The sequence below is a fragment of the Oryzias latipes genome, chromosome 19, assembly GCF_053564925.1.
Source record: "Oryzias latipes strain Hd-rR chromosome 19, Olatipes_Hd-rR_3.1".
NCBI lineage: Eukaryota > Metazoa > Chordata > Actinopteri > Beloniformes > Adrianichthyidae > Oryzias > Oryzias latipes.
Genome location: NC_136255.1, coordinates 3,880,542 through 3,995,496, shown reverse-complemented (window position 1 = coordinate 3,995,496; position 114,955 = coordinate 3,880,542). Strand labels below are relative to the sequence as shown.

Genomic DNA, 114,955 nt, shown 5'->3' with positions numbered 1-114,955 from the left:
GATTTTATATCAATACCAGCTAACATTTCATTAGCGTCATTAACTGATCATTGGGCTGAATCATTAACAACAAAACTCAGCCTCCAAACACTCAAACGAAGGATGGAACCTCAACTTCAGTCCTAATCTCAAGTATGATAGGAATCCAAAAGATGTCTAGTAAAAAATGGGATATATTTTGTGAATTATTTGCAATCTGGTTATTTGTTTTCTTTGCAGATGCAGCCCAGAGGTCACACATTGATACAGCAGATGCAACAGTGGGGGTCTGGCATTATTATGTGGAGCCCCAACCGCTCCATCCGCCTAAATACTGTGCAACACAGGTTTACCCAAAAGTTTACCATCTGGGAAAATGGTTTCTGAATGTGGCAGCCACAGTCTCCTGTGAGCTGGAGGGGTCGTGTATCACAGGAGGAGCAAACTTAAGCCCAAAATGATAGAAAACCTTTTTTGTCAATGAAATCTATAAATTAACTTTCCAAACGAGCACATTTGTATCATTCATAATGATAAAAAGCAGAGAAAACAGAATACCGTCACTGCTGCACAGCATTCTTCTCCTTTGCTCCTGTGTTTTACTCCTGTTGCTTTCAGTTGAGGTTTCATTATTACTATGATCTCTTCCATAAAAGCTAAAAAAATCAACAATACCAGCAGTGCGTTTTTTTTAGAAGTTTTAAAACAAGTACTTTATTTAAAATATCACACTGATCTGTATTACTGGCCTTTGCATCACAAAATCTTTTTTTTTATATATTTATTGAAAACATACAGAATCATAATACAAAAATGAGCCAACTTTAAAATACACCCACAGAAAAATGAGTAACAAAATGTGCATACAGCAGAAACAGCAGTGCATGTTGGAGGCTGGTGTCCGCGTGACGTGACGTCATCCTGAGAAGCAGATGGCGCCGTCTGACAGTCATGACTCAGCGCTTCTTCGGTTTAACATCTCTACACTCTACACGGTTTGATGGCCAATTAAACTCAGACCCCTCTGTTCTTGCTAAATTTGTTAGTTCTTTCTACAGTAAACTTTATGCTGTTAAGGATCCCACTGAAAATCCCCAACAATTTTTAGATAGCATGAACTCACATTCTATTAATCCTTCTGAACGGGAAATTTGTGACTCCTGTCACTTTTAACGAAATACTCCCTTCTATAAACAAACTGAAAATAACAAATCCCCTGGACCAGATGGATTTACTGGGGAATTTGACAAACAATTTAGTATTTCAATGGCTGCATTTTTTTTTTACTTGTTCTGTCCAACAGCTGAGCAAACAGATTAGAGCTGATGGCCTTTTGTGTTGAACAGGTTTTACTAGCTGGAAAGACAAACATTACATCAAATGTAAAAATCTGACACGAAGATGAGCGGAAGACATCTGTCCATCAATACACTGTGGGTTAGGAGGAGGGATAAAGCAGACAGGGAGCAGTGTGCACGTGCACGTGGGGGTGGAGATGCAGGGAAAATAAGTATTGAACACGTCAACATTTCTCTCAAAAAACACATTTCTAATCGAGCTATTGACATGAAATTTTCACCAGATGTCGGCATCAACCCAAGTAATGCACACATAGAAAGAAATCCAAACATTTATGTCCATAAATAAAGTTATGTGTAATAAAGTGAAATGGCACAGGGAATAAGTATTGAAGTAAGAAAAGGAGGGGTAAAAAGGTCTGGCAAGCCAAGAAAGCAGCTGGAGTTTGTCAGTATTCAGAAGTTTAACCTGCCCCCTATTAGTGCAAAGTAATATCAGCTGGTATAGTCCTGATTGATGCCTTTTAAAAAGGTTTCTCACCAGCAAGGTGTTAGACAAGAAGCATTGCATGATGGGTAAAAGCAAAGAGCTGTCCAAAGACCTACGCAACCTTATTGTTGCAAAACACACTGAAGGCATTGGTTACAGGCGCATTTAAAAACTTCTGAAAGTTCCGGTGAGGACCTTTGGGGCCATCATCCGGAAGTGGAAAGAACACGGCATTACCATAAACCTGCCACGGCCAGGTGTTCCTCACAAGATTTCAGACAGAGGAGTCAGAACAATCATCAGAAGGGTTCTCCAACAGCCCAGGACCACTCGTGGAGAGCTTCAGAAAGACCTGGAATCAGCAGGTACCGTTGTTTCAAAGAAAACAATAAGTAATGCACTCAACCGCCATGGCCTCCATGCACGCACACCACGCAAGACTCCATTTTTGAAGAAGAAGCATGTTGAAGCTCGTTTGGAGTTTGCGACACATTTGGATAAACCCATGACATGCTGGGAGAAGATACTCTGGTCAGATGAGACCAAAATTGAACTTTTCGGGTGTCATAAGACACAACATGTTTGGAGGAAAAATGGCAGCGCACATCACCCCCAAAACACCATACCAACAGTCAAGTTTGGAGGTGGGAGCATCATGGCGTGGGGCTGTTTTTCAGCATGTGGTACTGGTAGACTTCATATCATTGAAGGAATAATGACTGGAGAAAAGTATCCAGACATTCTTGATCAGAATCTGCTGTCATCTGCCAGGCTGCTGAAGATGAAAAGAGGGTGGATCTTTCAGCAAGACTACCATCCCAAGCACACAGCCAAAGTAACACTCAACTGGTTGAAGAAAAAGAAAATAAAGCTGCTAGAATGGCCTAGTCAATCACCAGACTTGAATCCAATTGAAAATCTTTGGAAAGAACTGAAGATCCGGGTTCACAGGAGAGACCCCCGGAACCTTGAAGATTTGAAGGCAGTTTGTGTGGATGAATGGGCCAAAATCACATCTGAGCAATGTATTCCACTGGTTTCTCCATACAGGAGGCGTCTTGAGGCTGTAATCACCAACAAAGGTTTTTGCACTAAGTATTAAATAAATTTCAGTAAGCGTGTTCAATACTTATTCCCTGTGCCATGTCACTTTATTACACATAACTTCATTTATGGACATAAATGTTTGGATGTCTTTCTATGTGTGCATTACTTGGGTTGATGCCGACATCTGGTGAAAATTTCGTGTCAATAGCTCGATTAGAAATGTTTTTTGTGAGAAATGTATTTTCCCCGCCTTACATGCACACTGCCGAAGTGAACCGTGTGTTCATGAGGGGAACCAGATCCTCCTCAGCCCGACCAGCCAGACCAGGAGAGGGGAGAAGAGATCCCCCCCCCCCCCAGGCCAGGAGCGCCCCTGGCGACGGGACCCAAGCAGCCCGGGATGGGGGTGGGTGGGTGGGAGGAGGGGACCGCCCACCCACCCACCCACCCAGAATAGAGGCATAGGCGAACCCGGCGTCAGGGCCCCCAGGCCACAGGACAGGAGCGCTTAGCCGTACCAGGTGGCAGCCATCGGGGCAACCGGACACCGAGACACGGGCCAAGGACAAGGCCAGGGCCCCCAGAACCCATGAGCTGCCCACCCCCCTAGCGCCGCACGCCGAACCACCACCGCTAACATGCAGTGTGTGTGTGTCTAAAGTGGAAGTTAAAATTGGGGGGGGACCAGTGAGAGATGAGCACGGATGTTTCACCGTGCCCCCCTCCATCAGACCATCCCCACAAGGCCCTAGATCATGAATCAGGGTGTCTAATATGCAAGTAAAAGTGGGAGGAGGGCGGGAGCCGGCGCGACCCCAGATAGACACCCCCAGTGAGCCCCCCCAGCATAACCCACCCATCCAGTTCCTGGAGCCCTATGTGCCTGTGTGCAACATTTATTTGGGTGGGAGCGGGGAGGAACAGGCGGATGGGCACAACCGGGGGAAGAAGGCCCCCCCAGGCGACCGGCCCCCCAGCCGGCCGCGGTAGGCGCCCCCCCCTCCCAGGGCGGCCAGGCAGCCAGGAGGCGGCAAGCCAGCCGCAGATAGAGGCCAGAGCTGTGCCAGCGCCGATAGACAGTCAGCAAGTAAGGGGCCCGGTGCCACCCCCGAGGGGCAGGAGGTCCAGCCCCACCATTCATGCCCTGACTTCCCTAAGGGACTAGCACACCGCCCCCCCCAGCCCCCCCCCAAATAAATAGAGAACCCCAAAAATATAAAAATAAAATAATAATAGTAATAAATAATAATAATAAATAATACTACTAATATTAATAATAATAAAAGAAATAAATGGAATAAAGAAACAAATTCAAAGAAAATGATAATAAAAATAATAATTGGGGGGGGGGACACCCAGCCCCACCAATGGCTGCTTTTTTATTGCAGGTTTTCTTAGAAAGCCTTAGCCAAGGCACTCTTCCTTCAACACTGAATCAAGGAGTGATCACTCTTCTCCCAAAACCCAAAAAAGACACTCTCAACATCTAAAGTTGGTGCCCGATCAGTTTATTGAATAATGATTATAAAATGATTGCCTTTGTATTTGCTCACAGACTTAAATCAGTCTTGCCCTCTGTAATTGGAGAAACACAATCAGGATTTATGCACAAAAGACATATTTCTAATAACATCCGGCTTGCGCTAGATATGTTAGATTACTCACATTTACTAACGGACAAAAGTTACATTCTTTTTCTGGACTTCAATAAAGCTTTTGATTCAATTAATCACACGTTTATTTTTAGCTGCCTTCACAAATTCGGTTTCGGCTCTTATTTTTACGATGCAATAAAACTATTATACAGTAATGCTAACTGCTCAGTAAAACTAAAATATGGTACTTCTCCCCGTTTTAACATTAAAAGAGGAATACGACAGGGTTGCCCCATCTCGCCGTATCTATTTTTATCAGCCACTCAAACTCTGGCAGATTACATAACGATAAATAATTTGAAAGGCATCTCTGTCTTTGGCAGAGACATTCTTATTAGCCAACTAGCTGATGATACGACCCTTTTTTTGAAAGACAGCAGCCAAATTCCTCGAGCCCTAAATCTTATAAAAGCTCTTTTTTTTTTCCTTTCTTTTTTTAACTTCTGTCCAACAGCTGAGCAAACAGATTAGAGCTGAAACCTTTTTGTGTTGGACAGGTTTTACAAACCTTACAACCTTACAAAAGGAGGTTATATAGCTTCGAGAAACTAGAGTAGATTTGTATAAACACCTTTTTGTCGTATTATTTTTTATTTATTTGTTACATTTAGTGTGTGTGGGGAGGGAGAGGGGAAGAATGTGAGGGGGGGGTGGAAGAGAGTAAAAGGAAAAAAGGTGAAAAGGTGGGGGATACAAGCACTGATTTGACTAAGTTATTAATTTAAGCTGTAACAATTATACCAGATCTGCTGGAAAGACAAATATTACATCAAAGGGGAAAATCTGACACTAAGATGGGCGAAAAATATCTGTCCCTCAATACACTGTAGGTAAGGAGGAGGGATGAAGCAGACAGGGAACAGTGTGGTAGTGTGCACACTGCCGACGTGAACCGTGTGTTCATAAGGGGAACCAGGTCCTGCCCAGCCAGACCAGCCAGACCAGGAGAGGGGAGGAGAGATCCCCCAGGCCAGGAGCCCCCCCAGCATCCGGACCCAGGCAGCCCGGGAGGGGGGGAGGAGGGGACCGCCCACCCCACCGGCCAGGCACAGAGAGGGCCCCCCTACAGGGGCCCCCCCAATGCCCAGAGGCACAAGCGAACCCAGTGTCCGGCCCCCAGGCCACAGGACAGGAGCGCTTAGCCGTACCCGTAAAAGCTCTTTCTAATGTCTCAGGACTTCATCTTAACATTTAAAAATGTGAATTACTATCTATCAAAACTGATCAAACAGGATCCATATGTGAAATTCCCACCAAAGAAAGGGTAACATACCCAGGGATTCCATAGCCAAAAACGAACTGGAGACAAGTTCTTTAAATTTCAGTCCTGTAAAAGAGAAACTAGAAAACGTTTTAACTTATGGCTTCAAAGAGACCCGAGCCTAAAAGGCAGAGTCTTGCTGTCAAAAGCAGAGGGAATCTCTCGACTCACTTACTCTGCATTATCTCTCTACGTGGACAATCAAACACTAAAATCTGTTGACCAAATTTTAATTAGCTTTATCTGGGCAAACCGTATACATTATGTTAAAAAAATTGTTTTAATGAATTCGTACCAGAATGGTGGACTAAACTTTCTTGATTTTACAACCCTAAATAACACATTTAAAATAAACTGGATCAAAGCCCTACTTCAATTTAGAATATATTTCCACATTTTATATTTTCAAATTTAGGGAACCTTAATTTTCTTCTCCTATGTCATTACAATGTTCAGCAAATACCAGCTAAACTATCGGCATTCCACAAACAAGCTCTTCTTGCATGGGCACTTCTATACAAACACAATTTCCCTCCATAACTTCTTTATTCGGAACAACAAAAATATATTATGCAAGAACAAATCTTTGCTTTTTCCACATTGGTTTGAGAAAAAAATCCTACTGGTGGGTCAACTTTTTGACACGAATGGGCATTTATTAAGGTATGCTGAATTCAATTCTAAATGCAATCTGGTTGTGACTCCTAAAGAATATGCCAATGGGTTTGATGCTGTTTCCAACGAAATATGTCAAATGTTTAAAACAACTGTTAAGAATGAACAAATGCCCTCTATGGATGCAACTGACACCACCACAGGAAAAATCTGTTTTACTCCTACCCACAAGAACAACAATAAAAAAAATATGTGTGTTGTTTCAATGTCATTTCTGTACCCTGTACTAAAAACTACTGGGGACGTTTTGTTCTAGACAGTTGTTGTTTCCCTTTCGGCTTTTCCCATCAGGGGTCGCCACAGCGAACAAGTCGCATGGAAAACTTGGCACTGTTTTACGCCGGATGCCCTTCCTGACGCAACCTTCTCAAAGCAACCGGGCTTGGGACCGGCACAGAGGTAGAGAAGGGAACAGGTAGCAGCCTGGATTCGAACCTGGGTTTCACGGATGGAAGGCGCCGCAAACCAGCACGAGCTAAACCGGCTCGTTTTGTTCTAGACAGTATTTGGAGAAAAGGCTGGAGTGTAACCGAAAAATTTACGATGAGTAATAAAATGAAAGAAGTTTCTTTTAAAATAATTCACAAAATTTACCCCACCAATAAAGTCATGCTAAGATACATCAAAACAGTTGACCCTTACTGTACTTTTTGCAAAACACAACCAGAAACAATTAACCATCTTTTTTGGAATTTTACTGAAATTACATTTTGTTTTTGAAAAAGTGTTTACAATTTATCAAAAAACATATCCACCCCAACTTCTCTCTGAAATTTGAATGCATAATTTTTTGACTTTCATAATAAAAACTTGGACTGAAATAAAAAAAAACTCATTATTAATCTAATTATTATATTTGGCAAATGTTTTATAAATGCAACTTTTCTTCATCTTCTATTTTTCCCCCCAAACAAATTGAAATGTATCTCAGTAGCATCTCTAAAACCCTTGATCAGAAAGCTATATGTTTGTATGAAAGTTGTAGAAACTTGAATGATTTTATGTAAAATGCATGTAATATGTATGCTCCTCTGGCATATTTGAAGTTTATTTTGTAAAATTTTGTTTTGTATTGGACTTCCGTTTTGTACAATAAAGTTTTTAAAAAAACTCACAAAGAAAAAAACTTTACACGGTCAATAATTGTTGCTCGGTTTTTAAAAGGTGATTGACAACTTTAGCATATTTTTCAGTGACTTGTCAAGATTTCTTTTTAATCATCGGAGGCGGAAGTCGATAAACGTGCACGCGACACCGCCGTGAACCGGAAGTAAACACGTTGGGCTGACCGGCATACACACGTGTTCAGGTATTCTTGTAGGAACAGAAGGTAAGGTTTGAGATCTTTTGAAAAACCCAAAACTGTCATCTTCATCTTTAGCTGCAGTTAGTTTAACAGCGTTTGTGTTCGGGGGTCCGTAGACCCAACACGCGCGTGCTCTGGCGGGAACGTGGTGGTGATGCCCCGAATAGGGTTGGAAAAGAACTCTTCGTGTAGTCTCAGTAGAAAGTCAACTTGATTTTTCACCATTCTTGCATTCATTAAACTACAATAAGCATCACTTAGTCCAGAGGCGGACGAACGCTTGACTCCCGGGCCACAAGGGTCTAAAACGTGACCGAAGGCCAAATCCTCCATGATACCGAAATCCTGCTAAAATTCTAGGAAATCAACTTGTTGTTTTTAATGTTTTTATTTCAAAACTGTATTTTTTTTCCATTTAGTGCCAATTGCACCAATGCTTCAGGAAAAACGCAAATTAGAGAAATGCTGCGTTCAGGTGGTGTTGGTAAAATGACTCTCAGACTCTGAAAAGACATGAACATAAAAAACTCCAAATCTTCCAACACCACATGAATGCAGAAGAGCTGTCTGCACCTAAACCAAGGTCAGTGTATGTGTAGTGCACCATCTATGGCAGGGGTCGGGAACCTAAGGCTCGCGAGCCATATATGGCTCTTTTGATGGTCACATGTGGCTCGCAGACAAATCTTTAATTCAAATTTTTTTTCTTCATTAGACCAGTCCTTCTCGTGCGCGATGCGATGGCAGAGGCGCGCAGTAGTAGCGGTGCTTAGAGAGAGAAATCTGCGCCAGCATTAGTATAAGTTTAAAATTGTCTATTAATTCACAGAGTTTGTACCAGCCGGAAACCTGTGAATTGCCGTGCCTAAAACTGCGCGCTCCCGTCTCTGAGAAAGAGCGCGCAGTTGCGGGGACGGGATGTGTGAGGGAGAAAGCAGAGGGTGGGGCTGAGGTGTTGTGGGGACAGGCAGCAGGTGAATCGCGCAGGGATTGTAAATAGGTAAAACCCACTGCCTGTCACTCACTGCAGCGTGTGAGTGTGTGTTTGTCTCCCCGTCTGCATGTGATCAGTCTTTCTCACATCTACAAAACATTCATACCAACCTAAGATCACGTTTAAAGTCTCAACGCCTGAACGAAGCAGAAACTCACCACGTAAACCAGACTAGACCATCAGCAAAACTACCACGAGAAATACTCATCATTTATTAGAAACAGCATAACAATGTTATTAAAAAGAATCCACAGACTTATTGTACTTTAAAAAGGTTGAAATTACATCAAATGCACACATTCACTTGTATTTTAGTTTTAAACATATTGTCGCGGACTGAGTTGGGTGGCTGTTGGGCCGCGTTAAAAGTTCTGGAGTTCATTGACCGCATCAAGCAGAGATCTGATTGGCTCTCAGTTCTGTCGCTCAGCCTGTTGTTAGGTAGTTTGGACCAATGGGGTTCAGCTATGGGCCGAATAAGGGAAATGGGAGGGGCTGCAGCGGGAGCAGGGGAATATAAAGTTGGGAGACGCGCTCTCGTCTCGGCGGGAGAGATTCAGGAGTTGCTGAATTAATTGTTCGGCGTTTGTCGCGGTCTGCAGTAACCCGAATAAAGAACCTTAAAAGAGGTTAAGTCTCCGTGCCTCAGTGTGGGAAAGGGACACTACATTATTGTATGGCTCTTTCGAAATTACATTTCAAAATATGTGGCGTTTATGGCTCTCTTGGCCAAAAAGGTTCCCGACCCCTGATCTATGGGGTCACAGTCACACCAAACAACAAAACATCAATTATCAATGTTATTTATACCAATTAGGCGGGCCAGATTGAATAGTTTGACGGGCGTACGCCCTGGCTGTAGTTTCCCCACCGCTTAATCTGTCGATCCGTCAGGGGAACCAGTGGAGTAAAATCATCTGCCTCGTCATGTTTAGGTTCTTTTTTTCTTTATTGCTTTTTTTTTTTAAGCGCAGAGTAATCTTTTGACAAGAACCAGACTGTCATTGTCCCCTGTGTGTGTGGTGTTTGGGTCCCCTTCAGATAATCAGAGATCATGACATCGCTGGCCCACCAGTTGAAGAGGCTCGCTCTGCCGCAGAGCGACCTAAACTTGCTCACTCACAGGGAGGTTGCATCGCTGCTGTTCGACCCCAAAGATGCCGCCGCCATGGACAGGAGCACCTTCTTTGCCCTGGGTGAGTGACAGCTGAGTCACTCTGTTGCTGAGACATGTGAGCGGTTCATGGACTTACTGGCGTGTTTTCCTGCTGTAGGTTGCACAGGGCTGGAGGAATTGTTGGGATTTGAACCTGCCTTCCTGGAGTTTCAGGACACTCTGTTCAGCCCCTCCTCTGTAACTTTGGAGCGCAGCGTCCAGTCCAGGGAGGTCAACAATAAGCTGGACTCTGGAATCTCACTCTTCCTCGCCCGCCTCTGCCCATATTTCCTCCTCAAACCAGCTCACAAGTGCATAGAGTGGCTGGTTCACCGGTACGCCGCCTCAAACGCACCACGACCTTTAATAGAGTACATCCTATCCTCAGAAGATTTAGTAAAAATACAACAGCCACACATGCAGTCAGGAGCTGCTCCACACGGCTAAGATGTCTAAAAGCAATGAGCTAACATCCCCTGAAGAGCAGAAGAATGTTTCTCATATTCAGAACCACATCAGCCTGAGGTCCTGCTCCAGCATGAGTCCGTGCCTAATGTGCTCGTTTGACATGTTGTACATTCACCACATGTTACCACATTAACCATGCAAACCTGAGCATGGATCTTGTAGTCCTCGATCCAGCAGGTGGCAGCATTCCCTCCTCAAATTACTTTACCAGCCACCATTAATTGAGAGGGTGTGTAGAAACAATCATGTGTTTTCTAGCGATCACAAGAGTCTTTTATCAACCACATTCCTACAACAAACTGGCTTTGGAAAAGTTTTACACTGAGTTTAAGTTTATTTAGGGGAAAACTGCTTTGTTTCTTATACAATAGCAACATTACCATATCAAGTTAGGTTTAGTAACTTATCTAAAAAGTTACAGTGGGGCAAAAAAAAAAAGTATTCAGTTAGCCACCAGTTGTGCACGTTCTCCCACTTAAAAAGAAGAGAGAGGCCTGTAGTTTTCATCATAGGTAAAAACCTCAACAATGAGAGACAAATGAGGAAAATATCCAGAACATCACATTGTCTGATTTTTAAAGAATTAATCTATATAAAGACACCTGTCAACAACCTCAAACAGTCACACTCCAAACTCCACTATGGCCAAAGATCTGTCTAAGGACACCAGAAACCACATTGTTGACCTGCTCCAGGCTGGAAGACTGAATCTGGAACAGTTAAGCAGCTCGGTGTGAAGAAATCACCAGTGGGAGCAATTATTAGGAAATGGAAGACATACAAGACCACTGATGATCTCCCTCCATCTGGAACTCCCTGCAATATCTCACCCCGTGGGGTCAGAATGATCACAAGAACGGTGAGCAGAAATCCCAGAACCCCACGGGGGACGTAGTGAACGACCTGCAGAGAGCTGGGACCAAAGGAACAAAGGCTACCATCAGTAGAAACACATTTTCTACTGATAGTAGAAATTTTTCTCATTTTGTCTCTCATAGTTGGGGTTTATCTAAAATTACAGGCCTCTCATCTTTTTAAGTGGGAGAACTTTCTCTGTTGGTGGCTGACTGGATACTTTTTTTGGCCCTCTGTTCATACACACCAGGCGTGTGACGCGTGTTCAAGAATGGGCTAAATGTGGGTTGTTGACTGCGCGTTAGGGAGGTGCTTCTCTGTTTTTCTGCTGTTTACCGGCGCCCCTTTATAAAGGACGCCAACCATTCTACCAAACCTGAGTCCCTGATTGGTCAAAGTTTGACTTAGTTTAACTTTCAACACGCGTTCAATGTCTGTGGGTTTCAGAGCAAAAGGCGAGCTGCAGAGGACGGCGTGAACGCAGCGTCACCGTTACTTTGTCTTATAATCGTACCTGAATACTTTCTGCTGTTCCTGAACTTAGCTTTAGTCCTAAATACAGATTTAAATACGATGCAGATTTCTGCTGTAGGTGTTCTAGACTTGTAATGTCAGTAATGACCATGATCTGCAGCTTCCACATCCAGCTGTATAACGCGGACAGCTTGCTGGCCTGCGCTCTTCCGTACCACGACACCAACATCTTCGTCAGAGTCCTGCAGCTCCTGAACATCAGGGAACCCACCAACCGCTGGAACTGGCTCCACTGTCTGCAGGTCCGGTTCTGGTTCTGGTTCTGACCCAATGTTTGTCATGGCTGAGGTCTCTCTTGGATCTGCAACTTTCCCATTTTTGTGGTTTTGTCTGCTTCAGAAACCAGGCGTACCCCTCTCCAGGGGGTCTCTGATCATGCACATCTGCACTGACCTGAGCTTCATGGACTTCATCTGCTCCATGGTGACTCGGTCCATCCAGGTAGCTAACACAGGAAGATCTTTGAGAGTGGGAGTCCGTCTGTGTTCTTTCTCATCCTTTTGTGTTTTTTGCGCAGGCCTTTTCGGGACACTCGGAGAGTTTCTCTCAGCTGCGAGTGATCTTCTCTTTCTATGCCTCCACCATCGTCTCCGCCCTGGCTGCCACGGACAGAGTGTCTGAGCACCTCATGGCCAAGCTGCTGCCCTACATCCAAACGGTAATGAACCCAATCAGGGCAGCTCCAAACCTGTTTACTCAGCGCTCCATCCATATCTGCACGAAACATTTCATCACAGAGCGGGACCAGTCTGCTCCCACATGAACCTACAGGGGTGAGGCTGATAAAAAGCCCAGAACTCACCAGAGGGCTGAAATATTTCAACAAAAAACAATATTGCCGGGCTGGCACAGTTAGCGCTCGTGCCTCACAGCCAGAAGGCCCGGTTCAAGTCCCCACTGGGGAACCAGAACCAGAACACCAATGGGGGACCAGAACCAGAATTTCCTTTCTGTGTGGAGTTTGCATGTTCTCCCCGTGCATGCGCGGGTTTTCTTCGGCTTCCACCCACCGTCCAGAAACATGCTTCATAGGTTCATTGGTTACTCTAAATTAGAACTGCACAATATGCCGCAACTTTATCGTTATCGCGACATTAACAGTGCAATATGCATACCGCAAAAGATGGCAAAAATTGCAATAAATGGTTACCTTAAATGTGCTAAAACAAACTCATGGCAGCTTGAAATATTGAACAAATGAAATAAATCCCTTCATGCATTTAACCAATCAGAAGGACCCGTTTACGTTGTTGATCAATCAGATGAGCCCTTTTATGTTTGATGTTTGCCTCCTACGTCGACGAGGGTCATTTGGAGTATAATTTTTAAACTGTTGCAGTAAATTGGAAATGATGTTTTTGTTTTTTTTGCTATTTGTTTATATACCGCAATTTATATCGTTATCGCAATTTTAATTACCAATATCGCATATCGCGAGTTTTCCTCATATCGTGCAGCCCTAAATTGTCCGTGAGTGTGTATGTGTGTGTTATTGACAGACTGGTGACCTGTCCAGGGTTTCCCTGCCTTCACCCAGGAGCAGCTGGGATAGGCTCCAGCAGCCCGTGACCCAAAAAAGGAAAAAAACGGGTTTAGACAATGAATGCACATTATTGCCACTATGAAGGTCTCCTTAAGCCTATATCATGGTGTAAACAATCAGACAATGTGCCCAATTCTGATTGGCTGGTAGATGTTGCTGTGTTTTGTTTGTGGGCTCCATAAAGAGGTGCTGTGGTCAAGAGGAGTTGAGTAGCGATCCATGTCTGATAAACAGAGTGGGTGGAGCCTCAGATTATTACAGGATATTTTTAAAAAGACGGACAACTGTTTTGTTCAGAACCTGAAGGTCCGGTCCTGCGAGAGTTTTCAAGTCTTGGTCCAGTAAAACACTTTCTGTGGCGCTTTAATTAGAAAGAAATCAAATCAGTCAGTCCAGGTCCCCTGAATGCCTTTGGGGCTGTCCAGAGAGAGCCGGCTGCAGTGCGGCACAAGCGATCTGTTGTTGCTCGATATTTTCAACACGTCATTTGTTGTAGGACGCAGATCGTCCTGCAAAACCACTGGTTATTGCAGGATCCCAAACGTTAGCCAAACAGTGCTGAGCACCCACCCAAAAAGGCTCCACTTCACACCAGAGACAGTAATGTGAGGATGAAATGAGCGCTTTCATTATCTCCATGTTGATATTTTGAGTAAACAGTGTTTCAAAGAAGTTGTAAAGCAACTCAATATTTGGAGCCAAGAAGTCTTCAAAGCTGGACAATGCTAAATGCATGCATGAGTTATGCTCTAGCTCTCCAAGCATACGGCCCACCCTGTAACTTTATCAGATAATTGTATATTATTGTTATTACTGGCCTGGCGACGCCTGACGCTGATGTTGTATCAACTACAGATCCCATGATGCAGAGCTTCAGCCGACCTCAGCTAGCCCTCACGATTCAGAAAAGGTTGATTCCGAAACCCTATTGGTGCATACATGTCGATGGTTTCCCTGGCTAGGATACCTGCAGTGGCTGTCAATAGTCCTTGTTCTTCTCATTTTAAGTTGAAACTCTGAAAAAGCACAATGTGCCTTAAAATGTGTTTCATCCTGAGATAAATCCACTGTTCCAGTGCAAAAGGTCCAGAGCTAGTCCAGATTGAGTCTCAGAGTCAAAGCAGTTTAGTGCTATGGCTGACACGTTCACATCTGGGACTACAATGTTCCATTTTGAACGGAGAAAGCTTTTTCTTTTACTTTATAAAGTCTGAAATTCTCAAAGAAAAGATCTGGCATTTAAAGCAGGAGACGGCCGGCCTCACTGCCGTATCTACTGCTAATTACCTGGATCAGGTGTGTTTAGCCAATAAAGAGCTTCAATGGCTGGATGGTTGGAAAACATGCTAGACACCCCCCCAAGGCCTGGATTCTGACACCCCTGGCTTAAAGCCTTCAAACCATGCTTTTTTCTTCTGAAGGACAGGACATCTACAGACAAAGTTCCAGCAGATGCAGGTTTCTGTCATGGGGGGTTGGATAGTTTGTGCCCCCTTCATGTTGGATCCATTGCGTCTCTTTAGGGTCTCAAGTCCACCCTGACGGATTACAAAGCGGCCACCTACATGGTCGTGTGCCAGCTGGCGGTGAAGGTGGTCATGGAGAGGGGAGTGGTCAACAGCCTCGCCGTCCACATTAGCAAGTCGCTGCTGAAAGAGCCCGCCCTCGCCAAAGAAGGGCTGGGCTGCCTGATTGTGCTGCTGCAGAGTCAGAAGGATGGCGCTGTTGGTCCCAGGTGGGTAAAGGCGTATTCTCAGTCTTCGTTGGTGGTGAAGGAGGCGTGGCATCATCTCACCTGTGTCCGTCCTCAGAGCCGTGGACCACCTCTGCTCCGTGCCGTCGTTGGCCTCCACGCTGCAGGTCATGGCGACGACTCACGATGTCAGTCCTCTGCTGCGGTACCTGCTGCCTCAGCTGATCAGCAGTGCGTTCAGCGCAGGTAAGACATAGAGGTTTGAATCCAGCGTCACACGTTTGAGCGCGGCTCCACCGCAGGCAGACGTGCCCATAGAGCCAAGGGGGCCTTGAGCATCTGCCCTTTTTGCCTCCTATTCAAATCTTTAATAATTATTTTGGTTTTTATTCTCTAGCATTAATAAATTCCTGTTAAAGAAGCATAAAAAAGCCACAGTATTCTATCGTTCCTATTTTCTTGTGATCGGGCGGCTCCACTCGGTCACGCAGCCGACAGAGAGAGAGAGGGAGCGAGCGAGCGACAGCAGGAGACATGGCAGTGCAGCAACTTGATCCTGCGAGTTCTGGTCGAACTGGTCGCCGTCCACGGGTTCAACGAGCTCAAAAATGGATCATTGTTCAGAAAAACGCTTTGTTGGTCAAAGTGTTGGACGTCGGAGCAGATCGTGTTGTGTAGAAAATACAAACTGAAAGAGCAGGTTCATTTCATAACAAGCTGGACCGCGTTTAAGGCCAGTTTAGAGTCTCCTCACTGAAGTTATTTATAGTCTATGGTCGGAAGTGAGCTACAGGTCAGACTCCAGGTTAAGACACAACGTTTGTTGTGAATTTGCTAGTAAGTAAGTAAATCTTTATTTATATAGCACTTTTCACAGACTCACAAATTGCTTCACAATGTTAAAACAATATAAAATCAGTAGCGATACCCAATAAAACACACACAGGCATAGAAGTAAGCAAACAAACAGGCAGAAGTGAACACAAGTAAAAGTCAGCTAAAAGCTCTCCTAAATAAAAACGTCTTAACTTGAGCTTTAAAACACTCGACTGAGTCAATCTGGCGCAGAGACGAGGAGGGGGGTCGTTCCAGAGTCGGGGAGCGACTGCCTGAAAGGCGACGTCTCCCCTAGTTTTAAAACGAGTCTTTGGAACACATAACAGATTTTTATCAGTGGACCTCAAAGAACGTGCAGGAGTGTAGGGAGTTCAAAGGTCAGAAATATAGATTAGGGTTTGTCCGTCTAAAAACTAAAAAAAAAAAATCTTAAAATCTATTCTAAATGTAACAGGAAGCCAATGTAGAGATAAAAGCAGAGGGGGGGCATGAGTGCGCTGATTGGTTCCAGTTGCAGCAGAGTTCTGGACCAGTTGGAGACGTTTGAGAGACTTTTTGTTAAAAGCATAGATGATCAGCTCAAGGTCAGATCTGGTTGACATTGGCTAGCATTGTTGCTACCATGTGGGCTAACTAGATTATAATGATGGGAGAAACTTTTGGTGATTTCAGGCCTCTGTAGACCATTGTTACCCAACGGCTGCTAAATGATTCTTCAAATGGGACAATGGGACATACATGATAAGACTCTGTTGGAGAGAGAAGTTTTCCAGTTTCCATCAAATCTAGTGGCTTTAGTAGCAATAAGAGTAAGAGACAACAAAAGACCGAGACAGAGGTCTACCTAGCAGTGGAGGACAGGATGAAAAGAGGCCCCAGGACTCCAGTGCAACAGTGGAGGTCTTTCTCTGAGCTAAATATGGAGACATTTCACTTAAAGACCCTAAAAGTCCGTGGTGTCTCTCTGACCCATTCTCCTCTCACCTGAAATGGACATAGATCACAATGATGAGCCATGTGACTAATATCTACAGGATCATGGCCCCCACAAGGATACTGCTCTAGGCTTCTTTTGAGGACGGACCGATTTCCATATTTATTTCCTTCAAATGTTTTGTTTTTGCACTTTTTTTTTTCTATTTCTTGTTTGTGACTTGAATGAGCAGTAACGTTTTTATTAACATTCTGTGTAAAGGACCAAATGTGGACCATAAATGTGAGCATGCTGCCATTTTCTGACTTTGAGCCCCCGCCACTTGCGTGCAGGTGAGGTGGAGGCTGGCCGGCTGCGTGTGCTGGAGTCTGTCCTGAAATCTGTCCCACTGAACAAAGACCTGGACCGGACTTTGGCTCGGTGAGACCTTCTGCATGACTGACCTCTGCTCTGTCTGCCAGTAGACACACGTGGCCTTTGAAGGCTTTAGCCCAGTCTAATGTTGAAGAGGTCCGTGTTATGAAGAGGCACCCATTACAGAGATGTACACATTACATGTATTTACATGCTACCAAGGCTTAAGTGTGACCAAGGCTTACATGTTACTAAGGCTTACATGTGACTAACGGTTTTCCATGACCTTTGGCCTTTTTGAATTGAACATAACTGTGATCCGGGCTAGGATTTCTGGGAAACTTGCAGACACATTGGCCGTTCTGATGTGTAATTGCCCAGAAACATTCAGGCAGCTGCCGTCTCGCCTGAATGTTTCTGCGGCAGATTCTGACTCTGTTCTGAAACGCCCGTCCTCCGTTCCTCCCCTGCAGGCTGTTGATAGACCAGTATCTGAGTCAGAGCCATGGCTGTGTTGACATGTCTGTCCTGGACCAGCTGCTGCTGCCTCTCATCAGGCTGTTTGAGAACAGGTACATGTACAGTTCCTTAACATGCCTTGATGATGCACACGTGTTGTTGAAAAGCTAGACTTGTGGGGGTCCTTTTTGTTACTGTAGGTACTCTGAGGCCCTGGACGCCGTCCTGGCTGCTCGCGTGTGCACTGTCAGCGATCCGGCTCAGAAGCAGCAGTTCAATCGACTGCTGTCTCTGTCCAGGAGCAGTGGGAAACACCAGGTAAGCTGCTCGTCACACGGGCTGAAGTCTGAGCTGAGGAGACAACAACAGCCTGTGTTTCTGTTGACAGATTCTGGGCGACTCGGACGTGTCACTGTTCCTCAGCCTGAGACACCCGGAACCCGTGGTCCGAAGGTCGGCGCTGGAACGTCTAAAGGACTTGGTGGCTACAGAACAGGTCAGCAGGAATGTCGCGGTTGTGTTTGCCTCGGACCTGAACTGTAGGGGGCTCATGAACAGGCGTGTCCTGTCAGCAGATGAGTCTAGATGAAGCCTTTCTGAAAGAGGCAGTCCTGGAGCGCCTGAAGGATGAGGCCGTGGAGGTGGTGGCTGCTGCCCTTACAGCGCTGCAGGTCAGGGGGCGGGGTTTGTGGCTCACATTCCTGATGAGCGGTGTGGTCATGAGTGTGCTGCTCTGTAGATGCTCTTGGCCAAGTTGGAGCCTGAGGACTGTGTATCATGTCTGCTGTCTCTGGTGCACAGAGCCGATGTGTCCGGGGATGAGAGCTGGTCAGTGAAGCTCACACCACGATGCTTTCAAAGACCTACAGTGTCTGCAGTGACGTTGTTCTGCCCCCTTCAGGCTGCCGGTGCTGACAGCTGCAGTACGGTTACTGTCTGACCCGCAGCTCCTGCAGAAAGACGATGGGCTTCCGGAGAGAATAGTTTGGGGGCTGCTGCCCTTCCTGGTCATCGTCTCGCCTCAGCTCGACCTCCCGAACGCCATTGCTCACTCCGATGTCCTCGCTCAGCACCCCCTCACGCACAACTGGGGTCAAGGTAACGGCTTTGAGTAGCTAGGATGTCCCCAACATTTGAAAACTGCTGCGTGTATTTCTTAATTCCACGTGTGTGGTAATCAAGGGACATTTTAGGCCAGAGGTGCATGGAGATGTGTGACGTGACGTGTTATTGTCTCCTCAGAACTTCACAAAATGGCAAAGAGGAGCCATGACCCCAACTTTGTGGGTGTGGCTAACGAGCGCCTTGCCTCTACACTGGCCAAAAACCTGACCGACATGGAGCTCTTTTCTAAACGAGATGCTGTGAGTTCTTGGGAGGGTGGGGTCATGAAAATCTGCAGACAGAATGAGGTTAAGGAAGTTAAAAGTTCAGCTGAGATCTGACCAAGCTGTAAAATAATCTACTGTGTCAGGTGTGTGCGCGTGTCTGTGTGTGGAAGCATGTGGTTTATTAAAAAACAGCCTCAGACGGACGTTGACAGCAGCCCCTCCCCACAGGATGTCCCTGTTCTTCCAAACAGTTCTGCTGATGTCAGTGTGTTTCTTTCAGCTTGACAAACTAGTCCTGGTTGTGGAGCAGCAGTTGGGCTCCAGCCTTAGGGCCAGGGCCTCCTTTGTGGTTCTGACTCGGACTCTGCTGCTCAGCCTGGACGGCCTGAGTGAGACCCAGCACCTTTTCACTGCCCAGAGAGTATACACGCTCCTGGAGGCCCCCCTGCTGGAAGTGACCAGAAGCGGTAACAACCCTGTGAGTCTGAGGCCTCAGCAGCTGTCCTGTGTGGTCTGGAGATGGTAACACCAGACTGGCTCTCATTCCCGTTCTATCACAGGAAGTGGAGCGTCCCGCTTCTGTCCCGCTGTCCTTCTCTGAAGCTGTGACTCTGTGCCTGAGTGGGTGTGGCCAGCAGGAGAAGGGGGCGGTTCTGGTGGCTCTACTGCGTGACTTCATCTGCTCTTTGAAACGTCTGGATGTTTCCCTCAGCGGTAACGGCCGTTGCATTTCCCCCGTTTGAACAGGTTCTGTACTTAGCTGCTCACAGACAGCTGTTCTTTAGATGAGCAGCACTTATGGACCGGTGTGAAGCCCTTTGTTCACTGGGAGAGCTTTAGTACTCAGGGCAGACTGGCAATTTTTAAACGCACCTTCGAGGACACCCATAGACCCTGAAGGATAAGACACATTGCTATCAAATACATAAGGGATAATTCCCAACAGGGTGTTCATTATCAGAAATGATCCAACAACGTGGAAGCTTGAACTGTCTGAAGGCTGATTCTGTGAATCCGTTGGTTTCTGATAATGAACACCTTGAAGGGCATTATCCTGCTTATACCATGGTCACCAACGAAAGAAATATGTATTTGATCAATTTTAATACTTAAATCTTTGTTTTTTTAGATTTAAATCACTTTTTCACAGAAGGCGGAACATTTGACACCTGGTACAGCATGTTGTCATGGTAACAGCTACGGAGTCTGAGCCGAACTCGACTGCAGCGGCAAAGGAAAGCTATAAAAATGCTGATGTCATGCTAGGTTAAATAATTTAATAATTAAATAATTTCAACTGGTGTCACTAGTGTGCCGTGGGAAATTACCAATTTTCACTGATCTAGAAACATTTCCCATCTCCAGAATTTCAGCTCTGTGTTCATCCAAACAGGTCCTGATAAAACACTGAGTAGTTAGGAATATAAAAGATTATAAAATCCTTTTTTGTCTGTGTTTATTTGATTCTATTAAAGACATTTTGATAAGAATGACGGTACCGCGATTTACCTGCAGCTTTAGCTCTGTTTTCTGAAAAGTCCCGCCCCTTTAACTGTCTCCACCAATCATTCTTGGAGGCTTAATCACATGTCATCAGTCTGACCAATCAGAAGTGGCTAAAGTCTTCACTTCCTTGTTCTGATTCTGCTCATGAAGTCTCTCAGTTCCAACAAAAATACCAGCTAAAGCTCGTCTTTAGCGGTGTAGCTTTCCACAGAATCCGGTGTCAGACCGTGGAACAAGTGAACAAAACAAAGAAGCTCAGACAAACGAGTCTGTCTCCCATGATGCATTGTGTTAAAGTGACAGCATCTCAGCGCTACAGTGAGTCTTCCCTGTTAAACGAATTGAAACCTCAACAAATACACATCAAACAGTTTTTAAATCTTCTAACTTAACTTTTATTACATCTTTTAGAAAAAACAGCTGCAGTTTCCAGCTTTTTCTGCCACAATTATCACAAAAATGCATGTGAGATTGAGGAGGGAATGTAGATCAATACAGACTATGAGTTTCTCCTTTTTTAATTTTTGGATGCTGGTTTACTGCGGGATTTTTGTCAAGGAGAAAGTGTGCCTGGAAGCACTGAGGCGCACTGTAACAAGAGCTGTCACCTGTCTGCAGGTGAAGGCTGGTGGAATCCGGAAAAGCTAGATGCAAACACCTGCTGCTACTTGGGTCTGATATGCCGCCTCTTCAGCATCATCATCAGTGGGGCTGCTGAGGGGCAAAGAGCCGACTCCTTCAGAGAGCTGATGAAGCTGCTCATCCAGGTGAGTCCCAACAGCACCTGGTTTACCGCTAACTGACCGTGTGTACATGCACACGTGGACAAAACTGTTGGTACCCCTCGGTAAATGAAAGACTAAAGAATAACTCAAATCTGATTAATAATAACAATTTGATCAAATTGAACCAATGAAAGTCAGAGATTGCTTTTCCACCATGCTTCAACAGAATTCTTTACAAAAACAAAATCAGGAAACCAGTCTGGACAAAAATGATGGTACCCCTAGAAGAGACGTGTCTTTTCTAATCCAAGATGTGTCCACTAAGAATCATATGTGTCTACGATCTTGTAACCAGTCCGGGCGCCTATATAAAGGGCTACAAAGGGGGCGGGGAGAACAGGAAGCTGGTCTCTGACGTTACCCAGTGGTGCGAGAAGAAGCGGCTGATGATCAGATCAAGAAAACTAAAGAACTGCTTTTGGACTTTAGCCTCCATGTTCCCAACCTGCTCAGTCTGTTTCGAGGTGGGGGGGTTGCTGGAGCTTACCTTCAGGCTCCAGCCTGGAGCTGCCATTGGTCAAAGTCAGCGGTGCGTCGCAGGGCATTCCTGTAGGTCCTAAAGAGATGGTGTTTGTGTCTGACAGCTACTCTGTTAGCTGCTGGGTTTTCTCAGAGGACTTGCATCTCAGGCTGCAGGCTGTTTTTTTTCCCGCTAAGCAACTACTCCTCCACGAAGAGCCAGCGTTCAGCAGAGCTTTTCCTGCATCCTTCAGGTCCACCTTGGAGAACCGGACATTCTCTTCAGGTTCCTGTCCATGCTGTGGGGGTACGATAGGAACCATGGAGACCAGCTGGATGTGAAGGTGGGGTCAGTCCTGCAGATCCAGGCTCTCTACATGGGTGGAGTTCTGCTCAGCACACAACCACCAGCAGTGCTGGAGGAGTTAACGAATGCAGACTCTCCTGGTGAGGAAGACGTCAGACGTTTGAGGTTTACGTCTGTTGGAAGCCCTCAGTCCATCCTCATCACCTTCTCTTTGTGTGTTTGGGGGCAGTGGTTCCCTCGTTGTTGTGTTGTCTCACCTCTCCTGTCCGTGAAGTCCGGAGGTCAGCCCTTGGCGCTCTACAGAGCCTATCAGAAGCCAACAACTCTCCATTCCAGCCAATCACAGCGAGGCTCCTGAAGACCTCGGAAGAGATCCTGGCCGATGCCTCCTACCTAAGCACGGTGAGCCCTCCTCATGTCAGACCAGGTCTGGACTAGTGTGAAGTGTTTTTGAGCAGCAGTATGAAGCTGGACTAGACTGTTGTGTCCTCCTGTTGACCTGCAGGCTCTTGGCGTTCTCCACAAAGAGTGTTTGTCTGGCAGAGCTGAGCTGCAAGGGTTGGAGTCATCCCTGCAGCATCTCCTGCGGAGCATCCAGACACCCGGCTGTCCGTCGTACACCGCCTCTGCACTCCTGCGAGCGCTGAGCCTCACCAATGGACAGGTGACATGGGACGTGGTTGGGGCATTCTGAAGCTCTGGTGGACAGATGGTGGTCAGTTGGAAGAAGCCAGTTCTACCTGACCTCCCTCTGTTTGACTTATTCCTCTCCCAGTCCATCCTGTCCGGCCTGCTTCCCGTTCTGGACCGGCTCCTGCTGCAGACCGAACAGGACAGCTCCTACCTACTGCAGGCGGAGACCCAGCTGCTGCAGCTGATCCTGAGGAAGTACAACCCGGAGTCTGCACCACTGTTGGCTCGCGATCCGAAAAGCCTGGACTTGTTTACCAAAGCTCTGAGGCTCCCTAGCTGCCAGATCCCGGCTCTGGAGCAGGTGGGATGAGTGAAGGTTTGGGTCTGCTCTCTGTTTCTTGTTCCCCTGTTTTCATTCCGTCTGTCTGCAGATCAGCAAGCACTTCTTCTCGGCACTGGCAGACGAGGGGGTGCAGCAGAAGCTGCTGTCCGAGATGTTCAACCTGCTTCTGGAGAGCTGCAGTCCAGCGGTGATGAGCAGCATCAGCGGCGCCTTCAAAGCGGTGAGGACACACCTGGCCCCACCCCCCAGACGTCAAACCAAGCAGTTCCCTCAGTTTGTCGCAGTAGTCAGTGATGTTTGTAACCTCCCATTAGATTCAAAATGTACCACGTGAGGTCAAAAGTCTGCTGTTGTTCACCTTTCATGCGTGTCCCTTCCGGGGTCGCCGCAGCCAATCAGCTTTCACTGATTCAGGTGGTCTGGCAGAGATGCCCTTCCAGACAACCCCGAGTTTATCCGGGCTGGGGACCGGCACAGGGGGACCACGACTAAGGCCCCCTCATGACTGCATAGTCTCGCCCAAGGACCCACAGTCGATGAAGCTGGCAAATTGGGGGCCTTGTGCTTAACCAACGTTTTGTTAAATGTTTTTGGACATTTCAGTTATGAAACCTTTATCTTTCTTGCAGATTTCCGTAGATGCTCAGCTCTTGGCCAATGAGCTTGCTCCCCCAGAGAAGCCCAGAGTGGGCGTCACAGTCCAGCAAACCCGACGAACCAAAACCTCCCAAAGGTACTGACACTTCTCTTCCATTCATCACATGTGACCAGAGTCACAGCACCACAGATCCTTTTTTTTCCAATGCCATTTTTTACCCACAAGGCTCCAGTCATCACCCTTTTTACGGCTTAGGATGTCACACTTCAAGTACCGTATTTTCAAGAACACTGGGTTATAGGGCGCACTGGGTTATAGGGCGCACTGGGTTATAGGGCGGGGTCTCAGTTACGGGTGATTTTTCTGTATTTGACACATACAAGTGAGGTACCGGATTTTGGGGCGCAGGCACGTTAACATATACCAGTAAAACATGCATGCTAGTGTGTTTTAAAAAAGGCAAAACTGAGTTGGTAGTGATTTATCATTTATTTTTTCAGTCATCAATCAGCCTCCAAAAATCTATTTAAGTCCTCATCTTCTGTATCTGAAATGAACAGCTGGGCTACATTTCTATCAAACCTGCCAGCTTCCCCTTCGTCAGAGTTCGTCTGGTTGGCGTGCGGCTCCTCATGAATGACGCCGGCTTTTGTGAAAGCTCCAAGAACAGTAGAAGCAGACACGTTAGCCCAAGCATCTACAATTCACCCCCTCCCAGTCTTAATAAAAGTGTGTTCGGCATCCGTCATCCATCGCTCCCACGCCGTTCGCACCCTTACTTTGAACGGCCTGTTCACAATCTTTTCACTGCAGTAGGAGCGGAAGACGGGCAGCTTCCGCTGGAAGTTGCTGCGCCACCGTATTCGTCGCCCGGGTTAGGGTTAGAAAAAAAAGATGGTTTCATAAAAGGAAAGCATGACGGATGTTTATGAAAATGTTCCTTTTCATTTCCTCTGCAAGCGTTCCTGCCTTCAGTGGAACGGTGGCTGTAGAGACGCTTCTCCCAGCTGTTCTCTGATCATCCATCGCTCCAGTCCGTCTTCCAACTCGGGCCACTACGCCTCGTTTCCACGGAAACTCTGCTGCGTCTTCTTGACTTGTCGCAGTTCGTTTTCCAGCTTCCTCCACTTGTGAACCATGGATTCATTAATCTTGAATTCTCTGCAGCTGCTCCCATGTTCCTCAGTGTAGCTGATAGCATGAACGTGTCTCTTTGCATTTTTAGGGTTTCCAAAAATGATGTTGTGCATTATGCCTGCACTTTAGTACTATTGGGGGGGGGGGGGTCTTCTTTCACTTCCTCACTTCCCTCCTTACCTTCTTCATGCTGTCCTCTCCTACGTCCTCTTTACCAAAGTCACGCAACAACACATCAGGCGCACAATATTTACGACTTTTAAGTGCGCCTTATGGTCGTGAAAACACGGTACGTGTCTGCATAGGCACAGACTCTGTGCTCCTGTGTGCCTGAAGGCTTAAAGTGTGTTTTTGTGGTCAGAAAAGCCCAGGACAACACTTCTGAGGGGCATGAAGAGGGCACTGTGTCGTGGCAAAAGGTGACCCTCATCCTGGAGCTGCTGCAACATAAGAAGAAGCTGAAGAGAGCCCAGATGTTGGTGCCGGTTCTGTTCTCTCTGCTGTCCAGGTATCTTCACAGCAGTTCACCGTCTCCGCCTGTTTGGCAGAAACTGACCTAAGTTTTCTTTTTCTCTCAGGAGTTTGGAGCCCCAAGCAGGTAACCACGGCAACATGGAGTATACCAAGCAGCTGCTCCTCAGTTGCCTGCTTAACATCTGCCTAAAGATGGTGCCGCAGTCCGCAGGTGAGTCCCCTGGTGAGTCTGCAGGTGAGTCGGTGAACGAGGCACCGCAGTGACACGGTCCACTTCTCTGCACAGTCACGCTGGATGAAGAGAAGTTCAGCGTGGAACTGGTGGTCCAGTGCATCCGGGCGTCAGAGATGCCCCAGACTCACCATCAGGCCCTGCTGCTGCTCGGCGCCATCGCCCCCATCTTCCCTGTGAGGCTCCTCCGCTTTGATCTGCAAATGGCTGGAAGGTGTGGGGAGACTGACAGCCTTCCTCCTTTGTCTGCCCCCCCCCCAGGAGAAGGTCCTGCACAACATCATGCCGATCTTCACCTTCATGGGGGCCAGTGTGATGCGCCTGGACGACGCCTACAGCTTCTGCGTCATCGACAAAACGGTGCAGATGGTGATTCCAGCGCTCATCCAGGTGAGGCCTGCAGAGAGACGGTCCCTGCCTCTACCAGAACCGCCTCATTCATGTCTTTGTGTCTGTACTTCAGGCGTACAGGCTTCCTGATGGCTCCTCCTCCTCCCACGTGGTCGGCGTGGTGACAAAGGTCATGCACGTGTTTGTGGACGCCTTGCCTCATGTTCCTGAGCACCGGCGGCTGCCAATTCTCACCCAGCTGGTGACCACGCTGGGCCCCACCCACTTCTTGTGGGTGCTGCTGCTTCTGCTGTTGAAGCTGCACGCCACACAAAGTGCGGCCATGCAGGCCACGCCCACCGCCAGTGAGAGAGTGAGTGTAAAGCACGGGCCTCGCAGTGTCTGGGTTAGGGTTACCGACACGCTTTCCTTCCAGGATGCGGCCCTGGAGCGAGATGTGGACTTCTGGATTTCGATGTGCTGTCAGTTTAAAGTTGGCGACCAGCTGACCTCACTCATCCACACCCTGAAGTTCCTGCTGCAGCTGCCCGACGACAAGAACGACGGTGAGACTTGACCGTTTTGATAGAAAGAGCAGCGTCTCGGACCGGCCATCTTCATCTGGGCTGTTTCTCGAATACAGCGGCGCCGAAGAGAGCAGCTGTTCATAGAGGAGCCAAAAAGGAGGCAGAAAAGGAGGAGAAGGTGGAGGAGCTGATCTTCAACGTGGAGGCTCACAGCAGCAAGGAGCTCCGTCACTTCAAGTTCCTGTCGGTCTCCTTCATGGCTCAGCTGCTCGGCTCCAGCAGCTTCATTCAGAAGGTCGGAGAGGAAAATGTCAGCAGGTGTGGAGGTGTTTGAGACTTTGTTCTGGAAGATGCTGCTGTGTGTGTCCAGGTGGCCGAGCACACAGATGAAGGGGAAGACGACAGCCAGCCACCTCTGCAGCAGCTGCAGCAGCAGTGAGTCCTGAGGGCGGGGCAGCGGAACCGCGAGTGTGACCCAAACGTTCTGACCCTCCATGTGTCTGTGTCTGTGTGTGTTTGTGTGTGCGTAGGCTCCTGGAGCAGAACTTGTGTTACATCCACAGTGTGGCTCGTTGTGTTGAGGACAACGCTGATAAACACACTGCCAAATTCTGGAGAGTTCTTCTGAACAAAGCATACGAGGTTCTGGATAAGGTACGTTCCAGAACATAATCATGGCTGCTGCTGCTGACAGACACACAGAAACGTCAGACGATGAAGGGCAGGCAGAAAACTGCGGGACGTTTTTTTCCCACCAAGCTTTGTTTTGCATTCTGTCCAGGTGAATGCGCTGCTGCCCACAGACACCTTCATCACAGTGATGCGGGGGCTGATGGGTAATCAGCTGGCGTCTGTGAGGAGGAAGGCCATGGAGCTGCTGAACAACAAGCTGCAGACGCAGACGCAGTGGGACGAGACGCAGGTGAGCAGGTTATGTGATCTTCTGTTGGAGTTCGTTTAGTGGGAAAGCTTTTACTTTCTGAGGTTGATGAAGGTGATCAGCTTTAGTTTGAAGCTTTTGAGCGGCTAAGAAATATGAAAATGAGATAATAACAAGGGTTCTCTTCACCAAAACCTTTGATTAAGAATACACCTACTGAATGTAAAAACGCCTGATTGACTTAAACCTTCTAGCATTTTCAGAAGTTGTAGGCGGCTGTGTTCAGCAGGCCTCTCCGTGGCGCCATTGTGTCAATCATTTTCCGGACTCAGCCTCATGCCACGACTTCCCCAGGTGACCGTTCTGCTGGAGCTGATCAGTGACCTGTTGAGCGTTGTGGGTAAAGGTCAAGGGTCGAAGGACGAGCAGGCGGAGCAGACCATTAACCGGCAGACTGCGCTCTACAGCCTGAAGCTGCTCTGCCACCGCATCGGCCCCCACCACCAGGAGGCTTTCGTGCCCGTCCTGCTGCGTGCGCTGGAGGTCACCTCAGCGGCCCACGAGGAGAAGAACGTGACCGCCAGCGCTCTCCTTTGCATCGCGGAGGTGGTCAGCGTTCTGAAGGCTCTCGCCATTCCACAGCTGCCCAGGTTCGTGTCTGCCAGGTGTCTGTTGTGGCCCCGCCCACCTGCAGGTCAGCACCAACCCCTTGTGTGTGCTGCAGGCTGATGCCCGCCGTGCTGCAGGTGCTCGCTGACAGGAAAGAGCTCCTGACCAATGAGACGTACCTGCTGAGCGGTGTCGCTGCTCTTCAGCGCGTTATTGACACTCTGCCACACTTCATCAGCCCCTATCTGCAAGACTCCACCTCACAGGTAACTCACCTGAACCCCGGCAGTGCGGGTTACCTGTCCTCAGCCAGATGAGCTGGTCTTTCTTTCCTGCAGGTGTGTCGACTCACGCGCATGGTGGAGACCTCCCCTTCCTCCTCATCCTCCTCCTCCAATCAGCTCCGCATTCGACTGGCTGCACTGAGGAACACTCTAGCCACCAAACTGCCCTCCAGGGTTCTTCTGCCCACGCTCTCCAAGTGCTACAGCAGCCTGCTGGACAGCAGGAAGGTGAGTTTCCTTCATCTTTTCTCCCAGCTGAGCATCAGCTGACAACGCCGCCGCTCACACTCTCAGCCTCTGTGCCCCCACAGGATCAGCTGGGGGTGCTGATGAGCATCATGAAGGACCACATCAGCCAAATGGAGACGGAGCAGCTCAGCTTCCACCAATCAGAGCTCACCGCCTTCTTCCTCACCGCGCTGGACTTCCGCGCCGGACACTGCCAGGTGAGTCCTGTTCTTAGAGGTTCTGGTTTGAGTCCAAACATCCCTGCTGCATCTGCCCGTCTCCCTCAGGACGACCTTCAAAAAGCATCGGAGGTGGAGGGCGGAGTCATCGAATGTCTGATGACCATGGTGATGAAGCTGTCTGAGTTTACGTTCAGGCCCCTCTTCTTTAAGGTGACGTCATCACGACTCCAAAAACGTCTGTTTGCATCTCTGTTGGTTTTTGTGTATTGTTGCATATGTATTTGTGTGTTTGCATGTTTTTTTTTCTGATTGTGTTGGTTACTTGTTGCCACAGTTTCCTGTTTGTTTGGGTTTTTTTTTTTGTATTAGTGTTATTCGTGTGTGTTTTCCTGTGTTTACTGACATGTTGTTGTTGTTTTTGGGCAGCTGTGTGACTGGAGTACAGCGGGCGGTCCAGAGCGGCGGTTGACCTTTTTCCGGCTGTGTGACGTCATGGCTTGCCGCCTGAAGCGCCTTTTTGTGCTGTTTGCCCCTCAGCTGGTCAAACCTTTAGCCGACGTTCTGCGACAAACGAGCGGCTCAGGTATCTGTGTTTCTACGACCAGACTGAACTTTAGCTTAAAGGCTGCGTTACCTTAAACATTTAGAGAATTTCCTGTTCCATCTCACGGTTTCTAATCCTTTGAATTGTGGTATTTTGTGATCTGGCAGCGTTTCCTGTGGGTTTTTATTTTATTTTTTAATTTATTTTTTTCATTGAACACAATACAAAGCAAGACCAGAACATTTACATAAAATTCACAATATATGGCTGATACAAGAAAGAATAACTCAATTTGAAAGGAAGCAAAAAAGAAAAATCTTATCAGCATGCATACATGAGCCTGTCCATATTCATAATCATAGAGAAATTAGGGAAAAGGATAAAATAAGGAAACAACAATTTCAGAGTTGGATAGTGGTACAAAATGCAGGGGGATACAACAGATAAATAAGTTGTCTCAGACATCGGGAATATCACTCAGGGTGTCATAAATTGTTATGGCTTTAGGTGAGTCGATTAACTTTATGGATTTTAAGTATAAATTGACCTCATTGTTAAAGAAGGTAAAGCTGGGATGACATTTCTGTAACCTATTTTTGTGTATAAAAAAGTAACACATAAACATAACACAGTATTGATACATACATTATTTACATTGTTGTGTAGTGACAGGCCAAAGATTATGACTTCTTTTGAAAAGAGGTCCATAATGAATGGAAATTTATTTAGTAACCATTTGTAAACATCCAACCAGAACCTTTGTACAACATCACACAGGATAAATATGTGGTCGATGTCTTCAACAGCAGTTTGGCAGAAGGAACAGCTGTTGTCATCAATGTTGAAACATATCACTTCCTGTGGGGTTAGCATGACTTCCTGTGGGGTTAGCAGCACTTCCTGTGGGGTTAGCAGCACTTCCTGTGGGGTTAGCAGCACTTCCTGTGGGGTTAGCAGCACTTCCTGTGGGGTACCTCTCTGTTGGTCTCGCGTCGTCTCATGCAGGTGTTTGTTCCCCTGCAGACGACTTGCCCTTCCAGAGCTTGGAAAAGAACTGCCTGCTGCTCCAGCTGGACCTGGACTGTCTCCAGAAGATCTTCCTGTACGACTCCAGGTGTTTCCTGAACCGGGAGCGGGCCGACGCCCTGCTGAGCCCACTAGTGGATCAGGTGAGGCCCCTGCAGCCATCAGACCGGTGTCGAGGCTCTGAACGCGCGTTCACGTTTCTTTGTGTGTAGCTGGAGAACCACCTGGGGGGTGAGCAGGTCTACCAGCAGAGGGTGACCCAGCACCTGCTGCCCTGCCTGGGGCAGTTCTCAGTGGCGCTGGCTGACGACTCTCTGTGGAAGACCCTGAACTACCAGGTCCTCCTGAAGACCAGACACAGTGACTCTAAGGTGAGGCCCCCCACTCTGCAGGTGACTGCAGCTGAAACTCTTCAGCATGAGAGCCCCCCCCCCCCCCCCCCCCCCCTCTTACAATTAAATGATTTTGTATACCCCCCTCTTCCTCCTCAGGTGCGTTTCTCCTCCCTCCTCATGCTCATGGAGCTGGCATCCAGACTGAAGGAGAACTACGTGGTCCTCCTGCCGGAGACCATCCCATTCCTGGCTGAGCTCATGGAGGGTGAGTACACACGGCTCCACTTCACATTTGGTTTGCAGAGGTTAGAGGTCAGAGGTTGAAGGTGTGTCTGACAGACACAGTTGTGTGTTGTGCAGATGAATGTGAGGAGGTGCAGCAGCAGGTCCAGAGAGTCGTTCAGGAGATGGAGAAGATCCTGGGACAGCCGCTGCAGAGCTACTTTTAATCCACAGCTTTGCACCACAAACTGCATATGAACGCACAACTTCTGATTGTGAGCTAATAAAGTTACCGCCACATTTTTGTGTTTTTATTATTGACTATACAGAGGAAGATCGGTGCCTGTTGGTGCTTCTTAAGCAACAGTTCCATGAAGCTCTGGGGTATTTGGAGACGGAAACAAAACTAAAACCCTTCAAAGTGTCTGTTCCACATTATTACAACAGTTCCACAACATTGGAATTTGCTGCATCAGGAGGTTCGATTTACTGAAATCCAAAGCTATTCCCATCAAAAACATCTTCATGGGTCAGGTTCCATTTGAACATAGGACCACTTATCAATGATGGTTTTTGGAGAGTTTTTGCTTGAATTTCTTTGCAGGACGTCAGAATAGCCTCCCAGAGCTGCTGTTTGGAAAGGAACCGCCCCCACCCTCAGAGATATTTGGGTTGAGGGTTTTCTGCCCATAGAGGCCAATGATGCAGAGGTATTCTTTGCAGCGTGAGACGGTGCATTGTCATGCATGAAGGCGATTTGGTTACGGCAGTGCTTCTCAAATAGTGGGGCGGGCGCATACTAGTAGCGGCTTTAGGCACAGGCAATACGGGCAATTGCCCGGGGGCGCAAATTTAACGGGGGGGCAGTGGCGACGGCGGCTCAGTTCTTGGAAATAAAATCTGCTCCACTGTTGGTTTCCTATGATGTTGTATTAGAGTTAGATTCTTTTGTTTCAGGCACTTTAAGCTTCTTTTCTGTTTTAGACTATAACAGGGTTTAAAACAGGCGAAACATTTTCTTTTTCCTAGAGGGGGGGGCCTTGCAAAAAATAATTGAGATGCACTGGGTTACAGAAAGCACGGTTCTTCTTTTTATTCCATGGAAGAAAAGGGTCGGTCGGAAACTCCGCCTACTTTTCAGAGGTCATTCTCACACCTTCAGGGACCCTAAAGAGGTCGACCAGCTCTCTCCCCATGACTGTAACCCAAACTGTGATTCCACCACCTCCTTGCTGACATTGCAGTCTTGTTGGGACAGGTTGGCCATCCACCAACCACCGCTACTCCATCTGGACCATCCAGGGTTGTACGGCACTCATCAGTGAACCAGAATAAGAGTCTTCATGTCTGTTATTCAGTCTGTTTATTAACAACATTGTTGTTGCATCTAAAAGGTTCAAATTATTTGCTGACGACACAACTCTTTTTCATGAAGGCCATAATTTCGAACATATGCTGAAAATAATGAAACAAATGATCACTAAACTGGAATCAAACATCCTTCATGAAAACCAGCAACAGAGCCACAAACCCAAATATCTCACTTAAAATAGATGGTGTTAAAATTGACAGAGTGAAAGAAGTCAGCCCTGTTGAGGGCATTGCTTTGAAATCCTGTATCGATTTTATCAAAACAAAAACACAGTGTGTCCAAATTATTATGCAAGTTGTATTTAAGTGTAAAAAAGGGGAAATTCCATTTCTCAAACAATCTCATGGATGATATTGTGTCTCTGGGCTCTTTGGATCACTGAAGTCAATCTCAGACACCTGTGATGAACACTTAGCAGGTGAGTTCAAGTACACCTCTACACCATTTCTAATCTACTTAATTTTTTTTAAATTTTTTACTTGTTCTGTCCAACAACTGAGCAAACAGATGAGCCTTTTGTGTTGGACAGGTTCACTGTTACAGTAGGGATTATGAATCTTCCTTTTTGGTTTTTTTATTTGTTACATTTTATGTTTTATAAATATACAGAGAGAGAGGGGAAAGTGTGAGAAAAAAAGGGGGGGGGGTAGGAGAAAATAAAACAAGAGGGGGAGTTTCTAATGAGTCGGTTATGAATTGAAGCTTCATAGCATTTATGCTAGATCTGCTGAAAGACAAATATATTTATGACATTCTGACACTGAGATAAGACATCTGTCCATCGGTACACTGTGGGTCAGGAGGAGGGGTGAAGCAGACGGAGAGCAGTGTGCACGTGGGGGTGGAGCTACATGCACGCTGCCAAAGTGAACCATGTGATCATAAGGGGAACCAGATCCTCTCCAGCCAGACCAGGAGAGACGGGGAGACCCCCGGACCAAGATCGTCCCCAGCGACGGGACCCACGCAGCCCGGGCGGGGGGGGGGGGGGGGGGGGGGGGGGGGGGGGGGGGGCACCCCAGGTTGGCTCTGTGTGTGGTGCCCACATGCAGTGCGTGTGTCTAACGAGAGAGTTAGAATTGGGGGGGGACCTGTGAGAGATGAGCCTGGATGGTTCACCGTGCCCCCCTCCCCCAGAGCACAAGACCCTAGATCAGAACTCGACATTAGACTGGGGGCCAATTATGGTGAAAAAAAAAGGATAAACAGAAAAAGTTGTTTTTAATAACTTGAATGACCAAGTGTCATTTGTACAGGGTAACCCTTGTGCTATCCTAGGCACTTTACCATTGGGAGTTGGGTCATTTAGACCCACTAGACAGTGCTCTGAACCTTTTTTCTTCAATGATTTGTGATCTTCACTGGTGTCCATGGATTAAATGAAATCTTTCCACCTTTATCCACCTTTGTCATGGTAGGGAGAACACGTCAATGGAAGGGGGGGGGGGGGGGGTCATAGGATAACACAAGGGTTAACCAGGCCTTCCAGATGTTTTCCAGAGGTTGCTGTCCACATCTTCTACTCCTTTAGTAATCGTATCATTTGATCAATGAGGGACTTGCTACAAAGCCTAACCGTAGCTACTAGCTTCTGTCACAGCTTCACTGGATTTAGCCACTTTTGTAAACATCTGCTGTGCAGCATAGTCTCGTTGTCGTTGTTGGAGCTTATTGCTGCGCTCCTCGCCGGTAAATTTGTCATAGTTTTTATGATTTGTAACATAGTGATGATTTATAATGAATTCTTTGAGCATTGCATTTACCTGCTTTGCAAATCAGGCACATGACTTTATCCATTAAGGTACGACAAAGTAAACATTTGTGCACTTAGCTCAAAAGCTTTTCTCCACGCCAACACAACGTTTTTCCTCAAACTCAAAGGAACCTGCATGGCTCTCTCTTTCTCTGACTCCATTTCTGCTTCCTTTCTCCGCAGAGGCAGTGACGTAGAAAATGTTGTCTGCACTCTTGTGGTGAAACTAATACCCTTTACTCTTGACACAGAGTGTAATTACCTTTATTTCCTACAGATGTTGCGAAAAACCACAAAACAATATTTTTCAAAGCAATTTTAAAGCTGGTTTATAGTTTTTCTCCATTGGTTTGGCTCATTTCTTGAAACAGAAATTACATTCTCAAAACAACATGGACAAACCTCCAAACCACTTGGCAATTGTTCACAACAGAATGGAATTTCTTGTTAGTTTCATCAAATTGCAAATGTCTCAACATGTCTCAATGTCTTTGTACATCTTTGCAATTGATTAAGTACAGGTAGCCTACATTCAGCACAATTTCCAAGTGAATAGATCGTGTTGATCTAAACTGATTGTTGATTCTCAGTCTAACGGTTGTTCTCTCCAAAATGAGTCAGCATCATTTCATTGTGTAAGTCATCACATATAACACAATAGTCTGTTCAATTGTCAAAATTAGTAAACATAATACCATGAATACGATATAGGAATCCCTTGGAACATTTGATAAATGTTATTTATTATTTTGATGTGATCCCTGAAACAGAGAGAGATCTCGTAGGGCCTCACCTACCACTATATGTTATTGTGTGGAACAATGTGAATTTCCACCGTGGCCTCATCATCAGGGCCTGGTTCACTACTCATCCAAGGATGGTCATAGTGTTCCTACCACCTTACTCTCTTTTTCTCAATCCCATTGAGGAGTTTTTCTCCGCTTGGAGGTGGAGAGTGTTTGAGCATCGGGATCAAGATCAGAGGTCCCTGCTCCATGCGATGGATGCTGCGTGTGAGGATATTACAGGAGATCAGTGTAGGGATGGTTGCGACATGCACGCCGTTTCTTCCCTCGTTGCATCACGAGGGAGAATCTACGCTGTGATGTGGACGAGAATCTGTGGCCAGACAGCAGCGTGAGGACGATGGCCCTTTACAGCACAAACTAGGCGTCATCAGGACATTACAACACAGAGCCCAGGAGGTCCCCACAAGCTCTGACGGAAAGAAGAAGGAAGAGCAACATATCCACCAAGCCCTCCGAACCTGTGGATATCCCAAGTGGGCATTCACCAGATCCCAACATACAGGAAAACAAGACAAGAAGGAACAAGAGCCGAAACGGAACAGTATTTCAATTCCATATATCTCAGGCCTGTCTGAAAAACTTAAAAGGATTTTCAAACAACATAACATCCCAGTTCATCTCAAACCAGTCAATACCCTCAGACAGAAACTGGTTCATCCTTCTTCTTTCTCTTTCGGCTTTTCCCATCAGGGGTCGCCACAGCGAATCATCCTTTTCCACCTCACTCTATCATGAACATCTTCTACCCTAACATTAGCCAACTTCATGTCCTCTGTTAAGACATCCATGTATCTCCTCTTTGGCCGTCCTCTTGCCCTCCTGCCAGGCAGCTCCATCTCCAACATCCTTCTACCAATATATCCACTATCCCTCCTCTGAACATGTCCAAACCATCTCAGTCTGGCTTCTCTGACTTTGTCGCTAACACAGGCAACATGAGCCGTCCCTCTGATGTACTCGTTCCTTATCCTGTCTAACCTGGTCACTCCTAAGGAGAACCTCAACATCTTCATCTCCGCTACCTCCATCTCAGCCTCTTGTCTCTGTCTCACTGCTACCGTTTCTAACCCATAGAGCAGAGCTGGTCTCACCACTGTCTTGTACACCTTTCCTTTGAGTCTTGCTGACACTCTTCTGTCACACAACACTCCTGACACTTTCCTCCAACCGCTCCAACCTGCCTACACTCGCCTCTTCACCTCTTTTCCACACTCCCCATCACACTGAACTGTTGACCCCAAGTACTTAAACTCCTGCACCTTCTTCACCTCAGCCCCCTGTAACCTAACGCTTCTACCTTGATCCCTCTCGTTCAGACACATGTATTCTGTCTTACTACGACTGACCTTCATACCTCTTCTTTCCAGAGCAAACCTCCACCTCTCTAGCTGTTCCTCCACCTGCTCTCTACTCTCACTGCAAATTGCAATGTCATCCGCAAACATCATTGTCCAGGGAGATTCCTGTCTTACCTCGTCTGTCAGCCTGTCCATCAGCATAGCAAACAAAAAAGGACTCAAAGCTGATCCTTGGTGTAGTCCCACCTCCACCTTGAACTCCTCTGTCTGACCTACAGCACATCTCACCACCGTCATACTTCTCTCATACATGTCCTGAACTACTCTGACATACTTCTCTGCCACTCCAGACGACCTCATACAGTACCACAGCTCCTCCCTCGGCACCCTGTCATACGCCTTCTCTAAATCTACGAACACACAATGCAGCTCCTTCTGACCTTCTCTGTACTTTTCCATCAACATTCTCAAAGCAAAAATGGCATCAGTGGTGCTCTTACGGGGCATGAAACCATACTGCTGCTCCCAAATCTCCACCTTCTTCCTAAGCCTGGCTTCCACTACTCTTTCCCACAGCTTCATTGTGTGGCTCATCAACTTTATTCCTCTATAGTTGCTGCAGTTCTGCGTGTCACCCTTGTTCTTAAAGATTGGGACCAGAACGCTTCTCCTCCATTCCTCAGGCATCTTCTCACTCTCTAAAATCCTATTGAACAACCTTGTTAGAAATTCCACTGCTGTCTCTCCTAAGCACTTCCATACCTCCACAGGTACGTCATCAGGACCAACGGCCTTTCCGCTCTTCATCCTTTTCAGAGCCTTCCTAACCTCATCCTTTCCAATCTCTGCTACTTCCTGCTCCACAACAACCACATCTTCCTCCCTTCTTTCCCTGTCATTTTCCTCGTTCATCAGCTCCTCAAAATACTCCTTCCATCTTTTCTGTACACTCTCCTGGGTTGTTAGCACCTTTCCATCTCTGTCCTTAATCACCCTTATCTGTTGCACGTCCTTCCCATCTCTGTCTGTCTGTCTGGCTAGCCTGTACAAGTCCTTCTCTCCTTCCTTTGTGTCTAACCTGTCATATAGCTCATCGTAAGCTTTCTGTTTGGCCTTTGCCACCTCTCTCTTCACTCTACGCTGCGCTTCCTTGTACTCCTGTCTACCTTCCTCAGTCCTTTCTACATCCCACTTCCTTTTAGCCAACCTCTTCCTCTGGACGCATTCCTGTACTTCCTCATTCCACCACCAAGTCTCTTTACCGTCTTTCCTCTTTCCAGATGACACACCTAGCACCTTCCTACCTGTTTCCCTGATAATCTCTGCTGTAGTTTCCCAGTCCTCTGGAAGCTCATCCTGACCACCCAGACCCTGTCTCAACTTCTGCCTAAATTCCTCACAAGTTTCTTCATTCTGTAGCTTCCACCACTTGGTCTTCTTTTCTGTTTTCCCTCTCTTCTTCTTCCTGACCTCCAGAGTCATCTTACACACCACCATGCGGTGCTGTCTGGCTACACTCTCTCCTACCACCACTTTGCAGTCATTAACCTCTCTCAAATGACCTCGTCTACATAGGATGTAGTCCACCTGAGTACTCCTACCTCCACTTCTGTATGTCACTCTATGTTCCTCTCTCTTCTGGAAGTAAGTGTTGACTACAGCCATTTCCATCCTCTTCGCAAAGCCCACCACCATCTGTCCCTCCAGATTCCTTTCCTTCACACCAAACCTGCCCATCACCTCCTCATCACCTCTGTTGCCCTCACCAACATGCCCATTAAAGTCTGCTCCAATAACAACTCTCTCTCCTCTGGGAAAACTCTCTATGACCTCATCCAACTCATTCCAGAATCTCTCCTTCACTTCTAACTCACAGCCAACCTGTGGCGCATACCCACTGACTACATTCACCATCACCCCTTCAATTTCTAACTTTAGGCTCATCATCCTGTCTGAGACTCTTTTCACCTCTAGAACACCGTTTACAAACTCCCCCTTCAGAATCACTCCTACCCCGTTTCTCTTCCTATCAACACCATGATAGAACAGTTTGTATCCTCCTCCAATACTACGTGCCTTGCTGCCCTTCCACCTTGTCTCCTGCACACACAGTACATCTACCTTCCTTCTCTCCATCATGTCTGCCAGCTCTCTGCCTTTCCCTTCATCCAAAGGACAAAATTCCCAGCTACAAACAGAGTAATGTTGTGTACTCTATCCACTGCAAAGAGAACTGCAATGAACAGTATATAGGAGAAACCAAACAACCGCTACACAAGCGGCTTTACCAACATCGCAGAGCCAACCCAAGTGGACCTGAGTCTGCAGTACATCTCCACCTGAAGGCCACAAACCACTCTTTCAAGGACAGTGAAGTCCGAATTCTAGCCAGAGAGAAAGGATGGTTTGAGCGAGGAGTAAAAGAAGCCATCTTTGTCAAGAAGGATAAACCTTCTCTTAATAAGAATGGTGGTCTCAGGTTTATTCTTCCATCCATCTACGGCAGTGTTTTGAAACCTAAACAAACCAAACCAGTTCCACCTGAGTCGTTAACCACTGAAAGAGACAACCATTTTGGAGAGGGAGTCACTGACTCCCCAACCCCCAGCTGAGGACAAAGGACTATTAACGACCCGAAACCACTTAGGCTAAGTGGACAACACCTCCAGTTTCAGGTCTAACTCCTCCCCCAATGAGCGCATATATACCAGCTCTTAGACCAGCTATTTCAGAATTGACAAAGCCTCTTGGATAAGAGGTGAAACGTCTTCCAACTTTAAAACCAAGTCCAGATGACATCCCCTAAACCTACTACAAAGTTTAAATGAGAAGGACATTTATTTTTGATACATGAGTGAATTGTTTTGGGAGAGATATGGCTTTTGCAGGTGAACCATGGTGTTGTGCTGAACATCCACATTATTTTGACAAAAGCACTAAGAGTGTTGAGAACGTCCAGTCTGATCAAGAAATGATCAGACCGGACGGAAGAAAGCCGGAAGAAAGCAAATGATCTTAGAGTTTTCAGAATGTAATTTCTGTTTCAAGAAATGAGCCAAACCAATGGAGAAAAACTGTAATGGGTCCTGAACAGAACTCAGCCCGTCCCTGAAGTTCTGGAGTCTCTTTGCGGATTTCATCTCTGCTAAACCAAGAGCAAAGAGAGGTTTGGGGGAGAGCAGGGGGGTTCCTGGGAGGAAAAGTCAATTCCAGAGAGAGGAGAGCAGGGACAGTTACTGGAAAAGTTGGATCTGAGCATGCGCAGCAGCTCCTGAACATACTGTTCAAAGAGCAGATGCCCCCTGTCTTCCTGGAACTGTCCGCTTGGATCAGCCTGCCAGCCTCTCGTCCAATGACGTCACGGGCCATCAGGGTAAGGGCGCGCGCGGACCCCTGTCATTCAATCAGGTGTCTAGACTGTCCGTGCGCCACTTGTGAGGATGAACAGGTGGAGGGCGCTGCGGCAGCTCGGATGCATCCCCGCGCGGAGCCTTCCTCCTCCTCGTCATCTTCACTCCGCCGGAATCATCGGTGCACCGTTTTCCAAAGGACAGGTGAGAGCGCGCGTGGACAGGTGAGAGAGCGCGTGGACAGGCGAAGTAAATGGGAAAGTAAAGTGAAAAGGCGCGTTTTTTCCTTTCTGTTCTTCAGTTCTCTGTCAGTAAAGTTTGTTTTTGGCTGAAATGCTGCAAACTCTTCCCTTCCACTTTGTAAACATTTCTAAAGCCCATCATGGAATAAACAGCGTTATTAAATCATAAAGATAGTTCAGCAATAACTGCCTTAAGGTTGTCCTCGGAACCTCCTGCAGGTGAAAGGTGGAGTGGAAGCTGGACCGGACCACATCCGAGCCGCGGGCCTGGTTGAACGGCTGCAGCTGCAAGGTCAGACATGACAGCCAACATACATGTGATAAAGTCATGACTGCCGCGGTGTGATGAGAGAGGCACTTTGGCCAATCAGGTTTCAGGAACCCTTCCCTGGCCCCTCCTCCCTTTCCAAGGGTGATACATGTAGAATTTTAGGATTTGAACTGCTGCACATTCAGTGGATCTCATCCTGCAGTGATTCAGCAATAGAAAAGCATGTTCATACCATTTGTATGACCATACTAGAAATGTCAAAACGTCAACAACTCTCATCCAGAGAGGATTTTTCCAACTTATTTAATTCAATGAAAACCCAAAGTGTAAGTGTAATCATCATCTTGATCAGTTTTCAGGTGAATCTGGAGGATCAGGACCTTGAGGCTGATAAGCTGAGTTGGAGCAGCAGATTAGAGGCCAGAATGTGAGGATGAGGCGGTCGGTTCACAGCAGGGACTTTAACTGAGAACGACGGTGTGTTTGTGTCACCGCTAGTTTGTGTCTCAGTTACACAAGCAGAACAGACATAGTTTCATTGAATCCCATAAAGCCCTGAATGCATCACTGCTGTGTTCAGTGGGAGTTCAGTGTCACCGATGTCCCATGTGAGCTCATGTCCTCGAATGCCAGCAGATCCTTCACTGCAGGCCTGTTGTTCATTGATCAGCTGTTTGCTGAGAAAACAGACCTCTGATCTGCCGGCGTTCATGTTCACACACGTCTGCAAAGTTCTTGGAAGTCCAGAAAAGACGAGTTCACTTTTGATCGACCTTCTGTTTGTCTTCAACCTATGACCCCGGCTGCCAGGGTGTGCAGTGAAGGATTATGGGAACCTGGTATTTGAGCACGTGTCCGGGGACGAGCCCGTGGGGAAGCTGAAGAGCGTGCGGGCGGTGGGCAGCGCCAACCAGAGGTTGTCTGTGGCGATGCGGGAGGTGAAAGAGGGCGGGCACACGGCCGTCATGCTGGGAGGAGACCACAGGTCAGACAAAGAAACGTTAACGCCAAGAAGTTCCTGCTGAGTCAGCATGTTCAGGAGTGTAGACAGGCTGCAATGCCGTCATGACGATTCTCATTCAAATGCCTGTTCTGCCTTTGCAGTCTGGCTATCGGCTCGATTCATGGTCATGCTGCTGCTCTGGGACAGCTGGGCGTCCTGTGGGTTGATGCCCATGCCGACATCAACACGCCTCTGACGTCCTACACGGGGAACATCCACGGGCAGCCCTTGTCTTACCTCCTCCATGAGCTGCAGTCAAAGGTGAGCTGCACCTTTACCCTCCTCATCAGCGGACACGCCACGCCACATCATCTTCTCCACAGGTTCCCGCTCTGCCAAACTTCTCCTGGATGAAGCCGTGCCTGTCAGCTGGAGATCTCGTCTACATCGGCCTGAGAGACGTGGATCCAGCAGAGCAGTGAGTCCCACGTGAACTCAGCACAGCACACCTGACGACACCTGGAAACCACCTGTGTCCATCCCTGTTGACACCCACAGATCCTCAGATCTGTACTGCAGTAGGCCCTCCACATGTCGCGGTTCACCTGTGGTAAATGTACGGGGCTGTAACATATAAGTACATCTCTGATCATCATCACATCTTTGCTTTCATTCTATAATCCTGAACTTATTTCTCTATTAAGGTGTGAACAAGTTTAAACTGAAGAGAAAAGACTGAAAAAGTCTGAAAAAAGTGGATAAAGTAAAGAGTTTTACAGCCGTAACCCTTGTGCTATCCTAGGCACTTTAACATTGGGAGTTGGGTCACCTAGACCCACTAGACAGAGCGCTGAACCTTTTTTCTTCAATGATTTGTGATCGTCACTGGTGTCCATGGATTACATGAAATCTTTCCACCTTTATCCACCTTTGTCATGGTAGGGAGAACACGTCAATGTAAGGGTGGGTCAACTCGACCCCATAGGACAGCACAAGGGCTAAACTCGGAGGCATCCAGTTTCACTGTACAGACACGATCAGAGAACATCTTGAGCTACGTTGCAGATTTCACTTGTTGTGAGGAATTTTTAGAACGTAACTCTCACGATAGACAAGGAACTGTGAGTACTTGAATGCACCAGGAAGACGCTTGGTGAACACCTGAACACACCGGCTGCTTCCTGTCCACAGCTACATCCTTCAGATGCTGGGCGTGAAGATGTTCTCCATGTCAAAAGTGGATCAGTTGGGCGTGGCCAAAGTAATGGAGGAGGCGTGTGACTACCTGAGTACCAGGTAACAAACACTAACAGCTGTTTCCAGAACACAATGTGTGTTACTGAATGATAATCTCACCTAAAAAATGAAGATTGTTGTTTTCACACACAATGGGCAGAGCAGAGCATTTTGACCTTTGACCTGTAGTAGTGTCTGTTGACAGGCTGTGGGTTGGAAAACAATATTGGGTCACAACTGTAACAGTTATTGTAAATGACAACACTGAAAAATTCCCAGATGTGTAGCGGCTGATCAGTTGTTACACAACATTGTTTTCAAGACTTCTAAAAAACACACCCACAAAGGTTCAGATGGGGGGAGGGCAGCACTGACACTGCAAACAGCTTCAGAGGATGGAGGGGTCAGAGCGCCAAAGTGCTTTACATTCATACACTGATGGCCGCTGCGCTGCCAAACAACCTTCCACCAGAGGCGCGGGGGGGGGGGACTTTGACTTATGGGTAGGCAAGACGGGAATCAAACCTTCAATCTTCAGATCAGAGATTAGCTGTCTTACCGCTGCACCACAGCCGCCCCCATAGCAGATGTTGCCAACTGAAGTGCAGAAAATATGGAAAGTTATTGCTATAAACTGTCATGTTTGACATATTAGACTTTGTCCTCTGCTTAAAGTCTTGTGTTTGGACCCCCACACCTCCATTCTTGCTGCACAGACGGCGTCCTGAGTAGGGTCACTGGTCTGGTCGTGGACTCTCAGTAGCCTGTAGACGTTGTTCATTTTCTGTCAAGTTCTTAATGTTTACTGGATATGAGTTCATTTTTTACTGGACAGGTAAATCATCTGCAGGGATCCAGGCTGGGATCTGCCTCCAGGGTCCGTCTGTACTGTAGAAACTACCGTCAGACAGTATGAACTTTAGAAACCAGACCATGGTTCAGGTGACGGACGTCATGTGTACTTTAATTTTTAACTCCTGCTTTGTTTGTCTAATACAAAAAAGGGGGAAGAAGCCAATCCACCTGAGCTTTGACATTGACGCCATTGACCCCTCCATTACTCCAGCAACAGGAACACCTGTGACCGGAGGACTCACCTACCGAGAAGGACTCTGCATCGCTGAACACCTGAGTCAGACAGGTACGACAAATGCCCCCTGCCCTCTGCAGGGGAAGCACCTAAACAGAACGCTGGTTCCTCAGGCTTGCTGTCGGCGGTGGACCTGGTGGAAGTGAATCCCCTGAGAGGACAGACGCAGGACGACGTCCAGTCCACGGTCAGCACAGCTGTGGACCTGCTGCTCGCATGTTTTGGCCGTCAGCGTGAAGGAAATCACCTGCAAGATTACTGCCTGCCTGAGCCGTAACCATGGCAGCAGGGACGGTTGCCCCACAGGACAGAAAAGGCCTAGGATAGCACAAGGGTTAATGCACAAGTGTCAAACTCAAGGCTCGCGGGCCAAATGTGGCCCTCCATGTCATTTTATATGGCCTGTGAGAGCATAACCCTTGTGCTATCCTAGGCACTTTACCATTGGGAGTGGGGTCATCTAGACCCACTAGACAGTGCTCTGAACCTTTTTTCTTCAATGATTTGTGATCTTCACTGGTGTCCATGGATTACATGAAATCTTTCCACCTTTATCCACCTTTGTCATGGTAGGGAGAACACGTCAATGTAAGGGCGGGGTCATCTAAGATAGCACAAGGGTTAACCTAACCTGACAGAATCAAATGTAAAATGATTTATGGTAGAGGAACAAGCAAACATATGTTTTCTATGCAACTGTAATTGTCACTTTAAAAAGTTCTAGTAAATAAATAAATGAGTTATTTAACATTAAGGAGTAGTTACGTTTATTTTTCATTACATTTAGTTACATGTATAAGTTATATGTGGCCCCTTGAGGACAACCTGATGCCCCTGATTTAAGGTAATAAAGTGAAATTCTCTGAATAACCTTCTGATGTCACTTATGACTTCATTTAAATTATTTTGAACAACTTTTGAAATCCGTCTCAAACAACTTATCAAAGACGGTATGTTTCACTGGAACAATTTCAGGATTTATTTCACAATATTTACTCACTTTATGCAAATAATTACATGAACTTTTTAAGGAAAGATAGAAAGATGGATGGATGGATGGATAGATAGATGGAGAGAGAAAGTACTTCAATAATCCAGAGGGAACTTACATATCCATCCATTGCTCCACAAAATACACAATACATTCAATAGAAAGAAATTCAAAAAGTAATTGAGTAATAGTCATAAAAAAAATAAAACTAACTAAAAACAGAGTAAAAAGACTAAACGTATAAAAGTAGATGCCCGTTTAGTAACTCATCCTCATGGCCTTTCCCCTCCCAGCGGCATTAACCAGTCTGATTGCACTCGGTGCAAAGGACTTCCTGAGGAACACAAGTCCAACTTTTGGAGCTGAGAAATTAATTTAATGTTCATTCATTCATCTTCTAAACCATTTTGTTCCTTTCGGGGTCCCGCGGCTGCTGGAGCCTATCCCGGCCACTCGTGGGCGAAGGCGGGAGACATCCTGGACAGGATCAACTGTCCGACACATTAAGTCATGAATGGTTAATTTTGAGTATGAAGCTGAAGAAAACCCACACATGGACGGGGAGAACATGCTAACTCCACACCGAAAGGTCCTCATTGGTGTTCTGGTTCAGGCCCCCCAGCCGGGAACCAGGGGCCTTTATTGCTGTGAGGCTAGAGCGCTAACCACACTTTTGAATTCAAATGATCTGGTTACAGGGTTACAGGGAGGGTAACATGGCTGCATATTTAAGATGGATGAGCAGCTGCATTAGTTGGATTATAGATCATATAAAACACCAAACTGTTCTCAGAGTAACGTTAAATATCTTCTGATGCATAAAGAACCCAGTCTGCTTTGGATTTCTTGCCTGGGAGGGATACCACGAAACCACCATGAGTTTGATGGTTCCTCAGTCAGTCTGAAGCCTCCCGAACGGTTTGGTTTGAGCTACGGACCGGTTTAACCTGGCTAGCATCTGTTTGGTAGAACCTAATATCTACTCTACCAAACCCCTGCCTTTGTGCAGATATACTTTTAGAAGTTGATCCTGGTTTGAACAGCAGAAACACCAAACTTGATAGGAGACGTTTCTTTGGTTTGCTATTCTGTAAATCAATAAAAGGTCAGCTACATTTCTGAAAGCATTCTTGTTTACGGCTTTTTGTCTCCAAGATGCTTTATAGCATTATATTTAGCATGCGTTATGGATATTGCTTTTATACGGCACACAGAGCTTATTTAGGTCTAGCACAAATTTAGAGCAGCACATTTTAGAAACGGCACACTGCCAGCTCCTTTTTATTAGCTGAACTTTTCCACATGGTGCTGCATAGAAAGCAGCTGTTCCCACATTCAAGTCCATCCCGTTGTGGTCAAATACAGCATTTCATTGATTTCTTTATTTTCTGTTAAACCTCTGGATGGTCTTTGTGGAGTTAAACAGCCACTGAAATCAGGCTGCTGGGAGATTCTCCAAATGACGAGTCGGGAATTCATGAAAACAGAGAAATGAGCCAAAAGTCTTTATTGGTGACACGGAAATTCACTGACGTCACTTCCTGCGGTCCCCTGAACCTTCACCAACCTCACCTGAGGTCTCAGGTTCCAGGTGGAGCCGTCAGCTTTTCAGTCTGTGATTCCATAACGAAACAGAAACGACTACTAGAAGTGTCCCAACACAAACCCAAACTAAAACCCGGTTAGTCCAGTTAGACTCTGGTGAACCTGAAGCCGGACTGGTAAGTCCAGTTACCGTGTCTCCTGATGTGGGAATGGGTTAGTAACGTGTTTTTGTCCATCCAATGACTGAACAGAAAGGCCCGCAGAACCAGAGACGAGACGAACGACACAGGAACAGCTCCGACACATGAAGACAGACAGAAAAAGAGGATTCTGTTGACCCAACAGCGACCCCCCCCCCCGGGAGGCAGAGTCCCATTTACAGGTGATGAGCCGAGGGCTGGCCGGGAACCGGACCAGGAGGAAGACGCACATGACCGTTCATCTTCGGCTCCGAGAGCGAGCGCTGAATGATGCTGCTGATGGCGTCGGCGCCTCCCCCCTGCAGGAAGGTGCGGTGGTCCCCGTCAACGACCTGGACAGACACGGGGCCGTCGCAGACCTGTGGGGGACACGAGTCGCTCAGCAGCTGAACCCCAGCGGACGGAGACGAAGTTCCAGCAAATGAAGGTTTGGTGAAGGTTCTGACCTCGCTCAGCCTGTAGTCCGGGCCCAGGTTCTGCTCGTACTCACTGCTGGTTCTGGCCCGCAGCAGCACGGCTTTGCCGCGGTATTTGGACAAAGGCACGTAGGCGTCAGCAGCCTTCAGCTTCTTGTAGAAGCTGGACGCTGCGAAGCGCAGGAAGTCCGGCTTCATGTTCTGCAGGCTGGAAGTGATGAGATTCACGGCGGTGTCGACCCGAGCCTCCAGGTCAGGGAGGGACAGCAGAGACTCCACCAGCTGAACAGAGTCACAGAGAGGCGGGGCTTACATACACAATAAATGGGCTCGTTCAAACACCAGGAAATAACACTGGAAAAAAGAATTTTCCCACAGTCTGTAGTCCCTGAATGCAGCATATTGAATGACAGTAAAAGTTCTTCTCTGCTTACAAAAAAAAACTTCACGTCACGAGAACTTAAACCAGGAATGATGCAGCCCGATAATTCAGCAGTCCAAGCTTTGGACGTGTCTTCCTGTGTGGACATCACATTGTGGCCCCCTGGGGGCTCAGCCAAGAACTACAGCCCACACCTCTGGGTTGATGGCTCTGAAAACTCCTTTTCCTTTTTGTGTGAAATGATTAAATTCCGGGGGTCGTGTTGAAACTGAAAATCTGGTCTATTTTTATTTATTCCCACTATTTTTTCTGGGTCAGAAGATACCAGTGAAAGCAGCACAAAGAAAATGAGTAATAGCTGAAAAGCTGCCAGACAAATGCCCACAGTGTTCTTACAGCAGCCGAGTCAGCACATTTCTGAAACCTGCGAACCACAGAATGACCGGCTAAAGAACCAAAGGAGCTCCAACAGGAAGATTCAGTGATCCCTCGCTATATATTTACTTTTCACAGTTTCGCTACTTCACGGATTTGCATCATGCATTGTGTTCTGCATTCTGATTGGCTAAAAAGTCACTCTGCTTCTTCTCTACCTGTGTGTCAATAACGTTGCAGTTTAAGATGTACACGTACGTAAATCAGCTTGCAGAATTTACAACACGCAAATCATCATCTTGCAATTTCGAGTTTCTCTAAAACCCATAGAAAAAGAGCGCCAACAACTGCCTATCACTATGTACTTCTCCTGAACAAACACAGCTGCACCGCGGGCTTCAAAAGAAGAAAACACTGCAGAGTGGAGTCAGGATGCAGCGGCTCAGTCTGAAGAGCAGTGAAATACACCTGAGTCACTATTTGTCTGACTGTACTTTGTATTTTTTTCATATTCATTTTTAATTTTCTCCTGTTTAATCCAATGACTCGGGTCGCGATGGGCGGGGCTAATCTCCGCGATTTGAAGCCTTCTGTTCACATTGATGATTAAAATTATTATTTGACAGTACAGTACAGAAATTATTTGTTGAAAAAAACCGTTTCTAAAGTACTTTTATTTGTGAAACAAATGCTTGAGCCTGTAAAACGGTTTGTTCTTTCTTTTCAATGTATAATAGAGTATTTAATTGCATAATAATTGTTAGAAAAAATAAAGGTTTCTACTTCACGGATTTTGCCTATCACAGGTTCTTTTCGGAACTTAACCCCCGCGAAAAACAAGGGTTTACTGCAATAGAAAACCATATCGGCGCAGATTTGTTTTCTCCGAACGCTGAGCTGGCGCCTCATTTGAAATGGCACCCTGGGCAACCGCCCGTACTACCCGTGCCTAAAACCGCTACATTGATGATGTGAGACTGTTTTTCACCAAAACGCCAGCCTGTTCTACGGAGGCGTGTGATTCATTCCACTGACAAACTCTGATCACAGGGTTACTATAGGAAAACAACACCAAGCCAGCAAGTCAAGGGCAGTTGGAAAAAAGTCCAATGAGGTGACCGTCTCTGTCACCAGACATTTATTGAAAACATTGAACATGAAGAATGGGAAAAGGTTCCAAGCTGAGGAGATGAAGTACCTTGTTGTATTGGATGTCTGTAAACTGCTGGATGAACGCACACAGAGCCTCCGTCTCCGCTTCAGACTCACTACCAGGGGTCAGTTTTGCCCTGTAGCTCTGCAAACAAACAAATGCGCCAGGCCCTGTTTTTAATCTGCAATATTCCAGCACACAGGCGATAAAGAAGAGTCCGTCAAATGACAGCAAACAAACAGCTTTAAAATCTACTGGAAGAAACTGATGGAGACAAACGGGGGACAAAAGTTTTAAAACAGACATACAACAACCTGAAACTGAAAAAACGGATGTTGAAACTTCAGTTAAATAAAAACAAAAACTGACTTAAAAAAAAGATGAATTCTGCAAGTCAACTATAAAACTGTCTTTTTTTATGTCTGTAAGTTTCAAAACTCAAATTTTCACTTTTAAATCTTTTTTTCAGTTTCAACTTTTGGCCCCTTTCTGACATGTGGGGGCGGGGCTTAGATGAAGGACCAATCAGAATGAGGAGGCTGGCAGCTTCAGGATCGGTGCATTCACTGACAGTGGACGCTTTTCAGCTTTCAGTTGCTCTCACCTGAGTATAAGCGGCCACATAGGAGTGGGAACCGTCCAGCAGAAACAAGGTCTCCACAGAGTGACCCAGAGCTTCCACCTGGGAACACATTTCAAAGGCGACGCAGGCCCCAAACGAGTAGCCAGCGATCCTGAAGGGCCCGCAGTCCTGGACCTGCAGGACGGAGCGCACGTAGAAAGCCGCCAGAGCAGGGATGCTGTCCAGAGGAGCCGCTGTGGGATCCAATGAGAGGACTTTTACAACTATCATGGGACAGACCCAGCTGTGACATCATTCCCATTTAGAAAGCCATACTCTAGGGCAGGGGTGTCAAACATATGACCTGCGGGCCATCCGGACCGCCAGATGGTTCAATCCGGCCCAGTCATGAAGAGTAAAAATTACAGGGATGTATAAAAAAAAAGCAAGTTTCTAGTCCATTCCCGTGGTAACTTATGATTTTTTAAAGAAATAAACGAAATGCACAATTCCGCCACTAGGGGGAGGAAAGCAAAATTAAAACAGGTGAATCAGCAAATCTCTGCACGTGCCAAATGAAAACCTAAGAGTTCTGCGTCTGGGTAAGATGTAGTTTGGTTCCTCGTGAGCCTCAACGCTGTTAAATTGCTATAAGAATGATCAGTAGTGACATGATAATGACCAGGATGTTGTCAAAAAGAAAAAAGGTTGAAGTGGAGGGCTGAGCTTTCCAGGAAAAAAAATCGAAATGGTTTTATTTGTTCATGGAGCTGAATGCAAAACCTGCATGCTTGGTATGTCAACAGGTGCTCAAAGAATATAAAATTCAGCACATACGAGACTCACCATAAAAACAAAATTTCCCTGTTTTCAGTTAAGAAAAGAGAAGATTTACCAACTATTATATGGACCGATAAAACAACCGTCTGCATTTACTGCAGACGTGACGTCAGTGATGGAGCAGTGACGGACACCTGATTGCAGACAAGTTGGAGCAAACATCCAAACCATTTTCAGATGGTGAACTTATGGAAAAATTCTGAAGGCTGCAGAAGTCTTGTGCCCCAAACAGCAGTCGACCTTTGCCAGATACAACATCTCTGAGAAGACTTGGACGCCAAATGAAGGAATCCAGTCATTTATTGAATTTTTGGTCACTATTGATGAAAGCACAGATACAGATATTAGAGGTGTTGAAGAAACGTCACAGCAGAGTTTCTTGAGTTGATGGACACAACAACAGCTGATGACATAGTCAGCTCTCTAGTTACTGTGCTGGAGGATGTTGGAGTGAATCGGTCATGTGATGCCAGTCTGGTCACTGATGGCCTCATCAAAGGTCATGAAGAAGGCACATGATGCCACAAAATTCAGGAAAAGATTCTTGGACATTTCATTGTTTTGTTCACTTGAATGACAGTAAATGTGTTTCTGCACAGGATCTGAATCCTGATATTGATAAATGGATGAAGTTTCAGGAGAGAAAGGAGGTTAATTCCAAATTCTTATGTTAACAAATGTTTGCAAGTTTAATTTAATTTATTTTTTATTGATTTGCATATTTACATTTTAGGCAGGGCGTTTCCTTTTTTTTTTTGTAGCCTCTCGAGTTTATTATTGGGATTGCTTCAGTGTCTGATGTAAAATATTCAGTCTGTGTAAAATTGAATAAACCACATTTTTTTTAAGTGAAATGCATTTTATTTTAGATCCATTGGCCTCTTTGAATGAATGTGGAATAATACGTGACTAGGTACTATGTTGGTTGACGCACTTTTTCCAACTGAGTTTTTGCTTTTATGCTACTGGTCCTGCCCACTTGGGATCATACGCCTTGAATGTGGCCCTCGAACCAAAATGAGTTTGACACCCCTGCTCTAGGCTTCAGCGCTCAACAACAACCACGTTTTATGTGAACCCTTGCAGTGCGACACACAGCCGGAGTACGGAGTCAGACCAGGATCCGCTTAAAGGGAACGAAAACCACACTGTAGATTTAGATTTAAAGTGGTTTCAAAAGAGGATTGCTCTTCTTGTACAGACAATCGCACAGTGACAAAGCAAACCTTTGATGGTTTTTGTTGTGCATGTTGAGTAAAAGCCAATCGTGGACATGAGGGTAATTACCATTGGTGCACTGGAGACCAAAGCAAGGAATGCTGAGCTTGGAGGCCAGAGTCTGAAGAGCAGCGATGGAGCCTTCAATGGGATGGACCAGAAACAGGGGCCTCTCCTGGCTCTGCACCTGGTTGAGAGGCACCAAAGTGGGTCCATCTGGATCAACCAACAGCTGGTTCACATCAAGCTTCTCAGCAGAGGAAGCCCCATCCTTCTTTGTTGCAGCAGGCCCATCTACAAAGACAGATTTAGACAGGAATGGGTGTTATGGAGCTGGAATGTACGAAATCCTTCCAAAAATATATTAAGCAGTGAAAGCTTGTGAAAGTATTCGCCCCCCCTTGAACTTTTCAAGGCTTCAAACATGAAGATAGAAAACTGTAATTTTTTGTGAAGAATCAACAACAAGTGACAACAAGTCATGAAGTGGAACGACATTTACTGGACTCTCTCCAGATGATCAGTCAGGATCTCTGAATGATCCAAAGTTGACCATAAAGACTAATGATGATAACAGAATCCACTTGGATGTAATCAAGTCTGTATAATTGCAGCTGCTCTGTGATCGACTCAGAGGTCCGTTTAAAGCGCAGAGAGCATCATGAAGAACAAGGAACACCAGGCAGGTCTGAGATACTGTTGTGGAGAAGTCTAAAGCCGGATTTGGATACAAAAAGATTTACTGAGCTTTAAACATCCCAAGGAGAACTGTGCAAGCAATAATGTTCAAATGGAAGGAGTGTCAGACCACTGCAGATCTAGAAAGACCCAGCCGTCCGTCTAAACTTTCAGCTGAAACAAGGAGAAGACGGATCAGAGATGCAGCCAACAGGCCCATGATGACTCTAGATGAACAGCAGAGATATACAGCTGAGGTGGAGAGTCTGTCCATAGGACAACAATCAGTCTTATACTGCACAAATCTGGCCTTTATGGAGGAGTGGCAAGAAGAAAGCCATTTCTTAAAGATATCCATAAAAAGTGTTGTTTAAAGTTTGACACAAGCCACCTGGGAGACACAACTGAAACTGCTGTTTAAACGCTCTCCATCCAGCCTCACTGAGCTCCAGCTGTTTTCAAGGAGGCATGGGCCAAAACGTCAGCCTCTCCATGTGCTAAACTGATAGAGACTAACAGCTGGAATCACAGCAAAAGGTGGAGCTATTAAGTATTAACGTAGCGGGCTGAATCATTTTGACCGCCTAATATTTCAGTTTTTATTTGTTAAACAAGTTTGAAATATTCAATAAATGTCGTTCCACTTCATGATTGTGTTCTACTTGTTGTTGGTTCTTCACAAAAAATGACAGTTTCTATCTTTATGTTTGCTGCCTGAAACGTGGCAAAAGGTTGAAAAGTTCAAGGGGGTCGAATACTTTCACAAGGGACTGTATTTCAGTGGATGTTTGTCTTGAACAGTTGAGTGATCAGCCCTGCTGTAGCCTCTCAGCAGAAACAGTGTCTTATGTCCTGGAACCACACGCCACTAAACACGCCAAAGCTTTTCTTCTATGTACCCTTGGATCCGTCCGGCTTGCCGCTTGCCAGCTCTCGCAGCTTGTTGATGGTGAGCTGCCGGATCTCCCTCATGCTCATCTGGATGTTGTAGTTCCGTTCAAGAGTCTGTCGCACCTCCACGCCCATGAGAGAATCCAGGCCCAAGTCAGCCAATGAGGAGTCAGCATTCAGACTGGCGACGTCCCGCACACCTGCCAACAGAAGGTCAATCAAGGACAGAAGCCATGACAGTGATAACGGCTTGGTCGGGTCAGCGGTTTGGGTCATGTGCTTCCACAGAGGCCGACTTCCTGTTGGGCTGGTCCCAGAGTTCAGATGTGCACACAAGCGTCACAGCTCCATGTTCCTCGTTTTCCTACCCAGAATGTGAGCCACTGCCGCCACCAGGTCTTTCTGGTCCCCCTGCTCCTTCTGGACCGCCGTCCTCTGTGCCAGCACAAAGCTGGACATCACTGGCTGCTGCTGGCACAGGAACTGGTCCAACACCTCCAGGCAGGAAGTGATGCGCTGTGGCAGCGTGCCGCCGATCACGGTGTCATTGCTGCCCATGGTCTCCAGCACCACGCCCACATCGCCGATGGCCCCCCACTGGACCGCTAGGGCAGGCAGGCCATCGAAGCGGCGCTTCTCACACACGCGCTCCATGGCTGAGTTGGCGTAGCCGTAGTTACTTTGGCCGGCGTTTCCGCGCCCACAGCTGACGGAGGAGAAGGCCACGAAGTAGCTGAGGTCCGGACACGACCTTCTGGTGACTCTGTGGAGGAAAACGTGGAGGACTGGATGAGGCTTCAGACGGACACCGCTACAGCCTGACGGTGGGAACCAAACCCACCTGTCCAGATGGACGATTCCGTCATATTTGGGTTTGATGACATCAATGAAGAGTTCGGGGTTCAGGTTCTCCAACATGCCGTCCTTCAGCACCTGACACAAGCAGACCCCCCCACAAAGCTTTCTTCATGAGCTGCACTTTCAAAATACAGAACATCTTAAAACAAGAACCAATTCCTGAAAATCCTGATGTAGTGGATGATACGATGTACATTTACTGCCTCTGTAGGTGCCCCCCCCACCCCCACAGACTATGGAAAAATGCCCTGGTGAATATGCAGACAATATTTTTTGGACTTTTTATTATTTTTTTCCTTTGTCTGCTGTAAATGGACATTTTCGGGTGGAAAAAAAAAAAGAATTTTGCTGTTTTATCCAACAAATGAGAAATTTCTCACCATGGCCAGATTGAAGACTCCTCCCACTGGGCCCAGCGCGCTCGCCTCGGCGATTAGCTGCTCCGTTCCCTCCATTGTGCTGACATCTTGGGTGGAGACCAACACCTCCACGCCCTGATGCTGCCATTCTCGCACACGCTTCGCTTGGTAACCTAAAAGGAGGAAAAAGTCATCAGAAAGCCAAAAGAATCCAAATCCCACAAACTAACAGGAGGCTGCCATCATGGTGCTTCTGGAGAGAACTCCTCCAGCAGAGCAGCGATGCCAATGCCAGCCTGCCGCTAACCCCCGGGGCCACGATGGCCGACTTGACCCCTGACCTTAGCCAAAATCAACAGAGCTCAAATATCCTGTGGCTTACCAGTTCGGATGCCGGATCTGGTGGTCAGTACCAATTTGCCAGCCCCCCTCTCCACCAACCAGTGAGCGAGTTCCAGACCAAACCCCCCCAAGCCCCCAGTGATGATGTAGGAGTGTGAGGGCTGGCAGAAGGTGCGGGGGACGGCTGGAACCGATAAAGGGGGTGCAGGCCGAACCGCTGGCTCCCCCTCCTCAGCTCGGACCTTAGAGGCAACACAAAGACTTTAGGGGGGGTTTTGGTGCAACTTTTACGCCTGTTTTATAAACAGACTGCCTGGTTACCCCGAAAGAACACATTGAAAGAAATCTGCTGGTTTGACGGAGACATTGTCCGGTTAAAGTGCTGGACGTGTCTCACTCCAACAGACGTTTCAGGTTTGATTCTTTCAGTTTTCTTCTTTTGAGATGGAATGGAAAAAGGTTTTATCCAGAAGTGAACTTACTACAATTTAGCACGAACTGTAATACATTAGCAGATTTATATTGTTGTATTTTCACTAAAGTTGAGGGACTTTTTGGGTTGGTTTTCTGAGCATACCTTTAGAGGATTGGGCACCGAGTTCACCGAGCTCGAGTTACTGTGTCTAGATGAGACACATGAGGTGAGGAGAGGCCTCACCTGTAATCATCAAAATAAATAGCTCCAATAATCTGTGCTTTAAATGCAATTTCAATGAAGGATTCTAATCCTTTTGATTTTAAACTGGCTGTATTTGACGAATTTCCAGTTCAGTGACAGCCAAGGCTACGAGCTGAGTCAGCACATAGGATTGCGCAATCCCTTACAAACTATTTGCACACGAGGCTTTAGCTTCATCGGCGTATGCTGATAATGGAATGCTCTTTTAAAAATGTGTGTACATTCTGGATATTTTCATTCCATGTCCTCATCTTTCCATATAATAGGATAAGTCATTGGTAAATTTGTTGGGTTGATACGTTTGTCAATCAGATTCTGGAAGAGTCGGTGCCTCACCACACGTCACGGCTATAGATTTGGTGTTTATGGGAAGTTGAGGTATAAAGCAAGTTCCTTCCCTCCCTTCAGGTTTTTTGTCAAAAGCAGGGCCAAGCTTTAAAAGTGGACAACAACCTGCAGGACCACTTTGCCGATGTGCTTCCCCTGGGCCATGTATCTGAACGCCTGCTCCACCTCCTGCCTCTGGAACACCGTGGTGTGAAGAGGCCGGACCACGCCTCCCGCTATGCCGTCCTTCAGCAGCCGGTACACGTCCTCCCATTCTCGGTTCCCCTCTTCGAATAGAGCATCCAGCAGGATGCCGTGAAATGAGACGTTCTTGAGGAACAGAGCCATACCTGCCGACAGAAAGACGTCCTTTCATGGATGCAGCTTCCACTTTTATACCATCAAAAGGTCTTTTTCACGACAAAAGAAGAACTCTGTTGAAGATTTTGTCAAGTTGGGGTCTGAATCAGACAAATTCATTCCCAACTTTGTTTTTAGTGTTGCTGATAGAGACCAAAAGCAATAAACCTGTTTTTTTTTTTACCTCAGGTCATTAAAATGTATATGTAAGCTTCACTTCAATCAATCACTTGTGCCTTAGTCACAACTGCCCTTAGGGGTAGATACGGGCCGTCTCTGGGTGACAGAGGGGCAAGCCTGTACGGGGTATGAAGGTGGCCCCCGCAGAGCACCTGATAAACCTGCTCGGGCGTGAGGTCGTAGCTTAAACAACACGTAAAGGTAAGGAAGCTGTAGGCGTGTCGTACGGAATTTTCCTCTTTTCACCCCCCCCATGCACAATTCAGCAATGACTAGAGTGCAACAGAGAGGCAACCTATGACATCATCACCAGTATGTCAGAAGTGCAGGTAACTTCCACTATCCTTACAAGTACTTTCCGATACCACACGCACAATAATGGTACGTTCCTTTTTCATCATGTCCCTGTCTAACCTGTGTCCCTCACAGGTTAGACACACCTGCGCTCCCCTTAAGAGCCCCTCTCTATGACCCTCTGAGGACCCCGACGACCCAAGAACCCACAGGACCTGTGCGGGTCGCCCCCCCTGTACAGGTGCATGTGACTAAGGCATTAGTTTCCTTAGAAAAAGCGCACACACACACACAATGTATCCATCAATAATTAACGTTAGCATAAAAAGAAAGTCTGAACAATAAAAGGGGTAAAAACTCTGGACTCACCAAGCGGGGAGTTGTTGGAAAGGTCGTACTTCCCGATCTCCAGGAAACGTCCGTGTCGGGCGAGACATCGAATACTGGCCTGCAGCTTCTCCTCAGCCAGAGAGTTCAGCACAACATCCACGCCTGAAACACAACACTGATCTTTATCTCCACGCCGTCCAAAACGCAAACACATCATCTTTTGTTTTCCTTCCACCTATCCATCACTCATGACTTCCTCCATCCACAGACCTCAAAATCCTCCATGAGGACCAAATGGTCGAGAATTAACACATTTAACTATAAATATTCCATACTCCAAAACGATAATCACTCAAACAAATGTTACACAAGGAAGGTGGGACCTCTGAGCTTCTGTCCCCTACCGCGTCCCTGGTGGGGGAACCCCGCCCCTCGGCGGTGGTTGCCGTGTCCCTTGGGTGCTGGCCCTCTCTCCACTCAGGGAGAGGGATCCTTAAGATTTCTGGCAAGACCAAGAGACGGGGATCTCATCCCATCTGCGCTTGTTTTACACAAAAATACCAAAAAATAAGATTCATAAATTCCTATTGTCACAGTAGAATCTGTCCAACACGAGGAGCCTTCAGCTGCTGGACGGGACATGTGGACATGACCCAAAGGTCAGATGATCAAACCATCTCAACATGCTTCTCTTGACATGACTCATCCTTGTCACAACCCCCCCCCCCCTCACCTTTTCTCCAGCAGACATCCCATGGAGTTTGTTACCCCCCCCCCCCCCCCCCCTTGACTCATCAAAGCATTGCAGACACTGACCTGCAGATCTATTCATCTGTTGACCCCCGACCCCCATCCCTTTCTCCCATATGAACAACACAATGATACTCTACCGACCAAAAGAGTAACTTCTGGCTTAGAGATGCTTCAGTACTTCATGGATGAAACCAAAAAGTAGAAGATTAGCTGACAAAAAGCAACAAGGACATTCAGACACCCCCACACTAAAATCCTCTTTGGTTTGCTCCACATGGGTTACCCCCCCGACCCCAGAGGGAAAAGGTTTCTCCACCAAGAGCCTATTGCAAGATCCTTCCAACAACTGCAGCTACAAATGAAGAACTTCATCACAGCCAAAACAGTTTTCCTCTGTTCCTTTGGTGGTTTGTCCTGATGCTGCAGTCTGGAAGAAAGGCTGACCTTTGCCCTGCGTGTGCAGAAGGACGTGCTGCTCAAATGTGGTGTCCCTGGAATTGGCCACAGATTCTGCCGAGAGTTCAGGAAACCTCTGCAGGAGGTAGGCCCGCTTCTCCGCTGAGCCTGGAGATCCCACACAGAAGACAAGATGGTTACTGATGCGTCTCGGTAAACCAATCAAAAGAAAGCAAGTCTAAGTACACACCGGGACGAATATTCGCCAGGCGTTATTCGCCAGCGTTTTTCGCCACGTTTTTTGTGTTCACACCCAGGCGATTTTCACTGACGATGAGCCGAGTGAACATGAAATTCATTCCCTGACATTAGATGGCGCTTAATGTAAAACAGAAATACTCCTGTACACAAGGTGGCGCTGCGCAACTTTACGCTTCTGAAAGTCGCTTTTCACTCAGAAGAAGAGAGCAAGTATTTACACGCTTGTCAGAATCATACAAAGAAAACATGAATATTTCAAACACCAGTTGCTCCAACTGGTGCTTGGTTCGGGGATATTTTAGAATGTCCATCATCATTTCTTTGCGGCAGTGTAGACGCTGCTTGGCGTCTATCTTCTTCGCTGGTAAGTGTGCTCAGCAAGGCAGTTTTGTGTTTGAGCGCCCCCAAGTTGTGTTTTACTGTAACTTCAGAAGCTCCAGACACGTGTGCAAAAGCGCCATTCTCATTGGTCGAATAGATTTCGACGCGATGCGTCAAAAAAAAAAAAAAAAAAAAACGAAACCGAGGCGTTTTTTTTTTTGACACTTTGACGCGTGGCATTTTTTCGCGTTGGTGTGCACACTCTCATTGGTGCCCTTTGTTTAGTCACGAGGCGTTAAACGTCGGCGAAAATCGCGCGCGAAATTCGTCCCGGTGTGTACGGGCCTTAAAGCTGCATTTACACCACGCCCGGGCTTCACCAATCATTTCCAGAATCCATTGGATTGGATTCACCAGAGCCTGGATCCATTCACGATTTTTGGATTCTGTCCATCCACTCAATTCAATTTGGAATTTACACGATTCACACATTTAGACATATTTGTACAGAAATACATTAATAATATATGAATGTTTTGAAGATATTCCTATTAATCTAATAAAGTTCAAACGCTGTAAATATTATTAGTGAAATAATTAAGCAGTGAAATTATCAACACCATACAGTTTTACATGATTTCTCTAAAAGGTGAAGCTCCAACTAAAATGTACAGATCATCATGTTCTGCTTCTCCTGGAGGTGTTGCAGTTTGGCCACTAGGTGGAGCTCTCACTACAGCATCACACTTTATTCCAGAAGATTGAAGCAAAAAACGGTGCTACTGTCTTCTGAAGATGAAAACGTTGATGGTTTGTCAAAAAAATACATTTAAATAAATTTTTTCCCCGCAAAAATTGTTCTGACGCAATGCATTGTGGTCTTTATTCGCTGATCTAGTGGGCATGGATGCACAATGGTTTTTCGCAGAGACTTCTTGGAAATTTCCAGGGCTCCGGATTTTAGAATTGTAGACCCGGACAGCACTACAGAATGAAAAACGTGCTATAGAGTGAGTAGTGCAGGAATTCACAACCCGGATCTTAAAATCATCCGTGTCTTCTGTGCATTGCACAGTTAATGCTTCCAGGTCGTGATCAGGCTGAAGACATTTTGTCGGTAGCTCCTCCCACACGCCGCTAGAGCATCACGCTTATGAACAGAGGGGGCGGGCACAAATTCGCCTGTCCAAATAGTGGCGCGAGTGTGAACGCAGAATAAAGCCTTGGCTTCTCTGGATGTTTAAAAGAAGAAGTAGGACTAAAGCAGGAAAATTTGAAATAGATTAGATGATAAAAGGATAAACAAAAAACCCCAAAGCCTGACTGTTTGCAGCAATGACTGGGTTTGCACTAGATTTGTTATTCAAATGTGAGCTGTCATTACCAACATTTCTTGGAATATTTAATGAAAGGAAGAAATTCAGTTTTATGCCGACAGCTGGCCAACTCTGGTCCAGAAGAGCCACAACCCTGCCGGTTTTACAGCCTGCTCCTGATTTGCTGACTTGAGGCATCCCAGCATCAAACAGTCCGGGGAGAGCTGGTCAACAGGCAGGGCTGTAGCTCTTGAGGACCAGGGTTGGCCAGCCTGAAACCTGCTTAACGGTTATGTAGTTCACCTGCAGGACGGAAACACTCAGACACCGTTTACGTTGAGGGCAGAAACAGACTCTTGTGGATGAACAGATCACTACTGCAGCCAGGAAACCAAGCGTGAAGACGTGTGAGCACTGACCAACTGTTGTGAAAACTCTGCACTTCTGGCTCAGAGCGATGGCAATGGCTGCCTGGCCTACCCCTCCAGAGCCTGAATGGATCAGGACGGTTTCTCCAGGGCGGAGCCGGCCGCGCACCACCAGAGAGTAGAAGGCTGTGGCGTAGACCACGGGCACCGAGGCAGCCTGCTCCATGCTCCTGCGGCACAAACACACACACATCAGTACGACCAACAGCCGCTTAATCCCTGTCGGGGTCACGGGAACGGGTCATCACCAATACACTGCATGGTCAAAAAACACCTATGGGACAATTCAGAGTCACCAATCAACTTTGTGGACTGTAGAGGAAGCTGGAGGGAATAAGATGAACCACGCAGAGAGGTGGAACTGGAATGAGGGAAGAGACGGCACCAACCACTAGGCCGCCATGATTTGAGCCTCCTAAGACCTGGCCTTCACATGTGTCGACATAACGTTGCAGGTTATTTCAACGCAGTAGTTAATCTGGCTTCACTGGGGCCCTGGGACTACGAAGAAGTTAATATAAACTACTCTCCGATAAAATGTGGAGAATTTTTTGCCATCTAAACAACGTGCTTGTTTCACATCACAAGAAAGTTATACACTGAACAAAATCGAAATGCAACACTTTTATTTTTGCTCTCATCATCCATCAGATGAATCAAAGATCAGACACATTTCCTACGGACTCAAACAACATTTTCTCTCAAATATGGTCAACAAATGTGCCTAAATCTGCGACTGAACACCTTTGCTGAGAGAATCCGTCCCACCTCACAGGTGTGCCATGTCAGGATGCTGATCGGACAGCATGATTATTGCACAGGTGTGCCATGTCAGGATGCTGATCGGACAGCATGATTATTGCACAGGTGTGCCATGTCAGGATGCTGAGGCGGGGACTAACCAGTGGGCGGGGACTTCCCAGAGGAAGCGTTTGTCAGCGTCCACGGCTGTGGCCAGGCCCTTTGCAGGGAGAAGCCCCATCACACGGCGACCAGCAGCATCCCGTCCAGAGAACTCCATACCCAGCATGCACTGCTGCAGAGCTATGCCTCCTGTACACATTAGGAAACACCCCATCATAAAAAAATCCACTTTATGTTTGCGTGATGCATCGGGTAAAAATGAACAGCCAAGGAAAAGATGGAAGTGACAGCAGCAGACATGTCTGAAACCCGTTGGGGGGGGGGGGGGTTACAAACCTGGGATGGCATCGGGGGGCAGTTTGCCTGTGGCCAGCATGATGTCCCTGAAGTTGAGCGAGCTGAAGTAAACCTGGCACAGCTCCACGCCGCCACCGCCGCCTCTAAAGTGGCGGAGCGGGGATGCGATCCAGCGCAGGGAGGAAAGGTCACCACGGGTCAGCACATTGACGTACGCCGCATCGGTCGGCTCCTCCTTCATCTCTGAAACCCATAGACACAGTGAAGGAGGGGGTCACCGAGATCAGGATGCACTAAAAAGTTCTATTCTATTCTATTCTGTTCAGTGAAAAGCTGAAATACCAATAGATTTGATGTAAGCTAAACTAGCTGAAACAGGTGAATAATTCAGACTCTATAAGTGAAGTGTGGACCCTGCAGATTGTGGCGAGGGTATAATACAGTATCATCAGCGTAAAAATGGATCTGGGACCTGCCAACTGCTTTGAATATGTCGCTGATGTATATGGAGAAAAGGGTGGGGGCTGGACGTGCTGAAGCCAGATCTGGACTGGAGGCAGAGAAAGCTGGAGTCGACTTAATAAAATGATGGTTAAGACGTGAGGCAATGGGTCTCATCAGTGACATCATCACTGAACACTATAGATGAAGGACACAGGGGGAAGGGGAGCGCATTCTCCAGAACTTGACCGTTTTCCTGAAACTCTTTGCATCCGAATCGCCGGAGGAACGTTTATCCTTAGAATAAGACATTCCTGATGGTGTCCCCGATGTGTTCTATCCAGCATTGCCTGTGTGTGGAGTGGGATTTCTGCCACACGCCGTTCTTATGATGGAGAAGCTCCACTAAGTGATCATGGGACCAGATGTTTGAGCGAATATCGACTCTGTATCTTCTTAACCCTTGTGCTATCCTATGACCCCCCCCCCCCCCCCTTCCATTGAGGTGTTCTCCCTACCATGACAAAGGTGGATAAAGGTGGAAAGATTTCATGTAATCCATGGACACCAGTGAAGATCACAAATCATTGAAGAAAAAAGGTTCAGAGCACTGTTTAGTGGGTCTAGATGACCCAACTCTCAATGGTAAAGTGCCTAGGATAGCACAAGGGTTACAGGAATGTTTTCTTTTAGCAATGAGATTCAAAGTGTTCTTGGAGAAGAACCAGGCCTGATCTGGATAGATTGGTTTTATTCCAGGCCACTGCTGCAACATTCTGAGGGAAAATGTGCGTGTTGAGACCCTTCAAAGAGCCTTTGATTACGATCACTGGGGGGCTTTTGGTCTCCCCCATCATCCCCCCCGTGGCAGACTGTACCGTGAGGGATGATCTGGTGTCTGAAGGAGCCCCACCGCCCGTCTCTGAACACGTTCATCACCAGATCGCCCTGGAACAACGCCTGCTGAGATGGGTGGTTCTCCCCGAGGCTCGGTTCTGCTGGCGACCCGTCCAGGTTGGACACAAACATACAACTGGAAGAAGAATAACTTACATGTCGAAAATGCTTAAACCACAGGTCACTGTACCAAAGGATTAGGCTTCATTAGATAAAAGCAGAAACCATCAATGACAGAAATAACGTAAAACATAAAAACAGCTGATCGTATCCAGAGATGGAGTCATCCATAGCAGGTCAGGAGCAGCTTCGTCTGCCTCTTTTAACCGTTTCTGGTATGAATGGTTCCGACATGTCATGTCCATCCCGTCCCTGACGGCTATGATGCTCCTGCTTCATTTCTATGGAAAGTCCACCCACCGTATTCTGGCTCCTCCAGGCTCCTGCCGCAGACAGTTCACCATTCCCACCACACCGCAGAACGCCTGAGAGGCCGTCAGATACACGGGCCGCTCCGACTCTTCTGCCAACAGGTTCTGCAGCACAACATCCACACAGAAGGGCATCAGCGGCCCGCCTCACGGGGCAGGACAGCAGACCTGAAGCTGGTTCTGTCACAGCATTTCAACTGTGTTTAGTGTGATAAAGTGATTCTAGCAAATCAGCAGAAATACTGGATCACCTGAACTTTTTCTGACCAGCTTCAGAGACAAACCTTCAATCTAAATTCCTAAAGGGACACACTGCACTGCCGTCAAATCTGACCTTTTCTGTTTAGCTGTTAACAGAAACCCATCATTTAAAATAATGTTGAACTTATAAATTGTTCTGTGCTAAAATAGCTCTGTTAGTGGTTCAGCGAGGATAACGCGGATGATTATAAATGCTATCGATAAGAAAAGCTGCAGACGGGGGTTTCCTTTTCTTAGGGGGGGGTTTAAGTCTTTGGCCCCCGTTCCGTTTCTCCCACAACAGGCAGCGCTCCGTTTAAGCACTTAAACTGGAGACGACTTTGGTTCTCTTCTCTTCTTGGCTGCGAGCGCTGAAGTTGTGGTCTTATGTGTCCGTCTTCACCCACAGGGGGGTTCGGGCTGAGATGTGGTGAAGACGCAGACTGGTTGGTTGCTGAACGTCAGCTAATTGCTGTGTGATGGTTGTCCATTTGGGTACAGCTCTCTTTTTCTTCAGTCTTAGGAACAAACTGCACTTTACACTAAAAAAACAACTATGTCACTCAGTTGGACCAGAATCATTTTCTGTCATTTCTCCTTGAATTTCATTCCTTTCATGAAGATTGTTCAGCTTTTAACAAATATTTTTGAGGAATCACTGCTTTTTTTTCTTTGCTGGCTTAGTAAAGTTAATGAAACTATTCATTTCAGAGTTACAGGGCCGTGCTTTGGTGATCCGCCTCAGAGGAAAAATAAACATGGAATTGAAAACATGCCTTAATTTGGATTGAAAGTTGATATTTGTTTTAAAAACAGAACATTTCAGAGGTTTTATTTTAAATTTTGTGGCTTTTCTTTCCTTTTTTTAATGCAGATTTCACCAACGGGCTGATTCAGAGAAATGCTACATTCATGGGCTGATCGTCCAACTTGAAAAACGTCTTGAATGAATGCAGAGTAACTTTCTATTTATTGTAGTGCGCCATCTATGGGCTCAAACCAGAATTACAGGGAAAACCGAATATTGTTGAGGATTATTGATGTAATTTATTCCAGTTTGGTGGCCGCATGTGGCCTCCGGGCCATAGTTTGCCCAGCCCAGTTCTAGAATTTCTCCATAACTGTAATCATTGTGTAGTTATTGTGTTATAAGACAAAAACGCAGTAATGTTAAGAGCTGGTTGAATAATTTTTGGTTGAATAAGGTCAGAAGGCCTTCATGAAGGAAGCTGGTGAGGATCCCCTCTTTACCTTTAGTGTTTCCACCCACTGACAGTCGGCGCTGTCCACAGGAACCAGGACAGGCTGCAAGCTCGGGGTGCCACGGCGACAGAGGAAGAGGGCGGAGCCATAGAACGACCTCTGAACGGCCACAACGACGAGGGAGGCCTCTTGGAGGACGTCCTGCCACTCTGCCTGCACGCATCAGCAACAGTGAGCCAGCGAGTCATCAGGGTTTCCCTCTCAAATGACCCCCCCACTGACCTGTGAAAGCAGACCCCCCCGACCGCTGCTCAGGAAGTCCACCGCGTCTCCAAGAGTCTCCCCCCTCAGGAGGGTGTGCAGGAGGACAAAGCCTTTGGGCTTGGCCCCAGCCGTTAGGTGTGACACCAGGAGCCTCGGGTCGCTGCTCAGGGGCCCCCACGCACAGTTGCACAGAACCAGGTCTGCTCCAGAAGCCCCCCCTGTGGGAGGGCCGGTCAGGGGGTCCCACACAGAGGATTTGGCGGACAGCTCCTGCAGGGCGCTCTCGTGGGGTGAAAGGAGCTCCAGAGAAGGCGCTGTGGCCGTGTAGTCCACATGCAGCATGGGCTGGACGTTCAGGAGGGGGACCACCCGAGAGAAGAGCTGCCCGCCGCTGGAGAGAGCCTGGGGGGGGGGGGGGGGGGGACGCAGAGGATTTTAGGGTCGAAACCGGATTATTGAAGGAGACACGCGTCTGAATGCATTTTACCTCCAAGACGGTGATCCTCCCGGGGGCGCCGTTCTCCAGGGCGATGTCCAGGCAGTGTCTCAGGGGGGGGCCGTCCAGCAGACCGTTTAGCAGACTGTCCTGGAGCAGACACGCCTGCTCCGTCTGCACCACCTGCTGCAGCTCAGACTCCAGGTTCCCGTTCAGCTCCAGATCCCGGAGGAGGCAGAGCAGCCGGGGCAAACCCGGCCGGGACGTCTCAGGGTCCGGAAGGCGCAGCCCCGATTCCTGCTCCAGGCCTGAGATGGACAGTTTCACACCATGGGGGGCCAACTTCTGCTGCAGCTGCCTGAGGAGACCTGGGAGGAAAAAAACCAGACCTGAGGATTGAGTTCACCCTAAGCCCCGGTCATCAGGCTGAGGGTTCAGGCATCATTAGAGCCACTCAGTGTTTGGGGCTTTAAAAAGCTTCTTGGGGTATTTTGGAGGACTTCTTTATTCAAATCATTGTGAATGTTTAAAAAAGCTCTCAGAGATGGAGGTAGAAACTGAAATGGGGGGGCCAAAGGTCTCCGTTCTGATGCCTCAACGGGTTTAGGTAAGGGCTTTCAGACATGAATACTAGGAATCTGGACAGATGACTTTCAGAAACTGCCATCAAACTGTTGTGGAAAGAAAATGATGCAACAAATGTAACCCTAGTATAAATACATTTACTCTAAACGCAGAACACGACTCGAACACGCAGAAGCGGTCCTCTCTTCTGGTCTGCTTTGAATGCAGAACCGGTGCTGAAACCGCTCACCTCTGCAGACGCTCAGCTGCTCTGCCAGCTCCCGGTTGGAACCAAGACAGCCGTCCTGCATGTATGGGACAAAAACGAACTCCTCCAGCGTGGGGGGGCTCTGCTGTTGCTGCCGGCGGGGGGCAACGGTGGCGTGCAGGCCGCAGATCTGAACACCTCCGGCAACGATGCTGTCAAGGTGTCGCCTGACGGTCACGTCCACAGCTGAGGGAGAGCCAGAAAACAGAAGATTCAGCGCCGAACCCGACTGGTTCGGTCCGAAAAGGAGAAATCCCACTTCTACTGAAACCCAGCAGAGCTGATTCTAATGCACAGTGGAAAGAGCTGGGCTGGACTGGACCAGCAGTGGACTCCTCTGTGACCAGATCAGGAACTGGGAAACTGAACATGGTCACCGCCACACGGATGAAACTCTGAGGGTAAAACCTGAGCTTTGTGAAGGTCATGGTCAGGTCATGTGTGAGGTTTTTGAAACTCCAACTGCTTATTGATGTGTGGATGATGGATAAAGAATGATTGAAAATCAATAAAATGATCTCATGAAGGATGTCTACATGCTTGTGAGCATCTTTGGCTGTAAAAGCAGGAAGGAGGCGGCGTTCAGTCTTGACTTTTTCTGGAACAAAGCGCCGATTAGAGTCTCAGTGTCTTCCATAACCTCGACCGTAAATAAAAGTATATTAAAATATTCAAGACCTGTACCATAGTTTCCAGACTATAGAGCGCACCTGATTATAAGCCGCAACCATGACATTTTTAAACCGTTTTGCACATACAAAAGCTGCAGACGTCTATAAGCAGCATGCGCCAACATTGAAACGTGTTGCAGAATGAGGATGTGCTGAAACCTTGCGCTGCGTGTGTAAGAAAGAGGAGGGAGGGGAGCGCATGTGCAGCGCAAAAGCAAGCGCTGTCACTTACTCTTGCTCTGCTCCTTCCTCTTACACACACAGCTCGCTGACACACACACACACATTCTACAACACCTATACAGCTAGGTTCGTTAGTTAAATAGTAAGTTGTTACTGTTATTTGTTAAAAAAGACTAAAGCGTTGTAATTATTACTTGTACCGCTATTCATTTGCGATGCAGCCGCCGGGGGTGTGTGTGTGTGTGTGTGTGTGTGTGTGTGTGTGTGTGTGTGTGTTAAACCGCGACACCGCAACTCCTGCAGCTTCATCACCGCGGTGATCAAAAATCCCACACCGTCACAGGTCTATTCCAAACAGTGCCAGTGACGCGGCAGCAGTATGGCAGTAACAGCACTAACAGGGCTGGTTTAAAAAACGTAAACGTAAAAGTCACTGAGAGCTTTCTTCATCTTCCTCCTGTGCACTGAAACCATGGAAGTCTTCCTCCTCAGTGTCAGATTGGAATAGCGTCAAGACATTCTTCACCACTCTCTCTCTGTCTCTCCTTCGTTGTCGCTGTCAGTGTCACTGAGGTAAATTCCCTCCTGAGCTTGCTCTGTCGTCTCCGTCACGCAGCAGACCGGCTTTTCCAAACCCGTTGGTGACGGTGGATTTTTTCACACTGCTTTTAACGATTGCTTTTAACTTGAAAGCTGCTCATATGCATTTCGTCTTACATTTTCCATGATGAGGGTCTGTTGGTGCTATTCATTCACAAAGCAGGAATTTACATTAGACTTGCGTCTTCCTCAACACATATACCGTATTCCCCCGTCTCACTCTGACCCTTTCTGCTCGAGCGCCCCCTAGCGGTCGTTAGAAAAAATGCATTAAAAAAAGAAAAAAATGCATAAATTAGCCGGAGAGTTGAAAGCGTGTTACAAAAGTAGCGCCTTATAATCCGGAAATTACGGCAGCTCTGCATCTCAGATGATCCGCCACACGCGGCGGCATGTAACAGATGAACACACCTTGCTTTTCATCACTGTACTTGTAGACTTTGGCGACATGTGCCGAAGGATCAATGCACACGGAGCGGATCCTCGTTGGCAAACGCAGACTTCGACCTGGCAGTCCGACCACCAGCATCTGCAGCATCGTGTCCAGAAATGTCACCCAGTTCCCGGTCCACTGCAACGTCCCGCTGTCTCCTGCAGATGCAGACGCGTCTTAGAAAACCAAATGCTCAAACTGGGTAGAAGAGAGAGACGCCGAGATCCCCACCGTCACCGCTGGACTCCAGAACGCCCTGGAAGGCGGAGCTATACTCATAACCGCGCAGGCGCAGCTCCTTGTAGATGTCGGCGGCCTTCAGCTTCATGCTCATTGGACGGGACGCTCCTGCACTCATCTGCTGATGGAAGGAGTCCAAAGCTGCATCCTCTAGAACCCTCACCTGACCTGAAACCGGTCAAGACCGTCATGTCAACATGAAATCCTGTTAGCGAATAATCAATTTCCTCCTATAAGATAACACGGAAAATGACCTTAATGAGTGTTTCTCATCTGGATCATTAGGTACTTAATTGAGTATGTATAATTACTGACATTAGATAATATCATGCAATTACTTAGTCAAAAAGATCTTTGACATACAGGCCTATAATAATACTAGTATTCTTATATTTTCTTAAGTGATATGACGTAAATAATTTATATCAGGCAGTAAAATAATTATTATTGCGAAAAGAAGTCAAATACAATTTAATTAATAAAATGAATTCATAACATGAATATTGTGTAAAATATTTATAAATATAAGTAACTGCATTTGATTTATTTTAAGTAAATCCATAAACCCCTTCACTCCTGAATTTATTTCAGGCTAAGAAAATAAAAAAGTTTTTTGCAGAGGGCCAGATGTGATGAGACAATCAGCCAGTTTTTTCTGCACCATTAGAATACCATTAAATAATAAATGAGAATAAACTGATCACATTATAACAAATAATGATTGATTGAAAATGTTACTGCTACATGTTTACGTCTTTGAAGGTCAAATCACTACAGGTTTACGTCTTTGAAGGTCAAATCACTACAGGTTTACGTCTTAGGATGCTGTTCGTACTCAGTTTTGCGGGGCCATAATTGATTTTATGGTGGGAGCATGCACACAGGATGGATTTGGTCTGTGGGCCAGACTTTGGACATGCCTAGAGTCGAGGCTAAATTACGGTAATTTTGGAGCTGAGGTGCTTGGATGCATACTTGCATCAATAGACGTCGGGGGGTTAAATACTGTTAGGGGTAAAATCGTGTAAATATACATGTCCAAATGAAATATCCAAAAGGTTGTTAGCTTGTATCGAAAGTAGAATATATATTTGATAATATTTAATATCGTGTTTTTTAGAAGGAAAACAGAGTTGGGGTGCATTGAAATGGGGTCTCACCACTAACTGCCAACTGTCCGTTCTCTGAAACCTCAAAGCTGTTGGTGGCAGCCATGAGGCGGACCTCCATCTGGATCGAACCTGGAAGGGACAGAGAGGCGGGGTCAGAGTCTCTCCTGATTAACCTCCGCTGCCCCCCGTGTCCGCCGCCCTCTGACCTGTCTGCGGTAGCACCGTGGCCCTGTGGATGGTCACGTTTTCAAAGCTTACTGGGGTCGTTTCCATGACAAGCCCACAGCTTCTCAGCAAGGTCCTCCAAGCCAGAACCAGGTACCCTGTTGCTGGGTAGAGAACTCGCCCATCGATGCAGTGTCCCGTCAGGTAGTACTCAGAGGACTCTGGGTTTATCTCTGCGGTTGAAGAACGGGGATCAAGCCACCATGAACTTTGTCACCAAGAAAGACTCACTTACCGATGTTGTAGAGCGCTGCTGAGCCCGAGCCCCCTGAGCCCTGTGGAAAGTCCTCGGCTTTGGGAACGTCCCAAGTTTGGGTGTGGTCCCACTTCACATGGGGGGAGATCAGAGGGGTCCCGACTGGCACTGGGAAGCTCACCTCCGGGAGGAGGGCGTTACAGTCCAGATCAATCCTGAGAGAAACGATTCCAGGTAAGGATGGGGGCGTCAGACCCCACCACGACCTGATGGCGGCCAGAGTGGACTCACCCACTCATGTGAAGTTTGCCGATGCTGGAGAGGAAGAACTCCAGGTTGTGGGCGTGGCCCCTCTTCATCAGCGGCAGGATGGAGCAGGTTTGCTTCAGGCTGCGCTTCAGGATGGCCTGGAGAAAGTTTCAGGAAGGAGCTCAGACCTGAAGAGCATGAAACTGCAGAACCACATTCGCAGTCCACAGCCTCACTGGTTTGTGGCGTGAAGTCCAGTCAATTCTGCTTTGTTTTCTGCATCCTGATTGGATGTAGAGTAATTTCATCTAAGATGTCCTTTGTCTTCACTCTATAAACCTGGATTTATTTTTCTGTGAAGGTTTAAACTTTGAGAGTTCAAACAAAAGTGGAAAAAAAGTTCCTGTCTGTCTGAGAAACGTGCGGTGAGGAGTTTTACCACCTTAAACATCTGGGAGAATTGGAAGAACAATGACTGCAAATTTCATTTTAGAACCATACCAACGATGAGTGAGGAAACACGGAAGATGTGCCACTGAATTCCACACTTGATTGTCCTGACAAGCAGAAAGACTGTTGGTTGTGTTCTGAGGCATAGGAGAGTACTGAGATACCGAGAGTACTTAGGGTACTGAGAGTACTTAGGGTACTGAGAGTACTGAGAGTACTGAGTAGGGATGGCCCGTTTGACACGGCGCTTCGGCTTGCGGTTCACCTTCATGAAGCAGAGTGTTTCGGCACAATGTTTCGGGGCGTGTGTCATCTATCGCAGATCACGTGGTTGAAGACGTATGACGCACCAAATGCATCGTTTGGTCAAACCCCGGTTCAGATGTCACTTGTGTTTTGAACAGTTGGGCGCGCTATTCTCTAGAAATACGAAATGAATCCCGAACGTTTCCCGACAGGTTCTATTGTTTCCCCAAGATTGGAATCAGCGTCAGTTCATTGCACTTTACCATAGTTCCTGGTAAAAAACGTTCTGTGGCTCAGGATCGTTTAAACTCGGTTTCTCCTAATAAAACAATACACTGTGAACATTGTGTATAAATAAAATACTTCAATGAAACTATAATGGCCAGTCAAATTGGTATCAGTAAAGGCAGCACAGTGGAACAGTCAGTGGGGTGGCATCCAGAGGTCTTGAGTTCAAGACTGGTGTTTTACATTATCTTTCTGTTTGTTTTGCGTTGCGTTTATTTTCTTCATGTGATGTGTGTTTTGCTGTGTCAAACACCTCTCACAGAAAACGTCACGTGTTGTTGTTTTACGTTGTTTTTTTCTAATCATCATTAACAACATAATTTTGTTTTACGATTTTTCATCATTATTTCCACATTGAAGTGTTACAAGGAGCTTAGTTGAAACATCCGTCGATATACATCCAGTCCACCACCAGATGCCGCTGTTCTGTGTTGTTTCAAAGCCCTGAATGAGTTGTTCATTTTTCCGGCACAATTACATCAACCCCAATGAGGCTTCATGGGGCTTCTATTCCCATCCCTAGTACTGAGAGTACTGAGATGCTGAGGGTACTGAGAATACTGAGATACTAAGGGTACTGAGAGTACTTAGGGTACTGACCAGCGATTCCTAACCCTGGTCCCTGGGGAACACTGTCCTGCAGTTTTTCAATCCAGCTCTGCTCAAACACACCTGCCCTGGATGACCTTCATCGTCAGACTGCTGCTGCTGATGATGAGTGAATCAGATGTGCATCATCATCATGATCATGAGACATGGAGAACATGCAGGACAGTGTTCAGAGGGCTAAGAGACACGGTTCTAAACAATACTTCTCTGCTTAACCTCAAATGAAATTGTTTTTGATTCAGGTATGACAAATGTTTCCAAGTTTCTCTGCAGGGGAAATCAGCTTTTTATATACCGTAATTTCCGGATTATAGAGCGTACCCGATTACAAGCTGCACCCACCCATTTTCATGTGTTTAACTTTTTTTGTAGATACATAAGCCGCGGCAGTGTGCAAGCCGCATGCATTACGCAACATGGTCAGCATGACGAAATATGTCCCGACTCCCGGACTGATTGCAATTTATAAGCACACCGTGGGAGGAGACAGTACTGCGTCAGCTCATGTGTTTGATTACACCCACATCTGGCAAACAGCATGGACCTCAATTCTACATAAAATTACAAACAGTAACCATATAACCATATAACCGGTTTAGCTCGTGCTGGTTTGCGGTGCCTTCCATCCGTGAAACCCAGGTTCAACTCCGGGCTGCTCCCTGTTCCCTTCTCTACCTCTATGCCGGTCCCAAGCCCGGTTGCTTTGAGAGGGTTGCGTCAGGAAGGGCATCCGGCGTAAAACATTGCCAAATTTCCCATGCGACTCGTTCGTTGTGGCGACCCCAGATGGGAAAAAGCCGAAAGAGAAACAACAAACAACCATATAATCAACATTACATCCCTCAGTTATGATGAGGAGATTTACATCCGCGATTCCCCATTTCCCATGAGTCTTAGGGGCTAAAGGCGGGTCTAATCCCCTGCTCGCCACACCGTTGTCAGTGTTTAAAGAATGAGCAAGGAGCACCAGTGGATGGAGGGGCAAACGGGAACAGCTCTCCTTCAACTTGTGTTGCGGCAGCATTATGGTACTAACAGGGCTGGTTAAAAAAATACACAAGTAAAATAAAGAAGAAGGGCGACTGAAAAGCGCGCGCCTCAGCGCGGCGCGTGCGTCAGAAGTTTCCTTCCACAACAAACACTGTTGCTCCGCGCTCACCTCCCGCGCTCCTTGTCTCCCCTTCCTATCTTCTCCGACACGCCTGGCAAGGGCGGCTCCAGGGAGGAGCGCTTCGTCCCCATTGCGCCGGTGGACGGAGCGAATCGTGTCTGTGCAGAGCAATCAGACTTAATACTGAACGTTTTGTGTATGAGGGGCGGATGCGTTGTTACGTGTGGGAGCCATCAGACTGACATCGGTCCCGCAGCTCAATGTGAACGAGCAGCAGGAGAACATGTCTCCAGAGACACCGTGTGAGCTTTTCAAAGCAAAATTCCGCTCAGTCCTTAGAAACCGTTAAAACGACCACGTCAATTTGTGTTTCGAGTCGTGTCCTGACAAAATAAAGGCTGATGTTATTGCCACATATTTACGTGCAGCCAAGCTGCAGCTTTTCCCGCATGGATTCATGTTCATCCAGACTAAACGTTGCTAGCGCGTTAGCCTTCACCTAACCGTACGTTCTGCCAGAAAAAAGCACTGACCACACAGATTAAAAATAAAATGATGAGCGAACAGGCGCTTCATAATAACCGTAACATAAGAATAATAAAAGCACGTTTAAAAGATCATCTCGCATATTACGGAGCTGCTAATAGATGGACTAGTGTCACTATGACTCTGAGGTAAATTCCCTCCTGAGCATGCGCTATTCTCTCCGTCACGCAGCTAACCTGCTTTTCCAAAGCCGTTGGTGATGGTGGATTTTTTCTCGCTTCTTTTAACGATTGCTTTTAACTTGAAAGCTGCATCATATTGTAGCGGCGATCACGTGCACGTTGAGTCTAATAGCACCAAAGGGTTCTGGGATGCAGCTGGGCATGCGTGTTTCTTTTTGTTGAACCATGACTGAAGTGTCTAAGACCTGAAGTCAACTCCATGCTGTTTGGCTGCTTAGAGGTGTGTTGAAAAACAAATGACTTGATGCTTGGAGTTGGATAAAGCATTCAACCCATGCTCTGAGACCAAAAGTACATTCATGGCGGCCGCCAATTAAATCCATAAATTAGCCGCGTCACTGAATAAGCCGCAGGGCTGTGAGTGCAGGACAAAAGTAGCGGCTTATAGTCCGGAAATGACGGTACATTATGTGAAAGTACAGATGTGGCTTCATTGTGTTTGCAACTCCAGCCCAGACCTTTGCTGGCCAAAATTCAGGTGAGGAGATGTAAATCATGCTGGAAAAATGACACCCCCCACCCCGCTGGGATTACCTGCAGCAGAGCATGAGGGGCAATCTCCACCACCACAGCGTTCTCAGGAACCATGCGCAGGCCCTCCTGGAACAGAACCGGGCTCAGCAGGTTGTTGACGTGGTAATCAGCGGAGCTGTACAGAGCCAGGGGAGAGTCCCACTCAGACTGAGGAATGCTGGTGCTGACCCAGCGGGCCGAGCGGCGTCGCGGCGCCCTAATGACCTGGACAGCAGCATATGTTTGTCAGAGCCGGTCATGGAACCCGGCAGGAAGCAGCTGCAGGCGAGCGTCACCTTCTGAAGAGCGTCCCGCAGGGCCGGAGCGATGGAGGCCATGTAGTGGGAGTGGAAGGCCACGCCGGCGCTGCGCACCTCCTTGGCAAAAACGCCCTGGCTCTTCAGCTCAGACACAAAGGCGCCGACAGCTTCCTGAAGAAAGATGCCGGCAAAGGAGATGACGGGTCTGAGCAGGACTGTACAGGTCAGTCCAGGTCCAGACCCCTTTAGAAATTACCCCAGTTCTCATCTACTGCCTAAAAATTTAAATCATTCCTACGCAGACATGCCCCCAGTGTGCAGACGTGTGCCCGTCACTGCCCCGCCCCCGCAGAGCTTGCCGAAAACAAAAGGCCTGACCTGAGGACCGGAGATGGTGACGGTGTCCTCAGCGTTGTGACAGGCTGGGACCACTCCCTGTGGACACTGGGCCAGACACTCCTCCCAGGTCAGACCTGCAGACACATGAGAACACCAACCTCAGCCTGGAAAAGACCCCTGCTCTACAGACAGGGGGCCCAAAGGCCCCCGAGAAGGCTCTAAGAGAAACTGAAAGCTGAACGGCAAGGAGAGAAAATCCTCTCTGCAGGAGCGCTAATCAGAGCTACTGCACTCGTTCCAGTCACAGGTGACCTGCCCAGCAGCTAAAACTGCCGTTAACAGCTTGAAGGAGAAGCAACGGCTTAACAAACACTTGACGGGTTCAGAGAAGTTTTCTGTGGCACTAAGATTTAGTGTAAAATATTCTGCAAATCTAAAAACCATAGACTGTGCAGGAAAGTGACAAGCTGCATGTGTTTGAGTGTCTGCAGAAACAAGAATGTCTTTCAATCCCACCTTTCCATAAGGTCCCCTCAGTCTTCTGTTGATTATTCTGTCTCTGAATAAAACTCAGAGCTGCTCCGGCTCTGCTCTGAGCAGGGGGGAGTCCATCATGTGTGATTGCTCAGAATAAACCCTGATGCAACACGCGGCTCGTCTTACCCACTGCAGCCATGGCTCCAGGAGGCAGGCTGGCCTCTTTGATGCACAGGCCTCTCCAGTAAGCAGCCAGAACCGCCTCGGCGTGGGTGAGCGAGCCGTCAGCGTACCCACAAGCCAGCTCTCCCACCGAGTGTCCGACGATGCCGCTGGGCTGCAGCCCCACCTTGGTGAGCAGATCGATGAGTGCAACCTGCAGGGACAGAGAAGGGCCGCAGCGTGAAACCCCCCCAGATACGAGTGTTTTCAGGTCAGACACACAAGTACTTCTGCTGTGGCAGTTCCAGTTTGGGAATACAAAGAAAGAAACGGTTAACATCTGCAGACACTAAAGGTCCTGACCCCCCCACCCGGTCTCTTCTGTCATCAGCGTCCACGTTTTAACGTTTTACTTTCCTTACATTCACTGAAAAACTGCCCCCTTCTGAAAGGAAACTGTTCTTCCGACATGACACAGGACAGGATTTCAGTCAGAGCTCCTCTGAGGTACAAATGCGCCTTAAATTCATTCCGCCTTAAGTCAGTCAAATATCAATACAGCGTAGCAACATTTTCTCTCATTCCTGACACCTAAGTTGTGTCTGTGTCAAATGTTTCTCTAAATGCAACATCTGGACTCACCTGGATGGCAGCTAGCCCCACAAAGGCGTGAACCGTGTCCTCAAATGTGGAGTCGTCAGCCTCCATGAGCAGTCGGGACACAACCAGGCCCGTGTCCTTCAGGGCGGAATCGGAGCGCAGAATGGACTTTCTGAACTCCGGCAGGTTCATCAGACTGCGGCCCATCCCTGCCCACTGAGTTCCCATTCCTGCAGGTTCCCCATGAAGGGCCACAAGCCACAGCACTGTGTCACTGATGACCTTAAACTTTCTCCTGACCCAATCACTCTGGTTCAGCTCTGGTCTGGCTGAAGAACCACAAACATGGAGGTTACGGGTCACCCACCTGAGCAGACGTACCAGACCGGGCGGGCTGCAGCCGGAGCCTGCTGTACTTCCATCACGTCACTGTGAGAGTCTAGGAGGGCGTAGCCTCTGAAGGGCATGCTGACCGTGGGGGCCGTTGCTATACCGTTCAGCAGGGAGACAAAGCCGTCGGTGCAGTGCTCCCTCCCTTTTTGGAGGAGGGCGCTCACTGCCTCCTCGGTGCGGCCGCACGCCTGGAGCACTCTGGGAATCTTCCTTGGTGAGTTGGAGTCTGCTACCTTCTTCGGCGGGCGAAGGATGACGTGAACGTTTGAGCCTCCGAACCCAAAGGAGTTGATCCCTACAATCCCTCCCTGGACAGGAACCGGACTATCAACGACCTTCAACCGCCCATCAACGAGGGCGGGAATGTCCGGGTTGGGACTGCTGAAGTGCATGTTAGGAGCCCAGATCCCATGCTCCAGAGACAGCAACACCTGAGGGGGAAGGGAGTATTTACTTTTGATGAAAGACGTTGAAAGTCAAGTGCAGCACTGACATTTCTGGAATGTAAGCATTTCACTGAGACGGAAACTATCCTGTCTGTTGGATTCTGTCAAGATGTTTGGTGACATCTTTGTCCTTAAACGTGGGATCACAGAAATAAAACTCTGTTTTCAAATCCGTCCACAACAAACCAACAGCTAATCTAATATTGGTCGGGTTCGCCCTAGTCTAACCCTAGTCTAACCCTAGCCCAAGGGTCGGCAACCCATGGCTCCGGAGCCACATGTGGCTCTTTCATCCATCTGTTGTGGCTCCCTGTGGCTTTGGAAAATAATGAGTATTTTATAATAATTAAATTTTATTTTGGTTTTTTCATTTTTCATGGCATTTCAAAGGCGCTGCTGGCTCCGCACGGAGCGAGTGCCACATAAAAAACAGCTTCGTAAGGAGCTCGTATTTATCGGGCGAGACCTGCAGAGCTGATAGCAGGAGGAGACACGCGGGCGGCTTCAATAAACACTCCGATCTTCTGCCGGGAACTTGACGTACCGCGGGGCAGAGACCAACTCGCTGACGACAGACTGAGAGTTCGCGCCAGCGTTGCCAGATAGAGTCACAGTTTTCCAGCCCAAAAGTCATCTGAAAACCGCCAGACCCAGCCAAAAACCGCCCAGCACAGCTTTTGTTGATGTTTTTTTTTCCGTACTGGACTGATAAAATAAAAGATTTTTCTAAATAAAATAAAGTTCAGACTAATAATAAAATGTGTACAATATTGAATATTTCTTCAGCGGAGCGCCTTCTTTCATTCATTTGCTTAACCCGCTCTATCCCCGCTATAACCTGAGTCCGGCTCTTTCATCCTTGTGCTGCGCAGGAGCGACCGGACTACCGTATTTTGCGCTCTCTGTGTAGGACACACCGGGAGTGCGGGGGAAACCAACTCTCATCTGCAGAGGATGTGAACAGGTGAACAGGTAGAGAGGAAAAGCAGGTAGAGAGGCGGAGGAGGGGCTTTGGCTTCAAACTCTGTCAGAGAGATGGAAACACGGGCGTCAGATTCAGACGCAGCTTTCCCTGCGGGAGTTGAAGCAGAGACTTTCCCTGGGATGATTTTATGAACTCAAACATGGAAACATGATTACCAAGTAGGACTCTTCAAAACAATAAACCTGATCTCTCCACATTCTCAGTGTCTACCATGCATCGATAAACACATCGCTCCATGCAGCGATCAGACCAGAACCAGTAGCTCCTCCCACACGCGGCCGCGGTATCATCCTTTAAAGAACATAATGTGCATTTGCAGCGACGTATGCTTCAGACGATGTCCGATTGGCCAATCTACATGTCAATCAAGTCCCTTACTTCTCAGTGAGGATTTTGATTGGCTGGTGGATTTTAAAGAAGTACTATTTTTTTTTTTTTCTGGCCCGCGATCTACACTCATGTCCTTGAAGGTCGATCACGATCGACGTAATGAGCACCTTTGAATAATATATACATGCATAGTATATATAATGATGTCAAAACGGGTTGTGGCTCCGAGTGCTTTCTTTTTTATTAGGGGCGGTCCCAAATGGCTCTTTGAGTAAAAAAGGTTGCCGACCCCTGCCCTAGCCTAACCCTAACCATTAGCACTCAGTGCTGCATCTGGGCTGCCTCACAACAACACAACGGTAAAAGGTCTTTTGACTTTGTGAGTCCTACGCCACACTTTGTAATACAGGAAGTGAGTCCTACACCGCGCTACAGGAGGTTTGCGGTTTGCACACAGCAACCTGTGTTTTTTTTAGGAATACAGATATAAACAAGTAGGGTAGTGATCCTGAGGAAGCAGGGTTTGACCCAACTAAATTGACCAGCAGACCTCATGAAGGGTTAAAGATCCTCACTTTGTCTTTTTCTGCACCGCTTGAAACAAAACAACCACAGATATGATAAAAACATCAAACAGAGGAACAGCAGGAAGTCCAGAAACCCCAAACCACCCTGTCCTGCGCTCTTACACTCACCTTTGTCAGAGCAGCCAGACCTGAGGCCGGTTCTGGATGGCCCATGTTGGACTTGGTGGAGCCAATAAGCAAAGGCGCCCGCTTTGACTGACAGAACACGCTGACAATACCGTTGACTTCCTGTGGGTCCCCGACCTAAAGGCAGGTGAGCGGAAACAGCTAATGGACACAACCTTTCCTTGCAGAGAAAATGTCCCGATCAGGAGAACCGGTTCTGACCTTTGTTCCGGTGCCATGGGCTTCGATGTACTCAACCTGTTCAGGACTTATATTAGCCTGCTGATACAGAGAACAGACCAGCCTCTGCTGCATCTCACCTGAAGGAAAGGTGACTCCTGGCCAGACAGACAGAAGCGGGTCATACATGAGGACATGTAGTCCCAAACATGGGACTCTGGCAGAGGGAAGTGCAGGACCGGCTGAACCTTACCCTGCTCCTTGTAGCCGTCGGTGTTGCTACCTGCACTGACCACGGTTGCATAGACTCTCTTAGCAGCTGATCTTTTGGTGAGAAGCACTGCAACCGCCGCCTCCGAGCGGCAATACCCATTTCCTGGGAGAACACAACACAGACGTTCACCCCAAAAGCCCCTCCAGTGTCCACAACACTCAGCTGTTTGGTGCTAAACATGGATGAATGCTACAAACAGGAAAACAAACCTGTTCTCAGCTGCAATTTAGTCCTTTAAAGGAATATAAGGTAATACTTTTATGGGGTTCAAGCAGTTTTGTTAGGCTTCACAAAACAACAAAAGACATGAAGATAGATCTGAGCTTCTTTTCAAGAGAAAAGATTAAAGACAAATGAGAGGAACGGCTGCAGCGATGAGGTAAAGGATGCTGAGCGAGGCGTCAGGGTGAAGGCCTGAAGAAGAAATGGTGGCCATTTTTCCACTTATGAGCAGCCGATGCACCATCACAGAGCTGAAGATTCATGTTTCAGAGGTGGTAGTGTGCTGCCTGTTAGGGGGGGGGTGACCCATGAGCTGTTGATGGAGAGCATGAAGCAGATTGGAAAGGACAGATTTGGTGCTGATGAGGAGAACCTCAGCCGTAAGCCCATCATGTTCTGACTTCCTCTACAGAGATGAAAAGAAAAGTGACAAAGCGGTCGGTAAAAGACGCCGCAGCGCTTCATCTTACCTGAAGCGTCGAAGGACTTGCAGGTCCCGTCGGGACTGAGCATGCCCAGTTTCATGAACTGCACTGAGGTGTTGGGCTTCAGCAGCAGGTTGACCCCACCCACCAGAGCAGCGTCACAGTGGTCCTGACGGATGGCGTGGAAGGCGTTATCCAACGCCAGCAGGCTGGAGGAGCAGGCGGTGTCTATGGCTGTGCTGGGACCTGAGGACCAAGAGAGGAGCATCACTACAGAGCAACAGCTGCTGATGTGGGAGAACGCCGCGGCGTCTTCTCAGAAAACAACCGTTCCTCTGGGTTTCATCCTCAAACGTCTTGCTAGAGACGCCGCATAGAGTCCTAACCTCTGCAGGAACGAAGCTCTGTGACTCCATGAAGGCCTCAGCCAATCAGCTTTCACTGATTCAGGTGGTCTGGCAGAGATGCCCTTCCAGACAACCCTGAGTTTTATCCGGGCTGGGGCCCCCTCATGACTACATGGTTAGGCAGTGGGAATCGAACCCTGGTTACCTTTGCGTCAGTCCTACACATAACTGTCTATTCAAAGGATGTAACAGACTGACTGTTAGTTGTTGTTATTTAAGGGAGAAATGCACTTTTGAAACATTTCAGGATTCTGATGCTGACTTCCACAAAAACAGACTAACTGAAATCTCAAAACTGTGTCTTTGGTCACAGACTCCAGATAATGAACTTGTTGAGCAGGCAGGAAAAAATATTGACCAGTAATTCAGATTTGAAGTATCGGCATGCCTTCCAAGGTCTTCTGTTTGGTTAAAAGCAAAGAATATTAAAGACGTTTTAGGACTTTAAGAATATTTGGCTATGAAAATGCACTGAAGCTTCTAAAACCCTCAGAAAATCTCCTCAATGAACGATGTTACAGCCTCCAGATTTTCCAAACTTTCCCTGAAATCAGCAGCCGTTCGGACAGACATTTGCAATCAGACTAGAATCCTTCAGAAGAGAAACCAGACACCAACAGAGGTGAAGGTTGTCCAGGGAATTAAGAAATGGAGCAATGACTAGACTCTGGCAGACTTTTTATGGGTTTTTTCTAAAATCATTTTGGGAAAATGAATTAACAACAAACTTTAACCCATTTGAAACATTCACAACCAAACTGTTGTCCACAAGCCAAATGACTAGAGAAAACCTCCATTTTTTTCACTCACTTAAAAATGTGAAGAAGTAGTGATTTAAAGGTTGGATTTTTTTTAACATCATTTGAGGCTTTTTGCAAACGAACCAGTAAAGAAAACCTTGGCTTTCACATCTCCAGTTTCTTTTCTTCAACCCTGAAGATCCACGTTTTCATTTTAATGCAATTCTGAAATCAACGTTTGGGAACAAAGAAAAAGGTCTACGACCAGTCAGAATGCTCAATAAATGTATCTGTATGACGATTTCAAGCTGTGCAATACGCATATCGCAAAAGACAGTGAAAATTAGAGCTGTGACGGTGTGGGATTTTTGATCACTGATGAACCGGCAGGGGGCGCGGTATCGCGGTTGATAGCGGTGATGCAGTTATCATCACAACCCTAGCAAAAATTGCTATAATTGGTTACTTTAAATGTGCTAAAACAATTTTATGGCAGCTTGAAGTATTTAACAAATCAAATTAATCCCTTTATGCACTTGACCAATCGGATGGAGCTTTTATGTTAGATTTCCACCTCCTATGTAGACGAGGCTCATTTGGAGAGTAACTTAAGTTATGTTGACTCTTCTTTAAATGAAACTCTTGCAGTGAAATGGAAACAATGTTTTTGGTTGTGTTGCTATTTGTTCATGTCTCTCAAGTTATATCGTCACCACAATATTGATCACTAATATCGCGAGTTTTCCTCATGGAGCAGCCCTAACGACCACGTACCTGTATGTGAGCTCACCGGTCTCTGAACGCCTGCTGGACTGATATGTTTCGAGAAATCCCCCCCCCCCCCCCCCCCCATGAGAAGATTCTTTCTACTGGACTAACGGAAACCTTCATCACTGAAACAGAAACCATGAGGGGAACAAAAAACTCGGACTGCAGTCCAGATCCCAGACTTCACGGAGTTCTCCAGAGTTTACAGAGACTCGTCTGTGGTTCAGTGCCAACACAAACCATAGAAAGACGCTGGAGTGCCAAAGTAAATATTGGAACACTCCCAATCACTTAATGCACACATCAGGCCAGACACTGCACACACAGGCTGTGTGGACAAATCCTGATGTCTGCAGCTAAATTTAGCAGAGAGCATTTGGTCTCCTAGCGAGGCCCTGTGCTGTAGACCTGCAACCAGGGGTCAAAGTGGCACTGGAGGATCAGGCAGCCTTCAGGATTCAGAAGATGGAAACAAACATCTATATAGTGAAGAGAGAAGCTGTGGCAGACTTGTGGCTGTCAGGAATCGCCCACGCGAGGGGATCCATCGTACAGTCGGATACGCTTGACTCCAAAGTCTGCTTCGTTTGTAGGGCTGCACAATATGAGGAAAACCTGCGATATGAGTGATGACTGCCACCTTCTTAAATCAGTCCGATCGACATTTCCAAGAGAAACCTTCCGTCTTTCAGAAATGTTGCCGCTAGAACTGATCCAACAACAGGCGGACATCGTTTTCTGACTCTGTAGTCAGACAAAAACCTTGGAGGATGAGCGATGCTGTCAGAGATCCACGAACAGCAGCTGGATCACCTGTGAGCCAACGTACCTGTGAAGTCAAAGAAGTACGAGAGCCTGTTGGCCAGCATGGCACGCTGGCAGCCGGTCATGCTGTAGCCCAAAAGCTCTTCTGGATCTCTGCTCAAGGCTTCGCCCGCCTCCGAGCCGCTCACCCCGATGTAGACGCCCGTCTTGCTGCCGCGCAACGTGCCGGGATTTATCCCTGCGTGGAAACTCATTTCAGACGGACCCAGAGACTCCTCCAGATTCCCCTCTTCATCCTCCTCACCTCCATCCACAATAGCCTCATAGGCAACCTCCAGCATGAGGCGGAGCTGCGGGTCCATGGTGTTGGCCTGCTTGGGGTGGACTCCAAAGAAGGCTGCATCAAAGCGGCTGATGTCCTTCAGTTTACCGTTCCTCTTGGGGAGTCCGTACAGACCTGGGGTCAGGGACACACATGCACCCACATCACGGTTACCGTGCACTTCAGCGTATAAAGATAGACCCACGCATTTCTGAGTCGTTCTTCATTCATGTTGGATCAGGAGCAAAACCCACGCTTTGAAAAAACCTCGGGTTTGTGACGCAGCAGCTGAAATGGGCGGGGCCAAAGTCTCCCTGCTCCGCTCAATTCTGATCAAGAACATAGATCCATGAACGTCTTAGTTTTCCTCGTCTGAGCTGGAATCTGGATCTAAACTGTACGGCTGGATAGCTCTGATATTGGGCGCCATTTTTTTACTACCCTATTGTTCATCTTTCACATCTTGTAATGTATGTAGCCTTTTCCTAATCAATAGGTATTTTAAATGATTTTAATTGATCACTCAACTACAAAAACCGTCAGGATACGTTTCCCATAATGCATTATTTTGTAGTCCATGGGCGGCTTGCGGTCAGCACGGTACTAAATTTCCAGTTGCGTTCACTTAAGTTGGCGCCTTGCTCCCGCCCCTTTCTGGTGATATTTGTGTGATGATTGACAGGTGATGTTGGAGCAAAAACATCCGTCACACACCAGGTGATCTGCGCAGCGTTTCGTCCACCTGGGTGATCTCAAACACGCTGATTGTGCTGCACATATTTGGTGTCGTAAACATACATTTCCATCCATTTTGGAGCCTCTCTCTGATCTCAGGTATCTGTAACGATTGTTCTGATCTCCAATGAACAGCGCCCATTCTTTTAGGAACCACGGTTTGAATCAAACTATGAAAATATGGGAGCGGCTGACCGGCTACTCTGCAGTAACTTGTGACCGGGGTTTAAATGTGCAAAAAGTCATAAGAAAGAAAATCTAAAAATGGTTACTGAATTTTGTTTCTCCTTTATTGAATTGTGTTTTAAAAAGTAAATTAAAAAAAAAACATTCAACACAGACTCAAAATTGATAGCATAAACTCTCTTATCATCCTTAAATGTCAATAAGTCCAAAGTGTCCAGATTTACTGTCAATCATCTTCATCCACACTGAGGGTCTCAGCTGTTTGGGAGGAAGTGCTGCCAAGTGTCCATCAGTAATAAGAAGACAAGAGAAGCCGTGTTCAGAAGAACCATTGATGGAGGTTACAGAACTGTAGAATTTAAGTCTTATTTTGTGTTTAATAGTTATAATTCAACAGTGTTAACTGAACTTTGTTAATAAGGACGTTTAAATCAGAAAACAGCAAATATAAAAGACTGAATAAACAGAAATGAATTACTGATTTCTTTACTTGTTGATTTTTTTATTTACGTATTTTATTTGAATGAGAGTTTTATAAGTACATTTTGTACAGAAAACAGTTAATAATAGAGTATAGTTAAAAGTATAGTATATGTTCCATCCAAATGTATTGGCTCTCAGACTCACAAGTTGTGTGTGTGTGTGTTGAAGTTGAAGTTGCGGCCCTCCCTCGGCTAGACCCTGGCTTCAGTGGCCCCCCCAGGTAAACTGAGTTTGAGACCCCTGCTCTAGAAGAGGTCCAAGAAGACCCAACTGGATACTTTCAAGGTGTGGCCCAACAACGTTTACCAAGAATTCCTCATGGCTTTGAAAGCAGCACAGCAGTTTAAGGACTGATCACAGAAAGTCCTTCAGACCTGAAGAATGCAAAGCCTCACCTGGTTTCCAGCGACGGTCATCCTCTGTCACCATATCCACACCACCTATGAGGTTTTCCCAGAATTCCTCCAGGTTGTTGGACTCTGGCAGGCGGCCTGACATCCCAGCAACAACGATCTCCTCCATGTTGGATGACTAAAGACAGAAAAGCAGCAGAGATGAAGTGATGATGGACCGTTTGGGGCAGCAGCAGTAACAGCATCGGTCGACAGAAAAGACAAGAACACAATAGAACATGCCATCTCTGGAGAACAAAACCGTCACGCTGCCTGCAGTGGAACCATTTCTGAACCAGGACAGAGCTCCTCTGTGGGCAGTTCAGGCTTTAAATACACATTTTCCAGCTTTTAATTTGTAATTCTAAACTATTGAACCTCTTTAATACGTTTTTTCTAATTGACCCTAAGGGTTTTTCTGCAGTATTTAGGTCTCTTTAACTAAGCTGTCAAAATAATTTGTTATATATTTAAATATGTGATTTTTATCTGGTCTCATTTCCTTTAGACCAGCAAATAAAAGTACCTTTATATGAGAATTATTTACTTTTGTTCAATAAAAATGAATCTCTCATGTTGACAGACTTTGATTCGCCACCTTTGTGTCCGCAGAGACCAGTTTAAAAAGCAGCCAAAGGCCGGCCGTCTTCCTGATCATCCTGGTCTGTTTCCAAAAACATGAAGTAATATTTGTGCTACTAAACCGCGAACAAAAGTCATTTCCTCAACTGCTGTTTTGAAATGACAACTTTCTACGGTGCAAAAGAAAGTTTGAATGTGAAATCCCAGCTTTCAAAACCCTTGTCTGGCCAGAACTACGGTACATTTCTGTATTCGTTTGGTTGTTACTGTGTTCTCTTCAGACAGCCTCTCTGGGATCTGCTTTGTTTAAGACAGAACCCCAAAGGAGGAGGCCTGTGTGACCTAAACCAGCCCCAGAACGCACAGACGTCAGAATATCGGCAAAAAAGCTACATTTATGACTTAAAAAGGTTCAAAGCAATAATTGTCTTTTGCTGCACAACAATGTTGTGTTTCTGTTGAGAAGGGAAAAGATCCAAAATAAACGTTATGGTCATTTTCTACTGGATCAGAAACCACTGAAGTCCTGTTTGTTTTCAGGTTAGCAGCAGAGAAAATGATGACGGCTCATCACAGTAGAACCTAACAACAGAAAACAACAGTCTTCACACTTTGACTAGCTTTGTTCATCTGGTTGACCTTGGAGTAACTTTCCTTCAGGGGATCATCCCGTGTTAAACACGGCGTCTCATGTTTTCCTGATGCTCTGTCACTACAGTCACTCATTTGAATCCATGAAATCTGTTGCGGGGTCACCCAAGGGTCGACTTAAAGGTGTTTTTGGTGTTTTGAACAGGTTCTTGTAGCATTTTTGGTGATGGAGGACACCTATAAATAAATTCAGATTAAAACTGCATTTCTGAGGATTTCTTTATTCAAGTTGTTGGAAAAAGGTTGTAGGTGTGATGTACGGTAGAGACAACCACGACGGGCCAAAGCTTCCATGCTCCGCCCCTTTCTGATCATCCACTGTCAGACCAATAGATCCATGAACGTCTTTGTTTTCCTGGTCTGAGCTGGAATGTGGATCAGAAATGAACGGATGGATAGATCTGATATCGCTGCTGTTTTTGTTGCACCGTTAATGTTCTCGGGGGAGGGGGGGGCAGGGTTGCTCCACACTAACAGCCCTGCCCACAACTAAGAATGAACTCCTGCCACTCTGCAGAAAATGTCCTAGAAAACAACACAGGATTTTGGATTTTGGCTAAAGATGGCCCAATCCTGATTGAAAGAGCACTGGGAACGAGATCGGAAGATGATCGGCGTGAGCCTCTAAAGTCCACGTCAGTGTTGTGAGGGAGGAGCTCCACCGGGTTGACTTCATGAAAAGGCTCGAGACCCATCTTTTTAACCTGGCTTTTAGCTAATGCTTTACTGCTTTTATGTATTTATTCAGATATTTAATTATATGTACTTTTTATTTTATTTATTTATTCATCCATTTTATCTTGTTTTATGAACTTGAATCTGATTTTTAACGCGTTATTTTAATTTACCTTATTTTAATGTTTTATTGTTTTTATCAATATGTTTACTTGTTTATTCTCATTTTTATTTCCGGTGCTTCCTCAGCTGGATCCTCTCCCTCTGGGTTGGCTGCTGTTCAGCCACTGCGGCTCTAAATGGGGACCTGCATCACCACTTAGCTGTGGTGGAGCGGTCCCTGCCTGTGATGCTGCATTTGGCTGTCTATGCCAAATCCAACATCACGGAGGGGGAGGTTCCAATTATCAGCGTTTCCTGCATCTTGTTTTTGTGCTCAGCCTATTTCTCATTGTCCTTTGCCATCACTGAGGGGGTGGGAGGTGTGAAAGGAGTGGGGGGCTAGGTATAGGGAGGGGGGCCCTATTTATTTATTTATTTTTATTTTATTTATTTTTAAATCGTCAATGCTTGTTTTTATATTTTTTTGTGTTTTAATGTAAAGCACTTTGTGTTATATTTTTATATGAAAAGTGCTTTATAAATAAAGTTTGATTTGATTTGATGAGGTTGAACCAAACTGCGAAAGGCAGCGACACATCAGGTACAGCAGAGTCTGCATGCAGCTCTGGAACTAATGTGGGGCAATGAAACCTGCTGACCTGCTGGAGAGACTGACCTGAGATCCAATCTGCTGCCTCACCTACAGCGTCATGAACCCGCACGAGCATGCACGTGTGCACGTGTGCACGCACAGGAGGATCCAGGATAACAAAATGCCTGGATGACTCAGGATCCACCAAGACTCCTCAAACCAGTTTAGAGCCGGCCTCCAGCACTTCCCTCTGCAGGATGTCACACCATCCATCACACATCGCTGTGGCAGAGGCAGAGCAGCCAAACGACCGTCGGCTTGGAACCACAAACACACCGGACACACATGGCTCCATCAAAGAAAGCAATGGCAACTGGAGCGTTCAACTTCCACAGGTTGGGAAGAGGCTCAGAGGCACAACTGTGACGGAAGGAAGCAGAATACTGGCCCAAAAGCAGCAGAGAACGGTGTGGAGCTGTTCTGATGTGCCGTTTGGGCCGAGCATTGAAATAGTTCAGGAAAACCGATCATCTGCTGCCAACTTCCTGTCTTCTGTCAGCAACATCTGCAAAGCAGCAGAGAAGCTGGAGATCCAACTTTTTGAACAAATCTACTTCAACTAAAACTGGACGGACCGAAACCTCGGAAAAGAAAGCGGTTTACGGCGTAGTCCAGAGTATGTGATGCATTAGAAAATCTGTTTGATCCATTTGTGAACCATCAGTCCCCAACCGAGGCCCAGAAGCACTGAAGCAATGATTCCTGGGAGTCAGACTGAAAAAGCACACAGGGGGTCTTTAAGGGACCGGGTTTTGGTGGGACCACAGACTGTACCACCTAACCTTAGGTTCTGTAAGTGTTCTGAGGAAGAAGACCTCAGTTAAAACAAGCAGAACTCATATTAAAGCTCCACAGATACAAACAAGCACAGCTTAGAGATTCCACAACTGAGACGGCAAGAACCAGAACCAAACCCTCCCAGATAGAATCAGAACAAAAGATGAGCAGAATGGGAAAAAAAAACACTGCACAGAACAGGAGCAGAACTCAACAGAAGAGGAACGAAACTTAGCAGAACAGGAACAGAACTTAGCAGAACTGAGCAGAACAGGAACAGAACTGAGCAGAACAGGAACAGAACTTAGCAGAACTGAGCAGAACGGGAACAGAACTGAGCAGAACAGGCACAGAACTTAGCAGAACAGGAACAGAACTTAGCAGAACTGAGCAGAATAGGAACAGAACTGAACAGAACAGGAACAGAACTTAGCAGAACTCAGAACAGGAACAGAACTCAACAGAAGAGGAACAGAACTTAGCAGAACTCAACAGAAGAGGAACAGAACTTAGCAGAACTGAGCAGAACAGGAACAGAACTTAGCAGAACTGAGCAGAACAGGAACAGAACTTAGCAGAACTGAGCAGAACAGGAACAGAACTTAGCAGAACTGAGCAGAACAGGAACAGAACTTAGCAGAACTGAGCAGAACAGGAACAGAACTTAGCAGAACTGAGCAGAACAGGAACAGAACTGAGCAGAACAGGAACAGAACTTAGCAGAACTGAACAGAACAGGAACAGAACTGAGCAGAAGTGAAGCAGACATTAACGTCGGTTGGTCCCCGTCAGGTCACCTGTGCGGTAAGCTGTGCGGGGGGGCTCTGCTGCCTCGGACCAGGCTTCGGCTGCGTCGGTCGGTCGGTGTCGGTGCTCCGGGCTTGAATGCACCTCCTCAGCTTCCTCCTCCTCTCTGCTCCCCGGGGAGCGTGCCCGCGCGGCATTAAGCCCGGCCACGCCACATGGGCTGACAGCCGCTTGACAGCGCAGTCCAATGAGAGCCGAGGATGCTGCCGGTGATGGAGCCAGTGACGGAGAGGAGCCGGGCCGGGTTACTGCCGGTCAGCGCGCTCCAGTGAGAGCGCAATGCGCGCTCCCGCCACTCTCTGTTTGGCATCAGCCCGCCGTGACCCGCCAGGGTCTGACAGCTTCTTCTGCAAACTGTCCCGATTTACCGCAGCGACGGCAAACACTGCATCACGTGACCAGACTGATAACTTATCGTTGTGTATATTTGACATTTTGGTTTCGCGCTTTTGAGCAAACAGTTCCTGGGTGACGACACGTGCTCCGCCGCGAGGGCACGCCGGACCATCACGCTCCCGAAAGCCAATCGCGTTACAGAGACCCGAGCTGCAGCCAATCACTGTCAGGGGATGTGAGGCTCCAGCCAATCACAGCACAGAGGCGTGTGCCACAACGCGATAAGGTGATTACAGGGCAGGGTCTCAGCAGCCGTTTGTCACGTGACTCCCGGGGTTAACGGAGTTCAGAGGGGGATTCTCTGATTGATTTGGGCTTTCACTCAGATTTCAGAGACTGTCTTGTGAAATTGAACTTGACGGCTGGATAGGTGACCGGACAGCACCTCACTGACCTTCTGCAAGGAGATGTGACGTCAGAGAACTGAAGGATGAGCTCATGTTGGTGCACGCTGAGCTGAATGATGGCTTCATGCACGCGCCTCCTGCCTCCTTCAGTTTTCCTAGATGTCGCTGTACAGATGTGATCTTATTTCGTGTAGTGCAGACGTTTCTGTCAGGGTGGTGTTCCCTGAGCCCCTCAGGACCTGGATTCAGGTCCAAGGCCTAAAGCATGAGGCCATCTCTGCTCCGGTGGGGGGCAGCATGGTGCCTGTGGGGCAGATGAACAGAAAAGCCTCTCACTATGCCCTATTTGCAGCAACATGCCACCACAGGTACGCACTGCCAAAATATACAGCGGGGCTGTTGTGTAATCAGCCGGCTGAAAAACTTCCTCATTCAGATGAACGATGACTCAGCACTTTCCACTGAAACAGGCTTTAAACTGCTCAAAGACAGATGTATTAACTATCATCTACTAACTTTATTGATCAGCATTTCCGTCCAACATCATTTTTTCAGAAGGATAGGTTCAGCGGAAAACAATGATTTTAAAATACATGTTAAAATAATAAAGAAGGTGATGGGGTTTCTGCCCTCCATACAGCCTCGCCGTTGCATCAACAACTGTCACAGAACGCACCGATGCCGCCGTCTCAGGGGACGAACCAAAAGCAGGACTCTAACCACAGCAGCGTGTCGTGCTTTGTCATGGTGGAAACACGGCAGGTACCACCACGGATCCAGAGGAAATTCCGGAAAACCCAGTTTACTGTTTTGATATATTTCAGTTAGAGTATTCATGAAAACACATAGTTGCTTTGCATTAGTCATGATGGATGAAAGTTGCTCTTCCTCCTCTTATCTCTGATCAACTGTGGCAGCCTCCAAAATACTTCACCTCCCGCTTCTCCCCCTCAGAGGAGGCCAGTGTTGCTCCAGCCTGGTTCCTGCTTTGGGCTGATTTGCCTGACGGTGGACCTGAAGTTTTACCTTGATTGTTTCTAACATCTGCAGTGTGTGGATAAATTAAGCTTTAGAAGAGCTGCAGAGAGTTTGGGGCGTCTGGTTCCAGCCGCTGTCACCATCAAACATCCTTGTCGTTTCTGCCTTTGTTGCCTCCAATTCTGACTCTGGTATTCCTCCCTTAACACTCTTTATCTAAGAACAACCAGCATCTCAAATCCACCCAACTACTTATGTCCACAAATCCCCCCTCTGCTCTGCCAAGAGTTATTGCTGCCCTCTGCTGGTGTGAGAGGCTCTGTACCCCCCCTCCATATGTACTTACTATAGACATGAATTTCAATATGTCGCGTGTCCAGGAGTCTGTGGCTTCACCAGGAAACTCTCAGGAATGGGTGGACCAGAGACCAAGTTTATAGTATCATTTCATTATTATTTTTAGGATATTTTTGTTCTCAAATTCTCAGGAATTTTTTAAGAATGTTTTGGGGAAATTCCTATGTTTTTCTCTAATTTATCTTGTAAAGTCATGTTTTGATTGATTTTTTAATGAAAAGTAGTTTTTGTTGGGTTTATGTGATGGTGTAACTTTTTAAGTGTTTTAGGGTTAAGCCTTAAATGTTCACGCCTTCTTAATCCAAAGTCCTGGTCATTTTATTGGTTCCTAAAAAAAAGTATTTCATTAGATCAATCCATATTTGTATGAAAAGAGGGTGGAGCTTGATCCCATTCTTTCTTTTCTCCCTTTTATTTATTTAATAATAAAAAATAATAATAATTATTTTATTTATTTAATAATTAATTATCCTAACTTTTCCAGTCCAACAGCTGATCAAACAGATCACGGCTGAAGGCCTCTCGTTTTGAACAGATTTTGCGGTTTCAATGGGGTTTATGAGTCTTCTGACACACAAAGTGTGTATTTGTATAAACCCCTTCAGTATTTGAGGCTAAACTTTATTTATTTTAATCATATTTGCATACATTTCATGTTGGTCTGGACAGAAAAGAAAAAAAAGGAGCAGGAGACGGTGGGTTGTTCCCTCTGAGAGCAGGGTAGGGCCCACTCCCCTCTGCACAAGAAGAGGGTGCCCAAGAGTAGTGGGGGTCCTCTACAAGTGTGGTTGGTTAAAGTTAAAGTCCTATCAGCTGTCACACGCCTAGTTGTGTGGCATTTGTTCTCTGCAAATGACCACTCCCCTGGGGAAGCGGTAAGCTACAGACACAGCTGCGCTTGGGAAGCATCTGGTGGTTTAACCCCCCCAGTCCAACCCCTTAAGGCTGAGTGTCCAGAAGGGAAGCACTGAGTCCCATTTTGGGAGTCTTTTGGTATGACTCAGCCTGGATTTGAGTCTGCCCTTCCAGTCTTAGGGCGGACTGAGACTGAGCTGGTGGTGATGAACGCAGGTCGACCAAACTCCCTCTGTCCAGAACTTTGAGAGGCCAAGCGCTCTGAGGCAAGGACCAGAACCAGCCCCAAAGGACACGGATCCCCCCCAGGCTCAGGTGTGATGTGATCCTCATGGCCTAGGTCAGTGTTCCCTGACCTTTATGCGGCTGTGGACCAGTCAACCCCTGGGGATTTTACCACAACCCGGCAGAAAGGGGTGGGGGTTGCCGGGGATGCTTAATTGTGGTCAGATTTTAAAAAAAAACTGTTCATCACGAAAATAAATCTTTTAATAATAATCATAACAGATAGCAGCAGTGGAACATCAATCTCTAGTAACATATTCTGCCAATGAATGTTGAGAGTACCATGTAAACAGGCTCCGTGTGTGAAATCACATGTTGCAATAAATCCATATTTGAACCCTTGTGCTATCCTATGACCCCACCCTTACATTGACGTGTTCAATTCAATTTTATTTGTATAGCCCAAATTCACAACAACAGTCGTCTGGATGGGCTTCATATTGGTTAATGAAAAAGTAAAACACAAAATCAAAAGGATCATGAATACATAGAATTCAATAAGGATGTGCTGCCAAATTCTCGGAAACGCCTTATGGTGGAGAAATGGACATTCACTTCCCTAGCAACAGCTCTGGTGGACATTCCTGCTATCAGCATGCCAATTGCACGCTCCCTCAAAACTTGCGACATCTGTGGCATTGTGCTGTGTGACACAACTGAAGATTTCAGAGTGACCTTTTCATGTGGCCAGTCTAAGGCACACCTGTGCAATAATCATGCTGTCTAATCAGCATCTTGATATGGCACACCTGTGAGGTGGGATGGATTGTCTTGGCAAAGGAGAAATGCTCACTATCACAGATTTAGACAGATTTGTGAACAATATTTCAGAGAACTGGTTATTTTGTGTAGGTGGAAAATGTTTCACATCTTTGAGTTCATACCATAAAAAATGGGAGCAATAATAAAAGTGTTGCGTTTATATTTTTGGTCAGTGTATTTCTTCTGCGGCCTGGTGCCAATTGATCCACAGACTGGTACCAGTCCGTGGCCCGGGGGTTGGAGACCACTGGCCCAGAGTACTCAGAGATCCCTCTCCCTGCGTGGATAGAGGAAAGATTTCTTGGATCAAACTGTATATTGGGGAAAAGATGGTACAGCTTAATCTGATTCTTTCAGTTCTCCCTTTTTTCTGAGAGCCTGACACAATAGTTACTGACACTCTGGCATGAAACATCTGTCATCCAACAACATCCATCAAGTCACACGCATACTAAAGGGAAAGACTTGATATATTGTTAAAAGTCTAATTCATATTCACTGAACCACTTAGGCCCTCAATTTAGTTTTAGTGGTTCAGGCCTAAATGCAGTAAGGGAAAGACAACTGAAAATAGAATGTTACCAGCTCTCTGGTTGGCTGTTGTTGGCCATACAATGACACAGAGCTCTTCAGGGAGATCCAAACCCAAATGTTAAGAACAAAGATCCATTCTTAAGACAAGGATATGCACACAATGAACATTAAATCAAAAAGATCAGAACCAACTAAAGTCAACCCTCGATTACTGATAGATAACACAGTGAAGAACAGCTCTCTGGTCTGACCTTTTTGTTTATCTTAAAAACAATACATTTAAAAAGAATCATTTGTACCATACCATTAAGTAAAAGATTTAGCATTGTAGCTAATTGATAATTACATGAAGGCATGGCTGACAGTGGTGAGGTGATGGCCATGACCAAATCATAACTGTTTCCAAATTCAAATTACATATTAAGTTCACAATAAATTTTACATTTTTAGTTAGATTTACATTTAGACTTTATATTAATAATTAACTTTCACATTTTCACATAATGATTGACATCTATCTTGATTTAATTTGATGAATTGCTTCATTTCAAGCATAGAAATGATGGAATAACACAATAAAAGCATTACAAAATCCAGATATTACAAACACATTTGAGATATAAAGTAATACATTTATTTGAAAATAGAGAAAACCAAGAAAACTAAGATGAAAGATGGTGAAGCCATTTTCTTGACAGTGTAATTACTCATAATGATAAATAAACATCTTTGCATTAAAGCATCCAGTACACATATATGTCACCTAAGATTCATTCGTCTTCTAAACCTGTTCTGTCCTTTTCGGGGTTGCGAGGCTGCTGGAGCCTATCCCAGCCACTCGTGGGCGGGGACATCCTGCACAGGTTGCCAGTCTGTCGCAGGGCCACAATCACACACCCATGCACACTCACATTCACACCTATGGACAATGTAGAGTAAATGAACCTATGAAGCATGTTTTTGGACGGTGGGAGGAAGCCAGAGCCCCCGGAGAAAACAAGATTCCCTACATTTAATAAATATCAAATAAAGTCAGGTAAAGTTGTTGCCTGAGAGGAAGTGAGAAGAAGCAAAACTTTGTATAAACCCACCCCTATTCCGTTATTACTTTAAATTTATATTTTTGTTTTAGTTGCCATATTTTGGTTCTTATCAGATCAGGTGTAGATTATTTATCAGCACAAACTTAGTCACCTATGTATATCCATACATACGACCATATATTATCTTTGGCACACGAAAGAACAACTTTTAATGAAATATGAGTTATTTTCAGCTCATTTTCCATTCACGGATTGGGAGGGGCCGGTGCTCAGAGAGCAAATTTTTAGAGGAGTACTCAGAAATACATGAATAGATCAAAATACCACTTTGAGTTTTTTGTGAGAAGCAAACATTATAATACAATTTAAAACTCAAACATTTGATTTTGCATGGTATAGGCCTTTTAACAGGAATACATTCAAAAATATTTTTTTTTGTTTCACTTTTGTTTGTAACCAACAAAAACTGACAAATATTTATTGATGATATTTTTATTTAAATAAAGATTATCAAAGTTGACTCTGAGTTTTGGGAAAATGTTCTCTTGGCTCAGATGTTCTGTAGCCAAAAAAACAAAAGGATTTAGGATTTTACTATAAAACGCCTAAGAAAAACAGGATATAGCCCCTTTAAGATGAAAATAGATCATTTTGGACAGGTATTTTGATCTGAAGTGGAAGTCCTCAGGTGTCTGTAAAAGGCTCAAATGCCCTGCAGAGAGTCAGTCAGTGAGGAACTGAGGAGCTTCATGTCAGATTAAGATCTCTTGCCTGGAACCTACTTTGTTAGTTTAGCAGTTGAGCTGTGGCAGTTCCTTCACATTTATACTTTAGGTGAGTCCATTCCTATAATCACCTAAAACGTGATGGACGGCTGTGGAAAAAGGAAGTGACAGTAAACTAATCCACCAAAAAAGCTTAAAGGGGAAGTTTTTCTCTATGATTAATAGGCCACAGCAAATTAGCAGATCCAATCAATTGTTGTTTTGACACTTCATAACCAATGACCCATGTGTCTACGAAGGAGCCACCTCTGAAACAATTACCTCTGGTGGAAGGTTTTACTGTTTCTCCTCAGGGACCAAAGAGGTTTCAGAGTCGATCCAACAAATTCAGATGTGCAAAGGAAGCTCAATGTAAAGGAAAAGAATTATTCTGTTTGTATCCTTAAACTGAAATTAAAACCTTCACCTAATCCTTCTAAATGACTTCCTCCCACAGCAGCACAGCTCCCGGCCTTTTCTGGCGAGGAGTTATCAGGATAAATTTATCCCGCTGACCCATATTAAATCCTTCAGTCTGAAGTGGTAATGCTGTGTTTAGTGTCATGGGGACATGGCCTCTTCATTTACACCCAAAAGAAGTCCGGGATAGTTTGCTGTTATGTTCAAACTAGAAGCACACACAGAGGAATGTATTTATTAGTTTCTTTGGAGTACTTAGATGTGCCCCCGGTTGCACAGGGGAGCCTGAAACCAGGGGAAAACAGAGTTAATAAATGTTCAGCCCCAATAAAGGATGATCCAGTTTCTTTATGTGGAAACTTCTCAGTAACAAGGATGGAGATCCCAGTGAAGAAGGAGCACACAGGAGACGTCATGGAACGAGGCAAAATCCAGTCAGGGGAGGCAAACAGCTCCAACGTCCGTGATCCAAAGACCAAAACTGTGAGGCAGATGAAAAACAGCAAAGAGACAGATTAACTCAGTGGCTCTCAACCTTTTTCTCTTGTTCCCCCTTTGGAGGAGGAAATAATAACCCCCCCGTGACAAAATAAGCCAAACATGTTCAACTTTAAGACCATATCAAAATCTTAACCATTCCTGCTGCTAGAGACTAAAAAACATGAAATAAAGGATCGTTCACTTTGTATGTTGTATGTGACATGTGTCAACGTCTGGGCGGCATTAGCGTTCTTTTTAGGACGTTAAAACCGCTGTTAACAACAATAATTGCGTCTTCAAATGTCACGGTGAGGATCAGGTTCATGTAAATGACTTCAGACCCGCGGATATGCGGTCCCAAAGCGCCGTTTGTTTATGTTCCACCACGAAAAAAATTCTGACGTCCAAACATTAGCCCCCCTGTGCCCCTTAGAGTCACAAGGAGTTTAAATGCTGTTAAATTGAAGCAGCAGATACTTGGAGGGAAGGGCCACTGATGTCACGATTCCCACCCAGTCACGGTTAGGGGAGAGGGATCCCTGAGTTCTCTGGTGGACCATGAGCCAGGGTTAACATTACATCTGAGCCGGGGGTGTTCGTGTCCCTGTGGTGCGGGTTTAGGTCCTCAAATAATAATAATAATAATACATTTTATTTGTTAGGCGCCTTTCAAGGAACCCAAGGTCGCCGTACATAAAAGTGAAAATAAAATTAAAAATAAAATTAAAAGAAATAGAATGTACAATAAAATATACATTTAAAACAGGCCAGGAATAGGAAGTTGGGAAATAGGCAAGTAGGAAAAGGTGAGTTTTTACTTTCTTGGTGAATTATCAGAGAGAGCCGATGTTTCTGAGGTCAGGAGGTATTGAATTCCAGAGCCGGGGGGGCAGAGCAGCTGAAAGCTCTGCTCCCCATGTTGACCAGACGAGCAGTGGGGACATCCAGATGAAGGGAGGAGGAGGATCTGAGGGTACGGGTGGGAGTGGCGACACGAACAAGATAGATATGAAGGGGCAAGGTTGTGGATGTGTTGGATGGATGGTGTCATTCTGGCAGCTGGGTTTTGAACATGTTGTAATTTGCGTAGAGTTTTTTTGTGATAAACCAAAAATAAGGGAGTTGCAGAAATCCAGGCGAGAAGTGATAAGACTGTGAACCAGGACGGCTGTGGAATGAGGACTGAGGGAAGAGCGAAGACGACGTATGCTGCGAAGGTGGAAATAGGCAGACCGGGTGATGCTATTGATGTGTGAAGTGAAGGAGAGGGTGCTGTCAAAGATGACACCCAGACTCTTAACCTGAGGGGAGGGGGAAATGGAGGACTTTTCAAAGGGAATGGAGAAGTTCTGGTTCTGTTTACAACAGATTTAGTGCCAATCTGGAGGAGTTCGGTTTTTTCATTGTTCAGTTTTAGGAAATTAGCACTAAACCAGGATTTTATTGCAAGAAGGCAGTTGGTGAGGGAAGAGGGAGGAAGAGAGGAATTTGGCTTGGTGGAGATGTAGAGCTGAGTGTCGTCTGCATAGCAAGGGAAGTGAATATTATATTTACAGAGTATTTGACCAAGAGGGAGAAGTGAATGATGAATAGTTGGGGTCCCAGGACGGAGCCCTGGGGTGCACCTGTATTGACAGGAACTGTGTGGGAAGTGGATGTTTTTAATTGAATGAATTGGGTGCGACCAGAGAGGTGAAGTCAGTTGAGAGGTATGTTTGTGACACCTATGGCGGACAGTCTGTCTAGGTGGATGGTGTGAGAGATGGTATCGAAGGCCGAGCTCAAATCAAGTAGGAGGAGGATGGAGAGTAGGCCGGAGTCATTAGCAAGGAGGAGGTCATTGGAGATTTTGAGGAGAGCCGTTTCTGTGCTGTGAAGGGGACGGAAGGCAGACTGGAACTGTTCATAAAGGTTATTCTGAGAGAGATGCATTCAAAGTTGTTCTGCAACAGTTTTTTCAAGAATTTTGGAGATGAACGGAGGATTAGAAATGTTGAGATTGGAGGGGTCTAATCCTGTTTTTTTGAGTATAGGGGTGACAGTAGTCTTTTTGAGAGTAGAGGGAACAATTCCAGTGGTGAGAGAGGACTGAATAACGTTGGTGATGAGAGGGGAAAGGGAGGGGAGAGTAGCTTTGACCAGAACTGTAGGAAGTTGATCAAGTTGACTGGTAGAGGATTTAGAGTGTTTAATTAGCTCAGCAATTACGTTGACTCATGGTAGAGAAAATGATGAAAACGAGTCTTGTGGGTCCAACAGGAATGACAAAACTGGATCGGAACCAGGATTTACGAATAGTTCCTGATGGATGTTCTCTCTTTTTGAGCTGAAGAAGGAAGCCAATGTGTCACAGAAGTCAGAGGTGTACAGATGGGGTGGTAGTTGGTTCGTAGGCTGTGTTAATTTGGAAAAGAGAGAAAAGAGGGCCTTAGAATTCCCTTTGATTCTACCCCCCCACCACCACCACCTCTGTATTCATCCTCCAGATTTCCTTATCTCCTCTTCCCCCCCTCTCCAACATCCCTCCCTTCTTCCCTATTCTTTTCTGTGGGATCCAACGAAAAAGGGACAAATATAATCAATGTAAAAATAAATCAAGTTTAGCCTAAATTATTCAAATACACAACTGGTGTGTTAGAAGACCCACAACCCCCTGTTTTAACAGTAAAATCTGTCCAACACAAGAGGCCTTCAGCTCCTTTCTGTTTGCTCAGCTGTTGGACAAGACAAAAAAAGAAAAAAAGGTTGACATTTTCTGGATTCTGAGGAATTCACAGACGGTGTATCCAATGGACAAATGCTATAAAACAGAAATGGACTTCCTAAATGAACACTGGTACTTTTAAATCCTTGGTACCGTACCCCATGGCTGAGAGTTTGACATCCCTCTTTCTAGTGTCAGACTAGATCATTCATGAAAGACCCTAAGCCTGATAGTTTGATAGCCCATCCCACTTTCTGTGTGACCGCCTATGACATGTGCGGCTGACTGTCATGAAACTGTAATTAAAACTGCTTTCCAACTTGAGTCATTTTCGGTTGATTCATCTTAGCTAAAACTCTTGTCTTCTGTCCCACTTTGTTTTTTTTTTTTTTATGTTTTTTGGATTAGAAAAAACTTTTTTTCTCAAGCAGTTTGGTTAACTTCCTTTTGTTAATAATCGATAAACAAAACTATAATTTCTAGTGCAATTTATTTGATGGTGTGACAAATCTGCGCTCAAAAAATAACAACCGGCTACAGTAGAAAAAATGATGTTTGTCAAATGTGCTTTTTTAAAAGTCTGACGGGAAATGTGTAGATGTTGATGTGCAGCAGCCTATGAAGCTTTATCCTCTGAGTGGGATTCAGTGTTGCTCTAATTCCTGAATAGATCCGCTGCATTCAGATCCACTGAATGTAAAACATAGTTTTTAAATTATGTTAAAGTAGGATTTGTTTGAATAACAGAGGAAAGGTGTTAAAAGGTTACACTTGGCAGGAGCCACAATGAATAAATAAAGATGAGGTCAAGTGCCTGAAGAGCAGATGGGTGTGATGCTGGAATTAAGTGGCAGCCTGCATGCAGGGAGGGAGGACTGGGGGAGATCCTGCTGGAAGGGTTTATTCAAATGCAGAGTGTGGGCATGGGTAGTCATGCACCAAAGCAAACAAATTAGGCTGGGTGCCAGCAGACGAGCAGAACCAAGTTTGGACTTGGAAAATGAACATTTAGAAGAAAAGATGTTGGTACACGCAAAGAACAGAAGATTTCCAAAAATAGAAACTGACTGAAGGAACTCAGTAGGTGGTAGGTAAGTCTGTCGGGCAGGCAAACGGGGTCAGAGACAAAACAGGGTCAGGAAATCAGAAGACCGGGTCCAGATATGATGCAGCCAGAGCGGCACAAACACCTTCACACTGAGTGAGATTCTTTGCATAAATACAAATGTGTGTGTTTACTTCGCTGGACTTCTCTGGCGTTTGTTTTCGTCACATGGTGGGCCGACTGCCGCTCCAGAATGACAATGAGTAACCGACAAGGAGCCACAGCTGGACGCGACACACAGAGAGAGATGACTGAGGCTTGAAAGGACGAGATCAAACCGCTCAGCACACCTGCTCACACCTGTTCGCCGCTCTCACTGATCCTCCTCCAGAAGTTGAAGCACAAAGGCTGAAGCAGCAGGCCAGCCACTATCTGAGAAACAAACACGATCTTCTGTGGATCCATTTCACCTTTCAGAAGGTCTCAGTTGGATTGAAGAAGCAAAGTCGTGGAAATGTCAAAGTTTTTCTAAATTTAGAAGATGTGTTCATAATTGAAGACCGTTTTACCCAAAAATAATATGAACCCAGGAGAGAAGTCTTTGTATCAGAAACCCACCTGAAGTCGTGGTTCTACTTAAAGATTCAGGGAGCAGCAAGTATAGAAAATAGCTGTAGTTGACATGAGCTGCTGCACTGGGGTGTTTTAAATAGTTCTTGTGTGTTTTGCTTGTAGTTTGCTTGTTATTTTCAAGCTCCTGGTGGGATATATATGAAGGTGTATATGCATTACATCAACCACCAGGGGGGTTAGGGTTAGACCTGGGCAGACCTTTTGACCTGTGGAGCACAAAGGTTGCAAAATTTGACAGAAGGGCTGCACTGGGAGGAGATGCGTGTTTTGGTAACCCGCCTCAGAAGAAAAAACGTGGAATCTGGACAAAGACATGCTAAACTTTTGAGTGAAGATAAATGTTTATAGAGTATGTGACTGGTTTTATTGTATTGCAGATGCAGACGGTCAGTACATATTGCTGGAGCCTCCTGCACCACCACAGTCTGTCATAAGTGATTAATGTTCTTAGTTGTCTGTTTGGTAGGTAGATCAAGCATCTTTACATGATTACACTGCAGGATGAGGATGAAGATAAGGAGACCGCATCTGCAGTGACAGAAATTGACAGAGCTAGATTTATCCAGGTATATGATGGCCCGCCACTCCTTTATCTTATGTTTTAAGTGACATACATATTGTCATTGCAATTTCACAAAGAGTATTGCTGGGGATGTTACTGTAGATGAGGGTCAATGCAGCTCCACCATGAATCTTGGCAGTGTGAGAACATTTCTGCAGATACAATTTCTCATGTTAATATTTGGTTTGTATTGCTGACGTCAAATACCAATCATGTGGAATTACTATGTCTTTGTAGTTGCCTGCCAAATCGCTGTAAGGTCCATCTCCAGAGGCAAATTGGGAAATGTGACCTAGAAATAGAATTGCTGGAGCATCAGCTCAAGGTGAGACACATATGTGAATATTTAATCTGTTTCTTGAATGGACTATTAAGCAATAAAGTCACTTTTTCCATTACAGCAAATGAAGAAATAGAGCTTTTATCCTTTGAGTTATGCTTTTTATTGGATTTAATGTATGGTAGGTTGATCATGTCCGGTACCACCCTGCCATCTCTGTGGTCAGCAGGGTTCAATGGGGCATCCACTGGGCCGTCTTCTTCAAGAGGTGGGGGGAATGGCAGTCAAGGATACCCCCCTGTCCCCCAGTAAGTAGCCATTGAAATGTCCTATAATGGCAGTTATATGTATAATTCACATCACATTAAATGCATGACATTGTATAAGGAATGTAAAGCAATTTATACCCTGGTGGAATTTGGGGCACAATGATGACTCTCTAAATATCCTGGCATCATGAACGGAACCGGGCCATCTGGCTTCTGTGTTTGTGACGAGGCGGGTGGCATCACATATTACCTAGATAGTGGGAACAGTAATCAGTATGATTTAAAATATGATAGGAAATGTTAGACAACTGACAAATATTGTTACCTGCACATTGATGCAATGCATGGACTTCCTATTAACATGATCTCCTTCATTGACTGAAGGAGATTTAATAGGAATGTGAGTTCCATCCATGCACCCAATCACATTTGGGAACCCTGAAATAGGAGGATATATAATTAAAAAACGTTGTAATGATTGTGACTGTAAACGGTATGGATATATTGATGACGCAGTGTGGAACTGTAAAATAAAATTAACGACAAACCGGCTATTCTGTGGAATTCCTCTTTACTGACCCTCAGTGGTTTCTGGCCAGGGAACTGCACAAAATATCCCAAACATAGTGGCAGACATGCTGTCCGAACTGCGCGACACACAGTTGCCTTTCCCGCATGTTCTGCATCACCCACGCTGTATAAAAAACTCCCAGTCACAAAAAAACCAAGGGAGATGCGTAAAATGTTCTCGGTGCTCAGCGCTGCTCCCCAATGTGTCACGTTCGATATGAACGGCTTCAAAAGATTCTTCAAAAGAGGAAGCGTTAAAATAAAGCAGAGTGGAATCAGAGGGAAGCAGCACCCCCCCCCCTCCCCCCTCAGTCATTAGACGTGCAGATATCTTTTTTTCACAATTACAGCACAAATAAAATCCATGGCAAAGGTTTTATACAAACAAGATTCTTTACATACCAGAGAGGGAAAAGTGTAAAAGTGATTGTAAACATGCAGAAGTGAGAGAAAGTCACAGGAAAGTTACAGAGTGACAAATGGAGACGAAATGTCGGGAACTTTCGACCAGAAATGATCTAAACATTAATTAAGCATTGAAAAAAATGCTTAATCAATTATTGAAGATGGTTTAAATGATTGATCTCTAATTATATCACTTTACCTGCTCCAAAAATTGATTCTTGATTTTTCTAATAAAAAATATTTGCACATATTTTTAATTTTTGATACTTGATCTCCATATGCTATGATGATTTCTGAACCAGTGTTTTGTCATTTTTTTCAGATATAGTGTTATTTTTAATCATAGTCACGGTTTTTCTTATGAAAATGATCTGCATGTATTTTAGATAACTGATCTGCATGTGCTATGTTGATTTATAAAATATTTATTTCTATTTTTATATAATTAAGTTTTATATAATAATTCATTCCTCTTTGTCATGTGATTATTGATACTTTAGGATTCTTAATTCTGTCTGATAGAAGTTATGAACCAGATAATGATAGATCATGTAATAAAATGGTTACGGTAGAACAGAGGTGGGATTATAGAATTTCATTTTCCCTTTCAAGGAATATTTGATTTAATGTCTAATTACCCAAAGTTTGACCTGTCTTTGAATGAATGTATAACTGATGATTGTATTGTTTTGTGGATTGTTCTTCTGTGATTGCTTGAATTAAACCATTTCAAATCAAATCAAATCAAATATAAACTTTGAATTGTCTCTTTCATTAAACTCCAACCCTGTTTTTATAATAAATGAAAGTTCAAACGAGGGGAGGCCGCCCCTGAGTTCAAACTTCTTAACTTCTTCTGCCTTGCTCGTGGGTTCGTCTCCAGGGAAGGAACTCCTGCAGAGTGACAGCCGCTCATCCACAGCCCAAAGCCCAGCTTACAACAAAAGTCAGCATTCAGAGCCACATAGCCGCTCATTTTATCAGTAAAGCTCACACTACTGGGAGCAACGGTAGTGTATTGTAGCATTAAATTGTCCTGAAGTGATGGAGAGCTAACCTGCAGATCGCAGACTGAGTCAGGTGACCTGCTGGAAGTAGGTCGGAGTTGTTAGCGGTGCCAGCCCCTGCTGAAAATCTTTAGTTGCGCTTCTGGTGGAAGGGTGGTGCCAGTGTTCGGCAGCAGAGCCGCCATCAGCGTGTGAATGGGTCTGTAAAGCACCTTAGGGCTTCGAGGATGTAGCTCTGTAAGTGCTGATGTCATTGCAGGACAAAAACCGGTGACATGTCAGTAAGAGGTCCAGAAACACAGGAACAAACATTCAATCAGTGAAGCGTTAAAGGAGTTTCTGGTTGGTTCACTGTGTGACAACCATCATTTATGAGGTATTTGCAAGTAGACACATTGTCACCATCATTGTCTCAGTATTGTTTCACAGCAAACACTTACTTGATGGAGCCTCAATTTTCCTTCATGCTCATCCTTTCTATCCCTCCATCCCTCCCACCTGTCTCACTGCTCATGTCTTTATGTCACACTTGTCATACAGAATACAATCCAGACTGATGAAGACTCTGCAAAGCCCAGCTCTCAGAAATCCTATTCAGTAGAGGAGTTATACATCAAGAGGCCTCCTTAAAGTAGACTTGCTAAATGAGCAGCCACACTCAGACAGAATGCCATTCATCTCACTGTCTGATAAATGGAGATCAGGCTGACCTCAAAGGATCCGCAGCTGTCTGCCCTCACTTTATAACCTCTCTGTCTTATTTTTGGCACAAATTTAATTATTAATGACTTATAGATGTGTGCAATCTCAAATAATAATGAACAAAAATGAAGTAATGGTTGCAGTTTCCCGTAAAAGACAACTGTTCCCGCACAGCTCCTCACTATGAATTTTGCTATAGTTGTCATTCAACGCCTTTTGTTAATGAAACCCTTGTTATACGATCACATATGAAGCTGTGATTTCAATGCAAAGACCTTTTCTTTGCCCCCCCCCTCAATTGAGTTAAACATACAGACATGAAACTTGGCTGATGCTGCCTCCTCTTCTGCTGACGGTCCAAAGAAAAGTCAATCCTGTGATGTTCTTTCAAAGGCAGACTAACTTTATAAAAAGACTTTATCACTAGATGTTTACAGAGGTATTTTGCCCATAAAAAAGATTTAATGTTTTTGCATTATGTATATATAAAAACAGCACGTGTACAAATAATTGTTTAGTAAAATCTATTTAATATTTCTGTCATGGTGCCTCTGTCAGACTCTTCCCCCTCCCAGCTCTGCTCTGCTCCTGATTTCCACCAGCTGTCGTCACTCAGCTTATCACCCTCTGCTGCTCAAAAGGAGACCCAGTTACAGCTACAGTATTCAACGCCAGTTCGTTGCCCCTAATGGTGACTACGCCTGGTCTAGTTATGCTCTGGTTTATTCTGTCTTGTTCTCGCTCACGAACTAATGATATTCTCCTGCCTCAGGAAAACCACTTCATGAGTGACACCAGCATGGACCCTCTTCCAAGCTGTATCGGAGAGCCTGAAGACTTCTCGGCCTACGCTAACCGCGTTAGCACCTCTAGCCACGCTACAAGCCATTTTCAAGCCCGGACCACGCCAAGCCAAAACCACAGCCTTTCACGGAGAAAAAATAAATTCTTTCTTACCTGTCACTTACCTGTCTTTACTCTGGGTTCCAGCATCTGGGTTCGCCTCGCTTACGATATCATGACAATTTCTTACAATTACAGTCTGGCTTGTCAGTGATGGTCACGTCTGTTGGCATCAGAGAGGACAGCTCAACAGAAGCATCGCAGCGACCAGGGCTCGGCAGGAATCAGGATCTCCTGGTTCAGCTGGGCGGACAGCGGTGGGGCGACCTTTCAACTTTTTTTCTTATCAAGCCTGCAAGGACGAGCTGCTCCTGATCTTCTCATCCTTCCCGGTGGAGGACGTGACACGGGCCGTGGCAGGAATGTGGAACTGATCCTCAGGATAAAAGAGGACGTCCAGCAGCTGCACAGTGCTTACCCCTGAGTTCTGATGAATCTGAATGATAGTTATAGCTGCCACATGTCCTACCTCAGCAGATAATCCTACCTAAATGAACAAACGCACAGTTTTGAAGTTAGGTCAAACACACATCAGGGCAGTGAAGACTCACAGGGGGGTTGGACAGCTTTACATGGGGGTAAGGGGATAAGGGTGGCAGTTTAGCACAGGCGGTAGAGCAGGCCGTCCAACAACCGTTGGCCGTTCAATTCCCGCTCTCCCCAGCCAGCTGTCGCCCCCCCGAGTGCAGCCAGTCTGCAGCTCACCACTCCTCCCAGGGGATGGGTCTAGGTGCGGAGAAGAATTTTCCCATTGTGGGATAAATAAAGTATCAATTATTATAACACAGTTTCACACGTTAAAATGTATACATAGTTTGTTGTTGTGCGCAGGTGGAGATTGAAATGTGTGCGGCTGTCATTAAATGAGCTGTATGGAGAAGAGTGTGGAAAATAAAAAAGAAATAACACAACAGGTCTGTGCCCACAGTGCCTCTCTGTCCCCGCGGAGAAAGTTTCTAAATTCAAGAGGTCTGTCGCTGGAACTGAACCGCTCAGCAAAGGTTTCATTCAGATTCAGCGCTGCACTCACGGTGTTCGGTTCAAAAGACCTCGCGGATTCTGAAATGTTCACCACACGAACACAGAGGCACCATGGACACCAGAGTTATAACGCCATGTGGAAACAACGTACCAGTCCCAGAAGTTAAGAAGTGAGCTAGACTGTAAGTTAGGTTAAGTTGAGCAAGAGTAGCATTGCATTATTTACACAAAGCATTTATTTAAATGTAACCTGAAGTCAGAAAAACTGCAAAACTAGCAGTAATAGTTACCACAAAATCAAAGAGGTAGCATAGATTTATGGAGGCTCCACCAAACTGAAAAATTATTACGATATTTTCGGACCGCGCAATTTCACAAGTAGAAAGGATTTGTAGAACAGCGGTCCCAAAAAAAGAGGATGAAGTGGAGAAGCTGTGTCCATCCAAGGAAAACTGGTTTGTGAATGTCGTAGCTACATTTCTTTTTTAATTTAAAGGACCTACACCGTGCAACATCAACTTGATGAGCTTTGAAGAGTAATATAATGTTCATTCCTCACAAAAAACAACCCCAAAGTGGTATTTTCTTCCATTCCTACATTTCTGAGTATTCCTCTAAAAGCCTGCTCTCTAAGCTCCAGCCCCTCCCAATCCATGAAAACAAGAAGGTTCTCACATTGTGACATCACAAAGTGAGGAACCGCCCCTTCCAGGAAGAGTGTACTGCCAGCTCCGCCCCCAGGCCAACAGACGCGCCCACTTTCACAATGGAACTAGTGGCGATTGGCTAAACGCTTTCCTTGTACAGTGTATTTCAAATTATTATGCAAATTATATTTAAGTATCAAAAAGATCAATTTCTTTGTTTTTAATGAATCTCATGGAGGATATTGTGTCTCTGGGCACTTTGGATCACTGACATCAATCTCAACCTGTGATAATTAGTTTGAAGGTGAGTTTAATTAAAGGAAAAACTTCTAAAGGACATTTCTCATTATTTAGCAGACCAACATTTTCAAGCAATAAAAAGGATCTCTGCTGCTGAAAAGCCTGAAATAGTTCAATGCCTTGGACAAGGTATTAAAACCGTGGATATTTCAGGAAAACTTAAGCGTGATCATCGTACTATTGAGAGATATGTGACTGTTTCAGAGCACACACAGGTTTGGTGCAGATAAAGGCAGAATGAGGAAAGTTTCTGCCAGACAAATCCATCCGATTAAGAGAGCAGCTGCTAAAATACCATCACAAAGCAGCAGGCACAGATTAGAAGCTGCTGGAGTCTCTGGAGTCACACCAACATCAAGGTGTAGGATCCTCCAGAGGCTTGCAGTTCTACTTAAAGCTTCTATTCGGCCCCACCCCTAAACAACAATCATCAGCAGAAACGGCTGCAGTGGACCCAGACAGACATGAAGACTAACTTCTTAGGTTCTTCTATAATCAGACACTGTTGTGTGTTTTTTTCACATATCTGACATGTTTCGACGGATGTCTTCCGTATTCGTCAGAGGCGTCATCAGATGGTAGTGATGTGACGCATGTAAAACGTTTATAAAAGACGTATATAAAAGGGCGGCAGTGGTTCAGGCGGTTGAGTAGGTCATCAAAGGGTCAGCGGTTCGATCCTCGCTCCCCCCGGCCAACTATCGTTGTAACCTTGGGCAAGAGACCTCACCCTCCACCCCCTGCCTCCAGTGCAGCTCCACTGGTGTGTGAATGTGTATGAATGTCCCGGTGATGGTCAGAGGGGCTGTAGGCCCCAACTGGCAGCCATGACTCTGTCAGTCTGCCCCGGGGCAGCTGTGGCTACAGCTGTAGTAACCATCACCAAGAATAAATGTGGAGTGAATGAATAATGGACACACTGTAAGTGCTTTAAACCCGGAAAAGCCCAGATAGATCCAATCCATTATTATTATTATTAAAAACAGCTGATTGTGACTGACTGTCTTTGACTTTTGACTTTGACAGGTGACTCCGTCCCTTGATGTCCGTTTTCTGCTGGAGGACATGAAGACTCATTTTCAAACTGTCTTGTTCACTGATGAGTGCCGTATAACCCTGGATGGTCCAGATGGAGTAGTGGTGGTTGGTGGATGGCCACCATGTCCCAACAAGACTGCGTCAGCAAGGAGGTGGCAGACTCATGGTTTGGGCTGGACATTGGAGCTGGAGGAGCCCAGCTGGGACAGAGACAGGTGGCTCCACACAGAACATTGACCTATTTCCAGATCCCATTAACATGAAGATTAGGCTCACCTACATGATTTGTCAAAAAGAAAATAACAGGAGAAAAGCGAAAGCCCTAACTTTTCCTTTGTTCACAATCTAAAAAGTGCAAATAGCAAGCTAAATAATAAAATTAATCATCATGGGGATATTTAGGACTACTTAAAATGATGCTCACATGAAATGAAGCTTCTTCCTTTACAAATATCCTCATCATGTGGGACTTTGCCTTTTCTTTATCCTGACGTCCATTGTTCACATCGATGTCACATACTGATTAGGTGTTGAACGCTCTTAATCTTGTCCTCACCTCTTGCCTCATTACTCCTGATCTGTGTATGTGGGTCAGACTGACGGTGACACTCAGGTTGCAGTATGGCGAAGGGAGTCGGAGCATCTTTTATGTCCTTTACTGTGACTGCTTCAGGGATGAGCATGGTACTGAGTTAAAGATGCCTCTTAGAAAAAGAACCTCCTAAGTCTTTGATGTCTGACGACTCAGGTTCCTAAGCATTGGTCCTGGACTGATCATAATGATACTTACAGAAGCTAAGTGTAATGCAGCATCTTTGTTGACAGTCGGCCACCAGGTGACTTCTAGGACTTTAAGCAGAGTCTTTTAGTGGCCCAAGTGTCCACTCAGTGGGTTTTGTGGAAGTAAAACACTTCGGAACACTAGCTAGTGTTTGTCACCACAGGCTCTGAAAGGAAAGTGACGATACAAAAGTCCCTGAATCATGCAGAATCAGATTCTATCAGGCCTTCGGTCAGTCTCTGCCTCCTTAGTCCGCTCTTTAACTTGAGAATCCTTCTGTTGTGCTTCTCTGATTTTATTTCACACAGAACACTGACGTTATCACACATCACACAACAAGTAGCAGAAATGTAAAGCTTATTGATTCTCACCAGAAATGTTTTCCATTTTCTTTTTTTGTTTAATCTTTTCACATTTATCCCGCAAATTCATTTTGTTTTCTGAAATGATTTTTTTCCTTATTCTCATTTGGACACTTTTTTTTATAGTGGAGCAGTCTTTTTCAGGTGGAAAAAAAGTTATTTTTCAGAACGTCAGCTGCCATGGTTTCTAAAGTGTCTAACAAAGTTCGACACCTGTGGGTGACCCTTCTAAATGACATCAATGTTGTCCCAGCTGTCAGTCCTGCACTGACAGGCTGCCTGATAATCCCAACAACATGACCTCATTTCTATTCTCATTGAATCCGTCTTATCAGAATCTGTACCGCTGGGATGTAGACGTAATTTCTTGGTGGGATACATGAGTGATATGCAGCCAGTCTTCATTTACTACCTGATTCTGACTGTCTGATGGCAAATGCAGTGCAGGTCCACAGTCAACGCGTGAGGGCCGTGAAGCTCAGAATCTCTTAAAGCATTTTCTCAATTCATTTCATTTTTCATTTCATGTGACTTAATTACTGGTTATTATCGGGTATGACCACAAACAGTTTAATATTATTTTATATTACCGTATTTTTCCTGTTCCGGGTTAACGAACGGACACGTATTGCCCGCCGGCTGCTCTCTCAAAAGATTTTCAAGCGACTTAAAAGTTGTTTCAACGATCGTCAATCGACTTAAAAGCTGTTTATCTCTAAAAAAGACAGCCGACCATGGCCCCGAAGAAAAACCAAGCAACAAGTAATAGTGATGACATTAAGCTGCACTCGACAAAATCCATGCTAAGCTAGCTCCTCACGGAGCTAGTTGAACAGTTTCGAAGACTCTGAGCTCAAAACAAGCTGTCATGGTGCCTGTCAGTCTCCTCCCCCTCCCCCTCCTGCTCTGCACCTGACTCCACCAGCTGGGACCAATTCCCTTCATTAACTGCCTCAGCTCTTAAGGAGATTCAGCCCCAGTAACCAACGCCAGTTCGTTGCCCCTTATGGTGACTAAACCTGGTCTCAGTCTAAGCTCATGTTTATGCGTTCAAGTCTTGCCTCGACTCTGACTGTTTTCTCCCTGCCTCAGGATTCCAGCCTCCAAGTGTCACCAGTGTGGAAGTCAGTCCGAGCACTCCTGCATTCCTGTGGAAACTACAAGCTCTGCAAAGCCGCGCTATTACATCCAGCCACGCCTCAAGCCGCAGTCCTCACCAACTTCATATCAAGCCACAACCATCTCTCCTGGAAGGAAAATAAAAACTCTCACCTACCTGTTTCCTCATTCTGGGTTTCAGCATCTGGGTCTGTCCATCCTACAAGTCATGACACAAGCATTGAGATAATCAGTTTGAGATTTTGGAGAAAAGAGTGGACGACATGGAACAACAGGAAAGGATGAATAATGTCATTCTCACTGGATTACAGATCAAACCTCGGGCAAAGCTAAATGCAGCTGGAGCTAGCATTGCTAATATAAGTAATGACCTGAAACTGTGTTAGTAAGGCATTGATATCAGATGAACAGTTTTGAACCTGTTAATGATCTGATAATGAAATTTGATAGTTTATTACAAAAAATACATTTAAAATACAATTCCCCCCCCCCCCCCCCCCCCAAAAAAAATTGTTCAAAAATAATGCATTGTGGTCTATGTTACCCCAATCTAGTGAGCAGGGATGCACACTTGTTTCTGGGAACTTTGTAAGGCACTACACTATGAAAGCACCACAAAATGGCGAGTGCTCTGTAAAGTGCACTATGTAGTGAAAGAATTCAGCCAAAGCAGAAAATTACATGTTTAAATCATCGATTGGGGGCGCAAGACGGGCCAGAGGCAAAGTCCACGGCCAAGGACAGGAGCTCAGATGAGCTGGTTACAACATCCACTGCCAAGGACAGCAGCACAGACAAGCTGTAGACGAGGTATGCAGCCAAGGACTGGAGCACAGACGAGGTCCACGGCCAAGGACAGGTGCATAGATGAGCTACTGATCAGGGTAACCGGCCAAGGACAGGAGCACAGACGAGATGGAGACAAGGTCCACGGCCAAAGACAGGAGCACAGACAAGCAAGAGACAAGGTCCACAGCCAAGGACAGGAGCACAGACGAGCTAGAAACGAGGTCCACAGCCAAGGACGGGAGCACAGACAAGCTAGAGACGAAGTCCACGGCCAAGGACAGGGGTACAGACGAGCTGGAGACAACGTCCACGGCCAAGGACAGGAGCACAGACGAGCTACAGACGAGGTAACCGACCAAGGACAGGAGCACAGACGTGCTAGAGACAAGGTCCACGGCCAATGACAGGAGCACAGGCAAGCTGGAGACGAGGTCTGTAGCCAAGGACAGGAACACAGACGAGCTACAGACAAGATCCACGGCCTAGGACAGGAGCACAGACGAGCTAGAGACAAGGTCCAAAGCCAAGATCAGGAGTAGGAGCAGAGACAAGCCAACTGGAATCTGGAATCATTTCAAACTTTAAATTATCTTTTAGTGCCCAAGAATAAAAGCCATAAGTTATACACAAAGTTAGTCACCTTTATCACACAACTTATTCATAGTCAAAAGAACTCAAACTTTGTCATTTGGTAGAATACTGCACAGCTCAAATAATATTCAAAGCATAAAACAATATATTACCAAAAATTATACAAGTTATTCATCAAAAGAGAGGAAAATAAAATGTCAGGGAAAAAGTTAATTTATTAAAACACAAGGCGGCACGCAAAGATAAAACGGTTTTGTGTGTCCATGTGTGGAGCAAGGCTGTAAAAATAAATAAATAAACTGGGATTTATCTGTAAATATTAATGAATGGAAATTGGAATAGTGTGTGGATGCATCTGGGTGAGTTGGGGAATTATACTGAAATGAAACCAAAGGAGTGTTTATGCATGAAAAATGTGTGCAATGTGTGTCTGGATGTGTCTTTCTAAGTGTGTATATCCTAAGCTAGATGTGTACTCATTCGAGAAGGAACAGGCATATGACAGATAGTGGTTGCAATGGATGTAGTCATTAATTTGGTCAAGGGCAAGAACTTTGAAGGCATAGTTCACCCTCCCTTTTTGGATATTTCTTGAGTTTTTTTCTATTTTTTCTTTTAAAGTATGTCAGAAATTAAATATTATTATCATCATCGTGTTTGCCTGCCTGTGGAAAGCATATTAACCCTGACCTCAAGGTGGATGTACTCCACACCTGCTGACGCTGAGTATGACCGTTCCAAAACACGGGTACATTTTAGTTGGATCAACTGTCTGCTGGTAACCCAGAGGTAATGCGCATGCACTCTGAAAACCGAAAGAACCTCTTAATTGATCACAGAATTCCTGATCCTGAAGTAACGAGCAGCAAGCTTCTCAGAAATGGAAGATTTGCTGCTGCTTATGAAAATATTGAAGCCCATTTTTGGGAATTAAAGCATTCACTCATTCATTCATTCATTCATTCATTCATTCATTCATTCATTCATTCATTCATTCATTCATTCATTCATTCATTCATTCATCTATTCACTCATGCATTTATTAATTACCTAATTCATTCACCCATGCATTCATTCTTTCATTCTGTCTTGCATTCACTAATTCATTCATTCATTCACTCACTCATCCATTCATTCATGCACTCATTCATTCATTCATTCATTCATTCATTCATTCATGCACTCCAACATTCATTCATTCACTAGTTCATTCACTCGTGACCTCCTGGGCCCGTCAGCCCTCTCTCCACGCAGGAAGAGGTATCCCTGAGCTTTCTGGCAAGGCCAGAAACGGGGAATAACATCACACCTAAGCCGGGGGTGTCCGTGTCCCTGTGGTGTGGGTTCTGGTCCTTGCCCCTGAGTGCTGGGCCTCGCCAAATTTCAAACTGTGGCCGAGCCTGGTCGGGCCATGTTTACATCACCCCTGTTGGGTCCCCTTTTCTCTTGGGTGCCCTCATCCTGGGCGGGGACGGCTGTCCCCTGCCTTGCTCCTTCCTGGACCATCTGTGGGCCGGGCGGGTGGCTGCCTGGAGCACGGTGCGGGTCTCCCTTGGGGGGTCCTGGCTCGTACCTGGGGTTGGGGCAGGGGGGATGCCCAGAACTCCTGGGTGGTGATGAGGCGCTCGTCTGGGGCTGTGGGCACCCTTCTCAGGTGGGGCCCGGCGTTGAGCTCTCCCGGCGCGGCGGGGGGGCTGCTCTCCTGGTTGAGCTGGGGCTACACTCTCTGTCCCCCCATGCCTCCCTGCTTTCTGGCTCTGGGGGCCCCGTGGCGGTCCTGCTGGCCCTGGCCTGGTTGGCGGGCGTGGCCACCCCGGGGGGTGGTTGTTCTCTGCCTGCTGCCGTGTGTCGTTGGGGGGTTCTGGCTGCCGCTGCCGCTGCTGCTGCGGTGGGGGTCTTGGTGTGGGGATGGCTGGGCACCCTCCCTCCTTCTTTTCACATTCCACTATCCATTTTAGAAGAACATAAACACTCACTTAAGCACAGGTGTTAGCTCACCTTTGCACTAATATTTGGCTTGATTGAATAAAATATTTCACACTAGTTGGTTTGAAGGCATAAGTATGCGTGTGTGAACAATATTTGTATTGTGTACATGTTGACATGGCGACATTTTTGCAGTCAACAGGTGTGTTTATAACATTTGAGGCCCCGCCCCTTTGAGATTTGTTTTACATCTGAACCTTACCGTAATGATAAACATCCAGTAACTTGGGACTTTATGCTGCTTCATGGTATACCCCCCCCCTTTTTTAATAACCCTCCTACCCCCCCCCCCCCCCCTCCTAACATCCCTCTCTCTTCTTCGCTTCTTTCCTTTTCCGTCCGGTCCAACACAAAAAGATTTTCAAAAACGATTAAAATGAATAAAGTTTGGCCTCGATTACAAAGGGGTTTATTCAGACATACCTCTGGTTTGTCAGAAGATTCATAACCCCTGTTGTTAAAGTAAAATATGTCCAACACAAGAGGTCTTCAGCTCTCATCTGTTTGCCAAGCTGTTGGACAGGACAAGTTAAAAAAACATAAAAATTAAAAATAAAAAGAGTCCTTCCCCGATCCAAAGGTGGTCAACCCTGTGCGGTCAGGTTGAGGTTGTCCAGACCTCTGCAGATTTTTCTTACATCAAACCTGTGCTGCAGAGTCCCCTGGTTCCATCCACCCATTTGCTCACAGCCTGACAGGAAAGCAGTGCTGAAATTGGTGGCTGTAACACTGACTGATAAACGGGAGCATCCCTGGTTTCTGTGCATTGATACTTTTCCTGTTCACACCCTCATTTATTGATGGAGCTTTGACAGGAATGTGACCCATCGATGCATCCGATCCCATTTGAAAAGATTTTAACCTATTTATAAATCCTTAATTGCATCATGATGGTGTGTGGGGGGAGGGGGTGCATTGTGTGTGTTTCAGAACTTGTGTAGGTGTGAAGGTCCTCTGGGATTTTTTTAAATTTCAGTTATACGATGTTTTTACCATGTAAAGTACTTGTCATACATAAAAATGGTTTACAAAAACAAAGTTTACAAAGTTTGATTTGATTTCAAATCTCTAAACTGAAGGTAATGATTCCACTTTTTGCCCTTATCTTTACGTACTGCTGTTGTAGAGAAAATTGCAGAAAGCTATAATGATGCAAACCTTTGTGGCAAAAAAAGCAGAACTGTTTTTGTTATAAATCTGCAAGTGAAGCAGAACTAACGGTGCACTCGAACTAATCTTTGGACTTAATTATTTTTACGAGTCAGAGCTGAAGTGAGTAAATTCATACAGTTGCTATGAAACCAGAGCAGTGGATGAAACAGTCCTTCCAGTCCACAGAAATAATCAACGATGGACGATTCATCTACTGTCACTGGAAACCGAAAAAGCCAACAGATAAAAGAATGGAGATCAAAGCAAAGTTCTCTAACTTTTCTGAACCTCTGACCCCCCCCCAAAAGGGGATCTCAGAAGTGTTATCTACAAGGCCCTTGTGTCTTAGATCTCCCCTCATCCTGCCTGCCTTGCTATCCTGTTACTCTCCCATCTACTCTGTAATTGCAGACTGTGCTTCACCACCTGAGACTCCCTCTAACCCCCATCCCCCAAAAAAACAGAAAGATGAAAGCAGGAGAACGAGATTTTTCTTTAAAATCAGCTGAAAACCACTGAGCCGGCTGCCATCACAGCTGCAACAACAAATCTCATGCAGGACCGTTTTTTCAATTCTTTCAGTTGTCTCTTGAAAGTATTTCATATTGATAACAGTGACAGAAATCCTGCTCATTCTGGTTAGAGTCTTTCTCCAATTTTATTTGAAGGTTTTGTGAATATTTACTGTTCATAACTCTGGCTGTGGACTTGTAAGGAAACCATCACGGAGTCCACGTTGCAAAAATAATCACTTAAACAAAAAATGACGAAAAGAATAAAACATCATGAAATGTTTCAGTCGGTGTGTGGACATAAACGCCATCAGATTCAAGAAATTAGCACATGTTCCAAACGTAAAAGTGTCTTGGAGAAATTTTAGAATTAGAATTACAATGAGCTACACTCAAAAAAAGGAAATTACCAGCCAATTAACTTTACGAAAATGTAACTTGTCATTTCAACTAGAAAATGATATGTTTGTAACTCATAC

The 114,955-nt window shown here is 46.1% G+C and overlaps 3 protein-coding genes and 1 long non-coding RNA gene across 6 annotated transcripts; 2 read left to right on the top strand and 2 right to left on the bottom strand.

The window, feature by feature from the left end:
- Nucleotides 1-7,599: 7,599 nt before the first annotated feature.
- heatr1 (HEAT repeat containing 1) lies at nt 7,600-30,810 on the top strand. Its single transcript, XM_023949567.2, has 45 exons — nt 7,600-7,735; nt 9,747-9,901; nt 9,980-10,196; nt 11,819-11,960; nt 12,058-12,159; nt 12,236-12,376; nt 14,785-14,996; nt 15,073-15,200; nt 17,058-17,145; nt 17,553-17,651; nt 17,739-17,856; nt 17,927-18,034; nt 18,114-18,209; nt 18,278-18,366; nt 18,440-18,636; nt 18,781-18,902; nt 19,150-19,347; nt 19,430-19,583; nt 20,994-21,142; nt 21,874-22,066; nt 22,156-22,328; nt 22,432-22,590; nt 22,702-22,920; nt 22,991-23,122; nt 23,532-23,635; nt 24,999-25,145; nt 25,216-25,322; nt 25,398-25,519; nt 25,605-25,733; nt 25,807-26,046; nt 26,110-26,239; nt 26,317-26,495; nt 26,571-26,635; nt 26,731-26,854; nt 26,982-27,122; nt 27,435-27,730; nt 27,805-27,955; nt 28,028-28,201; nt 28,285-28,419; nt 28,489-28,593; nt 28,810-28,966; nt 29,951-30,096; nt 30,166-30,324; nt 30,445-30,553; nt 30,649-30,810. The coding sequence occupies exons 2-45, from the start codon at nt 9,760-9,762 to the stop codon at nt 30,735-30,737; spliced, it is 6,387 nt and encodes a 2,128-aa protein (XP_023805335.1). The 5' UTR covers nt 7,600-7,735; nt 9,747-9,759; the 3' UTR covers nt 30,738-30,810.
- An 8,194-nt stretch (nt 30,811-39,004) lies between these two features.
- arg1 (arginase 1) lies at nt 39,005-43,628 on the top strand. 3 transcript variants are annotated; one of them, XM_078938081.1, is made up of 8 exons: nt 39,005-39,296; nt 39,531-39,626; nt 40,416-40,590; nt 40,710-40,869; nt 40,932-41,026; nt 41,740-41,844; nt 42,789-42,925; nt 42,988-43,628. In XM_078938081.1, the coding sequence occupies exons 1-8, from the start codon at nt 39,038-39,040 to the stop codon at nt 43,149-43,151; spliced, it is 1,191 nt and encodes a 396-aa protein (XP_078794207.1). In that variant the 5' UTR covers nt 39,005-39,037; the 3' UTR covers nt 43,152-43,628. The 3 variants fall into 3 exon arrangements, with proteins under 3 accessions (XP_078794207.1, XP_011486795.2, XP_004080749.1); XM_011488493.3 differs by having other exon boundaries at nt 39,008-39,316; nt 39,554-39,626; XM_004080701.5 differs by having other exon boundaries at nt 39,104-39,296; nt 39,554-39,626.
- Nucleotides 43,629-45,355: 1,727 nt separating this feature from the next.
- On the bottom strand, nt 45,356-88,397 carry fasn (fatty acid synthase). The gene is made up of 42 exons (XM_004080702.5): nt 87,908-88,397; nt 83,675-83,810; nt 81,858-82,010; nt 81,618-81,791; nt 78,919-79,119; nt 78,206-78,328; nt 77,995-78,110; nt 77,776-77,910; nt 75,294-75,750; nt 74,969-75,156; nt 74,351-74,540; nt 73,727-73,821; nt 73,385-73,519; nt 73,110-73,313; nt 69,186-69,301; nt 68,934-69,109; nt 68,680-68,871; nt 68,522-68,602; nt 67,353-67,529; nt 67,100-67,279; nt 65,217-65,420; nt 64,454-64,770; nt 63,985-64,368; nt 63,751-63,915; nt 62,249-62,364; nt 61,810-61,964; nt 60,530-60,733; nt 60,232-60,382; nt 59,321-59,499; nt 57,052-57,171; nt 55,894-56,016; nt 54,817-55,040; nt 53,725-53,926; nt 53,364-53,515; nt 52,967-53,058; nt 52,494-52,888; nt 52,134-52,325; nt 50,626-50,850; nt 48,541-48,752; nt 47,982-48,080; nt 46,057-46,308; nt 45,356-45,969 (listed from the first exon to the last, which is right to left on the bottom strand). Exons 1-42 carry the CDS (start codon nt 88,052-88,054, stop codon nt 45,787-45,789), a joined length of 7,722 nt encoding a protein of 2,573 aa, XP_004080750.2. The 5' UTR covers nt 88,055-88,397; the 3' UTR covers nt 45,356-45,786.
- Nucleotides 88,398-100,373: 11,976 nt separating this feature from the next.
- LOC144988061 (uncharacterized) lies at nt 100,374-101,455 on the bottom strand. Its single transcript, XR_013651814.1, has 4 exons — nt 101,180-101,455; nt 100,957-101,069; nt 100,770-100,881; nt 100,374-100,691 (listed from the first exon to the last, which is right to left on the bottom strand). It is a non-coding gene; the product is annotated as an uncharacterized LOC144988061 (long non-coding RNA).
- Nucleotides 101,456-114,955: the final 13,500 nt, after the last annotated feature.

Coding starts and splice junctions, on each gene's coding strand:
- arg1 (XM_078938081.1), top strand. CDS start 39,038: ATGCCCCCTGTCTTCCTGGAACTGTCCGCTTGGATCAGCCTGCCAGCC. Junction 39,627..40,415: donor TGAACGGCTGCAGCTGCAAG/GTCAGACATGAC, acceptor CCCGGCTGCCAG/GGTGTGCAGTGAAGGATTAT. Junction 41,027..41,739: donor GACGTGGATCCAGCAGAGCA/GTGAGTCCCACG, acceptor TCCTGTCCACAG/CTACATCCTTCAGATGCTGG.
- fasn (XM_004080702.5), bottom strand. CDS start 88,054: ATGCCGCGCGGGCACGCTCCCCGGGGAGCAGAGAGGAGGAGGAAGCTG. Junction 83,811..87,907: donor CCGCACAGCTTACCGCACAG/GTGACCTGACGG, acceptor TTCTGTCTTTAG/TCATCCAACATGGAGGAGAT. Junction 73,314..73,384: donor TGCGGGACGCTCTTCAGAAG/GTGACGCTCGCC, acceptor GCTGCTGTCCAG/GTCATTAGGGCGCCGCGACG.
- heatr1 (XM_023949567.2), top strand. CDS start 9,760: ATGACATCGCTGGCCCACCAGTTGAAGAGGCTCGCTCTGCCGCAGAGC. Junction 22,329..22,431: donor ATGCCTCCTACCTAAGCACG/GTGAGCCCTCCT, acceptor GTTGACCTGCAG/GCTCTTGGCGTTCTCCACAA. Junction 26,636..26,730: donor CTGCAGCAGCTGCAGCAGCA/GTGAGTCCTGAG, acceptor GTGTGTGCGTAG/GCTCCTGGAGCAGAACTTGT.